The 110,454-nt window shown below is 57.3% G+C and overlaps 2 protein-coding genes and 1 pseudogene across 15 annotated transcripts; 2 read left to right on the top strand and 1 right to left on the bottom strand.

The window, feature by feature from the left end:
• The first annotated feature begins 9,529 nt into the window (after nt 1-9,529).
• DBF4B (DBF4B-CDC7 kinase regulatory subunit) lies at nt 9,530-33,977 on the top strand. Of its 8 annotated transcripts, none has more exons than XM_073325583.2 (12): nt 9,530-9,835; nt 11,324-11,496; nt 12,366-12,560; nt 14,375-14,461; nt 15,635-15,704; nt 16,982-17,052; nt 20,738-20,774; nt 22,734-22,779; nt 25,876-25,992; nt 29,963-30,089; nt 30,697-30,821; nt 31,515-33,977. In XM_073325583.2, exons 1-12 carry the CDS (start codon nt 9,811-9,813, stop codon nt 32,962-32,964), a joined length of 2,523 nt encoding a protein of 840 aa, XP_073181684.1. In that variant the 5' UTR covers nt 9,530-9,810; the 3' UTR covers nt 32,965-33,977. The 8 variants fall into 8 exon arrangements, with proteins under 8 accessions (XP_073181684.1, XP_073181683.1, XP_073181687.2 ...); XM_073325582.2 differs by having other exon boundaries at nt 11,321-11,496; XM_073325586.2 differs by having other exon boundaries at nt 9,530-9,898.
• Nucleotides 33,978-36,069: 2,092 nt separating this feature from the next.
• ADAM11 (ADAM metallopeptidase domain 11) lies at nt 36,070-92,911 on the top strand. Of its 7 annotated transcripts, none has more exons than XM_073325591.2 (27): nt 36,070-36,350; nt 42,201-42,538; nt 43,010-43,200; nt 60,774-60,850; nt 62,913-62,979; nt 68,612-68,697; nt 69,072-69,138; nt 71,703-71,769; nt 72,871-72,938; nt 73,294-73,368; nt 73,669-73,740; nt 73,939-74,105; nt 76,158-76,242; nt 76,751-76,841; nt 78,042-78,093; nt 78,683-78,782; nt 79,493-79,564; nt 80,086-80,178; nt 80,634-80,714; nt 81,020-81,070; nt 81,862-81,925; nt 84,153-84,252; nt 84,692-84,811; nt 86,061-86,229; nt 86,846-86,960; nt 87,449-87,539; nt 88,990-90,542. In XM_073325591.2, exons 2-27 carry the CDS (start codon nt 42,481-42,483, stop codon nt 89,036-89,038), a joined length of 2,328 nt encoding a protein of 775 aa, XP_073181692.1. In that variant the 5' UTR covers nt 36,070-36,350; nt 42,201-42,480; the 3' UTR covers nt 89,039-90,542. The 7 variants fall into 7 exon arrangements, with proteins under 7 accessions (XP_073181692.1, XP_073181695.1, XP_073181696.1 ...); XM_073325594.2 differs by lacking the exon at nt 36,070-36,350 and adding an exon at nt 90,549-92,911 and having other exon boundaries at nt 42,111-42,538; nt 43,010-43,112; nt 88,990-89,007; XM_073325595.2 differs by lacking the exon at nt 36,070-36,350 and adding an exon at nt 90,549-92,911 and having other exon boundaries at nt 42,111-42,538; nt 43,007-43,112; nt 88,990-89,007.
• On the bottom strand, nt 66,675-66,793 carry LOC140904112 (5S ribosomal RNA; annotated as a pseudogene).
• Nucleotides 92,912-110,454: the final 17,543 nt, after the last annotated feature.

Below are 110,454 nucleotides of genomic sequence, written 5' to 3'. Positions count from 1 at the left end.
ACACGGCTGCCGGGGGGGGGAACACGGACAGACACACGGCTGCCGGGGGGGGGGGGCACGGACAGACACACGGCTGCCGGGGGGGGGGGGCACGGACAGACACACGGCTGCCGGGGGGGGGGGGCACGGACAGACACACGGCTGCCGGGGGGGGGGGCACGGACAGACACACGGCTGCCGGGGGGGGGGGCACGGACAGACACGGCTGCCGGGGGGGGGGCACGGACAGACACACGGCTGCCGGGGGGGGGGCACGGACAGACACACGGCTGCCCGGGGGGGGCACGGACAGACACACGGCTGCCGGGGGGGGGCACGGACAGACACACGGCTGGCTCGCTAGAGGGCTGCCTGGGCGGGGATGGACAGAGGGACAGACACACGGCTGGCTCGCTAGACAGCTGGCTGGACGGACAATGTGAAGGCGAATTCCCCACTCTGGCACTTCCGAGTGCAGAAGGTGGGGGCCCGCAAGGATTCTAAAAATTAATACTGGCCACTCCAGGCTTGTATTAAACTCCCAAGGTTACAGGTTTTCTCTGACCTTGGATGGGTAGATGCTGCCACCACCCAAGTGCAAAACCCCCATTGAAGGAAGGGGCACTTGGGAATTCCTTCCTGTGGGAAGAAAAGGAGTACTTGTGGCACCTTAGAGACTAACCAATTTATTTGAGCATAAGCTTTCGTGAGCTGCAGCTCACTTCATCGGATGCATACTGTGGAAAGTGTAGAAGATCTTTTATACACACAAATCATGAAAAAATACCTCCCTCCACCCCACCCACCTGCTGGCAATAGCCTATCTAAAGTGATCACTCTCCTTACAATGTGTAGGATAATCAAGGTGGGCCATTTTCAGCACAAATCCAGGGTTTAACAAGAACGTCTGGTGGGGGGGGGGGGGTTAGGAAAAAACAAGGGAAAATGGGTTACCTTGCATAATGACTTAGCCACTCCCAGTCTCTATTCAAGCCTAAGTTAATTGTATCCAATTTGCAAACGAATTCCCATTCAACAGTTTCTCGCTGGAGTCTGGATTTGAATTTTTTTTGTTGAAGAATTGCAACTTTCATGTCTGTAATCGCGTGACCAGAGAGATTGAAGTGTTCTCCGACTGGTTTATGAATGTTATAATTCTTGACATCTGATTTGTGTCCATTTATTCTTTTACGTAGAGACTGTCCAGTTTGACCAATGTACATGGCAGAGGGGCATTGCTGGCACATGATGGCATATATCACATTGGTGGATGTGCAGGTGAACGAGCCTCTGATAGTGTGGCTGATGTGATTAGGCCCTGTCATGGTGTCCCCTGAATAGATATTTGGGCACAGTTGGCAACGGGCTTTGTTGCAAGGATAGGTTCCTGGGTTAGTGGTTCTGTTGTGTAGTGTGTGGTTGCTGGTGAGTATTTGCTTCAGGTTGGGGGGCTGTCTGTAGGCAAGGACTGGCCTGTCTCCCAGGATTTGTGAGAGTGTTGGGTCATCCTTCAGGATAGGTTGTAGATCCTTAATAATGCGTTCTTGTTAAACCCTGGATTTGTGCTGGAAATGGCCCACCTTGATTATCATACACATTGTAAGGAGAGAGATCACTTTAGATAAGCTATTACCAGCAGGAGAGTGGGGTGGGGGGAGGTATTTTTTCATGCTTTGTGTGTATAAAAGATCTTCTACACTTTCCACAGTATGCATCCGATGAAGTGAGCTGTAGCTCACGAAAGCTTATGCTCAAATAAATTGGTTAGTCTCTAAGGTGCCACAAGTACTCCTTTTCTTTTTGCGAATACAGACTAACACAGCTGTTACTCTGAAACCTTCCTGTGGGGTACCCCCAAGCCCTTTCACCCCCCATCCATGGAGGAGCTGAGAAAGAAAACAAAGGAAATCAGCTGTTGCCACCAGCTAATTAAAGAACCTGTGCACAAACCTCTTAGGACACAAAATCCAATCCTGTTCTTTAAAAAAATATAAATTTAATTAAAAACAAAAAGAAAGTAAATACATTTGAAAACTCAAGCTATTGCTAGATTTAAAAAACCCACTTACAAGAATTAAGCATCAAGAATAACCTTCTTGAGATCCAGCTTAAAGATTACAAACAAAACAAAAGCATTTGGGACAGAGGAGTCCACAAGTCATAAAGAAATAAAAAGAAATAAACCTAATCACGTCTTCCTAGACATTTCCTGGTCTACTTACATATCTGAGAGGTTCAAGTGAGTAGTTTCTAGGTATGATTCAGATAATTTTTCATATCTGGTCCCAAGCTTCTTACAGCATAGTTCCAGCCCTGTCGCTGCTTCTCCCCGAGAACAACAGACAGACAAAAGGGGAGTCTTGTTTCAATTTTAAAAAGTTCTAGCCTTCCCATTGGCTCTTTTGGCCAGGTGCTCACTCACTCCCTTTTACCCATGCATAGCAGTGACCTTTAACCCTTTACAGGTAAAGCAAGTAGAAAACAGCTACTGGGGGGGAGGGATAGCTCAGTGGTTTGAGCATTGGCTTGCTAAACCCAGGGTTGTGAGTTCAATCCTTGAGGGGGGCATTTAGGGATCAGGGCAAAAATTGGGGATTGGTCCTGCTTTGAGCAGGGGGTTGGACTAGATGACCTCCTGAGGTCCCTTCCAACCCTGATATTCTATGATACTAAGAGGGATTTTATAGCTAACTGGCTGGCTGGGTCCATAAAAGGGAGGTACCCACCCCCCCTTCATTTATCACAGATGGACAGACACACAGCTGGGTAGCTAGATGGTTGGCTGGACAGACAGACAGATGGCTGGCTAGCTAGACAGCTGTCTGAATGGACAGACACATAGTTGGGTAGCTAGATGGCTGGCCAGACAGACACATGGCTGGGTAGATGGCTGGCTGGACAAATAGATACTTGGCTGGGTAGCTAGACAGATAGACAGACATGACTGGCTGGACAGCTGGGTGGATGTGTAGTGTTGCGGAGCCATGTCGTTCCCAGGATGTTAGAGACATTAGCTTGGTGAGAGAGACGAGCTTTAGGCCTGGTCTACACTACGAGTTTATGTTGGATTTAGCAGCGTTAAATCAAATTAACCCTGCACCGGTCCACAAAACGAAGCCATTTTTTTCAACATAAAGGGCTCTTAAAACCAATTTCTGTACTCCTCCCCAATGAAGGGATTAGCGCTGAAATCGACATCGCCGTTTCGAATTAGGGTTAGTGTGGATGCAATTCAAAGGTATTGGCCTCCAGGAGCTATCCCACAGTGCACCATTGTGACTGCTCTGGACAGCACTCTGAACTCCGATGCACTGGCCAGGTGAACAGGAAAAGCCACGGGAACTTTTGAATCTCATTTCCTGTTTGGCCAGGCGAGCTCATCAGCACAGGTGACCATGCAGTCCCAGAATGGAAAAAGAGCTCCAGCATGGACCGAACGGGAGGTACTGGATCTGATCGCTGTTTGGGGAGACGAATCCGTGCTACCAGAACTACGTTCCAAAAGACGAAATGCCAAAACATTTCAAAAAATCTCCGAGGCCATGAGGGACAGAGGCTACAGCAGGGACGCAACACAGTGCCGCGTGAAACTTAAGGAGCTCAGACAAGCGTACCAGAAAACCAAAGAATCAAACCGATGCTCTGGGACAGAGCCCCAGACTTGCCGCTTCTACGCTGAGCTGCATGCAACTCTAGGGGGGGGCCGCCACCACTACCCCACCCCTGTCCGTGGACTCCGATGATGGGGTACTCTCTGCCATGGCTGAGGATTTTGTGGACAGGGAAGATGACGAGGAGGAGGACGAGCCTGAGGAGAGCACACACAGCACACCGTTCTACCTGACAGCCAGGATCTTTTTATCACCCTGACTGAAATACCCTCCCAACCCAACGAAGCCAGAGAAGGGACCTCTGGTGAGTGTACCTTTTTAAATATAATACACGTTATAAAAGCAAGCATTTTTAAATGATTAAGTAGCCCTGATGGCTTGGGATGTATTCATGGCCAGTACAGCTACTGGAAAAGTCTGTTAACGTGTCTGGGGATGGAGTGGAAATCCTCCAGAGACATCTCCATGAAGCTCTCCTGGAGGTACTCTAAAAGCCTTTGCAGAAGGTTTCTGGGGAGAGCAGCCTTATTCCGTCCTCCATGGTAGGACACTTTACCACGCCATGCTAGTAGCAAGTAATCTGGTATCATTGCATGACAAAGCCTGGCAGCGTATGGTCCCGGTGTTTGCTGGCATTCAAGCAACATCTGTTCTTTATCTCTCTGTATTATCCTCAGGAGAGTGATATCGTTCATGGTAACATGGCTAAAATAGGGGAATTTAATTAAGGGGACATACAGAGGTGGCCGTCCTACTGGACTGTTTGCCTGTGGCTGAAAAGAAACCGCGTGGCTCTGAAACTTTCGCATGCGTAATGTAGTGTAGACATTGCCTTAGAGCTCTTCCTCAGATCTGGGACAGAAATTTGGCAGCATGTGACCTCCAGAAGAAGAAAGGGGAGCGTCCATGTACCAGCAACGTACATGATACAGGTAAGTACAAGATACAGGTAAGTAACCATTTTCATGTTCTCTCCACAGGTACTAATGAGGAGAGTGGACTAGATGATACATCTGAGGGAAGGGAACAGAAGGAGACTCCACCGATTGGAAGGCATAAGATGCACTGTCCTAGGGTTGGGGGTTCCACAACCACTGCTCCCAAGAGAAGGAGGAGGGTGGTGGTGGTCGGGGACTTTCTCCTCAGGGGGACTGAGTCATCTATCTGCTGCCCCGACCAGGAAAACCGAGAAGTCTGCTGCTTGCCAGGAGCTAGAATTCACGATGTGACAGAGAGATTGCCGAGACTCATCAAGCCCTCGGATCGCCACCCCTTCCTGCTTCTCCACGTGGGCACCAATGATACTGCCAAGAATAACCTTGAGTGGATCACTGCGGACTACGGGGCTCTGGGAAGAAGGATAAAGGAGTTTGAGGCGCAAGTGATCTTCTCGTCCATCCTCCCCGTGGAAGGAAAAGGCCTGGGTAGAGACCGTCGAATCATGGAAGTCAACGAATGGCTACGCAGGTGGTGTCGGAGAGAAGGCTTTGGATTCTTTGACCATGGGATGATGTTCCAAGGAGGAGTGCTAGGCAGAGACAGGCTCCACCTAACGAAGAGCATCTTCGCAAGCAGACTGGCTAACCTAATGAGGAGGGCTTTAAAGTAGGTTCACCGGGGGAAGGAGACCAAAGCCCTGAAAGTGGGGAAGTGCGATACCGGGAGGAAGCACGAGCAGGAGCGCGTGAGAGGGCAGGGGTTCTGCCTCATACTGAGAAAGAGGGACGATCAGCAAGTTATCTCAAGTGCCTGAAGCAAGAAGCCTCAGAAACAAGCAGGGAGAACTGCAAGCCCTGGCACAGTGAAGGAATTATGATGTGATTGGAATAACAGAGACTTGATGGGATAACTCACATGACTGGAGTACTGTCATGGATGGATATAAACTGTTCAGGAAGGACAGGCAGGGCAGAAAAAGTGGGGGAGTTGCACTGTATGTAAGAGAGCAGTATGACTGCTCAGAGCTCAAGTATGAAACTGCAGAAAAACCCTGAGTGTCTCTGGATTAAGTTTAGAAGTGTGAGCAACAAGGGCGATGTCGTGGTGGGAGTCTGCTATAAACCTCCAGACCAGGGGGATGAGGTGGACGAGGCTTTCTTCTGGCAACTTGCAGAAGCTACTAGATCGCACGTCCTGGTTCTCATGGGCAACTTTAATCATCCTGATATCTGCTGGGAGAGCACTACAGCGGTGCACGAACAATCCAGGAAGATTTTGGAAAATGCAGAGGACAATTTCCTGGTGCAAGTGCTGGAGGAGCCAACTAGGGGGGGAGCTTTTCTTGACCTGCTGCTCACAAACCGGGAAGAATTAGTAGGGGAAGCAAAAGTGGATGGGAATCTGGGAGGCAGTGACCATGAGTTGGTCGAGTTCAGGATCCTGACACAGGGAAGAAAGATAAGCAGCAGAATACGGACCCTGGACTTCAGGAAAGCAGACTTCGACTCCCTCACGGAACTGATGGGTAGGATCCCCTGGGGGAATAACATGAGGGGGAAAGGAGTCCAGGAGAGCTGGCTGTATTTCAAGGAATCCCTATTGAGGTTACAGGGACAAACCATCCCGATGTGTCGAAAGAATAGTAAATATGGCAGGCGACCAGCTTGGCTTAACGGTGAAATCCTTGCAGATCTTAAACATAAAAAAGAAGCTTACAAGAAGTGGAAGGTTGGACATATGACCAGGGAAGAGTATAAAAATATTGCTCGGGCATGTAGGAATGAAATCAGGAGGGCTAAATCACACCTGGAGTTGCAGCTAGCGAGGGATGTTAAGAGTAACAAGAAGGGTTTCTTCAGGTATGTTGGCAACAAGAAGAAAGCCAAGGAAAGTGTGGGCCCCTTACTGAATGAGGGAGGCAACCTAGTGACAGAGGATGTGCAAAAAGCTAATGTACTCAATGCTTTTTTTGCCTCTGTCTTCACTAACAAGGTCAGCTCCCAGACTGCTGTGCTGGGCAACACAGCATGGGGAATACGTGGCCAGCCCTCTGTGGAGAAAGAAGTGGTTGGGGACTATTTAGAAAAGCTGGACGTGCACAAGTCCATGGGACCGGATGCGCTGCATCCGAGAGTGCTAAAGGAGTTAGCGGCTGTGATTGCAGAGCCGTTGGCCATTATCTTTGAAAACTCATGGCAATCGGGGGAAGTCCTGGACGACTGGAAAAAGGCTAATGAAGTGCCCATCTTTAAAAAAGGGAAAAAGGAGGATCCTGGGAACTACAGGCCAGTCAGCCTCACCTCAGTCTCTGGAAAAATCATGGAGCAGGTCCTCAAGGAATCAATTCTGAAGCACTTAGAGAAGAGGAAAGTGATCAGGAACAGTCAGCATGGATTCATCAAAGGCAAGTCATGCCTGACTAATCTAATTGCCTTCTATGATGAGATAACTGGCTCTGTGGATGAGGGGAAAGCGGTGGATGTGTTGTTCCTTGACTTTAGCAAAGCTTTTGACACTGTCTTCCACAGTATTCTTGCCACCAAGTTAAAGAAGTATGGGCTGGATGAATGGACTATAAGGTGGATAGAAAGCTGGCTAGATTCTCAGGCTCAAAGGGTAGTGATCAATGGCTCCATGTCTAGCTGGCAGCCGGTATCAAGTGGAGTGCCCCAAGGGTCGGTCCTCGGGCCGGTTTTGTTCAATATCTTCATAAATGGTCTGGAGGATGGTGTGGATTGCACTCTCAGCAAGTCTGCAGATGACACTAAACTGGGAGGAGACGCAGATACGCTGGAGGGTAGGGATAGGATATAGAGGGACCTACACAAATTAGAGGATTGGGCCAAAAGAAATCTGATGAGGTTCAACAAGGACAACTGCAGAGTCCTGCACTTCGGACGGAAGAATCCCATGCACCGCTACAGAGTAGGGACCGAATGACTCGGCAGCAGTTCTGCAGAAAAGGACCTAGCGGTTACAGTGGACGGGAAGCTGGATATGAGTCAACAGTGTGCCCTTGTTGCCAAGAAGACCAATGGCATTTTGGGATGTATACGTAGGGGCATTGCCAGCAGATCGAGGGACGTGATCGTTCCCCTCTATTCGACATTGATGAGGCCTCATCTGGAGTACTGTGTCCAGTTTTGGGCCCCACACTACAAGGAGGATGTGGAAAAATTGGAAAATGTCCAGCGGATGGCAACAAAAATGATTAGGGGACTAGAACACATGAGTTATGACGAGAGGCTGAGGGAACTGGGATTGTTTAGTCTTCAGAAGAGAAGAATGAGGGGGGATTTGATAACTGCTTTCAACTACCTGAAAGGGGATTCCAAAGAGGATGGATCTAGACTGTTCTCAGTGGTAGCTGATGACAGAACAAGGAGTAATTGTCTCAAGTTGCAGTGGGGGAGGTTTAAATTGGATATTAGGAAAAACTTTTTCACTAGGAGGGTGGTGAAACACTGGAATACGTTACCTAGGGAGGTGGTGGAATCTGCTTCCTTAGATATTTTTAAGGTCAGGCTTGAGAAAGCCCTGGCTGAGATGATTTAGTTGGGGATTGGTCCTGCTCTGAGCAGGGGGTTGGACTAGATGACCTCCTGAGGTCCCTTCCAACCCTGATATTCTATGATAATTCCAATCTGTGACACTCTGATACCTTCTCTCTCACTTGAATAGATGGATGGACAGAGGAATGAATGAATAGATGGATAAATGGATAGACAGATGGATCAGATAAAGAGGGGATAGATACATTTGGGATGAACCGATAGATGGAATAAAGTTTGGATGGACAGATAGATTGGATAAAGCTTGGAGGAATAGAAAGGTAGGTGGGTAGGTAAAGCTGGAATAGGTTGATTTAGGTATAGTTAAAAGTGGGAAAGACAGATTAGGTAATGTCAGGATAGATTTAAATAGACAATAATACTTAGTCCTTAAATTATACTGCTTTGCAAAGATGAGACAGTATCTTTGTTCCCCAGTTTCAGAAATAGGGAAATTGAGGCACAGAGAGGGGAAGTGACTTACTTGCCTGTGGTCATTCAGAAGTTAGTAGCAGAGCCAGAAATAGAACTTAGGTCTCTATCTCCCTGTTCAGTGCCCAAAAGCTGCCCGTAAGTTATACAAAGCCACACTCATTTGTAATGCTGTCCTGTGTTCTGTGGCAACAACAGATCAAAGCGTGCAATGCAGCACCTTGTTCTGAGTGGGTGGATGGGGCCTGCAGGAACTACAGTCCTCCCTTGCAGTGTTTCACCTTGACCCAAAGCTACCTGTTTATCACCAGACAGGGATTTTCCAACAGCACCCTGAATTTCCTGCGTTCTGAGCTGCAGGCAGCGTCAGTGTGTTACCCACGCTGCCTGTCAAAGTAATGAGGTGATGTGGCCCCGTGGAAGGGGCACAGGACTGTGAGTCGGGACCTGACTTAGGGGAAGTCACTGCAGCCCCTTCGCACCTAATTTCCCCATCTGTTAAATGGGGAGAAGGGTGTTCCCCTGTACAAAGGGCTCCGAGAGCCTCAAATGAAAAGCAGGATAAAGGAAAATTAATGTGAATTTAGGCCCGGGGCTGAGTCCAGCTTGTCAGCCCGAGGAGACTTAGCCACAGAAGAAGGAGAGCACCGCGGGGGCAGCACCGCCATGGCCTTCCCTCCCCCCACCGCCGGCTGCCTGCCTTTGCCCCCCAACCCTGACCCAAAGGGGCCCCGCTCCGGCCACTGCCGAGACGAGCGCGGCCTGAGGCAGCCCGGAGCGGGGCCCGACGGGCGGGGAGACTCCAGCTCTCCTGCGGCCCCCAGCGGCCCGGCCCGGCCCGGCCCGCCCGAAAACAAACCACCGCCGCGGGGCCGCCCGCCGCTCGCGTGTGGACACGCGCCGGGCCCCCGGAGCCCCGCCCCGCAGCCCCCCGCGCGCCCCCTGCCCCCGGGCCGGCGCCCTCGCGCTGCCGTGACGCCAGCACGTCGTGCCGCGGCGCCGGGCGCGTGGGGGGGAGGGGCCCAACCCCCGGCGCCGGGCCTGGGCCCCGCCCTCTCTCGGGGCGGGGGCGCTGGCTTAGGAGGGGGGCGGTTGGTCCCTCCCCGGCCGCCGTAGCCCGCTGGGTCGGCCCGGCGGCGGAGGGGGCGGGGCGGAAATTTAAATCGGCAGCCGCGGCCGCTGTGAGGCGAAGGCGGCGGCGAGCGCTCTGGGCCCCCGGGGCTCTGCGGCGTGGCCGGGGCGCAGGCCTCGCTCCTCGCCGCGTCCCGAGCGCAGACCCGCCCGCTGCTCCATCCCCGATGGCGGAGCCGGAGCCCGAGCCCGGTACGCGAGCGGCGGGGTGGGCGCCGCTTCCCGGCAGGCCGGGCCGGGCACCGCCGCCGCCAGGTGCTCCCCGGCCCGCCCCCTCTCCGCGCCCCGCGTCCGCCCCGGCCCGCCCGCTGGCCCTGCCCCCTGTGTCCCCGGCGCGGGGCCTGTCCGAGCCCCCCGCCGCCACCGAGCGGCAGCCGCTCCCCGGGGGGCCAGGGCGGGCCGCGCCCCCCCCGCAAGCCCCCCCCCCCCCCGCGAGCCCCCGGGAGATTGTGGCGGTAGGATGCAATTGCCTGGGGGGGTGATGGCCTCAGGGCGAACGTCAGCTTTAAAACATGCCCCCCCCCCGCCCCAAACCCCTCTGTAATGGCAACAAGGCGTTAAAAGACTTGCTTGTCCCTTTCTTCCCTGGGGGTGTGTTGCCGCTTGTTTCTCTTGTGTGTTGGGCAGAAGGCGCCCAAAGCAGCTGTGATAGCGTCAGGGTCCCCTCCCCACTCTGAACTCTGGGGCACGGATGTGGGGACCCGCATGAAAGACCCCTAAGCTTATTCTTACCAGCTTAGGTTAAAAACTTCCCCACGGTACAAATCCTTCCTTGCCCTTGGCTGGGTACTGCTGCCACCCCCAAGTGAGTTAGACAAAGATTCAGGGAAAGGGCCACTTGGAGTTCCTGGTTCCCTAAAATATCCCCCCAAGCCCCTTCACCCCCTTTCCTGGGGAGGCTTGAGAATAATATACCAACCAAATAGGTTAACAAGGTGAGCACAGACCAGCCCCTTTGGTTTGTAAGTGTCCTAAAAACCCCATCAGGTTCTTAACAACAGAACTTTATAATAAAAACAAAATAAAAGAAGCACCTCTAAAATCAGGATGGAAGGTAATTTTACAGGGTGATCAGATTCAAAACACAGAGGATTCGACTCTAGGCAAAACTTTAAAGTTGCCAGAAAAATCAGGAATAAACCTCCCTCTTAGCCTAGTTTCAGAGTAGCAGCCATGTTAGTCTGTATCCGCAAAAGAAAAGGAGCATCCAATGCAGTGAGCTGTAGCTCACGAAAGCTTATGCTCAGATAAATTTGTTAGTCTCTAAGGTGCCACAAGTACTCCTTTCCTCTTAGCCTAGGGAAAATTCACAGGCTAAAACAAAAGATAATCAAACTCATTTCTTTCCTATTACTTACAATTTGTAATCTTAAATGCTTAGTTCAGACATGGCTTTAGAAGATGTATTTTCCCTGCCCTCGTTCCTCGCTGACCCAGAGAGAATACAAAGAAACACAAAACAAAAACCTTCCCTCACAGATTTGAAAGTATCTTCTCCCCTTATTGGTCCTTTTGGTCAGGTGCCAACCAGGTTATTTGAGCTTCTTAACCTTTTTTACAGGTAAAGGAGGGATTTTATGCTACCCTTAGCTGTATGTTTGACAGATACCCTCGTCCCTTGTGCTCTCCCCACTGCTCATCTGAGAGGCTGACTCTCTTGGTGGCTGTGTTTTTTAGCAGGTAGGATGGGTTGCCAATCAGAGAAAAGGCAAAGGAGACCCCCAGAGAAACAGCAGCAGGAGGTGACTGGGTCATCCAAGAACCTGCCCTTTTTGGGAAAATCTTTCTACCTGGACCTGCCGAATAACAAGAACATGGAGTTTCTGGTGGCGACAATAAAGCAGCTGGGTGGGGTGAGTATGGAGGCACCTTGCCTGTTAGAGAGCATGAAGCAGCTGCGCTCTAGCTCCAGAAGAGCCAAAGACTTGAATGGATGCTGCTATAGGAGTGATGCATTGACAAGGGGCAGAGTTGCTGAATGGACTTGGGTGGGGTGGTGGAATTCAGTGCCTCTAGTCCAAACCTTAACCTAAAATGGTAGTGGGAGTGGTGGGTAGGAATGCATTCCTGGAAAGACCCGGCCCTGTCACTTTACCCTTTGTGCTGCCATCTGCAGGGCTCAGGAAGTCTTGAATGCTCTTTTTAAGCCCAAAGATGGGGACAGTCCGTCACAAGCTGCTTGTAGGTCTATTCATGTGGAGCCAGGTTTTCGAAAGAGTCAGCTCCCAAGAGTGGTGCCTGTTCTTCAGGAGCTCAGCCCCTGGATGCATGTTGGGTGCTGGTTTCTTGTGAAAACTTGGCCATTAAATGGGAGCTGAGCTCTTGAAGACACCAAGGGCCAATTTTTCAAGAACAGTGCATTTGGCAGCTGGGGGCACTGTGGTTAATGCGCTGTACAGAGGGGCTAGGGAAGGGTTCTGAGTACACGTGTAAACTGATTCTCGAGTGTCCCAGCTCACTAGGCTGAGCAGTATAGTCCTTACAAGGTATCTTTCAGTTGCATGTAACTAATAGTCCAGCGTGACTTGGGAGGAGGCCTTAAGACTGGAAGACAGTAAGGGATGGAGCTGGAAGGGGAGAAATGTCTAGCTTAAAGACTAGGTCTCATGCAGCCCTGTTCCTGCATCTAGGCAACTGAAGATGGTGGTTTCTTTAAGATGTTCCAGACCTTGCTGTGGACTTGGTGGCTTTGCAGCTGACTCTGTTTTTGTCTTTGGTCCAGGTGATTGAAAGCTTCTTGAGTAAAGAAGTCAGCTATGTGGTTTCCAGCAGCAAAGAGGCCAAACTGGACAGTGGGCCTCGGAGACCGACTGAGAAACGGAGCAGCACAGCTTCAGGGGATGCCAAGGCAAAGACTCTGCCCTCTGCTGTGCCCAAAGGGAGCCATGCGGGGCATCACCACAAGCCAGCAGACAGTGTAAGGACTGTGAGGGTCTAGGCAGCCTTAAGCCTTGGGGCAGTGGCTGGTGTGGAGCAGAGCCTGAGAATAGTAGCTGCAGAAGAGCTTGTCTGCCTCACTGAGAACACCTCTCTATTCAGCTGTCCCAGTCCTGGTGCTGTTCACACTCCGATAAATGAGCCCTGCCCTCTGGGCAGTGGCTTGAGATGCCAAATCTTTCTATAGCATTTTTAATCTCCAAACATTCTGCAAAGTGTCCACAGAGACTGGTGCAACTGCCTCTGGGGTGCAGCACCATCCAACAGCATACAGTGGCACTACGATGTGCCCTTCATTTACTAGCCTACAGTTCACAATAAAACTGGAAATGTTAGGGTGGCAGACAAACTCCCCACGGTGCAGCAAATGGCCGGCACATCCAGACTATTGCTAATCAGTGGTGAAGGGATAAATACCGTAGGAATTTACACAGGTTTGTAGCAGGATATGGTGGCATAAAAACTGATGCTTCCCTTCAGGGTCGCTACAGACTGGAAGTGTGGCAGGCCTCGCTGCCTCAGCTGGAGGTATAGATGTGCTGCACCTGCCTAAATGCTGGAAGAAATTGTTTATTTGGCTGATTAATCCTGCTGCTCAGCAGAGATAATAGGGGCTTGTTTTTTGTATGGATTTGCTTCTAATTTCCTTTTGTGTGACTTGTCCGGGTATTGGCTGGTGGGATGGATGTGAATGATGCCCCTCCCCTACTCCAGATTGCATGCAGGGACCAGCTCTGCATGTCACTGGGTTTTGCCCCAAGCTCAGAAATGTCGCTAGAGCAGAGGAACGATCATCAAGGTGCTGGTAGGATGAGACCCAGGGTCCCCTACCTAGAACTTCCAGCTTGCAAGGAAAGCATCCTGCCAATTCTGCTCAGAGTCAGCAAATCCCTGTCTGGGGCAGGGGGCTGGACTCAACAGGTCTAAGTTGAACTCTCTGTGCACCCTCAGAGGTGGGAGGACATGCTGGAGAGGGAGAAGGTGGAGGCAGCAGGGGTAAGATATAGGTGGGCTGGGAAGCAGCCATGCCACCAGAGAAGGGAGCTGGCAGGTCACGAGAAAGGGGCTTAGTGTTGCACTTCAAGGTCCATCTTCCCAGCCTGTAAAACAGTCAGACTCCATTGAACTGCTAACAGTAGAACATACAGCACCGGGTGGGGCACTGGCCATGACTGCGCTGAGGGCTGCCCAGAGTAATAAAGAAATACAAGGTCAGATGGCTTGAGTCCTACCCCCAAACTAGAAGAAACCTTGCTGTCTCCCTGCGGTCTGACAGGGCATCCTACTGTAACATGGCCTCTGCTGGGCATGCCTATGCAGAGGCCAAATGGCTTCCCTAGCAGATTCCCATGGCTTTCCTGCTGCACAGTTCACCTGACCTGTTCTGTAGTCTCCGATCCATCAGGCTGAAACCGGGCTGACCTGCAGGTGGGGGGCTCTAGGTGTCCAGGGCAGACTTTCAGTCCCATAGAGCAGAGCCTTAAAGTACAAAGGTCACTTGCTGCTGCCCAAGAGGAGCTTGTCCTTTTCCAGAGGACATCTGCAGTGAGGAGCCTGGGGTGGAGAGGGGAAGCCTGGGGGCTCTGAGTAGAATCCTCTCCTGGGAAGGTTAAACCCTATTGCATCTCCCTGGAGGTCTGTAATCTGGGGTGGTAGTGAGGTTTGGGGTGCCAGGGACACTGAGGATCTGTGCCCTCGCCCTTTAAAACTATCTGGGCAGTAGTGTACTGGTCCACCTGGCTGGCTGCTCAGGAGCTTTTGGTCTAAATGCTGTTTGGCTTGTGTCTTCTGCAGGCTCTGATCAGCAGGGGGAAGGAGCTGCTGCAGAAGGCCATGAGGAACCAGGTGAGCGGCACGGTGATGGGCTTCTCCTCTAGGCAGGTAGGTGCAAGGCATTCCTGAGCAGGGCAGCAATCCAGCCTGTGCTTGGGGAACGGTGCAGAGACTTGGCCCATCACTAGATTCCATGTGGGCCATTGCCTGGACAAGTCCTCCATTTGAAAATGCAAGACTGTAACGCTGCCTGGGGTTCCAAGCCTTTCAGCCCCTTATGGGGCCTGTTCCTTTCCCACGTGCTGCCCCTTGGGCTGGACACTCATACAGGTAGCTGTACTCCTGTTGCTCTAACGCAACGCAACGCATACGACTGCGTAACAGTGACTGTGCGTCGTCAGAAGGGGATTTTCTGTCAGTGTAGATAACCCACCTCTCCAGACTAGTTCAATGGAAGACGACAGTGGGGTCTGGTAGGCCTAAGTACGTGATGTAGTAAGGTTGACCTGATGCTTTTAGGTGTAGACCAGGCCTAGAAGAGCATCACAGCGGCATCAGAAGTAGCAATAACCTAGGGAGCACTAAAGCCACGTGTGACATGGACTTGGTTAGCCACATAGCCTGCCTGCAGAGTTGTGGGAGGCTTTGCCTCTAGACCTTATGCTGAAAAGTTTCCGATCACTCAGTACATGGCGTTAATGCTTAACTAAAAGGTTCATGCTACAGCTGACATAGTCTAGTTCATGCTTCCAGCTCTGAGTCAGGATAAGAACATTTCTCCTCTTCCCTGCACCACGTGCCCTAGGACTTGGAAATGCCAATTTCATCTGCAAATCAACAGATCCCCTCTGGGTCAGGGAGCTGGCCCAGGATTGAGCTTTCTGAAATGGCAAAGGCAGAAGTGGCTACTCAAAAATCCCATCTCTACAGCAGGATAGCTCTTGTTTCTAGTCTTGAAAAGAGCAAGCTGGCAACTCTTATACCAAGATGATCTTAGCTACAACTGATTTCTGGTCAGTCAAGATAAGCAGTTTTCTAGCCTCTGAGCAGTGGGATTGCAGCCTTTTCACTAGGCTTCCCAACTCTAGAAGTTCTCAAAATGACATCTGCTAAAATCCTGCTGCTGACTGAGGATGGGGGGCAGGAAAGACCAATGTTAATGATTTGACAATGATGTGACACACAATATAATCTCATACCCTGTCGAGGCCAGCAAACAGTTTGAGATGTCCACTGTGCCCTGGGCTGTACATCACTGAGTCTCTCCTCTTGTTTGTGCAGGATTCCAGCAGTGGCAGTAGTATCCTTGTCAATGCTCGCTCCTGGGGCGTTCGGATCTTGCATGTGGATGGTATCCTTCTACAGAAACTTTGTGTTGTGGGGATGGGACTCTGATCTTTAATATCTAGCTTCTGAATCTGTTAAATCAATGACCTGGGGGGTGAATGGCTGGTTATGGGGGGAGGAGCAAGAATTTGACAATGGGTTACACTGACTGAGGCTTTGCTGGCCTGAGGAAACAGGCTTTCAGAGGAGGGTCTTCAAAAGTCTGTGTGTGGAGAACGGGGTGTGGGCTTGGTCAGACCCACTCTGTTCTTTTCCTAGTAGTCTGACTGTAACCTTCCTCTCCTGATCCAAGGGTTCTAAACACCGGCACAGAACCACCACTACTCCTTAGAATAACATCTGGTCTGTTTTCAGAGTAGCAGCCGTGTTAGTCTATCCGCAAAAAGAGAAGGAGGACTTGTGGCACCTTAGAGACTAACAAATTTATCTGAGCATAAGCTTTCGTGAGGTACAGCTCACTTCATCGGATGCATGCAGTGGAAAATACCTGGTCTATATGTCAAAGGCACGTCCTTGCTGGATTGATGGCCCTGAAGGCCTCTCTCTAAGCAGACATGTTTAATGTCAACCATGTCAGCGAGCCCTGCTATAGTGCCTTGATCCTGGCATGTAGCAACCCCCACGAGAGCAGCTGGCTGAGAGCCTCAGTGAGGGAGGGGAGCAGTGGGAATGCCTCTCACTGACAATGGGGCTGGGGCACTAGGTCTCTGCTGGACTTGAGCCAACAGCTGAGGCTCTGTACCCTGGGCTCATGCACACCCAGCACCGTCCAACGTGAGTTTAGAGTTTCTGGGCTAAAGTGGGCGGCAGCTCAGCTTCTGCCTGTTTGTCCAATTCCAAGGCATGCTGCACCTCCTCTGCATCTTTCTGTAAAAGGAAACGCTGCTACGTCTGCCTTGGCTAGGGCTAATGGGAGTTGGTCCAAGAACAGAGATTCTCTCACCCACCTGGTCTCTCAGGGCGAACACAGCAATCTGCCATCTAGGGCTGAAAGCTCTTAGCTCCCACTGTGACACTTAGAGCCAGATTGTAGCATGCAACACGCAGCGTTCCCTCTCCCATCTGGCCACTAGCTCTTGTCCTTATTTCCTCCATGGAAGGAGGATGTGCAGTACCACTCTTTTCCCACAGATGGCAGAGGAGGGTGCTAAAGCACTTTCCTGGGTGTGGTGGGTAGCTCGGTGGAGTTGTATTTCATCCTCTGTTCACTATGGGTGCTGAGGAGTAGCAGCTCCCTCTGTTTCTCTGGGCTTTAGCTCCTTGACTTCCCACCCCACATAGAAATGATGGCCTATGTGCAGCAGCTGCTGTTCCGTGTCTCAGGAGCAAGGAAGCAGAGTGAGAAGACGATGGTAACTGACCTAAACTTCCCCCAGTCCAGGGCTTCCTGGTAACAAGTGGGTTTTGTCCTTCCCGACTAGCCCAGGATGCAGTCCTCTTACAGCAGAGTCACTTTAGGCCTTGTCTGACATACAAGGTCAATGAGCAAGCCCCAGAGGGACTGGTTTTGTCCAGTGCCAATCAGTATTTTTATCAACCATTCCTAAATTCTAAGGCCAGAAGGGATCTTTGTGGTGATCTCGTCAGACCTCCTGTGTAAACAGGCCACAGAACTTCCCCCAAATAATCCCTAGAGCAGATCTTCTAGAAAACATCCGGTCTGGATTTAACAACTGTCAGGAATGGATTATCCACCACAACTCTGGGTAAACGGTTCCAATGGTTGATTAGTTTCACAGTTAAAAATTTGTGCCTTATTTCTAGTCTGAATTTGTTTAGATTCAACTTCCAGCCACTGGATGGTGTTGCCCCTTTCTCTGCTAAATTGAAGAGCCCGTTATTAAATATTTGTTCCCTGGGTAGGTATTTACACCCTATGCTCAAGTCACCCATTGACCTCTTTAAGATGAATAGATGGAGCTTCTTGAGTCGCTCGATGCAAGGCAAGTTTTCTAATCCTTTAATTAGTCTTGTGGCTTTTCTCTGAATCCTCCCCAATTTATCAACATCCTTCTTGAATTGACACCAGAACTGGATGTAGTATTCCAGCCACAGTTGCACCAGGGCCAAATAGAGGTAAAATAACCTCTCTGCTCCTAATCGAGATTTCCCTGTTTATGCATCTAAGGATTAGCCCTTTTGGCCACAGCGTCCCCCTGGAGCTCATGTTCAGCTGATTATCCACCATGACCCCCAAATCTTTAATCACATCTTCCCAGGACATTTTCCCACTGTAAATATGACCTACATTCTTTGTTCCTAGATGTATACATTTTATGTTTAGCCATATTAAAAACACACATTGTTTGCATGCATGCAGCTTACCAAATGATCCAGATCATGCTGAATCAGTGACCTGCCCTCATCGTCACTTACCACCCCCAATTTTTGACATCTGCAAACTTTATCCGTGATGACTTATCATGACCTAGTAGAAAATATAAAAGCTGTTAAATATCTTAGGGCCAAGAACTGATCCCTGCAGGACCCCACTAGAAATGCAGCTGCTGGAGGATGATTCTGTTTAGTTAGCCAGTTTTTAATCAATTTAGTGTGTGCCATGTTACTTTGATTAAAAACTAGAATATAAAACTATCATGCAGTACCAAGTCAAAGGCCTTACAGAAGTCTGTTACATCAACACTGTTACCTCTTTCGACCAATCTTATAAGCTCAACAAAACAAATCAAGTTAGTTTCCCTAAACATTCTAGGTGATACAAAATCTTTGGTAAAGTTACAGATCACCCAAAGATTGGGGCAGTAAGTAATAAGGAAAGGATACTGTTAATGATCTAAATAGTTAAATGATCACAATCCTACAAAATGCATTTTAATACAGCCGAATGTAAGGTAGTACATCTAGGAACCAAGAATCCAGGTTATACATACAGGATGGAAGACTGGGAGAAAGTAGTGACTCAGAAGGACAGAGTGTTTGTTGTAAATGTCCCTCAACATGAGAGCTCAGTGTAAAAGCATGGCAAGAGGGACAAGTATGGAAAGGAATATTGGGTAGAAGTAGGGAAGTGATGGTTTTGTGTTTCTTTTTTAGACCAGGTTAGATGCACACCTGTCACGGATGGTCTGGACTGACTTAATCTTACCTTAGCATGGGACTGGATGATCCCTCTAGATCCCTTCCAGACCTTCATTACTATGATTGTATGGTATTGGTAAGACCGCTACTAGAACACTGCCTAGTTCTGGTGTCCAAACCTCAAAGATGAGGACATACTGGAGAGAGTTCAAAGGGGCCCCATGTGATCCAGAAGCTGGAAAAGGAGCCTCGTGATTTGAGGCTTAAACTCAATCTATTGGTTTTACTGACATTAAAGTTGAAGGGTGAGTTGCTCACTGCACCTGGGCACTGACACATGGACAAGATCTTTGATCATGAGAGGGGCTATTCAACTCTGCCGCCAAAGGCGGAACAAGACCCAGTGACTGGAAGGTCAAGTTGGACAAATTCCACCTGGATGTAAGAGGCAGTTTGCCAGCACTGGGGGTGAGTGAACATTGGAACAGCCTCCCCGGGAGGTGGTAGACTCACCCTTGCTTGGAGTCTCTAAAGTGAGATTAGAATCTTTCTGCAACATGCTTTAATCCTGCTCTAGGAGCAATGCTGCAGCTGTTTAGTGCTTGCGGTGGCCCTTTCTGGCCGTGGACTCTGAATCTCTGAACCCCTGTTCATCCCCTTCCTTCATGGACTATGGGGGGGAACAGGAAGCTCTGCACTGCCCCCAGCATTGTCCTCTGCATGTTCCTAACACTTGCAGATCAGTAGGAAGACCTTGATTATTATCAAATCTCACATTTCAGGGCTTAAGCAGGTTGCCTGCTGAGATCAGAAAGGAGTCTGTTCCCCAGGGCACAATTGGCCAGAGGTATTCTGTGTGGGGTTTTTGTTTGTGGGTTTTTTTCTTTAACCTGCCTCTGAAGCAGCGATGAGACACTGGACAGGGTGGATCAGTGCTCTGAGATGGTGCAGAGCATTTCTTCTCCATTGCCTGGCTGATGTCTCCTGTTCATGTGCTCAGGGTCTCACTGATCACTAGCTTTGGGGCTGGGAAGGAATTTTCCCCCAAGGTCAGACTGGCAGAGACCTTGCAGGGGTGAGGTGGGGGTGTCCACCTTCCTATGCGGTGTGGGTCACAAACCAGATCCTCTGAGCAGGTCACTGATCAATTCCCTGCCACTGCAGGGGCCTCAAGAGTGAGATGCCACTAATGCCTCTGTTCTCTGCCTGTGGCATGCAACTGTTTCGTCTCCTGAGGGCTGAAATCTTTAGCCTAGGGAGTTATCGGGCTCAATACAGGTGTGTCCAGGGGTTGGGGGTGGTCTGTGATATATAGGTGGTCAGACTAGATGATCTGATGGTGCTGGCCTGAAACTCTGATGCACTTGGTATAGTTAACCCAGTATAACCTAGCTTAGTGGGAATGTCGTTATACTGGTAGAAAAGTCCTTATTCTATGCAGGAAGAGGAGGCACCTTTAGCTCAGTATAACTGAGTCCGTGCTGTTACTTTTACTGGTAAAACTAGATTCGCTTAAAAAAGCTCACCCAAGCTGAAATAAGTCTAGCAAGCCAACTTCAGGTGCAGTTCAGGCCTAGTGCTAGGCTGGCAAGGCTGGATGACCAGCTGGGGTCTCAACCTACAACAGGCCCAGATCCCAACCAACTTACAGGGGGAAACTCCAGCTTTCTCCACCCAACTTGCAAGGGAGGTAAAATCACAATGCGGTATACAGTCAGTTTGCCAGCAGGCTTGTGCTAGGGTTGGGGACGGGTGAGGCTGGCCTTCTTTTAGGAAGGGCCAGTTGTATGATCTTTCCAGCAGTCTGGTCTAGGCAGTGCTGAGCTATGCAAACCAAGTCCGATCTGCCAAACACCAGGGGCACAGCAGCCGTGGACTGCCTTAAGGATGAGCATGCCCTGTGCTGGCATCTCCCCCTCACTGCTCTGGAATCAGTGGGCTGCTAGTCTTGTCTATGGCTGGCTCCCATCCTAAATGCTGTCTGTTTTTTCTGTCTAGGTGAAGTGTTTCTCAGTGGGGCCAGGAGTCCTTAAAGGTCAGTACAGAAGCTTTGCTCTCAGCTGGTGTCGAGCTGGTTGGGAGACTTTGTGAAAACGCCTCACTGTGATATTTCAACAAAACGACTTGTTTTTGCAAAAACTTCTGTTCCCTCAAAGCCGTTTACTGTCCAAGCTCAGACAGAAACCTCTTGCCGGGCTCTCCTTGTCGTGCTTTAAAGCTTGTGCAGCATTTTGAAAGCATAGCTAGGATGCTTCCTGTGTGGCTGGCTTTCTACTCTTGCTTTCCAGCGGGATCTTGTCTAAAATCCTGTTAATCATTTGTCCACTTACCTGGTCTCCCCTGTGCTATGAGAGACTCTCCGGCAGGGCTTCTAGAATTGAGAGTCATGGTAGGAACTGCGGTACTGGTGCTTCGGTCTCTGAATCCGTGTTGGCTGTGAAATGAAGCCCTGTGGAGGGGAGGACGTGTCCCCCACGTCCCACTCACTCCTGCTAGCAGAAGGCTGCGCTATGCCGCGGTGGTGCCGACGTGGGACTGACCGTGCCTTAACGTGCAGTCTGGTCAGGGAGCATTCAGAGAAGCCTTTGCTGCCTTCAAAGCATTCAGCCTGGAGTCAAGTCTGACTCCTAAACCGCGAAGGCAGCTTTTTGTTTTTTGTTTGTTTGTTAAAAGGTGACCTCCAGAGCTGGGGCAGACAGTAGCTTTGTGCCTCTCTTGCCCCTATATAATGGGACAAAGATGGCTGGAGATCTCTAGGAAACCTTGCTTCCTGCTGACATGAGACTTCGGTCTCGTCGGCCTCGTCTGGCTCTCCAGTGACTGAGAGCTAGTGTAAAGATTGTGACCGGAGAGTGAAAGCGGAACAGTTGGGGGTGGGGTTTGTCACCGATCAAAACTCTCCGGCCAGGCCACTAGCAACTGCATGGGAACAGTCTCAGCCTTGTGCTTGAACAGCTACTTCCCTTCAGTGACTTAACATCCTGCAGAAAAATCTTGGCTCAAACCTGCTCAGAGGCCTCTTGGGTGCCTCAGCCCCAGCAGGGGTGGTCAAACTTGGTGTTCTTGATCTCCCAAGGCTGGGCAGGGGGCTACCCACCTCTCAGGCCTGGGCCAATCATAAAGAAGCAAAGACTCCAGTCTCCCTTGTGACTGTGGTGAGTTTGACACTCTCTCTACAAAAGCACTTGGAGCTGCTCCTGTGCTTTCCTCAGTCGGCCAAATCCTCCTCCTCAAGTGCAGCACCGAGCACCTTGGCACAGCTTGGGACACACCAGGCTACTTGCCTTGTGCTACCCACATAGCAGGAAGGCACAGCCCTAAGATCCTGCCTATGGGAATAATCAACCTGATGCCCCAGAAGAGGCTGTCTGAATCCTGACACTCTGCTGAGGCCGAGTTCAGCTACCACTCCCCCAGCGCACGCTGGTACCTGCTGTCCGCCTGGCATGGAGTGCATTCTGACAACAGCCGCACTTTGGCTCTGGGCCTGACCACAACTTGGGCCCTTATTGTTAGAACTAACTATCTTGTTGCTCGCTCATCTGCAGCAGCTTTTAACTCTTCGCTGTCTCTCAGCTGTCCATTAAATCTTCTCTAGACTTAACCGTCCCCACCAAGGTTCTGAACACAGATTGTATGTTTTGCCTTCTAAATGACTATCTGCCCTGAAAGTTGTCCATTGAAATATCTGCATCCTTAGCATTAGGCTTCAGAGTCCACTGGTGGAGATAAGTGGAAAATTGATGCTGCTCCGGGCTATTGTTTCAGGCTGCCTGCAGACTCTGGCAAACAGATCTTGATTCTTTTTTCAGGATTTCTTCGCATCCAGAAGTGTTATAAATATTGGGGGAAAAAAACAAACTTTAGATTTTGGAGTCCAGTTCTGTGTAGCCAGGGATTGGATGATGGGGATAGGGTGTGCATGGTGGGGGCGGGGGCGGGGGGAGGGAATGCCTGCCCAGGCCAGCTGCTAACTGCAGAATTCTCCTTCTAGTGGGAAAACTGAAGCCCCCGTTTCTGAAGATTGAGGACCGGAGCAGGTGAATGAGCCTTTTCAATCTGATCCTTCTTTTAACTTTGTGGGCAAACTTTGGTCTCCTGGCTGAAGAGCTGCGAGGAGTCCCTCGGCAGATGCTCCCTCCCCTCTTACCCATAGAACCCTCCGAGCCCCTCCATTGACAAGAGAGTTGTTGATGCACTTCCGGTGCTGGGGAAGAAGGGTAAATGCAGTGCGGAAATGTAGCCTTGGTTACCTGTGTGCACTGTGAAGTGACAGTACTGGACAGAGGCTCCATTTCCAGCTCAACCAGATTCTCTGTGTGACCTTAGCCAAGTCACTTCATCTCTCTGGGCCCCAGTTCTTGTGTGTTCGTCCCCCAGTGTGTTTAGAGAGAAACTCCATGGGCAGGGCCTGTCTGTGTACAGCAGCCACCACAATGGGCCCTGATCTCTGGGCCTCTTTGTGCTGCTCAAGTAACTTGCAGAATTGCAGCCTACCAAGCCACAGGGAACAGAGATTCTTGCCACTTGTTGAGCTGCGTTTGTCCCTGTAGCAATGGATGTGACTAGCCCTGGGAAGTAGCAAATGTTACAGGACTATGATGTTTATGATGCACTTTTCTTACTAGAAAGCAGTTGTTTCTAGGGTGTAGCTCATTGCACAGCTAAGTAATACAATCCTTTAGAGCAATGGTTTTCAAACTTTTTTTTTTCTGGCGATCCAGTTGAAGAAAATTGATGCCTGCAACCCAACGGAGCTGGGGATGAGGGGTTTGGGGTGTGGGGTGGGCAGAGGGTTGCAGTGAGGGCTGCAGGGTGGGGCCCAGAATGAGGGGTTCAGGGTTTGGGGGGGCTCAGGCCTGGGGCAGGGGGTTGGGGTGCAGGAGGGGGTCAGGGATGAGGGATTTGGGGTGCAGGGGGGCTCAGGGCTGGGGCAGGGGATTGGGGCATTGGCTTGCCTCTGGCGGCTTCCGGTCAGCGGCGCAGCGGGGGTGCAGAGGCAGGCTTCCCACCTGTCTTGGCACTGTGGACTGTGCTGCGCCCTGGAAGCGGCCAGCAGCAGGTCTGGCTCCTAGGCGGAGCCACGCAAGAGACTGCAGCGCTCACCCGCGGGCACTGCACCCATGGCTCCCATTGGCTGGGATTGCGGAGACTATGCTTGGGGCAGGAGCAGTACGCAGAGCCCCGTGCGGGGGGGCCCCTCAGGCCTAGGAGCCAGATCTGCTGCTGGCTGCTTCTGGGCACAGTGTGGTGTCAGAACAGGTAGGACTAGCCTGCCTTAGCCAGGCAGCACCGCCGATGGGACTCTTAACGGCCTAATCAGGGGTGCTGACCAGAGCTGCCAGTGCCTTCCATTCCACGACCCGGTACTGGGTTGCAACCCACAGTTTGAAAACCACTGCTTTAGAGAGGCGTGGGAAACGGCAGCGTCCAGAACTCGAGTGCCTTAAGTACTCTTTGAAGTCCACGTCTGAAGGGGCACTAACAAGCAGCTACAGGACCAAGTGTTAGGTCTGGGAGTAATATGTAACAAAGCACAAAGAGCAGAAGGGTGAATTCTAAAGTATCAGCAGGTTTCGGGTAAAACCTTCCGTGCAGTAAAAGAAACTCCACCCCTGCACTGGGTGAGAGCGTAAGAAGCAGAGTGAAATGGATTGATAGCAAGTGTGAGCTCCTTGGGCCAGGAGCCATCTTGGTTCTATGTTTATGCAGGGCCTAGTGCAGTGGGGCTGGGTCCATGACAGGCTCATAGGTGCCATTACAACACTGATAATAGTCAGCACCAGTTTCTAATGTCCCTGGCTTGGAGTGTAATGCAATCCAAGCTCAGGCGTGAGAGGAGAACTAGGTCTCTCAGTGCTATCAGCTTAATCTCAGGTGCTGGTAACAGGCATTTCTAGCTGAGACTGTGTCCCTCAAAGATTTTCACAAACTGCTGATTGCGTCCTGTACTCTAGGCCCAGTGCAGTTCCGCACATGGGATGGGAGGGTGCAGGGAGAAGGCTGCCTTGGGATTCACCGTTCCAAAGGCCTTGTCCTACACTTGGAAAAATCAAGTACATAACTGCCCAGTGGCACACATCCACCAGTGGTAGCAACAGCTGGAGCTATGGGATGCAGGATGCCCACGGAATTACCAGCATCTTTCAGGGCTAGGCAGCAAACACCTGCCCTATGGCCTCCACCGGTGGTGGTGCCCTGTCTGCGAAGCTGCTGTCTGCCCCTGAACAGGAGGCAAGTCTGGCTTTCATGAGTTTAAGTGCTGTCCACATTGCAGTCAATGGGGCCCTCCATGGATGCAAAGGCTGGACTTGTCCAGCGGTATGGAAGTGAGGGAGCTGGGGAAATGGGGACAGAGGCTGGAGCTGCAACAGGGAGTCAACACAGGTCTCCAGAGCTGAACCCTCGACCTGCAGCTCAGCCCACCTTCTCTGAGCAAGCAGAGAGCAGGGGGACTTGAGGGCTCTGTAGGAAGCTGCCTGCCCCAGCAGTCTCCCAAGGAAGAGTCTCTGGGCCAAATCAAGGCATGGTGTAAACATGCTGAATCCTGAAACTACCCCAGGGGTCCACTCTCATCTCAATCTAACAAGGGAAACAGGAACATAAGAACAGCCCCATACTGGGTCAGACCAAAGGTCCATCTAGCCCAGCATCCTGTGTTCTGACAGTGGCCAGTGCCAGGTGTCCCAGAGGGAATGAACAGGACAGGGAATCAAGTGATCCATCCCCTGTCACCCATTCCCAGCTCCTCGCAAACAGGCTGGCGACACCATCCATGCCCAGCCTGGCTAATAGCCATTGATGGACCAATCCTCCATAAATTTATCTAGTTCTTTTTTGAACCCTGTTTATAGTCTTGGCCTTCACAATATCCTCTAGCAAGGATTCCACAGGTTGACTCTACGTTGTGTGAAGAAGTACTTCCTTTTGTTTTTAAACCTGCTGCCTATTCATGTCATTTAAATGGGGATGTGGAAGCCCTAAGCAGGGGTCGGGGGCGCAGGAATTGAGCCTCTGTGCTTGGACGAAGGCTCAGGGAGGAGGTGTGGGGGAGCCTGTAGTAGCCCAGGTAAGTGAGAACTGGGCCAAAATGGGTCACAGCCATGCCTGACGTCTGACACTGATGGTTCTTGCAGGAAATTCCGGCCCTTCCATCACCAATTCAAGAGCTTCCCTGACCTGAACTTCCTGGCACCGAACAGATCCAGCCCATTTGAGCCTCTGAAAACCCCCCCAAGCTCCTGCAGAGTTAGGTAGGTGGTGCAAGCTGCCAGGGAGTGTGGCTGTTACAGCCCCACTGCTGCCTGGGTGCCATTGGTATCCCAGACTCCCTGCGGACATCAGAGACTCCTAGCTCCTTTGCATGCGGCCAAATAGACTCTCTCCTGAGCTCCTTTGTTCCACGGCTCAGCCTGATCAGAGCTAATCTGAGCCGTGACCTTTTTCTAGGTCGGAAAACTGCCAACTGGATGGGGAGGGCCCCTGGCTGGCAGGTGGCCTCGCCATCCTCAGACCTGGCTGTGCTGATGGCTTGTGCCCGAGCCTGTGTTTCACAAAGACTCCTCTGGGGAAGGGAGTAAGTGAGTCTGTGTGACCCAGCTGCAGCCCTCGTGACTCCTGAACACTCTGGGGCTTGATGCTGCTGCTGCTCCTCCGCCAGCTTTCTGGGAGGGGGGAGAAGGGGGGGGTCCACAGGACTGTCCTTGGTCCACATCTCTTCTCCTTTAGCTCTTACCTCTGGCTAATCTCCTCCACAAACCAGCTCAGCAACTCTCTCTGTGCTGACAACACGTGGACTTTCCTCTCTGCTCCAGACCTATCTCCTGTCAGCCCCTCTCTCTCTCCTATATCCTCATGGATGTGTAGCCGTCAGCTCAAGCTCAACATGGCTAAAACTGAGCTCTTAATCCACCTCCTTTCTCATTGGGCTGAGCAATGCCATGGTACAAGGCACTGGTGGGACCTCATCTGGAACATTGGTCGCCCATGTTCATGAAAGGTAAATTCTGACCAGAACAGGTGCAGAGAAGAGCTGCTAGGATGACTAGTGGAATGGAGAGCCAACCTTACGGCTTGTTCAGCTTAGCGAGAAGGCTCAGGTGGGGCATGATTGGTCTCTGATTATGGCGGGGGTGAAGAGCTGTTGAAGCTGAAGGACATTGTTGGCCCAAGAAGAAACGGGGATAAACTAGCCATGAACACATTCAGGCTGGAAATACGGCTTCTAATCAGCAGAGAGGTGAGATTCTGGAACAACCTCTTCTGCAGGAGCTACTGGGGTAACCACATATTTAGTTTTAAGAGAGCTGGACCCATTTGACTGAGGCAGCGGCCCTTGGGCCACTTCCAGTGTGTGTTCCTATAAACCCATGCTTCAGGGACCCAGCTGGTCCCCTGCAGGAGTCAGGGTCACATTGCAGGATGCAATGTTCTCACTGTCTACCCTGGAACCTGTTGCTTTGCTGGTGTAGCTCCCAACCTGGACTGCTGACAGCCAGTGCATGCCCCAAGTGTCTGTGCTGGACAGTGCTGGGTCAGCAGCCTGTCAACAGCACTATGTGGATTCCATCAGCCGGGGTTACTACCTGCAGGGTGACCCCAACTCTCAGTCCCAAATGTTGGCAAACCATGTGCTCTGCTATGTCCAACCCTCGCCTGGACCATTCAGAGACCTAATTTGGTTCGTTTGTTCCTTTCAGGATATATGCACACCACAGCTTATTAACTGGGCACAAATTCACCCTTCTCTTTAAATATTTTTTTGTGATAAAAATGAAATATACTTGATTTCACTTAATTTTGTTAATAAGTTTAAAGAATGAAGGTAGAGTTACAAGTAAAACACAATAAAATATGCTTCTGAAGGCCTAAAACTTAATCTAGCAAGATATAGGCTTTCAAGATGGGTTTCTCTCACCAGTCATCCTTCCCAGCCATGGCTGACGTTCACAAAGGTACAAGGTGCTGGCTTCCCTTGTCTGCTTAGGCAAAGCTCTTTCACCTAAGACAACTTCTTACCTATATTCTGTTCCAGTGACTTCACGCGCACCCCCCCCCCCACCCTCCTTCGTTGAAGGACTCGTCTTTCTCAGCTTGCAAGGGTTCTAGCCTCTTGTCTGTGTAGTGATGGATGCCAAAGATGGCTTCAGTCCTTGCTTAGATCTTCTGAAGGTCAGTGACTTTGTTTCAAGAAGCAGGATGTTCTCATGCTATTCTTCCCTTCCTGTGGGCTTCCCATCCCCTTTGAGTTCAATGAAAAGCAGCTTCCATTGTTTGATTCCTCTATGCTTCATGTACATAGGAGAGAGGTAGAAAGCTGTGCCATCCCCTCCTGTCTGGGCAGGCGGTACAGCCTGGTATCAGTGAGTGTCCAGAATTCCTCATTGAGTGTTAATACAGCCAGTTCAGTGATATTAATCCCCAGAGTCCTTAGCTGTCAGAAAAGGCCTCACTCAAAACTCTTGTAGTACAGTAATATCGTACATCAGCAGCTGATTCAGCTGCTTATCACTGGAGGTTCAGTCCACTGGAGGTTCAGGTTCTTTATAGCCCAGGGAGCCTTTGCAGTGGATTCCTCTGGAAAAGTGAAACCCAGGACAAGTGTCTGTCTCCTTCTGGGTACAGATGCCATGCTGCCCTCTTTTTCCCCTCCCCTTGTTAGTGTGAGGTTTGCCTCTGCCCCTTGTCAGCTTGGTGGGGGTGTGTAAACAGGGAACTCTCATCCCTTTGTTTGGGACAGACCTGGTTCACACACATTCTGATGATGATACCATGACTCTCCATACCCATCACATGCAGACCTTGCGCAAGAATGTTAATGAGCAGCGAGTTATTGGTACCTCACAAGGCTTTTTTTGTGCAAAGATTATTACAGTGGTGTGTAGGATGTGAATACAGGCTGCTTTCAGTCCCAGTCAGGAATTCTGGGTTTACCTCCCTCCTCTGAAGCCTCAGGATGGTCGTGGCTGGGCTGGGCTACTGCATGGGAGCGCCAGGGCTCTGAGGTGGCCCTGGGCATTTTCTCTCTCAGGTGCTTGGCTGATGGGTCTAGCTCACAAGCTCAGGGTCTAACCGAGCACCGAATGTGGGGTGGGGCAGGAATTCCGCCCCAGGTCAGGTTGGTGGTGAGCTTGGGGGTTTCGCCTTCCCCTGCAGCATGGGGGGGGCGGGTCACTGGCCAGGATTATCTGGGTGTATCTCACATCATTCCCCTCCCATTTCAAGGGCCTCGGGCCCTGGTGCCCCTCGGCCTGTGGCGCAGCATAGTCCAGTGTTCTGAGGCTGTGACCCTTTGGGCTCATTTCAGTTGGGTTCAGTGTGCGGGTGCTGGGTGGGGCTGGTGCCCAGGAGGTCAGACTCGGTGAGCTGGGGGTCCCTGCTGCCTTCAACTCTGACTTGCTCAGTATGGACAGCCCCACTGTCCTGTCTGTCACTGAGGCCTGTAACCCAGGCATCATCTTCAACTCTGACCTCCCTCTAGGTCCTTGCACCCAGACTGTGTCAATTGTACCAGTTCTTTGTGCAGAACATCCCTAAGGTCTGGCCTCTCCTATCCATCCACAGACCTAGAGCTCCCATCCAGGCCCATCTCACCTCTCAGTTACTGCAGCCTCCTTCTGTCTGGCCTGGACACGTGCATCTCTCATATCCGAAACACTGCTACAGACATCGTTCTCCTCGTCCACTGTCTTGACCATGTCCTCCCCCCACCCTTGTTGTGTCCTTCCACGGACTCCTCCTTCTCTGTCGCCTTAAACATGAGCTGCTTGTCTTCACTCTGCAGGCCCTTTGTGGCCTATCCCCACCCTACCTCTCACCTCTCCTTTGCTATGAAGAAGTCAACTCCAACCTCTGATCAGCCCAGCGATGCTAGCCTTCTTCGCCCCTTTGTGCTTTCTTCTCTGCTGCCCCTCACGCTTGGGATGAGCTCCTTGTAGATCTCCCACAGCTGCCTCACTGCCCGCCTTCAGATCCCACCTTAAATCTCCTTTGCTGCAGTGCCTACATGGACCCGACAACAGTCAGGCCGCTAGTGTGCAGAGCCCACAGCCTGTCACGCTGAGCAGCATTCTCACCGCGTTCTCGTGCTCCCCGTCTCATCTCGTCCCTAAGATTGTCTGCCCCCGGGGGCAGAGGCCATCTTGTTTGTACCACACCTAGCCCAACCGATGCCTAGGCATGGGGATAATATGGATATCTAGCCTGTACTGTGTCCCCTTGCAGAGCCCCCGAGGGCTGTCTGACGCACAGCGAGAGAGAGAGGAGCCCCCGGTCCAGCCCAGCCACCGTGCCCAAGAGGAGGAAGGGGTTTTGTGAATGTTGCCAGGAGACCTTCGGGGAGCTGCAGATGGTAAGGGCTCCACTGGCCTAGCACTGCAGGAGCTGCCTTGGTCTCCCCTGCTTGTGGTTCAAGGCAGGCAGAGCCTCTGCAGATATGCCCAACGCAGGCGTGCCCAGTGGGGAAGCAGACAATCTTACAGGTGTGCCTTGGCTCCGTCTGCCGCTCCTCTGACCTGTCTCAGCAGAACAGCCCAAGTCCATTGGGAGCTGGGAGTGTGCAGTCCCGCAGGGCAGTTGTGCCCCTGGCCCAGGGGCACCTAGGGTGCCAGCACTGTTGCCCATCCCAGCAGCTGGGAGCCAAGCTGCAGATTGCACTGCTCTTGCCCCATACTTGTCATACCTTGGCCCTGGGATGTTCCCAGCACCATAGCCATGGGCAGGGGTAGAGCCGCATTCCCTCTGTGCCCACATCCATTCCCCTTGGCCCCACAGCCTGTCCCTGAGGGCCTCTAGCCTTCCCCAGCAGTTGCCATGCAGCTACCTGCAGGGCAAGCAGCTACTGCTGCTCCCTGGAACTCTCCCCAGCATGGGACTGTGGCTCAGCTGCACCCTGCTCTCCTGGGCCTGCTGCTGCGAGAAGAAGCTGCTGGCCCCACGCTCCCCTTGCTCTGTTCCAGCACCTCCAGAGCCCCCGGCACAGGCGGTTCGCGCTGGACGCCTCTCAGTATGCAGCTGTGGATCACGTCATCGCTCAGCTCACCAACGACTTTGCAGAGATCCCAGCCTGGTCCTCTCCCCCCAGGTAACACACAAACAGCTTGCTGCCCTGGGGCTTGAGGGTCTGGCTTGGGCAGCCTGGATCATGGTGGGTTAAAATCCACAGCCAGTCAGCTGCTCAGTGACAGGCAGGCAGTTCTGGTGGAGGGGCCCTGCTTCCTTTGGCAGAGCAGGATTAGGGGACAAGTTCCCTTCGGTGTCCAGGGTAGACAGGCTGGCTCCTTCCCCTGCTACACCCTCAAAGACACGAGCCACTCTGGGCTCCTGTTGCCCTGGGGCTGTTCTTTTGGTTCCTGTGGGGAATTTCCCAGACCCCTCTCATGCCTTTACCCAAGAGTGGCTCATCTCCTGTGACGCAGGACCCCTCACTGCCCAAAATACACATCTCCTCAGTCCCCCTCCTGTTTCTCTGTGCTGGGGTGTGTCCCTTTGGGGCTGGGTCAGGCTGTCCTGCTCAGCCAGCAGGTGACCCTGGTGAAGTTGACCTGGTGAAGGTGACCCTGATGACTCCTGGGCTGGAGTTCTGCACAGCTGCATTTCAAGCCACTGCTCCTCCCAGGCGATCTCCCAATTTACTCGGCCTCACCTTCTGAGCAGAGGGGCTTAAATACCCCATCCCTGCACAGATCGTGCTGGCTCCCTGCTAGAGTGCTGCACAGCCCTGGCTTCTGTTCCATGCAAGGGGCTCCCATATTAAATGAGAAGCTTTCTCTCCCAGGGTGCCCTGCTCTCCTGCAGCTGACAACGAACTCTGTGGCTCTCGAGCAAAGGCTGTGGAAGGCCTGGGCGCACCAGCTGCAGAGCTGGGATGGAAGCACCAGCTGGCCAGGAAGGACAAAGCAGAGCTGTCTCTCAATGCAGTGTCTGTGCTGGGTGGGGAATGCGCCACAGGCCCAGAGGAGACGCCAAAGGAGAAGGTCAGCGAGCTCCCTCCTCCAGAATTGCCCACTGGGCACCCCCTCCTGGGGCTATGGGCTGAGGAGACACTGCGAGCCAGGCCATCTGCTAGCACAGGGCCAGCTGGGAGGGCCCATGCTTGGTGTCAGAACACAGACCAGTCTGCTGTTGACAACACTGCAGTGGGGGCTACTGCCTTGGCCACTGCTCCTGATCTCAGCCAGTGGACCCGGGCCAGCGATGGATTGCCTGGAGAGGCAGCTGCTTGCTCCCCTGAACTTGTTCCCCAGGATGCACTCGAGTCCCTGAGTCACCCTCTGGGAGCATCGCCCTGCTCCAGGAAACGCAAACTCTCTGACAGCCCTTGCATGCGGCTGGAAAAGAGGCCGAGGATAATACAGCCGAGCAGCAACCCCCTGCGTCTGGAGAAGCAGACAGGCTCGGTGTGCTGCAGCTCAGTTCATCGGGGTGTGGGGCTGGCTGTGGGAGGGGTTGCTGGCACTGCTCCATCTGGTGCTCCTGGAGCAGAGCTCTTGCTGCTTTCCAGCAGGCTCTGCAGCTTCCCTGCCTCAGCGACTCCTCAGGACAGAGCCCATGTGCTCCCAGAGCCTCCCGAGCCTGTTCCCATGGCTATAGCCGACACTGAGGCTACCCTGGCGAGCACAGCCACTCGGCAGGGCTGGGAGAGCGGGACTCCGGGCCTGCAAGAGGGGCAGTCTACAGAGCAGGCCCCAGAGCCTTCCTGCTGTGTGGCCGAGTCTGGCCTCGAGCTGCAATCACCTACCTGGGACAAGGCCAGCTGTTCTGCAGTCCATCCGGCCCTCCCACACCTGCCAATCCCCCCAGCCAGGCGCTTGCGCTGCCCTGCAGTAGCTGAAGGTGCGCTGCCCAAGCCACCCAACAGCACAGACCTTGGCGAAAGCCTGGCCGCCCATCCCAGCACCCTCCAGCCTGCCCCTTGCAGAACCCACACTGGCCCAAATCTGGGGCCACCATCTTCTTCTTCAGAGTCGGACTGGGACGTCCAGCTGCTCTGCTCACTGGACGCTCTGCAGGGCACCAGAAACCGGCCAGTAGACCTGGAGGTGCTCCGGAGGACCTGCATCAATGTCCAAGACAGCGGCTATGAGTCCCATCTCTACTCGGTCCTGAAGCAGAAGTCTGAGCTGGACTTAGGCAGAGATGACCAGAGCTGTCGGAACTGTCGTGCAGAAACAGAAGGAGCCCCTTTCGCTGTGTTTGAGGCCTGCCTGGGCAGCTGGACCAGCTAGCCACTAGCTGCACAGACCCCGTCAAGAACTAGGGCTCACCCCCAAGCACGGTTGCTAAGGGAGCCCCGCAGAGACGGCTGTGGCAAACCACTTTCCCCGCAGCCATCAGAAGGCACAAGGCTGGCCGGAGACAGTCTGCGGGCACTGGAATAAGGACTGGCTGCAAATGGAGGGTGGGGCTGAGCCTGGAGGCTTTCGGCAAGACTGATCTGATTGGTTCACTTGCTTGTGGAGCTCAGCCACAGGAAGAACTCTCCCCAGCCTGGCCATGCTAGCCCTGGCTTCCCATGGGGACAGACCACTGGGCCTGGCCTGGCCTTGACCAGCAATGGCCTGGCTCTCCTCTCCCCTCAATGGAGCGACCAGGAAACAGACTCCCTTGCCTAGACTAGACTGCACCGTGTGTCCAACTGCTCGATAGTGGCTTTTTAATGGCCTGCCGCATTTCATTAGTGCTGCTCATACACGCACCTCCTGTGCTCCTCCATCACCCTCTGCAGCCTGACCCTGGAGGAGGGAGACGTGAGCACTTAGTACCAGGAAAACAGCGTTCCCTTAGCCAGTGGCCTGGCCTGACCTCACCTGTCAAGTGTGCAGCTAGCTGATGCCAGAGCCGGTGGAGGCGGGAAGCCCCTAGTCTGATCTGCAGATGGAGCAGGGTTTTCTCCCATCTTCCCATGCGGCAGGCAGGCAGTCAATGCTGCCGTTCCCTCGTCCAGAAAGAGCTGCTGTCTTCTGGAAGTGACTGCTCTGAGCTCCCCACAGTATCTTTCTGTTCTCACGTTCTCTGCTCTTTCTGCATCTCCCTGGCTCCTTCCTACTTGTGGTGCAGTTAATGGGGGAAATGAGCTGCTGTCTGGATCGATTCCTCTTCCTGTTTTAGCTTCTGCTCTGTTCCATGGGGCCATAGCTCCCCTGTCTCTCTTGTCTCCACTGGCCATTGCAGATAATTGGTGTTTAAAACTTCCTGCTTGTTTTAAAAACACATTTTAAACCAAAATAAACTGAATGAGTGTAATGATCCAGTGTGAGACTCCACTTCATCATGCGGCTGCCTGGAGTTAACCTGGCTGCTGATCCTTCCCCTGTGCGAGGCCTGGGAGAAGACCCCACCTGCAAAGGCTGATAGCTGGGACCCTGTGGCCTCACTGGATGGGGGCACTGCTCTAGGGTGGGGGCGCTGCCGGTCTGGGTGGGTCCAAACATCCTGGCGCTTGGTCTTCTCCAAGGAGGTAGGCTAAGGTACATCCAGCCCCCGAGGGTTTCCACAGCCCTCCTCTGCTCCCCCCAATCTTCACCTGCAGGAAGGGGCTGTGCTTTTGGGAGCCCTTCTCAGCACAGCTGCTTCTGTGCACAGCCCTGGCAGCACTTCTGTACTAGGGACAGTCCCTCCCCGCAGGCATCTGCGCAGAGGGTGAAGGTTGGCTGCAGTCAGCTGCACGGAGACGGCTGGCCTGACTAATTAGTCCTGGCCTGTTTTGAAAGGCTTTAGCTGCCCAGGAGCTAGGAGTGAACCCATCAGCACAGCCACCAGCTCTGCCTACCGGAGCAGGAGGCAATTCCTCTGCTACCGTGATCCACGGCTCTGCCAAGGAGGCCTTGGCATGACGCTGTCTGCTTGGATACTGCAGTCTCCTGGGGGGGGGGGGGGTCCGTGCAGCTCCTAGGGCTGGCTTGCTCTGCGAGGCCTAGTCAAGTCAGCCCCAGCCCCTGCTTGTGCAGGAGATACTGAGGGTACAGGGTGTCTTTCCCCCCTGCATGGGGAGCAGCAGTGCCGGGTGTGCCTTGCTGCTCCCAATCTCAGGCTGGGTGACTGTCCTGCTCAGCTGGGAGCGAGTGGTATGGACAGTCCTGGAGACATGGGGGCAGGAGCACAGCTGTGTCAGCTGAGCCAGTGCACGCCAGCTCCTGGGCAGCCGCTCTTCCCTCGGGCTTAGGAAGGAGGGTGTTGAGGGCAGCTCTGCCCTAGGGACACCCACCCCTTTTACCAGGCACAGGTCTCTGAAAGGCAGCCCAGACCCCAGCACGAAGCCCAGTCATGCTCTCTTGGGTCTGCTGCTCAGCTAGGGGCTGAGAGTCATGTTCTGTCTGCAAAGGGTGTGCTGCAAAGGCTGAGGGTGGTAGAGCTCCACCCCTGCTGCTCCCAGGCCCAGGAGAGGTGCTGAGAACCTGTAGGGCAGCTCCAGCTGGGTCTCAAACCCTGAGTCCCTGGTAGCTCTTGGCCCTTTGACCCCTCCCCCTAGCTGAGATAAACAGTCCTGCTAGGCCCCTCCGTCCCCTGCTCATCACTGCAATGCTGCGTGCACATGGCCTCCAGCACCTGTGGACCCCTGAAAGGGCGTATCCATCCCCCCTCATGCTGACACCCCTTGCACTGTGTGAGACCAGCTGTGTCCCCCACCTCCCTGCTCAGAGTCCAGGAGCCCTGCCCCTGCCATCCCAGTCATTTCTGGGTGCAAGCTTGTTCCCAGAGCCTTGATGCTGCAGCCCCCATGCCAGCTGGCTCACGCGGGCAAGGCAGCTGGAGCATCAGATGCTCTCCTAGAGGGAATTGGTGGCCGCTCTGAGGGCAGCGGCAGTAGCCGAGGCCATGCCAGCTCCCTGTTAGGTGCAGGCCTGGCTACTCATTTGTATCTCAAAGGGATCCCTCCTGCCCTGTGTCCCGTTGATTGCTGCCTGCAGGGTCACTAGCTTTGCCCATGAGATGGAGCCTCATTACTAAGTCTGAGGAGAGGGTGGACCTCTGTGAGCGGGGGTCAGGCTAGACTGCACTGCCCACTTAAAGGCCCCTACCTGATCCCCCATGCAGCAGGGGGAGCTGCTGAGGCGGGCAGGGGCCTGAGGGTTGCCCGCATGGGAGTTTTTAAAGCACTGACTGATGCATAGAATTCCACGTCCCTGGCAGGGAGTGCATTCTAGGGAGCTGTGGGGCTGGTGCACAGGCAAGGATTCGAGAGTCCCGCGTTGCGTATCCAGTTCTACTGACAGGCATTTGGCAACAAATTTTCTGAAGTGCAGACCTGCTAAACTGCATAGGCCCAACCCCTGACTTGCAAAGGCATTGACCTGTCTGCATGCACACACCTGTACGCACTCTCACATGCATTACATATGTATACACCTGTATGCACACAGTAGAGGCTGAGTGGGTGTAATTTAGCACACGCACTAAAGGTGGCCCTTAAACCCTCAGTATCTCTGGTTCTCCCTCAGGAAAATCCAGCTGATGGGCCCTGCCCCTGGAGGGCTGCGGTGAGGCTTGACTAGTTACTGTTGTGTGGTGGTGGTGATAAAAGGAATCTGCCTTGTTTAGCTCTGGACAGAGCCCTGCACTGGAAGCCAGCACAGCTGGGCTCTATTCCCAACTCTTCCCCCTGCCCTGCTGGGTAAGTTTTGGCCCTGCTCTATGCCTCAGTTTTCCCAAATGTAAAATGGGGATAGTGACACTGACCATGCCAGCTGGTAGAGATTGGGAGGTGGGGGGAGGCCTCTGGTTTGAACTGCTCAATTCACTGGTTCAACCACCCCTGGGAAGCTAGGCAGGTTTCCTGCTGGATTTGGGCCTCGGAGCTGCTGCCTCGTTCCCAGCCAGTCTGGCAGCGGTGCTGCAGCCTGGGAAAGCAGGCAGAGTCTTACCACGCAGCGCTGGGGGCTGGGAGAAATACACTCGGTGAATGGACTCTGGGAACAACGCCACAAACTATTCCATGCTGCAACCTCTGTGTGGGGACGTGCGCTGGTGTTCCTGGGGACCTGCGAAGCTGGGTGGGGCCTGAGGGGGCTGACCCGGCTGTGGGACCAGCATGTTCTCTGTGGGGCTCCCAGGCCCGTGTCTGCACCATTGCACAGGTGCTACACACAACTGCTGCGGGGGCACGGGGGGCTCATTCCTGTGGGAGGCTAGAATACCTCCCCTCAGCTCACAGCCCCCCACCCCACCCCCTTAGCACAGTGGGTAAGTGACCCCAGCAGGGGGAAGCAGCAGCCGGGGGGCCCAGCCAGTGGGTGGGGTGGCGGCTGCTGGGCTGGCGGAGCACAGAAGAGGCACACAGGAGTTGCTAGGCCACATCCCATCAGGTGTGGTGTCCTGGGCCCTGCCATGCTGCAGGAGGTCACGGGCCCCCCCACTGCTGCGTCCCAGGGTGGGAGCAAGCACCCCCAATGTGTCGGGCCGGCTGGAGGATTCCTTCCTGAGCCCCCCGTGCCCCCCCGTGCCTGGCCCTGCTCACCTTTGTCTGCTGGAGCCAGAGGCTGTGTTGCAGCAGCTGGAGTGGGAGGTGCAGTTCTAGCAATAAGGGGGAGCCGGGGGAGGCAGCAGGCCCTATGGAGCCCCCCACGGGGATTCAAATGGCTGTAGCGCTAATGGAGAGGGCCCCTGCTGTGCACCCCTCCAGGACAGTAGCCAGCCTCTGAGGGGGGCTTGGCCCAGCACTGCTGCTGTGGGCTTTGGACCCCTGGTTCTGCAGCACCTGGCCCTGCCCCGCCCAGGATGGGACGCTGAGATAGCTGGGCCTTTTGTCTGCCCTGTGGGGCTCCGTTGCCAGGGGCCAGGCAGGAGAGAGCAATGAAGCCGCCCTCCCCTGCAGACAGAGCGAGCAGAGCAGGGTGCAGCTGCAGCAAAGCATCATCTCCCAGAGGGGCTAGTGCAGCCATGACGTAACCTCTGAGCGGGGGCTGGCATCAGGCTCAGTGGGGCTGACCCAGCATGTGGGGTTGCTGGGCCTGGTGCTGGGGGCCTTGACCAGCAGCTGGCCCCTGAGAATCCCCTTCTCCCGCTGGCCCCACTCCACCCCACCTGGACAGTGTCTTCCCAGGCAGGGCTACTGGGGCTGCAGCCAGTTGCGATGGGGAAGGTGACTGTTTCCACCTTCAGTGAGCCTCCGCTCCAGCCCAGCCTGCAGCCAGGATGGTCCGTGTCCAAAGGGCAGATGCAAGGCAGCTGCTGCTGCTCTTTGCGAGGCTTTGAACTGTCCCACGTGTGCTGCACGCTCCGGAGATGCTGGGGGAGGGGCATGCCAGGAGAGACTGGCACAGAACAGGGCTTTTATCAGCACGCTGGCTGGCGGTAGCCAGGGCTGGGGCACTCGCCCTCATCCCTCCGCGCCCCTGCTCTGCTACTCTCCAACCCCACAAAGGCCCTTTGCCACCATCCCCGTTCCCTACTCTCCCCCCCAGGAGTCTGGCGCTGGAGCGCAGCGCCCCACGGCATTCTGGCAGCAGCCGGCCCTCCTCCTGCGTGGCCAGTTGGGTAAAGGAACCCAGCACATCCTTGCAAAGCACCATGCAGACGCTGACAAGGCACCTTGGGAGATTCGTAAGGAAGAGCTAAGGATCGCAACACCCACCCCTGCAATGCAGCCGTGTCTGGGGTGGAACGCAGCAGCTGGTTAACGGTGCACAGTAACACTGCTCGCCAGTCGGGAAGTGAAGGAGGATGTTGTATCCAGCTGACGCTGCCATAAGGAGGAGTGTAGTTACCTGAGCTGGCGTGTGGCCAAACTCTCAGGGTCCTGAATGACCACCCGGGCTCAGCTCAGCACCTGTTTTTCATGCCCTTGGAAAGCTGGCACTGCCAGCAGCACAGTGTCCCCTAGCTCCATGCTGTGGCTTTGGCTCCACGCTCATCCAGTGGGAACAGCGCCAGCTATCGAGTCATGGTCCCCACCTGCTTCCTGGGTGTTCCCTGGGCGTCTCCCAACCAACAGGACCTGGCACAACCCTCCTCTTCTTTCATCTGGTTAGATTTCGTGTTCTAAAAACCACCTGTCCAGGAGCTGGGAGTGTCCTGGGAAGACGGAGACTAACCATCGCCACCTGCAGCATCCTGCTGAGACCCCAGCCGGCAGCATCAGCTACTCAATGGCCAAGCCAAACGCCAGAAAGCTTTGTGGCCCCACGTGCCCTGGAACGCACCCTCGTTGCCCCTCCAACACCAATATGCCAGGGACCTTTCCAGCATGCCCAGCCAGCTAGCCAGGGAGCCTGTTCACCCAGGGCAGCATCACAGCTCCTGGGGGTCGTGTCCCATTCACCCCTCCTCAAGGGCTCCTGGACTCCAGTGGGTATTTGGGGGTAGAATTTTCTGGGTTTATTTTTGATGCTGAAAACGAGCCACGGTGTTTGTAGTTAAACAACTCCTAGTGCTTCACTGGGACAGCAGCCTGCCTCCGCAGGCGGGAGCCTGGCTCAGCCGCTTGCCTGCCCTGGGACTACCGCGCAGGTCCCGCTGCAGAGAGGAGGGATCCCAGACGCACTGGAAAAGATTGGCTCAGACTTTTTAAGAACGCTTTGATGAAGCCTAAGTGGCTGGAAAGTGGGGTGTTGCTCGCCGTTCCCCGTTCTTTCCGGCTGCGCTCTTCCCAGGCCTTCCCTTCTCTGTTCTGTTCTTTGCTCACCCCTGAGTTTTGTTACAAAATATTTGTCAGTAAAATAGCAATAACTGTTGTAAAAAGACCTTGGATTAAAATAATAAGGAAGAGCCTTGAATCCATGCTGTTCATATTTTAAAAAGTCCTGTGTGATCTACCTCTCTGCGGCACTTCTCTGCCTCCAGCACCAGCGTACCTCAGCATTGTTCAGGTGTTTGTCCTCACTCAGCCCTGGGAGGCAGGGCTGTGCTGTTAACCACATTGTACAGATGGGAAACTGAGGCACAGAGCAACTAGGTGACTGCCCAAGGTCACACAGGACTATACCAATAAGCTAAATGCTCTCCTACCAGTGATACACCACCATCACGCCAGTCCACCACCCCAGTCAAGGCTGAGCTGTCTCTCGGCTCTCCAGCAAAAATAAGGAGGACACAACATTTCCAGGATTACAAGCTCACAACCCCCAAAAAACTCATCGTAAAGAAGCCCCCATGGAGGCCCGTGCAAGGTACCAGCACCTGGTGTTGAAGAGGGACGTGCACACTTGGATGGGGGCAGAGGGACTGACAGGGCTTGGGTTTGGGATGTTCAAAGGACCCCAGGGGATTTAGGCACCCAACACCTGTTGCATCCCAATGGAATTTCTAACACCCCACGGCTCCTTCAGACCGCCCAGCCTGGCCCTCCTGCTCCCACTAATGGTGGCACCAGCCTCAACAGCTCAACAATCCCGAGGCGGACCCCAAAATCGTGAGATTGTTTTGTAAAAGAGACTCTTGTGGGTTTGATCGGTCTTGGCTGGGGAACTCCACACCTGTGCCCCTGCCCCAGTGGGCATCCTGCCAGCAGCCCCAGAGCACCGGGGGTTCTGGCCCATGGCAGCGCAGATCTGCCACCTTCTTCCCAACCTCATTAATCATTTCTGCTGCCCCAGCCCCACAGCCCCCCATCTGCCCCCACAGCCCCACGTCTGCCCTCTGCCTTACACCTGTCCCACACAGCTCCACAGCTCCCCCACAGCCCCGCGTCTGCCCTCCGCCTTACACCTGTCCTCCACAGCTCCCCCACAGCCCTGTCTGTCCCACCGCCCCACGTCTGCCCCCCCACCTCTAGGTGCTCTTCACCTCGCCCATCCCCCCTGGATGCAGCAGGGGCAGGGCAGAGGCACTGTCCTGTCCCCACTGCTCACAGGAGGGGTTGGGGAGAAAGGGGCAGAGCAGCTGGGGTCTTTCTGTTCCCCCCCTCCCCTACCCCAAAGCTCCACTCCTGGGGGAGGGGGATCTGCCTGCCCCATGCAGTCACCCTGATTGGCTGCTCTCCCCCCAGAGGCAGGCCAGTGGGGAAGCAGCCAGGTGGACAGGGGTCCCTGGCAGAGGTGGAGCGTCTCCGGTCCTTGCGCTTGGGTCACTGCACTGAGGCCAATGGGGCAGGGGCCTGAGCCAAAGCTCACTGCAGTCTGTGACGGGAGCCCTATTCTGGACCGGGCCCTTGGCGCTGGTGTCCCCGACCCAGCCTGGGCCTGCTGCCAGCCCACTGGCTCGGAGAGCAGCAAGAGCCCTGCAGCCAGGCAGCCCTGGGCCACTGCCCCGCTTATTAGCAAGTTAATGACCCAGTCTATGGCTCTGTGCATGGCTGCTGGATTCCTCCCGGGCCCCTCTGGGCTCAGGCTACCTGCTGCAGTGACCCCCGCCTGCCCTCCCCTCTGCCACACAGGCAGAGCCAGCTTCCACCCTGCGGGGCTGGGGCCAGCTCCCCTGTGTGCAGCCATCCCTGTCCTTCCCCAGTAGGCCTGGGGTGCGCCACAATAACAGCACAGAGTGGCTGTGGCCTGGCCAGGAGCCCGCTCCCCCAGCACTCCCTGGGGCGGCCTGAGCCATGGCTGAGCAGTGTCCTAGCACTGGGCACTTGGGCGGGACGCTGGTTTGCTGGAGCGGGAGCTCAGTGGTTTGAGCTGCAGGCCAGTTACGCCCCCTCTCCCTGGAGCCCTAGGCTCAGATCCCAGCAGAGTGGGGCTAGGAGCCCTAGGAGCACTTTGTGGCCTAGCTAGAGCAGTCCTACATGGGGACGCAGCTCCCCGAGCGAGACAAGCCATGGCCCAGGGGCTTCTGCCAGAACAGCTCTGTTGGTCGGAGATTGCACCTCGTCAGAACCCTCCGACGGAGTCTGCCGTGCAGCCCTGGCCGGGACATGCAGGGGGTCTTCAAAATCCCCAGCCTACATCATGCAGGCTGAGCTGTGGGCAGCAGGTGTGTAGGGTCGGGGGTGTCCTTGGGTGAGACCTGGGCCCTGCGCAGCTGCTAATGATTCCCTTGGTGCTTTTCCTAAGAGCAGGGCTTTGCTCTGTTGTCCCTTGGCCAGCATGTCCAGTGGGCTGCTGCTCTCCAGCCCAGAGGTGGCTGTTTTCAGCAGGGTTGAATGTTTCTAGTGGGCACAGGGCTTTGGGCTGGGCGCAGAGCAGTATTGTTAGAGATGTGCCTGGAGATGGTGTGTTAGAGGCATGAGTACAGCTCCCCACACAAACCAGGGTGCTGGCAGCAGAGGTCCCTCTCAAACAGCTGGCACAGAACCCAGCGTGGGGGAGACCCGTCTCTGTTTGGGGAGGGAGAAAGCCCCTGGCAGAGGTGGTCTGGGTGCGTGAGACTGTTCTTCCCGCCCTGCAGAGCAGCAGGGAAGGTGGAGGCTGCCTCGTAGCAGCTGTGGTTGCCTGCACTGGTGCATTGTGCATGTAGGTTGGAGCAGGTGCTTGTGAGAGCTCAGAGGATGCTGGCAGGCAGGGAGGGAGGGATCTGAGCAGCTCACGTGTCTCCTCTGCCTTTTTCCTCCTCTCGCCCTGCTAATGTTGGGCTTTTCTCTCTGTCACTGCAGGCTCAGGATGGAGAACTAGCAGCCTCTGGGCACTGCAGCCTAGAACCCCCTGCCCCAGTTGCTGCTCCTCTCCCATACCCTCCATTTGTGCTGGTTTTCAAAGGTCCATTTTCTCCCCCTCTCCTCATCTGGCAAAAGAAAGCAAAGGAAGAGCGCGCCCACCTCTCAATGCGAAGCCACAAGAAGAAGAAAGGGCACGAAGGTCTCTCTCCAGAGCAGCGTGAGCCCAGCCGGGGCAGATCCCAGCACACGCCGAGCCTGGGGGGATTATGAGGCAAACATGAGCCTCCTGCAGAAGTGGGTGTTAGCAGCTTTCATCTCCCTCGTTCCTCAGTCAGGTAAGTGCTGCCCAAGGCAGCCTCTCAACTTTGGGCTCCCCCTTCCCTCCAGGGATGTGTTTTGGTCCTGGCGCATGCAGGCTGGGGCTGCAGGTCAGGAGCTGACCTCCAGCACACCCCCGGACCCACTCCCCACATGCCTTTCCTGCTGGCAGTGAGCAGGGCCTGGCTGCCATCCCCCACCCCTTTTCTGTCCCTGCTCGGTTTTTCCCCAGCAGTGACGGGAGATCTCTTCTGCTGCATCCACATGCTTTTCTGCAGTGCCTCCCCAACACCAAGGTGTGGGAGCAGGGAGTTCTTGAAGGACCTGTTTGGGGGCACAGGGGGGATTCCCCCAGGCTTGGCAGGCTCTGATTCCCTTGCTAGCTGAGCCCGGCCAGTCCACTCACCCCACTCTGCCGGCTAACGCCCAGCCGCCCCTTGGTGAACTCTAATTCCACTGCAGCGTCTGCTCTCCTTTGCACTCAGCAGGTCGCGCCAAGGCGGAGACGCAGCCTGGTGCTTTGCAGGGGAGGTTTCCCAGCCCCAGATGGGACACAAGGCCGGTCGCTTCAGAACTCACCCACCCCAGCAGGTTAGTGGGGCAGAGCGCGGGAGGAGAAGTCCAGAAGCATCAGCTGGACACCAGGGTCAGGAATGAGCCTCGAGGAGGAGGCAGCCCTGTAAGTGAATCTGTACAAGCATCCCCCTTCCACTCTGTCAGCGCCTTGCACCCAGGGCTGCAAGTGCTCCCTGGGCCCCCGGGCAGGGGCGGAGGAGAGGCATTCCCAGCTGGAGGCTGGGCTGGGGAGCCAGAGGGCCCAGGGCCTGCGCGCTGGGGTGGGTGGATGGCAAAGACCTCTTCAGAGAGGGGGCAAAATCTGCTTCATGGCTCAGCTGCTAGAAATGCCCCAGGGAAGAGATGGTTGGTGTAGCCAGATTCGGTGTAGCAGCGCCTTGCACCATCACAGCTCAGGGCCTGGGCCATGTCCTTGGTGCCGCACCCCTCCTCGAGCATGTCCTGGGGATCGGGGGGACAGGGAGGCACCCTGCCCCTGCTGTACCCATCCTGGGCTGCCCCAGAGCTCTCAGGCTGCTGGGGCTGCCTGGCACCTCCCACCAGCTGCCGAACCCCTAGCGTAGCCCATTACAGTCTGGGGCCTGCAGGTCTGGGGCGGGTGGGGAGATTACATGGGAGCCCGCGGGCAGGGCTCATGCATAATGAATGGGAGACTCACTCGGGCACAGGAGGAGAAAGCACGTTTGCTGTAACCAGGAGCCAGTTACCAACTCTCACAGGTTAATTCCCTGGCCTTGCCGTGTGGGTGGACGCTGCCATGGGGTCACGCTGAAACCCCACCTGCCTGCATTGCATGGGAGATGGGATCCAGCCCTGTGCAGAGACCAGCAGCCTGGGCCCATTTCACTCTGTTCCAGCAAACAGCCAGCCTTGAACCCTTTCCTGTGGCTGCATCCAACCCCTGCACCAAGACAGAGCCCCCCATGGGTCGCTCTGGCTGGAGCACACGGTGCCTAGGCAAGGGGGGCGAGTTGTATGGGCCCGTGATGCCTGAGCTCCAGCAAATTCAGAGGCTGGGGGATGTGTATGTGTCGGGGGAGGACTTGGACATGTTCTGGGCACCACCAAAAATTATACAAACCTGCCACCCCTGTTAGGGGCCCCCGCCACGCTCTGGGCCCTGCCCTGGGGGCACACAGGCTGCTGGGTAGGATGTGCCTTGGCCTGCAGCACTTACCACACCCATACTGAGCCTCCTCCTGGGGCTGACTGATCCGTTGAAGGGGGAACAGACCTGACAGGCAGGGATCCTGCTCCCTGTGGTGCTCTGGGAGAGCCCCTGGGACTGTCGCAATCCACTGGCTGATGGGTCCTGGCCAGTCATGGGCAGTTACTGCTCGGGCATATTCAGTCCATACAGACTCTGGGCCCAGGAGGCTGCAGCCTGTGATGGAGCGATCCAGTGAGCCCAGCTCTGAATGCAGGCATCCAAACTCCAGAACCCCACCAGGCCTCCCCCCAGCCCCACGTGTTCATCTCACACCACCCACGGCGTGCCCCGAGGTTCCCCCTGCCCGCTGTCGATACAGCCCCACTACACCAGCCTGCTCAAAACAGACCCAGCCAGCCCTTGGCTCTGGATCTCGGCCAGGAATCTGGGGGGCTCCCAGGGTAGAGGGCTTATGGGAGTAGGCTCCAAAATGGCTTTTCAGTCTCCCAGCACAGGAGTCTCGGTGTCCCCTACTGGCTGATTCACTGAAGAATAATAACCTATTTTTGTGAGCAGCTAATGGAGCTGTTCCTTTAGTGTGGGGGTGGAGTCTATGGTGCAGGGTTGGAGGCCCCAGGTTCAAACCTTGCTGATGACCCCGCAGGGGTTTCGTTAGAGCAACTTCCCTGGCATTTAGGAAGCCAAGCAGGTTCTTTCTCTCTGGCACCTCAGGGTAGCAAAGAGCTGCTGAGGTGCCAGGCAAAGTGCTCTGGAATCAGCCACAGGCTGAAAAAGGCCAGGCGTGGCCATGCCAGCTGGGGCTGCTTCTCTCTGCCTCAGCGAGGATCCCTGCTTCCCCTCCCTCCCCCGGGGCGGGGACGGGCTCTGATGGCAGCAGGCCTTGGAGCATGAGGGTATCATCCAGCTGGCACCTCTCAGTGGCTGCAGGCCCCTGGGGAAGGGGCGTTGCAGATTCCAGGTGCCACTAAATCACCAGGCAGGCTCAAGCCCTGGGACTGGGCCTACACTACCCCCAGCTGCATGCTGCCTACAATCTAGTCTGTGGCTGCTGCTCTCCCATGGTGCAGGGGCTGGATCTGGTGCCACCGATGTCTGTGGAAAGACTCCCCGTGGCCCCAGACCCCTGTTGGGAAGCTGCAGATCTGGAGCAGCCCTTCTTCTCTGCAGAGCATGGAGCAGGGCCTGGTGAGGGTCCCTGCTGTGCGATGGTGCAGACTCTGCGTCCGAAGGACCCCCACGCTGCACAGCCGCAGACCTGCCAAAAGCTGGTTTCCAGGAGCCCAGACAATGCCCACCCCACCCTGACTCACTCCGCTGGCTCAGGGGAGCCTTTCACTTCATGCTAGTGTTTTTACATCGCTTGGCGGCCCCCTTTTCCTTATGCTTACTCTGACCCCTCTCCTGCCCTCCCTCAGCCCTGCTGGTGCCAGCCCCTGACCTGGGTGCAGTTACACCACACAGGTGCCTGACCCTGCTGCTTTATACGCTAGCCAGGGCTGTTTGGCCCAAAGGTCAGACTCACTAATGCCAGCAAAATCAAGGGAGCCAGCTGGGAATGGGACCGAGGCCAGTGTTATTGGCAATATCCTGCACTCCTCGAGCACCCCCATCCCAGCTGCTCCCTTGATTTTGCTGGCATTAGTGAGTCAATCCTTGAAACCCCCTCGGGCGGTGCGACAGGTCATGCTCCCCATTAGCCGTCTGAGCAGACAGCGGTCGCACAGCTCAGTGGTGTCATGCCAAGCCTAGCACCAAAATACCCTGACTCCCTGCCCCATCCACATCACCTGACCAGCCACTCTTGCCGTGACCTTTGCCACTCAGCTGGTTTATTCTTGCCGGGTTGCTGAGGAGCACAGGGCTAGCCAGACTGGTTGTTAGCGTAGGGCTGCTGGGGACTTTGCAGCTTCCCACGCTGATTAGCTACTGGAAAGTAGCTCATGACTGCTGGGCTGCCCTCAATAAGTATTGTGGGGTTGCTCGGGCGCTGGCCTGGCTGGTTCGGTGTCGTGGGGCTGCTCGGGCGCTGGGGGCCGGCCTGGCTGGTTCGGTATCGTGGGGCTGCTCGGGCGCTGGGGGCCGGCCTGGCTGGTTCGGTGTTGTGGGGCTGCGCATAAATTTCTATTTTGCTGGCACCGTGCTTCAGACAAAGAAGTGACCTATACAGGTCTAATCTGGGATCATCCCAATGTGACAAGACGAGGCACATGCTAGATACGTAGACTTTTGTAAGGCATTTGCTTGAGACCGCATGGCATTTTCATTAAATATTTAGAATGATCTCAAATGAGCAGGGTGCACATTAAATAGATTAAAAAACTGGCTAACTGATAGGTCTCGAAATGTAACTGTAAATGGGGAATTGTCACCAAACAGGTCGGCTTCCAGTAGGGTCCTGCAGGGATTGGTTCTTGGCCCTGTGCTCCTTTCCATTACATTTGCAGATGACACAAAAATTGGGGGAGTGGTAAATAATGCACAGGACTGGTCAGTGATCCAGAGGAAGCTGGATCGCTTGGTAAGCTGGGCACAAGCAAACGATATGCGTTTTAATACGGCTAAATGTAAATATATACCTGTAGGAAGAAGGACTAACTGCCATACTGGGGGACTCTGGCCTGGGAAGCAGCGACTCTGAACAAGATTTGGGTTTGGCACTGGATAATCAGCTGAATATGAGCTCCCTGCCACACGTTGGCCGAGAGGGCTAATGCCATCCTGGGATGTATAAACGGGAATCTCAGGGAGAGCAGAGAGGTTTATTTTTACCTGCGTATTTGATGCAATCGCTGCTGGAATCTGGTGCCCAGTTCCGGTGCCCACAATTCAAGGACGATGTTGAAAAATTGCTGAGGGTTCAGAGAAGAGCCACAAGAATGATTGACTGGAAAACCTGCCTTCTAGCGATAGACTCGAGGAGCTCAATCTATTTAGCTTAACAAAGAGAAGGTTAAGGGGAGACTTGGTCACAGCCTGTAAGTAGCTACATGGGGAACAAAGGGGCTTTTCAGTCAAGCAGTGACAGGCGTAACACCATCCAACAGCTGGAGGCTGAAGCTGGCCAGATCCAGACTGGAAAGAAGGTGTATATTTTTAAGAGTGAGGGTAGTTAACCACTGGAACAATTTCCCAAGGGCCAGGCTGGGTTCTCAGTCACTGACAGGTTTTAAACTCAAGATGGGCTGGTTTTCTAGCTCTGCTCTAGGGATTACTGTGGGGCAGGTCTCCGGCCTGTGCTATACAGGGGTCAGACTGGATGATCACATGCTCCTTCTGGCCGTGGGACCTAGGAATAGCCAACATTACTGGGAGCTGCTTACATCAAGGTCCTTAGACTCGATAGCCAGGGTCAGACCCTCTATTGACCCAGACTGCCCTGCCCCGCATCCATCAGCAGGTCCCAAACCACCCCCAAGTCCTGCCCAGGCTGAGTGTAAAAGCTGGCCTGGGTTCTCGGGGGCTGTCACTTCCTTGCTTGTTCCAAAGCCTGAAGGGAGCTGTTCCCAGGACATCACAGGTGCTGCTCTCACAGCAGCAAGGTTCTGTTATTGTAACAAGAATCAGAGGGGCAGCCGTGTTAGTTTGTCTCAGCAAAAAGAACGCGGAGTCCTTGGGGCACCTTAGACACTAACAAATGTATTTATGCTCAAATAAATTTGTTAGTCTCTAAGGTGCCACAAGTTCTCCTCGTTCTTGTAACAAGAATGTTACACACCATAGGTAATCTGCTCCTGGGAGAGGATGTGTGATGGCTTGGACAGAGCATAGGACTGTGAGTCAGGACTCCCAGGTTCAATTCCCAGCTCTGCTACTGAGTCACTGTGTGATTTTGGGCAAGTACTTTGGCTCTGTGCCTCAGTTTACCCATCTGCAAAGTGGGGAGAATATTGAGCTACTCCACAGGAGGGTTCACTGTTGCACTCCCACCTATCTCTGTCCTTGAGCGTGGGCATGAAGGGCCTAGAGATGCCACAGAGCAAGAGCCACCCTGTGGCTCCCAGTCCTGGCAGCAGGGCCCTATGGGGTCGGGGAGAATGTTTGTTCATGGGGAGGAGGCTGGGGATGGAAGGGGCTCACGGCTTCTTTGGGTCTCATGTTCAGAGCTTTGTCTTGTCAGTGTCCATTAGAAGTCAAGAGTTGTGCTTCTGGAGGGGGAGACTGAAGGGCTGATGGCCCTTGGCCTGTGTCCCAGGTCATAGAATCACAGAATATCGGGGTTGGAAGGGACCTCAGGAGGTCATCTAGTCCAACCCCCTGCTCAAAACAGGATCAATCCCCAACTAAATCATCCCAGCCAGAGCTTTGTCAAGCCTGACCTTAAAAACCTCAAAGGAAGGAGATTCCACCACCTCCCTAGGTAACCCATTCCAGTGTTTCACCACCCTCCTAGTGAAAAACTTTTTCCTAATATCCAGCCTAAACCTCCCCCACTGCAACTTGAGACCATTACTCCTCGTTCTGTCATCTGCTACCATTGAGAACAGTCTAGAGCCATCCTCTTTGGAACCCCCTTTCAGGTAGTTGAAAGCAGCTATCAAATCCCCCCTCATTCTTCTCTTCCGCAGACTAAACAATCCCAGTTCTCTCAGCCTCTCCTCATAAGTCATGTGTTCCAGACCCCTAATCATTTTTGTTGCCCTCCGCTGGACGTTTTCCAATTTTTCCACATCCTCCTTGTAGTGTGGGGCCCAAAACTGGACACAGTACTCCAGATGAGGCCTCACCAATGTCAAATAGAGGGAAACAATCACGTCCCTCGATCTGCTGGCAATGCCCCTACTTATACAGCCCAAAATGCTGTTAGCCTTCTTGGCAACAAGGGCACACTGTTGGTGACTCAACAAGGTCCCCGAGGGCCGTGCACAGGTGCTATTCACTGAGGCAGAGGGCACTCCGGTGTGGCTGAACCTGCTCCCGGGGGAGAGCTGCTTCCACCTTGTGCCCCTTCAAACAAGTACTAGGAGGAATCAGGTCCCAAGAGCTGGAAGAGGTTGGCCAGAGTTCCTAGGGGATTTCCTGGGGGAGGGAAGAGGGGTGAACTGTACCAGGGATCACACCAGTTAGCTGCTGGGGAGGAGAAGGAGCACAGAAATGGAACAGCGCCTCATTCATTCATGCAGCAGCCAGCCCTTTACTCACTGGGCCAGCCTCCGCCAGCCATCTGCATACTAACCCCCTGATCCTTGGCCTCCGGCCTCACCAAGCTGCTCCCCCAAGCTGCAGGCAGATCATATGCTTGGCTCCCGCTCCTGACCCTGCCCGAGATAGCCCCATTGCTCTCAGTCAGCACACAGAGGGTTCCGGTTACCGAATCATCCAGGGATGGAATCGGACTCTCCGGTTCCTCTCATTAATTGGCTGCTGACCTGGAATCTCTGCCTCTGACAGCGAAACACCTGACCCTGCATCCCTAAATCCAGCACACAGCCCTGCCTCCCCCGTTCTGCTTGATTCTGCTCTTCACTACTCTCATGGGGGCCTGGGCACTGCCAGGGGGCCAGAGGAATTGCAGACGCAGCTGGACCAGTGTCTCCCACTGGCCAGCACCAGAGGCTGCAGAGGAAGGTTTGACCCTTTCCCAGAGTTCTGTATCAGGGCAGCCACCTGAGGGCTCAGCACAGAGCGAGGTGAGTAGGGCAGGGTTTGGCTCTGGGGCCGAACTGAAAAATAACAATAAACTAAATTGTATAAAATGTGTTGTGTTTGAACTGAAGCTCAGGGGTTTCGTTTTTTCTCACTGACACAAACAAAACATTTTAAAAAATTCATTCCAGGTCAATTGAAACATTGTGTTTGACCTGCAAATAATTTGTGATTTTTTTTGTTTTGGGTCATTTTCAGGTTTTTTATAAAAAACGCTTTTAAAAAAAATTAGCTAAATTTCAGAAAGAAACATAATTTCAAAGCAAACCCCCAAATGAACTGGTTCAACTTTGGGGATTTCCCCCCCATTTTATTTTTTGGGGCCAAAAAATTTGCTGAATTTGACCTGAGTTCCACCCGTCTTTGTAAATAGCGCGGGGGTCCCGCCCCGCCCGATGACGTTTTGGGGTGAACATTTGCTGAAAACATTTTGCTCGGCTCTACTCATCACCCCCAACCCCAGAGTGCTGGGCTGTGGAAAACCCGGCCCCAGGGTTTGGGCTGAAGTTAGGGAAGCTGGGGGAGTCTTTCCAGTCTTCAGCAGGTGCTGGCTCAGGTCCTACCATGCCTCTGGGGGAAATAAGCCCAGGCTGTCACTGATTGGTTTCTGCCAGGAGCATGAGATACGCCAGTACAGCCAGCCAGTGCATGGGCAGATGCCATGCTTATCACTCACGTCTGGGGCTGGCCCTTTCCTGGAGCCTGGTGAGCTGTTGCCCTCACTGAGATCTTGGAGCTGGGAGTTCCACAGATCAACAATTTCCTTCTAGGGGAATTAACTGGTTTTAATAGGTTTTGCCCAGAGGTCATACCCTGCTCAGTTCTTGAGGTACCATGGAACCCCCCAGAAAGAATAACAGAACTGGAAGGGACCTGGAGAGGTCATCTAGTCCAGACCCCTGCACTCATGGCAGGACTAAGTATTATCTAGACCAGAGGTGGGCAAACTATGGCCCGCGGGACCCTCCTGCCCTTCCCCTGAGCTCCTGGCCGGAGAGGCTAGCCCCGGCCCCTCCCCTGCTGTTCCCCCCCTCTCCCGCAGCCTCAGCGTGCCGCTGTTGCAGAGCTGTGGCCTGAGCCAGTGCTCCGGGCAGCGCGGTAAGGAGGCGGGGGGGTTGGATAGAGGGCAGAGGAGTTTGGGGGTGTGGTCAGGGGTGTGGATAGGGGTCGGGGCGGTCCGAGGACGGGGAACAGGGGCGTTGGATGGGGCGGCAGGGGATAGTCAGGGGTGTGGGGTCAGGGGACGGAGCAGTGGATGGGGCAGGAGTCCCGGGGGAGCCATCAGGGGGCGAGAAGTGTGGGGGGGGGGTCGGATAGGAGCCAGGGGCCAGGCCACCCCTGGCTGTTTGGGGAGACACAGCCTCCCCTAACCAGCCCTCCATACAATTTTGGAAACCCGATGTGGCCCTCAAGCCAAAAAGTTTGCCCACCCCTGATTTAGACCATTCCTGACAGGTGTTTGTCTAACCTGCTCTTAAAAATCTCCAATGATGGGGTTCCACAACCTCCCTGGGCAATTTATTCCAGTGCTTCACCACCCTGACAGGTAGGAAGTTTTTCCTAATGTCCAACCTAAACCTCGCTTGCTGCAATTTAAGCCCATTGCTTATTGTCCTGTCCTCAGAGGTTAAGAAGAACAATTCTTCTCCCTCCTCCTTATAACAACCTGTTACATACTTGAAAACTGTTCTCATGTCCCCTCTCAGTCTTCTCTTCTCCAGACTAAACAAATCCAATTTTTTCAATCTTCCCTCATTGGTCATGTTTGCTAGACCTTTAATCATTTTTGCTGCTCTTCTCTGGACTCTCTCCAGTTTGTCCACATCCTTCCTGAAATGTGACACCCACAACTGGACATAAACTCCAGTTGAGGCCTAATCAGCGCAGAGTAGAGCGGAAGAATTACTTCTCGTGCCTTGCTTACAACACTCCTGCCAATACATCCCAGAATGATGTTTGCTTTCTTTGGAACAGCATGACACTGTTGACTCATATTTAGCTTGTGATCCACTATGACCCCCAGATCCCTTTCCGCAGTACTCCTTCCTAGGCAGTCATTTCCCATTGTGTTTGTGTGCAACTGATTGTTCTTTCCTAAGTGGAGTACTTTGCATTTGTCCGTATTGAATTTCATCCTATTTACTTCAGACCATTTCTCCAGTTTGTCCAGCTCATTTTGATTTTTAATCCTGTTGTCCAAAGCACTTGCAGCCCCTCCCATCTTGGTATCATCCGCAAACTTTATAAGTGTACTCTCTATGCCATTATCTAAATCATTGATGAGACTGCTTAATCAAGAGATAGCTTTCAGAGGAAGAGGGCCACCCAACCACCCTCCACAACCGCTCAGGCATCATCTAAACAGCAGATTTGATGGGCTGGTCGAGGGTTCGAGTCCTTCCACTCCTCTGGATTTACAGATGCATCTTTAGCCCCGCCTCACTCCCTTTGGGGACTGCCTTGCCCATTTCCACCAGGCTGGGGAATGGATCACCATGGAGCAGTGGGTCTCAGAGGTCATAATGTCGGGCTATACCATCCATTTTCTGTCACTTCCCTCCCTCTCTCTTCTGACTAGGAACAATAGAACTGATCCCTTCCCCTCACAGAGGCAGGGGGTTCTCCTCAATATATTTCCTTCTGGCAAAGACAGACGGAGGTTGGAGACCAATCTTAGATCTAAGACAGCTGAACATGTTCGTAAAGCCTCAAAAGTTCCTAATGGTGACTCTGGCGACTATATTTCCTTCACTGGAGGAAGGAAATTGGTTTTTGGCCCTCAATCTAGAAGATTCCTACTTCCATATAACGATACACCCTTCACATCAGAAATACCTATGCTTCACCATAGGCCAAGACCATTTCCAGTACCAAGTGCTCCCCTGCAGCCTATCGTCAGCCCCAGTGGTATTTTCAAAGGTCCTAGTGGTAGCGGCAGCTTACCTTTGGGAGGAAGCCATGCTGGTCTTCCCATCCCTCAATGACTGGCTACCCAAGGGCCGTTCCTTCGAGACAGTGCCATCTTCCACCCACATGGCCCTTGCTCTGTTCCGGTAGTTGGGCCTGCAGCTGAACATAAAGAAATCCATGCTGGTACCAGTACAACGGCTGCAGTTTATGGGGCTGCCCCCAACCAGAGCAAACCTCCCTTTAGACAGAGCTGTGACCTCATCAGGCCTGGTAGGTTCAATTCAGGGAAGCCATGGGACCACAATAAGGAACTGTCTTCAACTCTCAGGCCATATGGCAGCTTGCGCCTTTGTGACCAATCATGCAAGGCTTTGTCTCTGCTGTTTCCAGGGTTGTCTCAGAAGAATCTACTCTCCGAGCAAGGACTCCTTGGACAGGCAGGTGACTGTCCCCTTGCATGTAAAGAACTTCCTACATTGGTGGAAGGTGCAACTCAACGTCTGTGCGGGCGTCTTTCTGTCACCCAGTCCATAAGTCACTAACAACTGACATATCACGGTCACCATGGGGAGCCACCTGGACACTCTCATGATTCAGGGCAGCTGGATGGCCTGCGAAGCTAGGTTCCAGTTCAACCCATTGGAGCTCAGGGCAACCAGGAACACTTGTCTCAATTCCTGCCCTTCATCCTGGCAAGGCAAACTGGGTCATGAAAGGCAACATGTCCTGCATCTTCTACGTCAACAAGCAGGGAGGAGGAAGATCCCCCTCCTTGTGCCCTGCAGCCCTAAAGCTCTGGAGCTGGTGGATAGCCCACCATATACAGAGCTCAGCAGCCTACCTCCCAGGCATGCAGAACACCACAGCCATTGCCCTCAGCTGACACTTCTCCCACGACTACGCATGGGAGCCAGACACGCAGGTTCTCCACAGCATATTCCAGAGATGGGAATGGCCAGAAATCCATCTTTTCACCACCTCCAGGAAAGAGGAAGTGCCCTAGCTTCTGTCACCCCTCCCCTCACCCTTCCTTCTGCCGTGGAAGAAGAGTCTGTTCTATGCCTTTCCCCAACACCCCTAATTCGAAGGGTGCCGAACAGGTCAGGCAGGACAAGGCCAAAGTAATTCTCATAGCACCTCCCTGGCCAGGGCAAGCTTGGTACCCTAACCTGCTTCAGCTCTGTGTCCAACGGCCAGTTCAGTTCCGTTCCCGACCATCCCTCGTCTCCTGTCTCAGGATGCGCGTCGCACGTGTCATCCAACCCAAGTAGTACTTCACCTCAGAGCCCGGCTCCTGGATGGTTCTCAGGGAAGAGGCTTCCTGCTCTATGGATGGGAAGTTGGTGCTATTAAACAGTAGGAAAAAATCAACCTGCATTACTTACTTGCAGAATTGGTTCCCCTTTCCCTCATCCTAGATTACCTGCTGGAGCTGAAGACATCTGGGTTATTGATCAGCTCAGTCAAGGTACACCTGGCCGCCATATCAGCCTTTCATTCCCTGGTCAAGGGATTCTCCATTTTTGCTCAGTCCCCTTTCATGTCAAGTGTGAGCCTGCTTTCCTTTCAGTTCTTACAACAGGGTGGCACTCTCCTCTCACGAGTGCTCCCCTGGCTGATGGTTCTTTTGGTGGGTCTTCAGTGACACAGCCCTCCCGCCAAGTCACACACACCGTCCCCCCTTCTAGGTATACAGTCTTTACTTCTTTCTGTTGGCCCTGATATGGGGCCGTAGCACCAAGGCTCCCTTCCTGGAGACACTGCTTTCCTTAACAGCCCAACAGCGGCCCATCTCAATACCCTTTCAGCAGCCCTTGCTTGGGTTCAGTCTTCAACCAGCCCAGCAGGGCCCATTATGGTACCCTCGCTTGGTCTGGCTAGGTTCTGGGCTCTGCCTGCCCACACTGATCTGTCCATCATCCTGCTGCTCTCCCACCCAGCTAGGCACCCAGCGCTCCCTCTTCCAGCTCCAGGCAGCAACTGACTGCTCTCTGCCTCTGCTGCTTCCTTTTATATGGCCCTTCTGGCTCCTGATCGGTCACTCCAGTAGCTCCTCTGATTGGCTGCTCCCCTGCAGCCACTCTAGGCTGCCTGGAAGACTTCTCTTCTACTCTTTTCTGGGGCAGGGTGAGTCAGGGCCGCGAGACCTCCAGCATGGGGCCTCCGGACCTACTCCACCTCATCACAGACTGTGTAAACTCTTCCCTCACATTATATACTGCACTCCGTGTTGGGATCTTAACCTGGTTCTCAACCACCTTGTGAGACCTCCATTCAAACCAATGGTAACCTGCTCCCTACTGTTTATTTATGAAGACGGACTTCTTAGTTGTCATAACTTTGGCCCATAGGGTTGGGGAGATTGGAGTCTTGATGGCAGATCCCCTCCTTTACGATGCTCTTCAACAAGGTCTCTTTACATCCACATCCTAAATTCCCATCAAAGGTTACAAAGGAAGACAATAAAGTCAAATACTGACCTAAGACCTTGTGCACCTACTGCCCTGTCACCTCTGCGAATGTCACAAGAATGCATGAAATTGCCTTTTCATAGCATTACAAGCAGAAACTTGGCATGCCCATCAAATGTCACAGAGCTTCTTCAATGCCAAGACTTTATTTTTGGGATGTACTTTCTTTTGAATGGCTGTGAATTTAGTATGTGCAGCTGACCCAGAGAGAAAAGTGTACACAAATTTCTCCAGGATGGGGAAAAAAATTCAGTGCATGTTTGTTTCCTTTGCACACATCAACAAAAACTAAATGGTACCTGTGCTTGAAACAGTGAACATACAATGCTTGAGGTACCACTTCCTGCAAGAGAGCTTGCACACGGTGAAGATTTTCACTCATAACATTGGCACTATGAGAACTCTGGGCACTACAGTTCTGCATATCAGTACCACACCGTGGCGATATGGTCTTCATGTACTGAAGGAGAGGCTTTGCAGAAAGTGACTTGGCGGGATGGAAACCAACATCCTTCACTGCTGGAGAACACTGGCTGTTGTCCCATTGACTGCAGCAGACCATCCCAGTGGCTGGAAACAGGCAGATTCCAGGATCCTCCTTGCCCCACATGCTCCTCCTGCGACCCCCTCAGAACCCAGCACCCATAGCCTGCTGTCTGGGGCTGACGTGCTGGGTGCCCTGGAGCAAGCCTCTTCCCCTCTGTGCTGGTGGCCCATCTGCACTGTGGGGCCTCACTGCTCTGCAGGGGGAGGGGAGGGAGTGGTGAGCTTCACTCCTTGGTGTTTATAAAGTGCTTTGGGGTCAGGTAGGAAGGGCTGCCCTAGCCCGGGACTCTGGAGAGCCGGGCTCAGGTCCCAGCTCTGCTACAGGCTCCCTGGAAAACATGGAGATGCTTTGGAAATTCCCATCCAGCTCTGTGCCTCAGTTTCCTCACCTGTATCATGGGGACAATGGTCCTTCCACTTCCCCACCCTTTGTTTGCCTTGTCTAGTTGGACTGAGAGCTCTTAGGGGCAGGGCTGTCCCTCACTCTGTGTGGACACTGAATTGTGGGCATAAGGCTCCAGGGCCAAGCCTCCACTGCAATGAATGAGGGCAGTTCCCTCCTCTCTGAGCTGTGGTTTCAGGCTGTCTGCAGACTCAGGCACTATTGCTCAGCTCACATTTGGGCCTTTTCTTCACAACCATAAGAACTAGAATTTGTTTCTAGGAACATGGGACTCGCCAGACTGGACGAGTCCAGGGTCCGTCTAGCACAGGTGACTGTCTCCAGCCGTGTCCAGCACCAGCTGCTCCAGGAAGAGGTGCAAGAATCTTCTCTCCAGTGAACAGCTGCAGAATAACTTCCTGATCAATTAGTGTTTAATGGCCTGAAGCAGGAGGGGTCAATATCCCTTATAAGAAAATGGGATCAGCTCTACTACAACTTCAGACTTCCTCATTAACCATAGCCACACCAAGTCCTGCTAAGCTCTCAGCCTCAATCAGATCTTGTGGCAGCGAGTTCCTCAGGCTAATTGTGTGTTGTTCATTGACTGTCCCTATTTTATTAGCAGACAGGGTGAAATGTGGCACCTGATCCCCCTGCTCTGTCCCACACATTGTTTGGTGTCCTTCTATCATGGCCCCTCTTCTTTGTCTGCTTTCAAAACCAAACAGTCCTGACTGTTTCTGTCTCTCCAGACCTCCCACTCTGAACCCCATCATTCTGATTTGCCTATTCGGAGAGGGGGAGGGACCAGCACTGAGCAGTGTGGGGGGTGAGACCCACTGAGGGTGAAAGTACAGTGTTTCAGGGGGTGGTAAATGGGTGCTGAGACCTGGAGCTAGGCGGGGATTCTGTGGGGCATTGCATGCGGCAGAGCGCGGCTTGCAGTGTGGGGGCCTGGGCATTTGCTCACTTTTTATGGCGGGCTGGAAGAAAACTGGTGTGTCCCCAGGCAGACGGGCTGGTGTTTTCCTGCTGTCTGACCTGGGATGGGTTTGGCTCAGTCCAGGGTGTGCAGCAGCCTGGCCCCGGTGGCCGCGTCATGGGCTAGCCATGGTCGGCTGGCCTTGCGGGGGTCTCTGGCGGCTCCCCAAGCAGGAGTCACCATTTTTGCAGGACTAGGGTTGGCAACTTTCTAATCACACAAAACCGAACACCCCGTCCCACCCCTTCCCCAAGACCCTGCCCCTTCCCCAAGGTCCCGCCCCCGCTCACTCCACCCCCCCTCCCTCCATCGCTCGCTCTCCCCCACCCTCACTCACTTTCACCGGGCTGGGGCAGGGGGTTGGGTGTGGGGCTCTGGTGTGGTGCCAAAAATGAGGGGCTCAGGGTACGGGCTGGGGCAGGGGTTTGGGATGCAGAGCGGGGGAGGGATCCTGCTGAGGGTGTAGGCTCTAGGGTGGGGCCAGGGATGGGCAGTTTGGGGTGCACTAGGGGGCTGGGGCAGGGAGTTGAGATGTTGGGGGGGTTCAGGCTCTGGGAGGGAGTTTGGGTGCAGGAGGGGACTCTGAGCTGGGGCAGGGAGTTGGGATGCGGGAGAGGGTTGGGGTGTGGGGTCCCAGAGGCACTTACGACAGCTCCTGGGAAGTGGCCGCCAGGTCCCTGCAGCCCCAGGCCCATGGGTGGCCAGGGAGGCTCCGCGCACTGCCCTCGTTTCCGCAGGCGCCACCCTCGCAGCTCCCATTGGTCGTGGTTCCCAGCCAATGGGAGCTGCGGAGCCGGCATTCGGAGCAAGGGCAGCACGTGGAGCCTCCCTGGCTGCCCACGCGTCTAGGGACCACTAGGACCTGGCAGCCGTTTCCGGGAACCGCGCGGAGCTAAGGCTGGCAGGGAGCCTGCCTTAGCCCTGGGCCCCCGCTGCACCGCTGACCGGACTTTTAACAGAGCTGCCAGGGTCCCTTTTCGACTGGGCGTTCCAGTCAAAAAACGGATGCCTGGCATCCCTAAGCGGGACCCACAGGAAAGGGCGCAATGTTTTGTACTCCCTCTCCAGCTGCAGCACTTCCACCGCAGTGAGAGCTCCCCCTGCTGGCTCTGCAGTGACCCCAGCCTGCACGTGTGAGCCTATCGGGGCGTGGCTCTTGCCGCCGTGGCTCGCTGTGCAGAGAGAAGCCGTTAGCGTCTAAACGTGTTGACCCAGACAGCACCTTGTGTCAGCACAGACAGCACTCATCTCCCCCTGAGAGGGCAGTGGCATGCCCCCTCCAGCCCCTCTCTGCAGATGGGGGGCTGCAGTACTGGGGATAGGGAGGTTATAGTGTTGGGCTGATGCAGTGGTGGGGCAGTGCGGTGCCAGGAGTTTGCAGTGATTGGGGGGTTGCTGTGCATGGGGCATGAATTGTGGGGCATGCAGTGCCGGGGGTGCAGTGTCAGACGTGTGCATTGTGGGGTGCGCAATGCCAGGAGAGTGCTTTGTTGGGGGTTTCAGTGCCGGGGAGTATAATGCCAGGTGCATCATTGCCAGGGGATGCAGTGCAAGGGGGTGGATTGCCAGGAGGGTACTTGGTTGGGGTTGCAGTGACAAGGGGTAGAGTGCCAGGGACGTGCATTGTGGGGGGGTTCAGTGCCAGGGGCATGCAGTGCCAGGGGGTGCATTGCAGGACTTGCAGTGCTAGGAAGGTGCTTTGTTGGGGGTTGCAGTGCCAGAGCGTGCAGTGCCAGGGAGTGCATTGTGGCGGTTGCAGTGCCAGGAAGGTGCTTTTTGGGGGGTTGCAGTTCTCGGGGGTACAGTGCCAGGGGGTGCATTGCAAGGAGTGCAGTGCCAGGAGGGTACTTAGTTGGAGGTTGCGATGACAGGGGGTAAAGTGCCAGGGGAGTGCATTGCTGGGGGACCCAGTGTCAAGGGCGTGCATTGCTGGGGGGCCCAGTGTCAGGGCTGTGCATTGCTGGGGGATCCAGTGTCAGGGCATGCATTGCTGGGGACGCAGTGTCAAGGGCGTGCATTGCTGGGGGACCCAGTGTCAGGGGCGTGCATTGCTGGGGGGCCCAGTGTCAAGGGCGTGCATTGCTGGGGGACGCAGTGCCAGGGGCGTGCATTGCTGGGGACGCAGTGCCAGGGGCGTGCATTGCTGGGGGACCCAGTGCCAAGGGCGTGCATTGCTGGGGGACGCAGTGCCAGGGGCGTGCATTGCTGGGGGACCCAGTGTCAAGGGCGTGCATTGCTGGGGGACCCAGTGTCAGGGCATGCATTGCTGGGGACGCAGTGTCAAGGGCGTGCATTGCTGGGGGACCCAGTGTCAGGGGCGTGCATTGCTGGGGGATCCAGTGTCAGGGCATGCATTGCTGGGGACGCAGTGTCAAGGGCGTGCATTGATGGGGGACCCAGTGTCAGGGGCGTGCATTGCTGGGGGGCCCAGTGTCAAGGGCGTGCATTGCTGGGGGACGCAGTGCCAGGGGCGTGCATTGCTGGGGACGCAGTGCCAGGGGCGTGCATTGCTGGGGGACCCAGTGCCAAGGGCGTGCATTGCTGGGGGACCCAGTGCCAAGGGCGTGCATTGCTGGGGGACGCAGTGCCAGGGGCGTGCATTGCTGGGGACGCAGTGTCAGGGGCGTGCATTGCTGGGGGACCCAGTGTCAGGGGCGTGCATTGCTGGGGGGCCCAGTGCCAGGGGCGTGCATTGCTGGGGACGCAGTGCCAGGGGCGTGCATTGATGGGGGACCCAGTGTCAGGGCATGCATTGCTGGGGACGCAGTGTCAAGGGCGTGCATTGCTGGGGGGCCCAGTGTCAGGGGCGTGCATTGCTGGGGACGCAGTGCCAGGGGCGTGCATTGCTGGGGACGCAGTGCCAGGGGCGTGCATTGCTTGGGGACCCAGTGCCAAGGGCGTGCATTGCTGGGGGACCCAGTGTCAAGGGCGTGCATTGATGGGGAACCCAGTGCCAGGGACGTGCATTGCTGGGGACGCAGTGCCAGGGGCGTGCATTGCTGGGGACCCAGTGCCAGGGGCGTGCATTGCTTGGGGACCCAGTGCCAAGGGCGTGCATTGCTGGGGGACCCAGTGTCAAGGGTGTGCATTGATGGGGAACCCAGTGCCAGGGACGTGCATTGCTGGGGACGCAGTGCCAGGGGCGTGCATTGCTGGGGGACCCAGTGTCAAGGGCGTGCATTGCTGGGGGGCCCAGTGTCAGGGCTGTGCATTGCTGGGGGACCCAGTGTCAGGGGCGTGCATTGCTGGGGGGGCCCAGTGTCAAGGGCGTGCATTGATGGGGGACCCAGTGTCAGGGGCGTGCATTGCTGGGGGACCCAGTGTCAAGGGCGTGCATTGATGGGGGACCCAGTGTCAAGGGCGTGCATTGCTGGGGGACCCAGTGTCAGGGGTGTGCATTGCTGGGGATGCAGTGCCAGGGGCGTGCATTGCTGGGGGACCCAGTGCCAGGGGCGTGCATTGCTGGGGACGCAGTGCCAGGGGCGTGCATTGATGGGGGACCCAGTGTCAGGGCTGTGCATTGCTGGACAGGGTGTGTTTTAACTCTGCTTCTCTCCGGTTCTTGCAGTTTGTGCACCTGGCCCAGGTGAGCTTCCTCATTCATGCCTTTGGCTCGGCCTTCACCTTGGACCTGGAGCTGAACCAGTAAGTTCTTCCCTGGGGCTGTGGGTGGCCTGGCTCAGTGCCCCGAGGGCTGGCCCCCATGAGTCAGGACTGAGGCCCAGGGCAGGCTGGGGTGGAAGCAGGCGAAGCATGGCCTGTTGCTGCCTGAGAGGCAGCTCCACCAGCAGGGGATCCACCCCACAGTGCGTGAGTTGGTGGGGCTCAGCCCAGGTGCCAGCAATCCGGGATCCACAGCGTAAAGGGCACAATGGGCCCCACTACTGATTGCAGCAGAGGAGCCGTGGGCTCCGTGGTGTCAGCCTGGACCCACGGCTGTACGAGGCCGTGTGTGTGGGGGAGGCTCTGAGCATGTGTGCAGGAGACGCTCCGGGGCAGCGGGGTGGGGGGTGCCGCATCCCCTGGCACTGGGCTGGGCTGGCTCCAAGCTCTGGCATCGGGTGAAAGCTGCCCCCTTAATCTTTCATGGAGCCCTCTGGAGCCACCCAGCTCTGACACTGAAGCCCCAGGCCCAGGTGAGCTCCAGAGCTTGGGTGTAACGGGAGCCGGAGTGATCAGCCCGAGCGGCTGGCGATTGGGTTTCTGTGCCGGGGAGTGAACCTGCCGAGCTCCTGGGGGGTCCCCGACAGCCCAGCCCCCCTCTGACCTCACTCCAGTGCTCCTCCCCGTGACCCAGGTGAGCCCCCAGCCCATTGCAAGGGCCCCCAGTGAAGAGCGGGTGCAGCGTGGACAGTGTGTTCTCTGTGTGTGTGGTGAGAGCGCAGCTGTGGACAGTGTGTTCTCTGTGTGTGTGGTGAGAGCGCAGCTGTGGACTCTGTGTGTGTGTGTGTGTGTGTGTGTGTGTGGTGAGAGCGCAGCTGTGGACAGTGTGTGTGTGTGTGTGTGTGTAATGAGAGCACAGCTGTGGACAGTGTGTGCGTGTGTGTGTGTGTGTGGTGAGAGTGCAGCTGTGGACAGTGTGTGTGTGTGTGTGTGTGTGTGGTGAGAGTGCAGCTGTGGACAGTGTGTGTGTGTGTGTGTGTAATGAGAGCGCACCGGTGGACAGTGTGTGTGTGTGTGTGTGTAATGAGAGTGCAGCTGTGGACAGTGTGTGTGTGTGTGTGTGTGGTGAGAGCGCACCGGTGGACAGTGTGTGTGTGTGTGTAATGAGAGCGCACCGGTGGACAGTGTGTGTGTGTGTGTGTGTGTGTGGTGAGAGAGCAGCTGTGGACTCTGTGTGTGTGTGTGCGTGTGTAATGAGAGCGCACCGGTGGACAGTGTGTGCGTGTGTGTGTGGTGAGAGAGCAGCTGTGGACAGTGTGTGTGTGTGTGTGTGTGTGTGTGTGTGTGGTGAGAGCGCACCGGTGGACAGTGTGTGTGTGTGTGTGTGTGTGTGTGTGTGTGTGTGGTGAGAGAGCAGCTGTGGACAGTGTGTGTGTGTGTAATGAGAGCGCACCGGTGGACAGTGTGTGCGTGTGTGTGTGTGTGTGTGTGTGGTGAGAGAGCAGCTGTGGACAGTGTGTGTGTGTGTGTGTAATGAGAGCGCACCGGTGGACAGTGTGTGTGTGTGTGTGTGTGTGTGTGTGTGGTGAGAGAGCAGCTGTGGACAGTGTGTGTGTGTGTGGTGAGAGCGCACCGGTGGACAGTGTGTGTGTGTGTGTGTGTGTGTGGTGAGAGCGCAGCTGTGGACAGTGTGTGTGTGTGTGTGTGTGTGTGTGTGTGGTGAGAGAGCAGCTGTGGACAGTGTGTGTGTGTGTGTGTGATGAGAGCGCACCAGTGGACAGTGTGTGTGTGTGTGTGTGTGTGTGTGTGGTGAGAGCGCAGCTGTGGACAGTGTGTGTGTGTGTGTGTGTGTGTGGTGAGAGCGCAGCTGTGGACAGTGCGCCCTGTGTCTTTCTGTGGGCGCGGGAGCGGAAGGGGAGCAGGGCTGGTTGGGTGCAAGGCCTGGGCGGCTGAGCCTGCAGTCACAGGGGAAAGGCCAGTGGATGCTCTGCCATATGGATGGCACCAGCCCAGCACGTCAGGGGCCTGGTTAATCTGACCCCCTCGTCCCCCACCCGCCCCAGCCAGCAGCAGCTCCTCATCTGCCCCCCTCATTTCCCGGCAGCCACCTGCTCTCCTCGCGCTATGTGGAGCGGCGCTTTGGCCAGGATGGGAACAGCAGCCACAGCCCGGTGAGTGGGAGCGGCACAGGGCGGGTGGGCTTCGCCGGGCGCTGCTGGCGAGCAAGCTTGGAGAAGGCCCCTGCCAACGGGGCTGAGGGGCCAGGCAGAGTCTTTCAGGGGGCGGATGTAGAGCCGCAGGACGAGACTGGCCAGGAGCAGGCGTTGGTGTCATGCAGGGGAGGCCCAGCCCCACCCTGCTGCAGCGTGGGCTGGGCAAGAGCAGCCTCTGTGAGAGCTGCAGTCGCAAAGCAGGTGTGGCCAGGCTGCTGCCGAGAGTCAGGTGAGCGGGCGGGTCCTGGCTGCCCGGTGTCTAGAATGGGAATGAAATTAGCAAAGTTAAATGAATGATGAAACGTCTCATGAAATTAATAGGTGGCAAATTTAAAACTCAGCAAAGAAAATACTTTTACACCCAGTGATATTTAGCCTGTGGAACTCACTGCCACAGGGTGGCCTCGAGACCAAGAAAGTAGCAAGATTCAAACAGGGACCAGGCATTTCTACAGTACAAGAGTATCTTAATGAATGAATTGTGGCAGGATAGTAACCCTGGTGCTTCAGGGCTTGAGCCCATCTGTCACGGAGTGTGGGGGAGTCCAGGCCCTGCACCCCTCTTCCTGGGATCCACTGAGACTCTCAGCCAGCCAGTAAAACAGAAGGTTTATTGGACAACAGGAACACAGTCCACAACAGAGCTTGTGGGTACAACCAGGACCCCTCAATCACGTCCTTCTGGGGGAGCAGGGAGCTTAGACCCCAGCCCTGGGGTTCCCTGTGTTCCTCTCCCCAGCCCCAAACTGCCAACTAAACCCCCCCAGCAGGCCCCCTCCTGCAGCCTGTCTTCACATTCCTGGGCAGAGGTGTTACCTCCCCCTCCCCCTCCTGGCTCAGGTGACAGGCTCTCAGGTCTCCCATCCCCAGGGCACATTCCCAGGTCAACACTCCCCCCTCCCTGCTGCGTCACATCGTCACACCATCGCTGACTAGGATGAGACCTATCGTGGGGCAGATTATCCCTTTCCCACTGCATGGGGTTCCTCCAATTTCCTCTGCAGCATCTGGTTCTGGCCCCTGCCGGAGACAGGGTACCAGGCTAGCTGGGCCTGGGGCTGACCCAGCTCGGTGCTGCCGGTGCTGCTGGGCTAGTTGCTGCCGGGCCAGGAAGCTGGTGGCCGGGAGGGGAAGCGGAGTGGCGCTCCCAGCAGGGTAGAATTCAAAGCGAGTTTTGCATGCTGTGAGAGTAGCAGGTCATGGCAACGTCACACTTCTGCCTGGCTCAGCGAGCGTGGAGCTGGCAGGGGGCTGGGGAAAGGGGACCCAGGCAAATGCTGCCAGCAGCCTCTCAGTGCCGAGGGGAGGGGGATGGGAGCACAGGCCCGACGGGACAACGCGGGGTCATTTTGGGCCCCCTTGGCTGGAAGGATCCCCAGAGCCCCCTGCGCCCAGGCCTGAAATGGCCAGCACCCGAGGCAGCACTGTTCAGAGGAGCCTGGCTCAGGGCAGCCCCAGACCAGCGGAGGGGACCTGCCCTAGGCAGGGCATGGAAATCCAGGCCAGGTCTTCCTCCTCCCCTGTCGCTGTGGCCACTCCAGGCCATGGGCTCAGCAGCTGGGGGGCTGGTGATGGTGACCTGGGTGTGGTGTGATCACACCAATACTAAGAGCACGGGCTGTTAGTACCAGTCAGCGGAACAAATGAGACCCTGTCCTTTTAACTGCACGCCACCTGAGCTACCCTGGCGCCAGCCACCGTGGCACAGTCTGGGTCCTGGGCCCTCGTCTCCAAAAGGGTCAGTGGCTGGGAGTGCCCACTCCCCACCCTGGTCTTGTGCCACTCAGGGGTATGGCCCATGGCAGCTTCTTCAGCAAACATGCAACATGAAGGGTTAATGTCACAGTCTAGCTGGCCCAAGTACCAGCTCCGCCCCCGCCCCTGGCCCAGCCACCCCATGACCTGTCTTCCCCCATCCTGCCTGCTACAGCCCAGGGGCATCTGGACCAGCGCCATGCCCACCTGCTCTGGCCCAAGCCTCCTGTGACTGAGGGACAGGAATTGCCGGCTGCTTGGCACCCTCTGCCACTGACCAGCCTGTGTCCTCCCCTGGGGTTATAGGTGGGGGGCTGCAGCTTGGCCACCCCAGCATGAGCCCCCCTGGTGCAGAGGCTAGTAAATGAGGGAGAGCAGGACAGGACCTCTCTCCTGTGCTCACATCTCCTGGCCAGGCCTTGTGGGAGAAGAGGGATGTTTTCTGGCCCAGCCCCTGCCTTTCCTGGCGGTGCAGGAACGTGGCTGGGCTGGGCCTCCTGGCCTTGGCTGTGATCCATCTTCTGCCATGATCCATCTCCTCCTCCTTCCATTTGGAGTCATGCGTGTCGTGGTTCTGACTTTCCTCTTGTTTCCTGCGGCTTCCTGTGTTTTGAGCTCTCCAGGGTGGGTTTTATCGCGTGCTAAGTCCCAAACAGGCGGGCCCCCGAATCGGACTGTGCCTGCGTTCCCAGCAGAGCAATACCCCATGGCAAGCCCGGCTCCATTGGCTCCGAAGGCCCAGCATGGAGCACAGTGAGTCACTGCTGCAGACAGGGCGCAGCTGGGCTACAGATCCCTCCTCCCCACCTGCCGCTCCAGCCTGGAGCACTAGTCAGAGCCACAGATGGACAGAAAGACAGACAGCCACGGGCATGCAAGCCAGCAGGCTACGACACAGGCTTACTCCCAAGCTGCTCCCTCTGGCTCCTTACTGAGAAACTCCCTGGCTTCTCCTCTTATGGAGGATGCAGGGATGCCTGAGAAGGTCACCAAAGGAGGGCAGTGATCAGAGGGGTGTGCAGCCAGGGCACATGAGGGGTTTTCTGAGGGGGGTGTGGGGGTGGGGTTGGGGGGCAGGGACTCAGTCGCAGCTCTCCAGGGAGCTAGATGGGACCTGCCATGATCAATCCCAAGCAGGCTGGGAACATTGGTTAGCTTTGGCACGTCTGGGAAGCAGAGATGTGTGCAGACGTGTACTCTATTGAAGTGAACTGACTGGCTGTTCCGAGCAGGGGGAGGGGTTCTCCGTCTGTTGGCGTCTGCGGCTCCAGGCCTTTCTGGAAGATGCGTTAATCAAGCACAAGCCGTTGGGCTCCGCACAGCGAGAACGGGGTGAAGTAATGACCTGTGCTACCCAGGAAGTCACTAGATGATCTAACGGCCCCATCTGACTTCGAACGCTGTGAATCTACGAATCCGGACCAGGCGGGTGGGGTGGCTCTGGCCTGCCCGGGCACCACCTCTGCAGATCAGCTCGCCTGGGCTCTTTAGTGTCCTAGTGCAGTGGTGGCTGCAGACCCCAATCGGGGATCAGGGCCATTGTGCTGGGCGCTGCCCAGACACGTGGCACAGGCCCCTCCCCGGAGAGCTCGGGGGGAGCGAGCTAGTCCCGCCCGCTAGCTAGTAGCATCTCAGCCACATGGCCCAGCAGTCGATCAACGCCAGCCGACACCTGGGCAGTCAGCATAGGGGGTTCAATTGAGTTAGAATCATCGAATCTCAGGGGTGGAAGGGACCTCAGGAGGTCGTCTAGTCCAACCCCCTGCTCAAAGCAGGACCAAGCCCCAATTTTTGCCCCAGATCCCTAAATGGCCCCCTCAACGACTGAGTTCACATCAAACTCGCATGGGTTGAGCAGGCCAATGCTCAAACTACTGAGCTATCCCTCTCGCCATTAAAGCCTACAGTACCCAGTATTCCTCGGAGGTCTCCCATCCAAGTGCTAACCAGGCCCAATCCTGCTTAGCTTCTGAGATCAGATGAGATTGGGCGTGTTCAGGGTGGTCTGGCCAAAGACATATGGCCACAGAGTTCCAGCTGTCAGTGATCGAGACCCACCAAGCAATCAGAGAGGACTGAGTACAAGGGTCTCTCTCTACTTAGGAAAGCCCCAGGGGCTGGGGTAACAGGGGGCTGTGGGTCAGGATTGAAGGGCGCTGGCCGCACTGTGTGCGGGGGAGCCCATGGCTGGGATAGCAGGGGGCTGTGGGTCAGGATTGAGGGGCCCTGGCTGAGCTATGTGGAGGGGAGGCCACGGCTGGGCTAGCCGATGGGGAGGGGTCCTGATGCATCTGGACTTTGCCCCCAGAATAGATCAGCAGGGCTGTAAAGACATTTCCCTTCGAGGAGGGTGTGTGTATTGGGGGTGGGGGTCACCCAGGCTGCTCCTATTGCTCTGGCCCACTGGCAGAGAGATCACAGCACACTTCCCCAGCCTGGGGCAGGAGGGCAGCCCCCTTAATGCACGTGGGAGGGAAGCAGAATGACATCAGGTTGCTAGGACTCCAGCGGAGGGGCAGGGGAGCAGGCCACGGCAGGCACTGCCATGTTTAAAAGATGAATGGGTCCTTCCATAAATAGCCGGGCATGTCTCTCGCCCGGCAACCCCGCCTGTCATGCAGATTTCATGGTGCCGCTCAGCACAAAGCCGGCCGTGGAAGTGGAGCAGCAGTAATGCTGAGGGAATGTGAAACAAAGGACAGGCGGGGAGGGGCTGGGCTGCCAGCTCCGCCCTGCCCCGCCAGGGCCTCCTCTGCCCTCACCCTCTCTCTGCCCTTCTGGGCCGCCCTGCTCATGCCCTGCCTCTCCTCAAGTCCTCTGACCGCTCTGTGCCAGCCTGCGGCTGTGGTGACTGGGGACCCCCATCTGCCCCCTGGATGCCCAAGGCTGGGGCTCTGTAACCTGTGCAGGGATGGTTCCTATAAATAGACACAGTGGAGCAAGGCTGCTGCTAGTGCGTCATGCGAGCCTGTGGAGATGGGGCTGCACACACGTGCACAGGCATCTGGAGGAGAAGGACGCCGTACACGCAGACAAGGGCATCTGTGCACTGCTATTGGCAAACACGGACTTTCACATAAGTGTGAACACGACGCACATGCAGACAGGTGCACACATATCCGGGCAAACACACATGCATGCCTACATGCGAGGACATGCATGCACATGCAGACAGGTGTGCAGGTAGGGGAAAGCCTATCTAGGAATGCACAGGGCCATTGACATGGGCATGAAAATGAGAGCAAAGGACCCACCCTCTCTAGGACATGCATACAGGCAGCTACGTGCAAAGACCAGACAGACAACCACACGGAGGATAAAAGACCCCGCCCCCACACAGACACAGCACAGCCTACATGCAGATTGGTACGTACACAGACATAGAGACTCACACTTGTACATGCATGAGCACACACCTGGAGTACAAGTGTGCCCACATGTGCAGATGGGCTTGTCCATCTGACAGAAGCTGTTGTTACAATCTGAGAGGTGTGCAGGGGGACCCCAGTACCGGTGCAGCGAATATTGGTGTGTGTAAACACATGGCATCCTAAACCAAGAAGTGGCTGCAAGATGTTATCTCATGTTCCAAGTTGGGAGGAACTGAGGCACAGAGAAGGGCTGGGATCAGATCAGATCAGAGCCAGGAATAGCACCCATGAATCCTGACTCCCAGTCCCTTGCTCTCTTCACTAGACTGTGTTCCCTCCCAGAGCTGGGACTAGAACCCAGGGGTCCTGGCTCCCAATCTCCTCCTCCAATCATTAGCCTGTGCTCCCTCTCTGCTGCAGTCCTGGTGGCTGATGGCTCTCCTTGCCCCATTGTTCTGTTGCAGGGAGCGGGGGAGCACTGTTACTATCAGGGCAAACTCCGAGGGGAGGCGAGGTCCTTGGCAGCTCTGTCCAGCTGCCGTGGTCTGCAGTGAGTACCACCATGGGCATGAGGGTGGGAGCGGATTGAGCCGGTACAGGGTCAGAGCCCCCAGGAGGCTCTGATGCTGGAGTGGCAGTGGGGAGAGAGGGAGCACTCTTGCAAGGCTGCTCACCCTAGGGGGTTTCAGATGAGGGTGCGTGTCATGGCCCTGCCCTGCTGGGCAATCCAGAGTGCTGCATTGGCTTTCGGTGCAGGGACTGGGAGGGGAGGTTCTCTTCTGCAGGGCAGCAAACTGCCTGGGGAATTGGGTTGCAGGTCCCTCGCTGCCCCGTGGTACTGGAAGGTTGGGGTGGGGGGAAGGGCAGAGAGTGGATCTGCATCCGCATCCATCTGTGACAAAGGGGTGTCTGCTTTCCCTGCAGCGGTGTCTTCTCAGACGGGAGGGATATGTACCTGATAGAGCCCTGCAGAGCAGCCGAGCATTGGCAGGTAAGGGCTGGGCTGGAATTCCATCACCCCCCGTGCTGTCTACTTGGGTTCCCGCTCACCCGGCTCCTGTTCCCCGGGGAGGTAAAGGGGAGGCCTAGGGTCACAGCACGGCCAGACACCAGGGCACAAGCCCAGCCTTCCTGGGGCTCAGACTCTGGTGCTGGTTCTGGGCACTCGGACAGCAGTGCTGCTGGGTTCTGGGTGATCAGATGCCGGTGCCAGGTTCTGGGCGCTCGCATGGGTGCTCAGATTCCGGCGCCGGGTTCTGGGCGCTCGCATGGGTGCTCAGATTCCGGCGCCGGGTTCTGGGCGCTCGCATGGGTGCTCAGACGCCGGCGCCGGGTTCTGGGCGCTCGGATGGGTGATCAGACGCCGGCGCCGGGTTCTGGGCGCTCGGATGGGTGCTCAGATGCCGGCGCCGGGTTCTGGGCGCTCGGATGGGTGCTCAGATGCCGGCGCCGGGTTCTGGGCGCTCGGATGGGTGCTCAGATGCCGGCGCCGGGTTCTGGGCGCTCGGATGGGTGCTCAGATGCCGGCGCCGGGTTCTGGGCGCTCGGATGGGTGCTCAGATGCCGGCGCCGGGTTCTGGGCGCTCGGATGGGTGCTCAGATGCCGGCGCCGGGTTCTGGGCGCTCGGATGGGTGCTCAGATGCCGGCGCCGGGTTCTGGGCGCTCGGATGGGTGCTCAGATGCCGGCGCCGGGTTCTGGGCGCTCGTATGGGTGCTCAGATTCCGGCGCCGGGTTCTGGGCGCTCGGATGGGTGCTCAGATTCCGGTGCCGGGTTCTGGGCGCTCGGATGGGTGCTCAGACGCCGGCGCCGGGTTCTGGGCGCTCGGACACCAGGTTCTAGTATTGCCTGCACTGGCCCATTTAAATCCAAAGCCTTGCAGCTGAGGCTGCAGCCAGAGGGATTTCCCAGAGTGCCTCCTTTCCCCTTGTTGCCATGGCAGCAAATGGAAGGAGATTCCATGGACATCTGCTCCCCATCCAGTCATTAGCTTCCCCCTCCCCCCCGCTCCCTCAGTCCATGGAGTGTCTCCCCGCCCCCAGCCTTGCCTCGGTTTCCCCAGCCCCACACCATCCCAGCAGGATGGGCAGGCTGTGCCTACAAGGGCTGCTGGGGTGAGAGCCCCTGTGGGGTCTAATAGGCCCTCAAGCGCCGGTGGGTGGGGTAAGGGTATGGGGCCATGAGGGGCCTCCCCCACTCCTTCCCCTGCTCTCACCCCCTTGCGTCCCGAGGCCGATAACCCAGCCATCTGGCAGCATGGAATGGCTGAAACCCTATCCCTGCTACCCTGCCGCTGGCCCAGCCGGAAATTGGCCCCTTCAGCCACAGAAGTCATCAATTAATGATCCCTGGTGTCAGTGTGGCGGCAAGGGGCTGAAACACAGCGGGCAGGCCTGGGGATGCCTCCTCTGGCTCGGGAGATGGACTCTGTCCCTGGGACTCGCACTTCTGGGTGTGGATAATGGGCCTTGGTGCTGGGACCCCGGTCCCTGGGTGGGGGCAGCTCCCGTCGGGCCGGTGCTGGGACTCACTCAACCCCCCACAGGCTGGAGGGGATGCTGGTGTCATGGGAGGCACAACCAGTGTGGGTTGTGTTGGGCACACACACAGTCTGCAGAGACCTTGCTACCTTGCTCTGGTGGTGAAGCCCTCGCTCCCAGGGTTCCCATGGGGATGGCTCCCCAGCACAGGTTAGGGATCCCCCAGCCAGCTGGCTGGGCCATGCATAGGCAAGGGCAGCTGGTGCTGGGGACCCACTCCCAGGGCAGACGGTGCTGGGGAGCCCCCTCTTCTTCTCCCCCCCTGCCCACTTGTCCCTGTCTCCCTTGCAGAGAGCCTCTGTGGGCAAGCTCACCCAGGGGAACTCCAGGGCCCTGCTCATCCTCCTGTTGCCTGGGGCTGGGGTCTGTGTGGGAGGTGGGGCTGTAAAACCCAGAGCTGGAACCTGTTTCTCTGACTCCTCCTTATAGTCCAGAGCTCCGGCCCTCTGCTCAGCTGCTCGGCCAGATGGGCAGAGCCTAAGAAGGGTCTCCCTCCTCTGCTCCTTGGCTCATGGATGACACAGTAGGGACCTTTTCTGAAAGGCTCTGATGAAAACCTGAACTCATTGTCCCAGATCCAGGACCGCTCCCCTGGTGCCACCCTCAGGAGAGAGAACTGGGCAGGGAAGCATTCCTCATACCTCATTCTGGGAGCCTCTGTCACACTGAAGGATCCCACAGATGCAGCCCCTCTGGGGTGGGGCAGAGTGGAGAACAATCCCACTCTGCTGGAGTTGTCCCCTATTCTGCACCCAAGGCCCCAGGGATAAACAGGAAGCAATCCTGCAGTGCAGGCAAGTCCCGGGAGGCAGGGTGGAATTACCTGAGTAGTAGGTGGCCAGTGCACTGGAATTACCCACCCGTCCATGGGGGCGTGCTCCCCCTCCCGCCACACACTCAGGAAACCAAGGCATGGTAGCTCCTGGCCCCAGCCTGCCCTGCGAAGGGGGCTGTGGCCCAGGCTGGAGCTGGGAAAGCCACCAGTGACCTTCCTGCTCTCTTGTTCCCTGCGCAGGGGCCCCTGCCTCACCTGATCCAGCGCATGCCTGCTCCCCGTCCCGCTCAGGGGTGCACAGAGCCAGGTGAGTGGTGCATGCGAGCCCCGCTCCCCATGACACAGTGGCCCTTAAGTTGTGTTAGGGCCATTGAGCCGAGAAGCCGGCGGGAAGCAGATCTACAGAAGCTGCTTCGCCCCCCCATGTCCATTCTATGGGCTTCCCTCAAGGTGGGTTTGCCTCCCCGGCACGCCCAGCCCTCTGCCTGTGCTGAGAGCTAGCTCCCTTCTCACCTGGTGTCGGATCCACAGCTACGCCCCAGCTTTGGAACCCACTCTGGGAGGAACCCTTCAGTGTGCCAGACCCCATGGGTCTCATTCTTCCTTCAGGTGGGGCACATGGCCTCACCGCCTCCTGAGCCTGGTCCTCTGGGGGGTCACCCCGGGCACTCTGCTCAGCCAATCCCACTGCCCTGGACTCTGGTTAGGGACTTGCCCCTCAGCAGGGACTGATGCACCTCCCCAGGTATTCCCAGGGAGGCTTGCAGCCTTGCCAGAGCAGGCAGGCTGATTAGTCAGCTGGAACCCAGCACAGGGAGCCCTTAGGGAAGCCCAGAGAACTGCAGATTAAAGCATTGTCCCTTCTGACCAACCCAGAGCCCTGCCAAGCTGCAGTGATCTCCGCTTGCAGGCTTTGTCTCTCTGACTCCTTCCTTGGTCAGTTCCCAGGGGAGAGGGCCCTTTGTTCTGGAGCAGGAGTCTCTGCTCCGCTTCCCTGCTGAGAGGCAGGAAAAGCCCCCTCCCTCTGGGCTGTGGGTTGCTGAGTGTCAATGTCTTGGTGACTGGGTTTTCCATGGTCGTCTTGGATTTTCCATTGATATGGGTCGGCCTTGGCCAGTCCTTTTTAAGGACCGGTCAGTCTGCTCAAGGCGACCCCCGCCCCGCATGTCTCTGAGCCTGCCTGGAGAGCAAACCTGTTCCCAGCCAGGCACACAGGAGTCATACAAAGTATTGCAAAAAGTTCCGACTTCATCACACCTGGTCACTTCCACCCCTGCCCAGCAGCAGCCCTGGCTCTGCCTCCCACTGGACCCTGGCTGGAGGATCCAGCCCTGTGACCATCTGCCTTGGCCCTGCCTGCCAGCCCCATCATCACCCCCACCTGACCCCGCTGCGCTTCTGCCCCTAGGCTGCCTGTTTGCTGCCCTGAGTCAGCAGGGCCCAGACACCCGGCCCAGACTGAGAAGGAGGCGGCAGGTAGGGCACTGCTCAGCCAGCGGGCTGGGCGGGAGGAACCGAGTGCTCAGGGGTGGGCTGGGGAGCTGAGCACTTGGGGTGGGCCGGGGGCGGGAGCTGAACGCTGAGGCTGGTGGGGGGAGGGGAGCAGAGGGCTCAGGGGCCGGGGGAGGGGTGCTGAGCTTTCCAGGGCCAGCCGTGCAGGGCCCAGACTGGCCAGGAACCAAAGGCTGTTCAGTCCCAGCCAGAGGCTGGCTGGGCCGGTGGCCCAGGGCAAGTGTCCCCAGAGGGGACCGTGGGTCCTGTCCGTTTCCAGCAGCCCAGAGGGTTCCCTCGGCCCCGCGCTCTTGCTCACATCTCTCTCTGCGTTCCCCAGGTGCGGCGAGCCCAGCGCACCGTGCACAGCGAGACCAAGTACATCGAGCTGGTGGTGGTCAACGACCATCAGCTGGTGAGTGCGTGGGCCGGGGCCCCTCTCCCCTGCAGAGACGGGACGGCCCAGCCCTGGGGCCAGCCAGCGTCTCAGCTGTGCTCAGGGCAAGAGGCAGGCTGAACACAGCAGACTACCCAGGGCACAGCACCTGCCTATCCCAGCAGGGGGCGCTGTGGGGAGCGGGGCAGGAGCGCTGGCTGGGGAGAGGGGGGGCGGAACTCCTGGCTGCTCCAGCCCCGGCCTCTCCCAGCAGGGGGCGCTGTGGCGGGTGGGGTGAGAGCCACCCTGCATTGCTCTCCTGTGTGTGTTCTTTTCCAGTTCGAACAGTTGCGCCGCTCTGTGGTCCTCACCAGCAACTTTGCCAAGTCCGTGGTGAACCTGGCGGACATGGTGAGTGCTGGCTGTGTCCTCTCCCGCTGCCGGCTGACCTGCTTGGATGAGTGCGTGGGGGGGGGGGGGGAGGTTCCCCGCTGAGAGAGCAGGGGTGCCTGGGGAGGGCCATGCACCACCCTCATGTCACAGGAGCCTGGGGAGGTTGCAAAGGCTGCTGGGATTGTAATGGCCTGCCCCCTTCCTCTGCCACTGCAGATATACAAGGAGCAGCTGAACACGCGCATCGTGCTGGTGGCCATGGAAACGTGGGCCTCCAAGGACAAGATCCACGTGGAGGAGGATTCGTTGCAGACGCTGAGCGAGTTCATGAGATACCGGACGGAGGCGCTGCCGGAGCAGAGCGATGCTGTCCATCTCTTCTCGTGAGAGCTGGGATGGCCGTGCAGCCCTCCTCACTCCCTCACAGCCGGCACTCCTGCCCCGCTCCCCACAGTGCCCCCTTCTGGGAGGGGCCGGGACTGGAGTAGCCGAGAGCTCTCCCCACAGCCAATGCCCCTACCCTGCTCCCCACAGCACCCCCTCCTGAAGAGGCTCATGTTGAGAATACACATAGTACTTTGCAATTTTAACTCTGATTAACTAATCCTCACAGTCCTCTATGGGATAGGGCAGGGTCATCATCCCCATTTTATAGATGGGGAAACTGAGGAAATGCAGTAGATCTCATCTACCTGGATTCCAGTAAAACTTTTGATATAATTCTACATGGGAAATTATTGCTTAATGTGGAGAAGATGGAGGTTAATATGAGTATTGAAAGGTGAGTAAGGAACTGGTTAAAGGGGAGATTAGAGCAGGTCACACTGAAAGATGAACTATCAGGCTGGAGGGAGGTTACAAGTGGAGTTCCTCCTGGATTGGTCCTGGGACCAAACTTATTTAACATTGTCAATGACCTTGGCACAAAAAGTGGAGTGTGCTAATTAAATTTGCAGATGACAGGAAGTTGGGAGGAGGACTGGAGTATCCTACAAGAAGATTTGAATGACTTTTGAAAACTGGAGTAATAGCCATGGGATAAAATTGAATAGTGCAGAGTACAAAGGCATGCATTTAGGAACTAAACAACAAAAACTTCTGCTATAAGTGAGGGACTTCTCAGTTGGAAGTGACAAAGGAGGAGAAAGACCTGGTATATTGGCTGATCACAGGAGGACTATGAGCTGCCAATGTGATGCGGCTGTGAAAAAGGCTAATATGATCCTAGGATGCATCAGCCAAGGTATTTCCAGGAGAGACAGGGAAGTTTTATTGCCATTATACAAGGCACTGGTGAGACCTCATCTGGAACGCTGTGTGCATGTCTGGACTCCCATGTTTAAGAAAGATGAATTCAAACCAGGACAGGTGCAGAGAAGGGCTGCTAGGATGATCCAAGGAATGGAAAACCTACCTTAGGAGAGGAGACTTAAGGAGCCTGGCTTGTTTAGCCTAATCAAACAAAGGCTGAAGGGAGATCTGATTGCTCTCTAAAAATACATCAAAGGGATAAACACCAGGGAGGGAGAGGAGTAACTTAAGTTAAGGGCCAATGTTGGCACAAGAACAAATGGCTATAAACTGGCCTTCAACATGTTTAGACTTGAAACTAGGTCAAGGTTTCTACCCATCAAAGGAGTGAAGTTCTGGAGCAGCCTCCCAAGGGGAGCAGCGGGGGCAAAAAACCTAACTGGCTTCAAGACTGAGCTTGACGGGTTTATGGAGGGGATGGGATGATGAAACTGCCAACAGTGGCACGTGGCCCACGCACACCTGTTATTAGCAAATATCTTCAATGACTGGTGATGGGACACTAGATGGGGAGAGCTCTGAGTTACTACAGAGAATTCTTTCCCCGGTGTCTGGCTGGTGAGTCTTCCCCACATGCTCAGGGTCTAACTGATCACTAAATCTGGCTGGGAAGGAATTTCCCCCCAGGTCAGATTGGCAGAGACCCTGGGGGGTTTTCACCTTCCTCTGCAGCACGAGGCACAGGTCACTGGCTGGTTTGAAGTAGGGTAAATGCAGGGTTCTCTGTAACCTTGATGTAACCATGATTTGAGGATTTCAGTAACTCAGCCAGAGTTTCTGGGTCTGTTACTGGAGGAGGTGGGTGAGGTTCTGTGGCCTGCGATGTGCAGGAGGGCAGACTAGAGGATCACGATGGTCCCTGCTCGCCTTAAGTGTATGGGTCTATGAGACATGGAGGGGGAAGCCTGAAACTGTTAGTCAGTGGCAGATCCAGGAAGAGAACCCAGGAGTCCTGGCTCCCAGGCCTGGCTTTTGACAGGAGGGCATGTTGTCTTTCCATTCCCTCCTCCATGGAAGGTTCCTTTCACAAGACCAGCCAGGGCTGAGCCCTTGGGTGCGAGTGACACTAAGAGCCAGGCAGTTGGGCTGCCACCCTCACCTCCACCCTCTTTGCTCCCTTGCAGTGGGAGGACGTTCCAGAGCAGCCGCAGCGGGACTGCCTACATCGGAGGGATCTGCTCGCTCACCCGGGGTGGGGGTGTCAATGAGGTGGGTGGGGAAGAGAGTCCTGCCTGTTCTGGGGCAGAGGAGTCCAGGGGCTTGGAGGGAACGTGGTCCTCTCCATGCAACTTTGACCCTCAGCCTAACACAGCCTCTGCCTTGGAGATGGGACGTGGGGGGAGCAGTAGGAGGGTGCTGGGCTACAAAGCAGGATACTGAGAGGCTGTGGGACTGCACTGGGAGGCCATGGGATTGTGGGGCAGGATTGTAAGGGGTTGTGGGGCTGCAGGATCTGGGGGGGGGGGAGGTATGGGATTGTGGGGCAGGGTTCTGGGAGGTTGTGGGGCTGCAGGATTTGGCAGAGGGGCTGGAGCCTGATGCTGGGGGAGGCAATGGATAAGGGGCTGTGAAGGGGGCTTGGGGGAGCTCACGGAGCCCCACTTGCAGAGGCTTGCACTGTTTTCCATGGGGATGAGCGCACAGACCGGGGCTGCTGGAGTCTCTCCCCTTCCAGCAGCTCTGATGGCTTTGTCGTTTCCCTCGCCGCCCCATGCAGTACGGGAACGTTGGCGCCATGGCTGTGACTCTGGCTCAGACCCTCGGGCAGAACATTGGCATGATGTGGAACAAGCACCGGAGCTCTGCAGGTAGGGTGCTGAGCGCCCAGAGGAGGGCTGAAGGTTTGGCTCTGACACCTGCAAGGGGTGCCAAGAACAGCTGGCACTGCCGTTCACGGGCTGCAGCTGTTCCACCAGGGGCTGGGCATGTGCTAAGCAGCGGACAGCTAGGCCAGTCCTTGGGTGGGGAACCTAGGTGCTGCAGGAAGAGTGGTGCATCAGTAGGGGGCACCCTTCTGAGCCTTTACTGAACCCACTTTCCCAGCTTGGTGCTAGGGGTGCTGGTACCTCCTTCAGGTGAGACATCAGCTCAGCTCCTGGCTATATCAGGTGGTGATGCCCTGGAACGGGTTCCCTAGGGAGCTGGTGGAATCTCCTTCCTTAGGGGTTTTTAAGGTCCGGCTTGACAAAGCCCTGGCTGGGGTGATTTAGTTGGGGTTCGTCCTGCTTTGAGCAGGGGGTTGGACTAGATACCTCCTGAGGTCCCTTCCAGCCCTGATATTCTGTGATTCTATGTGTGGTCAGTTCAAGATCCCCTGGGCTGGGTGTTGGGGTGCTAACCCATCTCAAACATCATGGCAGCTCCGTGTGCCTGGTAAGTGCCATGGGGCAGAGGCCTGCGGAGCTAGAGGCTGGAGTGTGAGTACGGGTGGAGTGTTGGCTGCCTGTGTGCAGTGGGCAGGGAGGAGCGGGTGTTCGAAGTGACTGACCCAGGACAGCAGGCTGAGCTGGGGCGCGTGGCTGGGGCGATGGGGCCAAACAGGGGTTTGGCGAGTCAGGCGGCAGGGGCAGTAAGAAGTGCCTGCTACTCTCTCCAGGGTGCAAGGAGCAACAGGCTGCAGAGCTGGGTCTGGGATTGCCCCATTGCCAGCATGTACAGTCTGGGGGTCTCTGAATGAGGGTCAGCCCTGGGGGCGGGGTACCAGACCAGCGGGGCCTGGTGAGGGGAGATTGCACTCGGGATAGGTCAGGGTCCCCGTCCGAGCAGCTCATTACTGAATCCTGGCTTTGAGGACTTAGGAAGCCGATTTGGGGCTGCATTCTGAAATGACAGAAGGGGGTGCCGTGTCCCCATTGCTGGGGCAGCTGAGCCCGCTGCTTTGCAACCCACTGCGGCCTGGGGAGTGCCGGGGGTGGAGCGGGGGTGAGGCTCTTTCCAGATGCCCCGGGCGGACTCACTGTCTGGGCCTTAGGCCCCATGACTGCAAGGGCTGCCACGTCTCTCTGCAGGGGACTGCCGGTGTCCAGATTCCTGGCTGGGGTGCATCATGGAAGACACGGGGTGAGTTCCCTGCTGGATCCAGTGGGTGGGAGCAGGGGGAGGGCTGATCTCGCTGATGAGGCCTGTGTCGCTGTGCAGAGCGGCACGGCTCCTAGGCTGGCCTGACAGGTGCCAGCAGCCACACATGTTAAATTCACCTGTTGTGTGCTCAGAGAGCCTCCTCCCAGACCCCACTCAGCCCTGGGCTGGTGTGTGACCCTGGTTATCGGCTGCTGAGGGACCGAGCTAAGCCTGCAGCAGCCAGGATGTGGTCAGTCCGGCCTGACCCCATGGGGCTCCCCCCTCTCCCTTGCTGTCACAGCTGATGCTCCAGGAGCCTCAGCGGAGGGACTGGCCTGCAGCCCCTGGGCACTGCAGGGCTGGGAATGCCCAGCCTGCGGGTGACTCTGGGCATCGCTAGAGAGTTGAATGCTCAGCTAGTGCGTCTCCTCCTGAGCTGGGTAGGATGCAGAGTGTAGTAGGAAATAGACTGTGGGGCAGGCGCACGGCCCTGGCGGGCGGGGGGCGGGAGGGGGTAGCACATGGCACTGGGTGCCCATCCCAGGGCACTGAGCATGGCAGCTGTTAACTGTGCTGTCTCCTCCCCCAGGTATTACCTCCCGTGCAAGTTCTCCCGCTGCAGCATCGAGGAGTACGGCCAGTTCCTGCAGGAGGGTGGGGGCAGCTGCCTCTTTAACAAACCCTTAAAGGTACCCCCCCAGCCCTGCCCTGGCCAGGCCTGTGGGCTGGACTCCTACCTGCCCTGGCAGCACAGTCCCCAGAGCTGTTCCCCTTTGCTGGGCGTGGCGGCTCTCCCGCCTCCCAGCTCCCGGGCCACCAGTGTCCACAGCAGAACACAGGCCCCTGGCCAGCTGGCTGAGCAGACAGGCCCATGTCTGAAAGGGCCCCAGGAGGGGGTCGCCTTTGGGCAGGGTGGGTGCCTAGGCGGGGCTCCCAAGGCTCCAGAAGCGCTGGCTTGCAGGGCAGGGGCAGGGCACCGAATTGCTCCTGAGCTGGGAGACGGCTGAGCCCCCAGCAGACGGGGATCTGGAGTGGGGAGTTCCCCCCTTCCTGTCGTGTGGGGCCAGGGTGGGATCCAGAGCCTGCCGCCTTCGCCTCAGCAGCAAAGGAGCCAGATGTTCGTCTCCGCGACTGCAATTCCCAGGGCCGCAGGGCTCTCGGGACGAGCCCGGCCCAGCTTCTCGGCACAGGGGAGGCGGGTCCAGGAAGGCCTTGGAAACACATCCTGCACCCCAGCTGCCTGGCTCCCTCCTGCCCGGTCACATGGGGAGCCCCGGGCAGGGCCCAGATCCCCTGTGTCTGTGCAGTGCTCGGCCCCAGCGCCACGTGCCCCATAGCGTGGCCCATGCCCGCACCAGGACAGCTGCAGGAACCGTCTCCTCTCTCTTCTTCCCTGCAGCTGCTGGACCCCCCTGAGTGTGGCAATGGCTTTGTGCAGGCCGGAGAGGAATGCGACTGCGGCTCGCTTGCGGTGAGGGGCTGCGCAAAGGGTGGTGCCTGTTTTCAGTCCCCCCCGTCCGCCCGTGAGCCACTGGAGTGGAGGACATTGGGGGAGGGGCACAGTTGTGGGATGGGGACACTGGGGGCTGGGCACCTGCTCCCAGCCCTGATCAGGGACCAGGTGTTGTAATGTGGGGCTGAGGGAGAGGTGGAGAGAGGCCTGGGCTGCTGGGGCTGTTACCAGGCCTTGGGGTGCACGCTGGGGCCTGCCCCCACCCCCTGCAGTTCAGCAGGAGCGAAGACACACATTGGAGGCTAAGGAGGATTCCTGGAGTCTGGCCCTGCTGCTCCCGGCCTGCAGCTCGGGCTCAGGCACTGGGTCAGCACGTGCGTGCTGGGCCTCAGGGAGGGCACCGGGGGGCGGCATTCGGGAGCAGGCATTGCTGGCCGCTTGGAGGATTGCAGCCTTAACCCCACAGCCCACAAGCATGAGTACACGCCATCTGACACTGACCACCCCCACGGGCATCTGCTTGTGTCTCTCCTGGGCAGGAGTGTGCAAAGGGCGGCGGCAAGTGCTGCAAGAAGTGCACCCTGACCCACGATGCCATGTGCAGCGACGGGCTCTGCTGCAAAGGCTGCAAGGTGAGACTGGCGAGAGCGAGCTGCTGTCCTGCCCAGTGGCCAGTGCAGACTGCGGGCACTAGAGGGCGATGTAGTCACAAGTGCCTGGGCAGGGCCCCTCCAGGGGCAGGGCAGGTTATTAACGAACCATTCACCTGTCAGAGCCAGTCCCTGCCCTGGCCTTCCCACACAGAGCAGAGAGCCTGGTGTCCTGGGCAGGGCAGGGAGGGACAGAGCCAGCCAACGGGCCCCAGGGAGCGAGTCGCCAAAGGACCCCCAGGAGCCCGGACCCAGGGTCACGGCACCGAGGGGCTGAGCACATGCCCTTCCGGTCCCTGCGCCCTGGCCAGGACGTGGTGAGAGTGCTGCAGCCAGCCTGGAGGGGGGATTTCCGCCTCGGGATGCTGGCTCCTCTGTTGCCTGTCCTCCCCTCCCGGCCCCGCATCAGTCATGGCCTTCGCTCCCGTCTCTTTCAGTACGAGCCGCGGGGCACACCATGCCGGGAAGCCGTGAATGAGTGCGACATCCCGGAGAGCTGCACTGGGGACTCCAGCCAGGTGAGAAGGGGCTGGGGGGCAGGGGCGGGAGCTCAGCCAGGACTCCTGCCTGGCCGCTGTGCAGTGGCTTTGGAGCAAAGTGCCTCCAGCACGTGGGCTGTGCTGTGCCCGGCCTGCCCCAGGCCCAGCTCTGACTCTGGAGGAGCCGAGGGGGCACCTGGCGGGCAGAGCGGGGGCAGGGACCCGGCCTGGGAGCTGTGGCTGAGGGGGACTGGTGGTGTGTGGTGGGGGGGGTCAGGGCTGCGAGGCACTGGCAGAGTTGTGTGCGAGCAGGGCTCATGGAAACTCCCTTTCTTTCTCTGCAGTGCCCGCCCAACCTGCACAAGCTGGACGGCTACTTCTGCGACCACAAGCAGGTAACAGCCCCACATCCGCGTCCACTCCCCGGACGGGCTGGTTGGCATGGCCCCACGCCCACTCCCCGGACGGGCTGGTTGGCACATCCCCATGCCCCCACGCCCACTCCCCGGACGGGCTGGTTGGCACATCCCCACACCCTCTCCCCGGACGGGCTGGTTGGCACATCCCCACACCCTCTCCCCGGACGGGCTGGTTGGCACATCCCCACACCCACCCCCTGGACAGGCCGGTTGGCACAGCCCCATGCCCCCACGCCCACCCCCCGGACAGGCCGGTTGGCACAGCCCCATGCCCCCACGCCCACCCCCCGGACGGGCCGGTTGGCACAGCTCCATGCCCCCACGCCCACCCCCCGGACGGGCCGGTTGGCACAGCCCCATGCCTCCACGCCCACCCCCCGGATGGGCCGGTTGGCACAGCCCCATGCCCCCACGCCCACCCCCCAGACGGGCTGGTTGGCACAGCCCCATGCCCCCACGCCCACCCCCCGGACAGGCAGACATGCCTGCTCCCGCAGACAGGCTCCCTGACACGGCTGCTTGTGCACACAGACTGGCACTCCTGCTCCATGAAAGATGCTCCCAGTGACTCCCATACACAGCCCAGCCTGACGCGTGGCCTGAGGCAGCCGGTGGCCGGCCAGGGACACGGCTGCTCCAGTGAACTCTGTGATGCCTGCCCTCGTGCTGTCTGGCTGCAGTCCCCATGCCAGGCCTGGGAGCACGTCAACACGCGTGTGCCCATCTGCAAGTGCTACTGTGTGAAATCGGCTCTCTCTGCTCCACAGGGCCGGTGCTTTGGGGGCAGCTGCAAAAGCCGGGACAGACAGTGCAGTGCACTCTGGGGGCGTGGTAAGTGCCTGGCTGAGCTTGGCCTGGGGGTGCAGAGCTGCAGTGAGATGGGGGAGTGCATGCACAGGGCAGGGGTGCCGGGGGGGGCATGTGTGCAGAGCAGGCTGGAGGCTGAATGCCAGCACAGAGCAGCTCCGGAGTCTGAGGCCCTTGAGCCGATCTCTGCCCTGGGCGCTCTGGGTGCACTGCCCTCGGCAGCCCTCTAACCCTCCGCCGGCCGACGCAGACAGACTCTGGGCTCTCCCTGCATGTCTGTCACTCCCTGCCTGCCGGCCTTGCCACCCAGACTCCAGTAGAGTCACTTCCAGGTCACCATACGGTCAGTGAGAGCAGAATCAGGCCCTTTGCTTACGCTCAAGCAAAACCACATCAAGCCCCGATTCACTTCCAGCGATTTCACACGGCAGATCCCCCTGCGGCCGCGCTTCTCCTTGGCCAGCAGAGACACAGCTTGGAAGCCCTCAGTTAAAAGGAACCTGCCAAAGGAAACATCATGGCCCCCACCCTATGCTGGCTTCCCTCCTCTCCCTGTCAGTGCATCAGTGCCACGGAGCAGTGATGCACCTGCCTTCAGATGGGTCCCCTGGCACCATCAGAACAGGTTGCGCAGGATGGAGGGCAATGGAGAACCTGGCCCAGATATTTGCAATAAACCACTATGGATGTTAAGGGTCAAGGCCCATTGAAATGAGTGAGGCCAGGACATCCTGATGGGCTAGTTCTCCTCTTGCCATGGACCCCAACAAGTCTGGCTGTCCTCCAGTTGCCTCCCATGCAGTGACACACTCCAGTGTAAGGGTGTCACGGAGTCCCCGGGCGATGCTCTGGAACTGCTCCCTACGAAGCCAGGCAGGACTCTGGGGAAGTCTCCTCTCTGTGAGCAGCCTGTCTGCAGAACACACAGCTCACGCGGCTTCCACCTTCCTGGGTCTGACCTCGGAGCATTCAGCAGCCTCTGCCCCTCCGTGCGCTTCCCACAGCGAGTCTGCTTAGGCGGGGTCCTGGGGAAGCCAGAGGGTCCTGCCCCCCAACTTCGCAGTCAGATGTGACTCTCAGCCAGCCAGTAAAACAGAAGGTTTATTAGACGACAGGAACATGGTCTAACACGGAGCTTGTAGGTGCAGAGAACAGGACCCCGCAGCTGGGTCCATTCTGGGGGGCAGTGAGCCAGACAACCACGTCTGCACTTCACTCCATGTCTCAGCCAGCCCCAAACTGAAACTCCCTCCAGCCCCCCTCCTCTGGGCTTTGTCCCTTTCCAGAGCCAGGAGGGCACCTGATTCCTTTGTTCTCCAACCCTTTAGCTCTCACCTTGCAGGGGGGAAGGGCCCAGGCCATCAGTTGCCAGGAGACAGAGTGTCGACCATTCTCTGTGTCCAGACCCCTGCACACACCTGCCTTCTAGGGCTCTGCAATGATCATACACCCTTATCCCCCCACCTAGATACTTAAGAACTGCCTAGGGGAAACTGAGGCACCCCCACACTATTCAGAGGAAACATTAAGAACAGTCCCGCTTTGTCACAAAGGGCCCGGGGGACAGGCCTGCGGCTCGTCAGACACTGCCTGGCTGATCAGTGGCCCCAGCTCATGCTCTCTGCATGTCACTCTGCACTCATGGCTAGTCTCTCTCCCGGTGCCTGCAGCCCTGCCCCACCCTGCAGAAACCCTGGTGCCACTGGAGTGTGTGGGAAGGAAGCGGCCCTGCCAGCCGCACCCCTAACGTTGGGGCTGAGCCCCGGCATGGCCCTTGGGGGCTGTCCGCTTGTTTGTTCTCAGCCACGGGGCTTAGTGAATGGAGCCATTGTGGGACCCGGCCTGGCCAGTGGTGATGCTGCACATGTGGCCAGTAACAGGGCTACAGCACAGCGCTGAAGGAAGGAGCCTCTGGCAGTTCTGGGGTCTGGGACTCCTGGGTTCTGTTCCTGGCTCTGGCACTGACTCAGCTAACGCTCCCTGCCCCACCACTAAGGGACGTGTTTGTAAAGCACGAGCGTGACGGCTGCATCCCCCCACATGGTCTCACACCGACATGCCTGGCCCACGTGCTCCCAGGTGAGCTCTGCCAGGCAGGCACTTGGCATTGGCGGGGCTGAGCCTGGCCTGTGAGCACATGTCTCTGCTCCCACACCGCCCTGCCTGGGGCTGATGGGGGAAGAAGCGGCACAGGGAGAGGGCAGGGCCATGTCTGGAGGTAACCCCCGCCCCTGCTCCCCTCCCACCCCAGCTGCTGCTGACAGGTTCTGCTACGAGAAGCTGAATGTGGAAGGGACCGAGAGAGGGAACTGTGGGCGCGAGGGCCCAGCCTGGGTGCAGTGCAGCAAGCAGTAAGTGCTGGGGCCCTCTCTGCTGGGTGGGTCACGGGCATCACAGCATCCTCTGACCATGCCAGCTGCTGCCCGCAGCCCCAGTGCACACGGCCCCCGCGCTGGCCTTCCTCTACCTCCTCCCATCCCCCTCCACGCTCTGCCACCATCTACTTGGCACCTACTCTGGGCGAGAAAAGGTCTTCCCCCACTCCCCAGGGAATGCCACCCCCTCTCCTGCCACGGGGCCCAGCCCCTGTGACCAACCTGCCAGGCTGCGAGGGCAGTGGGGCGTGGCCACGTGGCAGCTGTCAAACCAGTTGTATGGCTGGGACTCCTTGCTCTCCCCTCCCACAACTGGGCTGAGCTGGGCTGGGCCAGGCCAGGTGGGCTGGGGCTAGGTTGGGGCGGGAGTGGGTACCCTGGGCCCACCGCTCTGCACTTTGTGCCTGTCTTGCAGAAACGTCCTGTGCGGCTACCTGCTGTGCACTAATATCACGGGCGTGCCACGGGTGGGCGAGCTCAGCGGGGAGATCACCACGATGACCTTCTATTACCAGAACAGACCCGTCGACTGCAGGTGGGCAGGGCTGCTCCGGGGCCGGGGCCAGCGGCCTGGCTTGGCTTAGTGCATGCAGTGCCTGGGCCCTCCTGGGCCAGGCCAGCTCCCCAGCCCCGGGGGCCCAGTGTGAGGCGAGGGGAGCATCTCATTGCTGCTCCAGGGCAGGGCTGGCCACGGTGGGATCGGCTTGATTGCCCTCTCCTGGCTCAGCGCATCCCATATGACCTTGATTCTAAGTGGCCCCCTCAGTGCACCTACCCCAGGGCACATGTGGGGTGGGGAAGGGGAGCAGCTGAGCTGGGCTTTGGGAGAATCCCATTGTAGCCTGTCAGTTCAGCTGGCCCCGGAGCCTAGCGTTCCCCTGCAGGCACCGGCTGTTACAGCGTGGCACGGTCCTCTGCTGTGGTCATCAGATCCAAATCCTGGGCCCCCTGTGCTGCTCAGCCTCCTGGCTCTGGGCACTGCCGGGTCCCCGGTGCAGACCCCGGAAGCAGGGCCTCAGCTGTCCACAGCCCCAGTCACTTCGGTACGTCCCCGAGGGCCCTGGCTCTGGGAACCCTGGAGTGTCAGTTAAGCCCTTCAGAGAGAGTGTGGCAGAGAGGAAGGAGACACAGACGAGGGTATGTGTACACGACAGCCACCCCGCTCGGTGCCGGGGTGCAGAGGTTTCCTGCAGCACGAGGGCGGGGGGGGGGGCAGTTCTTCCATTGCTGTCATTAACCACCTCCCCGGAAACGGAAACCTCCTGCTGGCGACCTCTGCTCATCGTGCAGCTGTAACAGGCTCCTAACCACAGACGCTCCCGCTCAGCTCGCTGGGAACCAGCGTCCTGGCCTGGGCCCACCTGTGAAACGGGGTTTGGCCAGCATCTGTTGGCAGGCAGCTCTTCTCGCATGGCAGTAAAATGCCCCTTTTACTAATGTGCTTCAGCTTGGGCGGTCCAGGCGCCAGCCCCCGTTTCTGCTGCGGTGTGGAGAGCTGTTCAGAGGCAGTGCCCTGGTGGCATCAGGCAGTGCCGATGGCCCTGCAGAGCTCTGCACAGCTCCCCAGCCAGAGTTGGCGGAGCCCCTGCTGCCCAGTGGAGGCTCCGATCCTCCCAGGAGGTGGTGGTGCATGAGGGGGTTCACGATTGACGCACAGATATGCCCCCAGCCTGCACCCCATTGGGTCCCGGGCAAGGAGCTGGGGCCTTGGAGCATGTTAGCCACATCCTGGGGCATGGACAGTGTCACCTGCCCCCTCCCTCAGCTGTTCTTCCCCTCCCCAGAGGTGGGCACGTCCAGCTGGTGGATGGGTCAGATCTGAGCTATGTGGAGGACGGCACGCCCTGCGGCCCCAGCATGCTGTGTCTTGACCACAAATGCCTTCCCGCAGCAGCCTTTAATTTCAGCTCCTGCCCTAGCAGCTGGGACGGGATGATCTGCTTTGACCATGGGGTGAGTCCTTGCTGTGGGCTGGGGCATGCCAGGCCTCCCTCTGCCCACAGGGAGAAGCTCTGCGCGGCAGAAGGTCTCACAGCATGGGAGCACAGAGGTGGTACCTTGCCCAGGGGCACCCAGCATCTCCCATCTTCATTGCCCTCAGTACCTGATTTCCACCCTGCAGGGAGCATCTTGTCTCCTTCCTGTGCTGAGCCCTGGCCTCTGGCCTTTCCCTCTTCTGCGCTCTGAGGTGCATGCATGTCACTGCCTGAGGGGGGCGCAGCATGGGGACGCCATGAATCACTTGCTCCTGGCGCTGACCCGTGGCAGTGGATTAGACTGATTGGATGGCTAGCATGGGGCAGGGTGGGAACCCTGGTGGGAGGTGCCCTGGGGCACCTGGAGCCTGGGCTGTGGAAGAGACCATAGACCCCCTGCTCTAATGCTCAGGGCTCTCAGGCTGTGGGGCATCCCCTGGGGAGCCCCAGCTTTGAGGAGCAGAGCTGCCGAAGGCTGGAGCGCCCCCATCACAGCCCCAGTGAGGCCCCATGGCCCGGGTGAGCACAGAGCCTGGCCGGGGCTAGACTCAACTCCCTGTGGCGGTCACCCACCTCCTGTTCCTTTGCCGCAGGTCTGCAGCAATGAGGGCAAGTGCATCTGCCATGCTGACTGGACGGGGAAGGACTGCAGCGTCTACGACCCCATCCCGGAGCCCAAGCCCACTGGCGAAACCGAGAGATACAAGGGTCCGTGTCCCCCGTCCACCAGGCATCTCAGTGCCAAGAGCCCCATGGTGGTTCCCAGCTGCTGCCAGCCCCCACCTCCCTGCATGGGCCAGGCGCTGTGAACCCAGGTGGCATGGGCCGGCTGAGGAACAGCAGAGCCGGGCTCTGCTCAGGGCATCCCCGTGTGTGGCTGGACGTCAGGGCTCTGGATGGGAATTGCGGGGGTCCATTTGCTGAGCCCTCAGGGTGGGGGTGGGACCCTGTGGTGCCCGTTCCCCATGGTCCCTCCTAGGGTGGCCCCTGGCATTCAGAGGGCAGGTGCCTTGCAGAGAAGCTGAGGTCGTGCCAGGCTCACACTGCCCCCCGTGGCACCCCTTGCTTCTGGCTCAGCCTCCACGGGGGCGAAGCGACCGTGGAGTCCGTGCGGTGCCCTGCCTGCACTGTGCCCCTCACCAGCCAGTGCCCACGCCCCACACCTGACCTGTGCTCTCCTCCCCTCTCTGCCGCAGGACCCAGCGGCACCAACATCATTATCGGGTCCATTGCTGGCGCGGTGCTGGTGGCGGCCATTGTCCTCGGGGGGACTGGCTGGGGATTCAAGTAAGAAACGCCGTTTGCCTCTTCCTGATTGCACCCTTCTGCCGTGCCTGGGCTGGGGACTGGGCCACGGACCCTGCCCTGCTCAGAGGCTTTTCCCGGGCCAGGGGAGCCCTTGCACTCCATGGACTTGGCCAGTCTGACCCACTGGAGGCAGATCACCCCACAGCTGGGCCTGGCCCTGACAGCTGTGGGGCAGTGCGGCTCCTGTGCTATGTGGGGAGGGGCCGAAGGAAGGGGGCTGGTGCCCCACACTGCTAATCCCCGGCCCTGTCCCCTTGGAGTTGCCCCCTAACTGGGCTCAGGAAGGGGAGTGAGGCACCGCAGGGCTTCCCCCAGCCTGACTGCAACCTCTGGGGGCACTCTGCTCGCACGCCACAATGCACGTCACTCCGGGGGTTTGCCTGGGGCCCTGCCAGCCAGGAGGCAGCTCAGCTGCTGCACGCCTGGGGCTGGCAGAGGGCGAGGGCTCTGGGCAAGAGGCCAGCAGCGTGCTGGGCAGGGGAAATCAGACTGAGGGGGCAGAGGGAGCAGCATGCAGCTGGGAGGGAGGCAGAGGGACACTGGGCCTCCGGGGCAGGAGGGAGACAGGCAGAAATAACTCAGCAAGGAGCCTGCCCCCTGCACACACACCCACTGTCCCCAGGGTGGGGGGTGCCCTGTCTGCTGAGCCCTCACAGCCCACGGAGTGGTGTGCTCCACCTTGCCCCGCATGGAGGGGTGGCGAGAACCCTGGCCTTGAACCCACGCACCAGCTAGCGGCAACAGGCCCCCGGCCTGGCTGCAGCGAGAGGCACAGGGCCGGAGGCCCCTGCCTTGGGGCTGTGACAGGGAGCTCCCTGGGCCAGCCCTGACTGATGGTGCTGGCCCACTGCTGCACAGCCATCTTGGCATGGGGTGGCTCTCGGGCTGGGCGGCCTTGGGCCCAGCCCCTGGGGGCCTTGCAGGCCGGGCTCCCCCCCCCCCGGGCTGTTGCTGTTTGGCTGCCACACGCCTGGCGTGTGTTCTGCTGAGTGCGGCTGACGGGCCCAGCCCCGCTGCGGCTCCAGCGTTCGGACCCTGCACATTCACGCCCTAGCCGCACGGGTGCTGTCCAGAGCTGCACCCAAAACACATGGTACTGGGCTCCAAGCAGGGTCTGATGGGCACCCACGGGCATGGGGCAGCCCCTCCGCCCTGGTAGGTCCCACTGCTTGTGGGGTTGAGATTTTTCCCTAGCACCAGGGCCAGACCTTTCAGCACCCAGCACCTGCCCAAGTGAGCCCTGCCTGGCTAGCCCAAGCCCAGCGCACCGTGCCAGGCCTGCAAAGCCGCTGGCACTCAGCCCCATGCCACCCAGAGCAAGGTCCTGGCGGGGTCAGGGCAGAGCCGGGCAGGATCAGACACACACAGCAGGGCTGCCCCCGGAGGCCTCGCTAACCGTCCCCCTCTCTGTGTCCTCTCTCCTCGGCAGGAACATCCGGAGAGGAAGGTATGACCCGGCTCAGCCGGGGCTGGGATAGCCCCCCTCACTCATCTGCCCTCCATCACCATCCCATCCCCTCCCCTCGCTCTCCCCTGGCTGCTGGGACGCCTCTGTCGCCTCTTGCTGGTTGCTGCACCTGCCTGCCTGGAACCTGCTGCCTGGGCCATGACCATCACGCCTACTCCTCCATGGGGCTGTGCCCCCTCCCTGTGTGGAGGCCTTGGGGCTCTACTAGGCCAGCGGGAGGGTGCTGGCAGGAGAGCCCCTCCATTGCCAGTGTGTCCTGGGTGCTCGGGCTGGGCCAGGCCGGGGGGGAGGGCATGGGCAGGCACTACTTCCGTGTCATGCTGCCTCAGCCCATTGTGCAGGGAGGGATCCTACCTGCCTCTCCCTGCGGGGTGACTCTGCCCAGGGGCCAGGCCCGGCTGAACCCCGCCCAGCACTGCTCCAGCGGTCTGCTGGCTCCCTGCCTCAAGCAGTGGCTGGCAGCTGATGCTCTCCCTCCGTCGGCTCTCCTAAGCTGCACCCCAGTCACACGGCGAGTTGCCCAGGTGCAGAGCAGCCTGCCCCGCAGACACCCCCGGGGAGGGACGGGGTGGGGTGGGTGTGGGATCATGCCCCCGATGTGAACCTCCCGCCACATGTCACTGTCTGTGTCCACCTCATCGCCCCCTGGGGCCATGCCCATCTTTGTGCCTGCATCACTCACCATCCCTGGGAAGCTTGCTACTGAGAGGCAGCCCCGTCCGCCCCAGGGCACTGCCCCACCCGTGCGGCGGAGGTGGGTGAAGCAGGGTCACTAGCCTAGAGGCCTGAGCTATCCCGTGGTAGGTGCCCCTGAATGCTGCTGCTCCTCAGGTTAGTGGGCATCAGGGCACCCCAGGCCTGTGTGGATGGCCCAGGGCAGGGCCAGGCCACTGCCTCAACCCATGTGTGCGCCAGCCCAGGAGATGGGGGGCTGGCCCAGCTCCACGGCCCATGGAGCCCCTGACTCGAGGTGGCCAATTCAAACCCTACACTGGCCAGTTCCCAGCAGGTGCCTGTTCTGGGCCCACGCCAGAGACAGGTTTCGGGGGGTGTTTGCTGGCTGGCAGAGGCCATTGAGCCAGCACCCCCCAACCAGCCTCCTGTTTGCACCCAGAGTGGCAGAGCCTAGGCCTGCGGTGCTGGGACCCGGAGTGTCCCAGCCAGTGTGGGGACCAGAGCACAGCGCCTGCCCAGCCCCCCCAGTGCCGCCCCCTCATCCCAGCTGGTGCATGGCTCCTGCAGGTGGGCCTCAGACATGCCCCCCATAGTGCTCAGGCGAGTCTTGGGGTTCCCAGGTGGGGGTGGGGAGGTGAGGCCCAAGCACCCCAGGCCTGGGCAGGAGTCCTGGGGTGGAGAGCAGCATTGAGGCATTCGGGGCCTGTGCGACTCAGTTGGTTTGGGACTAACCAGCCTCTGACGCCGCGTCTGCACCAGCTCATGGACCATGCTGGGGTCACCCTCACCCTCATTGCCCGTACTCCGATGCCAGCACTAACATGCCCCTCACTTCTGTGTTGCAGGTCGGGAGGGGCCTAGCCTGGCCCCCCCGCTCTGGCGGCTCTCCGCCTGCCCTGCCACGGGGGCAGGGAGAAATCTCCTTAAATAACAAACTAGCCACCAAATAATGATGTGACGAGATGGGTGAACAATCAGTGACGTCTTCCGCTTCTGCCTGGTGCCTGGCGTGGCCCTGGCTGCACCTGGCGAGGCCGGGGGGCCCCTGACACAGCCTTGCACTGGAGGGACCTGGATGGCACAGACTCTGCGTGGACCCGCAGCCTTGTGCACAGCTGGCCAAGTGCACTGTCTCCTCGCAGGCCGGCTGCTGCCCGACCCTGCCTGAATGTAGCTTCCACCCCCCACCGCACTGCACTACCCTACCACCAAGGAATGTACCCGCTCGCCGCCCCACAGACCACGGCACACCACCCACCTGCCGCCCCTCCACTTCCCTGTTGCGCAGGGACTGGGCGGCACGGCTAACAGCGGGCAAAGGAGCGCTGGGGACAGGCGAGGAGCCGGCTGGAATGGAGTCAGAGCCACCCGTGACCGAGTGGCTGCCTGGGCTCCCATCATTCGCGTAGCCTGGTCTCAGCCCTCAGCGCGTCTCCAGTGTGACCTGGTGCCCGCACCAGCTGCTGGGGGCTTGGTGCCCTGCCGTGCCGATGGGGCTGGGATTCTGCCAGGGATACTTTTTAATGCAAAGCAACACAATGAATGTAGCCTGGGGGCAGCACGGAGCTGGGTGTTTGCTGGGGGCGGCAGGAAGAGGGGTTGGACATTGGTCTCTCGTTGCCCGCTCACCCCACCCCACGGCTGCAAACTGGTGGGGAGGCGAAGATATGCCTGTGCCTCTCTCCAGCTCAAACCCGCCCAGCCCCATCAACTCAGGGCTCTGCTCCCAGGGGAGCCCAGGCCCCCTCCCAGCACAGCCCTGCGCTGGGGAACAGGGACCGAGCCCACAGGCAAACCAAACCCAAACTGCCGTGGAGAGCCCAGGTCAGGGCAGGCCTGGTGCCAGTAGCCCAGTGTCTGCACCGGTGAGCACCAAAGCCTCTCTCGCACCAACACACGCTGGGCAGTACCAGCGATCCCCTCCCAGACCTTGTCTCTCCTGGGCCAGACACGGCTACACCGCTGCCGTCAAACTGCCATGGGACACTCACGCCACCGGCCACAAGCAGCCCTGGGCTGACAGCCCGTGGTCTGCACCGCCGGGTTCCTCTGGCCAGCAGCTGGCACGTCCAGCACTACACCCCACCCTCTCTCAGGCTCTTGTGCCCGACTGTGAGTCAGGACGCCTGGGTTCTCTGCCCAGCTCAGCCACTGACTCACTGTGCAGCCTCAGGCAAATCACGTCCCCTTCCTGTGCCTCAGTTTCCCCATCTGACACATAGGTTTGAAGATGCTGAGCTACCAGGAGGGACGGGGCTGGCTCTGCCTGTCACTGTCCAGGGCCCTCTCTCCTCGCCAAGAAGAGGCTGTTCCATTACAGTCATTTCTCCTGGCTCCTCTGAGTCCAAGCACCCACCACTTCAGCCCCCTGCTTCTGGGATGGGAATCTGCCTCCATCCCTGCTCCCTCTGGGAGAAAATGCCAGACAGTGAATTGCTTCCTTAGCAGGTCCACAGCCAGCCAACACCTCCGCAGGGGCCCTAGGAGCCGGGGACCCAGCCAGACCCAGCCATTCAGCCCAGCCCAGCCAGGCCCCTCCCAGCCGCTGCACCACTGCTCAGGCAGCAGGCGAACCAGCCCGGCAGGGGCCACTGGAGCCGTCCTCACTGGCCCCCAGAATGTGACTTGTTTGGCTTGGCAAGTGGCGTATGGTGGGGTTCCCAGCCCCAGGGCGCAGGCTCGGGGCCCGCGGCTGGTGGCTTTGCAGGCCTGTGTCGAATAGCCAGATAATATCCAGAGGAGGGCGGTGACCCTTGCAGCAGGGCTGAGCAGCGTGTTCTCCAGTCCCCAGAGCCCTGGCAGCCCCACCAGCCCAAACCCTGCTGGCCAGGCAGCGCCCCCCCCTGCAGACACTCCACAGTGTGTGCTGGCCTTGCTGTCTGCATAAGGGCTTGAGCAGCCCTTGCTGGCCCCCAAAGGCTGAGCTCTGCCGCAGACGGGGCCTTCGCCTGGCGGGTGAGCGAGGGGCTCACCCAGTGACACTGGGGCTGTGGCACGGGGCAGACGCTGCCAACCACTGATGGCCCTTTGGCCGGGGGCAGCCTGGCCCAGGCCGCCTCCCAGCTGGACAGGGTCGGCGGGAGGGGGGTTGCTTGTGAGTTGGTTCGAGCTGGCAGGGCACCCTGCTCTCTGCAGTGGGCATTGCATTTCCCATGAGCTTGGACTGGGGAGGTTTTACTTACAGCATAAAAAATCACTTTGTTCTGCTCTCAGTTGTGCTGGTGTGAAAGTGGCCGAAGCACCATGGATGTCAGTGGGGTAACGCCAGCTTTACACCACCCGGCAGGATCTGTTGCTGCCTCTGTTTGGTGTGGAAGTCCCACTCCTCCACGTGGCTTTCCGTGGTACGTGGGGCCAAGCACCGCAGCAAGCCCCTGCTCCAAGGCTGGAACAGTTCATTCCAGACACACGTCAGCACGTCTGGCCCAAATGGTCAAATGCAGGAGCCTTGAGGTAGGTTCCTAAAGCCGTAGTGAGGGGGCCTAAAATGGTTGGATTATCAAATGTGCAGAGCACCCCTGCTCCCACTGCAGCCTGCGGGAACTCAGCACCACTGGAAATAGACGCAGTTTATGGAGGTACCTAAATAGGGGGTTTGGTGCCTAACTTTAAACTCCCAAGTTTTTATGTGCGGGCGCATTGGAACAGTGTCCTCAGTAACCAGCTACCTCGGCTCAGTGTGAACGGCAGAGGTTAAAGTCAGCCTGCTTCCGGGCACGTCATCTCAGGCCACCTGGACAGTGAAATGTGGTCCCTCCATCTAGGCTGCAAACACAGGACACAGACAGGTTATTAATTCAGGGGAAAAAAGCTTCTTTTGGGGGAAAAAAAGTTCTTGGAAACCTTTGAAAAACCTAAACTTGCGGCCATGTTTGCTGGGGGGGCAGCAGCCTCAAGCAAAGCCCGGCACTGTTTGCAAGCCCAAGGGCAGGATGCGGGTGCAGAATCAGACCGTGAAACTGACCTGACCCAAGGTGAAACTGCCTCCTCGCTAGTACTCTCAGCGCAATGACAGAAAGCAGTAACCCAGCAGCAGCGGGGTGGGGGGAACGTGGGGTGTTAAAATCCAGCTGGGTTGTTAGTACCACAGGGCAAACAACGAGACCCCAACATGGAGATGACAGTGTCCCTGCTGCAGTGCCTTTGAGTCGGGAGTGAAGATACACGGCCCCAAATCCTGAGCTCACCTATGGGCCTACCTGTCACGGAGTGTGGGGGAGTCCAGGCCCTGCACCCCTCTTCCTGGGATCCACTGAGACTCTCAGCCAGCCAGTAAAACAGAAGGTTTATTGGACAACAGGAACACAGTCCAAAAACAGAGCTTGTGGGTACAACCAGGACCCCTCAATCACGTCCTTCTGGGGGAGCAGGGAGCTTAGACCCCAGCCCTGGGGTTCCCTGTGTTCCTCCACCCAGCCCCAAACTGAAACTAAACTCACCCAGCAGGTTCCCTGCTGCAGCCTCTGTTCACATTCCTGGGCAGAGGTGTCACATCCCCCTCCCCCTCCTGGCTCAGGTGACAGGTTCTCAGGTCTCCCATCCCCAGGGCACATTCCCAGGTCAACACTCCCCCCTCCCTGCTGAGTCACATCGTCACATCTCTCCCCCCTTTGAGACTGAACTGAGCGGGGTCACGCTGACCAGTGACCTGGGGAAGTTCGGGGCCCCCTCTCCGGGACAGCGCATCCGCTATCAGGTTGGCACTTCCCTTCACGTGGACCACATCCATGTCGTAATCCTGCAGGAGCAGGCTCCATCTCAGGAGTTTGGCGTTGGCTCCTTTCATCTGGTGCAGCCAGGTCAGGGGAGAGTGGTCGGTGTAGACGGTGAAGTGCCACCCGAAGAGATAGGGTTCTAGTTTCTTGAGGGCCCACACCATGGCCAGGCACTCCTTCTCGATGGCCGCGTAGTGTTGCTCCCGGGGTAGCAACTTCTTGCTCAGGTACACGATGGGGTGTCTCTCCCCCTTTTCATCCTCCTGCATTAACACCGCCCCCAGTCCCGTGTCTGAGGCGTCGGTGAACACCACAAAGGGCTTGTCAAAGTCTGGGTTTGCCAGAACTGGGCCACTGACCAGAGCCTTCTTCAGCGCCTGGAAAGCCACCTGGCACTGCTCGGTCCAGACCACCTTGTCTGGCTTCCCCTTCTTGCATAGCTCCGTGATGGGGGTGGCGATGGCGCTAAAGTGGGGCACAAATCTTCGGTAGTATCCTGCCATCCCAATAAAGGCTTGGACCTGCTTTTTGGTGTGGGGAGCGGGCCAGTCTCTGATCACCTCCACCTTGGCTGGTTCCGGCTTTAGGCGGCCGCTCCCCACCCGATGGCCCAGGTAAGATACTTCCGCCATCCCCACCTTGCACTTCTCCGCTTTTACAGTCAGCCCAGCCCCCTGGAGTCGGTCCAGCACTTGTCTAACCTGGGACACGTGGTCCTCCCAGGTCTGGCTAAAGACACAGATGTCATCAATATACGCCACGGCAAAACTCTCCATCCCCCTCAGGAGCTGGTCCACCAGGCGCTGGAAGGTGGCCGGTGCTCCCTTGAGGCCGAAAGGCAGGGTCAGGAACTCATAGAGCCCCAGAGGGGTGATAAAGGCCGATTTCAGTCGGGCATCTGCATCCAGCGGCACTTGCCAGTAGCCCTTTGTAAGGTCCATGGTGGTAAGGTACCGAGCTCCTCCCAGCTTGTCTAGGAGCTCGTCCGGCCTGGGCATGGGGTAGGCATCAGATACAGTGATGGCATTGAGCTTCCGATAGTCCACACAGAACCGGACCGACCCGTCCTTTTTGGGGACCAGCACCACCGGCGAGGCCCAAGGGCTGGCCGATGGCTGGATCACCCCCAAAGCCAGCATGTCCCGGACCTCTCTTTCCAGGTCCTGAGCAGTTTTCCCTGTGACTCGGAAGGGGGAGCATCTTATCGGCGGGTGCGACCCTGTCTGCACCCGGTGGACAGTCAGATTAGTGCGTCCAGGCTGGTTGGAAAACAGCTGTCGGTACGGATGCAGCACCTCCCTGACCTCAGCTTGCTGGGCAGGGGTTAGCTGATCCGAGAGGGGAATTGTTTCCAGGGGGAAACCAGCTCTGGTCCCAGGGAATAGATCTACTAAAGGGTCATCTCCCTGCTCTTCCCACTGTCCACACACGGCCAACACCACATTCCCCCTGGCATAATATGGCTTCATCATATTCACATGGTACACCCGGCGGTGGTGCGCCCGGTTTGACAGCTCCACCACATAGTTTACCTCATTGAGCTGCTTGACGACCTTGAAAGGGCCCTCCCAGGCGGCCTGTAGTTTGTTCTTTCTCACTGGGATGAGAACCATCACCTGATCCCCGGTGGCGTAGGCACGGGCCCGTGCCGTGCGGTCATACCAGACCTTCTGCTTCCTCTGGGCTCTGGCCAGATTCTCCCTGGCCAGGCCCATGAGTTCAGCCAGTCTCTCTCGGAAGATCAGGACATACTCCACCATTGACTCTCCATCGGGAGTGGCCTTCCCCTCCCATTCGTCTCTCATCAGGTCCAGGGGACCCCTCACCCTCCTGCCATATAACAGTTCGAAAGGCGAAAATCCGGTAGACTCCTGGGGCACCTCCCTGTATGCGAACAGCAGGTGAGGTAAGTACTTGTCCCAATCCTGCGGGTGCTGGTTCATAAAGGTTTTCAGCATCATCTTTAGCGTCCCGTTAAACCTCTCCACCAGCCCATTGGACTGGGGGTGATAAGCTGAGGCCCAGTCGTGCCGGACCCCACATTTCTCCCACAAGCACCGGAGCAGGGCCGACATGAAGTTGGAGCCTTGGTCTGTCAAGACTTCCTTGGGGAACCCCACTCGGCTGAAAATGGTCAGGAGCGCATCGGCCACGGTGTCTGCTTCAATGGAAGCTAAGGGCACTGCCTCGGGGTAGCGGGTGGCAAAATCTACCACCACCAGAATGTATTTCTTCCCCGACCGGGTCGTCTTGCTGAGAGGCCCCACGATGTCCATGGCCACCTTCTGGAAAGGCTCCTCTATGATGGGCAAAGGTCTCAAAGCCGCTTTCCCCTTGTCCCGGGCCTTCCCCACCCTCTGACAAGGGTCACAGGATCGGCAATACTGCCGGACCGTGGTAAAGACCCCGGGCCAGTAAAAGTTCTGTAGCAACCTCTGCCGGGTGCGCCGGATTCCCTGGTGCCCTGCGAGGGGGATGTCATGGGCCAGGGACAGGAGCCTGCGGCGATACTTCTGGGGGACCACCAGCTGCCTCCTGATCCCACAGGACTCTACTTCCCTTGTGGGAGCCCATTCTCGGTACAGGAACCCCTTCTCCCACAGGAACCTCTCCTGGCAGCCTCTCCTCATGGTCCGTACCACACTGAGGTCGGCCAGGTCCCTGAGCTTCCGCAAGGAGGGATCTTTCCTCAACTCGGCCTGGAACTCAGCGGCTGGGGAAGGGATGGGGCCCGGTTCCCTCTCGCTGGCCAGGTCCGAGGCCTCCGCCTCTCTGAGCCGTGCCCCTCGGCCCTCCCTCCCCACCAGGGTAGGGTCCTGCGCCTCTGGTGTGATACCCTCCCCGAGGTCAGGGCGCAGTGCCCCTCGCCGGCTCTGGCTACGCGTCACAACCAGGGCGGCCTGGGGCTTGCTTGGCCAGTCCTCTAGGTCTCCCCCATCAAAACTTCAGTGGGCAAATGGTGGTGTACCCCCACATCCTTGGGGCCCTCCTTGGCCCCCCATTTCAGGTGTACCCTTGCCACGGGCACCTTAAATGGGGTCCCGCCCACCCCTGTCAGGGTCAGATAGGTGTTGGGCACCACCCGATCTGGGGCCACCACCTCGGGCCGGGCCAGCGTCACCTCCGCGCCCGTATCCCAGTATCCATTGACCTTCCTCCCATCCACCTCCAGGGGAACAAGGCACTCTCTCCGGAGGGACAGCCCCGCACCCACCCTGTAAACTGAGCACCCTGAGTCCAGAGCCTCCAGCCCTCTGGTGGAGCTGGCCTGGGGTACTCTTCCCTCCGGGGCAGGTGGTAAACTGGTAGGCCCCCTTTCCTGGGTCGTCTGCCCCTCGTCCAGCTGGGTCCCTACCCAGTTAACCCTGGGTAGGTTGGGTCTGCTCAGTTTGTCCCTGAGCCCGGGGCACTGGGACCGTACGTGGCCTCTCTGGCCACAGTGATAGCAGCTCAGGTCACGTTGGTCCCCTCGAGCGGGTCGGAGGGGCCCGACGCCAGGCGTTCCCCTTGGGAGGGGGTTCTCCCTATTTCCCAGCTGGGAGGCCCCCTGGTGCCTCTCTCTCTGCATCGGGGGGGGCCTGTTCTTTTGGGACTCCTCCCGGCTACCCCCTGACCGACTGTTCACAAACTCGTCGGCCAGCTGCCCTGCGTGCTGGGGGTTCTCGAGCTTTTTGTCCACCAGCCACAGCCTCAGGTCGGACGGGCACTGTTCATACAGTTGCTCCAGTACGATTAGGTCCAGCAGGTCCTCTTTAGCTCGGGCCCCAGCTGTCCACTTGCGGGCATACCCCTGCATCCGGTTGGCCAGTTGTAGGTAGGTGACCTCAGGCGTTTTACGCTGACTCCAGAACCTTCTCCGGTACATCTCGGGGGTCAGCCCAAACTCACGGAGCAGGGCCTGTTTGAACAGTTCATAGTCCCCTGCCTCCGGCCCTGTCATTCGGCTGTACACCTCCACGGCTTTGGGGTCCAGTAAGGGGGTGAGGAACTGGAGCCTGTCTGCAGGGTCAACCCTGTGCAGCTCACAGGCATTCTCAAAGGCCGTCAGGAAGCTATCCATGTCCTCCCCCTCCTTCCGCTGGGCCAGGAAGCACTTATCAAAGTTCCTTGCAGTCTTGGGTCCCCCCGCACTCACCGCAGCCGGGACCCCACTGCTCCTCAGCCTGGCCAGCTCCAGTTCATGCTGTCTTTGTTTCTCCTTCTCCTGACGCTCCCTCTCCTTCTCCTCCTGCTCATGTTGACGTTGTTTCTCCTTCTCCTCCTGCTCATGTTGACGTTGTTTTTCATGATCCTCCAGCTCCCTCATTTTCATCTCCCTCTCCCATTCCAGCCGCCTCCGCTCCAGGGATGGGGAGCTCCGCCGGGAGGATCCCCTGCTGGGTGCCGGGGTCAGGGTGCCCTCGGTATTCGCCGGGCTTCCCCCAACCCCTCCCCCGGACATAGGTAGGAAGGGTCTCGGGATGTCCTCAGCAGCAGTCTGACCCCTCCCAGCCCGGTCAGGCCCCAGGGCCCACGCTGCGTCTGCCGGGCGGCTTCCCTCAGGGACAGGGATCGGGTCATCCAAGCGATCCCTCTCCTCCAGCTGGGCAATCAGCTGTTCCTTGGTGGACCTCCCGATGCGCAGCCCCCTCTGCCTGCACAGCTCCACCAGGTCGCTCTTCCGGCGTTTAGCGTACATCTCCCTGCTGGCCCCTCGCAGGCCGGGCAGCTTCCCACGGTTTCCAGGAAAAGCCCCTCGTGTGCCAGTCCTTCTCGAGGTCACCACCTCTTTGCCAGGGTCGAGCTGCAGATTCCTCCGCCCCTGGGACCACTCGCTGCAATCCCCCGGGGGACCCTGTTACTGCAAAAGTCTTTCTCTCTGGTCACACATTCCCAGGGGTTAACCGCCCCCCGAAACCGTCTCTCTCTGAATCTTCAGCACGCCTGGTCCCCGTCAATTCCCCTTCGTTTTACTGCTCCCCAGTCACTTACTGCAGGAAGCGCCGTTCACGGGGTGCAGTAGATCCCACCGCTGCCACCAGTTGTCACGGAGTGTGGGGGAGTCCAGGCCCTGCACCCCTCTTCCTGGGATCCACTGAGACTCTCAGCCAGCCAGTAAAACAGAAGGTTTATTGGACAACAGGAACACAGTCCAAAAACAGAGCTTGTGGGTACAACCAGGACCCCTCAATCACGTCCTTCTGGGGGAGCAGGGAGCTTAGACCCCAGCCCTGGGGTTCCCTGTGTTCCTCCACCCAGCCCCAAACTGAAACTAAACTCACCCAGCAGGTTCCCTGCTGCAGCCCCTGTTCACATTCCTGGGCAGAGGTGTCACCTCCCCCTCCCCGTCCTGGCTCAGGTGACAGGCTCTCAGGTCTCCCACCCCCAGGGCACATTCCCAGGTCAACACTCCCCCCTCCCTGCTGAGTCACATCGTCACACTACCGCTCCGGCTGATCGCCTGGGGGTGAAGGGAGAATGTAGGGCAGAGATCTGGGCTCAGAGCAGCCAGCTTGTTGCCGGGTCGCCTTATTCCATACACACAGAAATGGGGCAGATCCTGCCATTGCCCGTCTGTTGAGCAGCCCACCCAGGCTCCTGGAGGTACAAAGCCCCCTGCTGCCACCTCCCGTGCTGCCTTTCTGGCCTCAGTTTCCACCAGAAGCCAGAGCTTCTCCGTGGCTGGAGGCGGGCTCGGCCGCGGGACCTGCACCCTGGAGGCAGGAACCTTCCCGTGTCTGGCGCCGTGGCCAGCAGCCGGGAGGCCTGGCAGCTCTGCAGACAGAGGTGGCTGCACTTCCTTGCCCTGTGCTCAGCTACTGGTGCCTCTGGGGCCTGAGTGACCCCAGTACTGGGGCCACCGTCTTCCCTGCCCCGAGCCGGAGCCGAGGGTTTGGGTGTCTCAGCCTGGTTAGTGACTAGGGCTAAGGCAGCTGGGGGATGGGACCCTGGCACAGGCTGGGAGCTTCAGAGGCCAAGGGGAGCTTATGTACCAAATGTGCCCCAAAGTGGCTGCTGCACCCCTGCCCCCGCCCTGCCCGGCCGTTTCCACAGCTGCCGGTTCCTGGGCAGTGCCCGCCTGGCTCTCACCTGGACAAAACCTGGGGGCCCTGTTCTTGGGCCAGAGGTTTGTACCCTGGCAGCAAAATTGCCCCTGATGGTGGCATTGACTGACCAGAGCTAGGTCACTTTTCCAGGGCAGGGCGCCGCCGTGCACTGCTGTGGTGATGCCTTGCACAGATCATGGGGGGGGGCTGGGTGGTGTGTGGCCGTGGGGGTGGGGCTGCACCATGGGGGGGGGGGGGGCTAATGGACACCACACTCACCCGGAGCAAATCTGAATCCTTTGTTAACGTTACCTAGGAGCAGCCCCCTTAACTGCCAAGCGTCCAGCTGGAGCATGAGGTAGAGGGACCCCCCGCACCCCCAGCCCCCACCAGGTCGGACGTCCTACCCCCGAAGGACATTTCCACAGATGACCCCACTGTGTCCTGGGCCCGTTTCCCAGCACTCTTCATGGCACCCAGAGCCCTGCAGAGGGGCCCAGCGTGGGGCTGGCGCACCAGGGCTGGAGTGGAGATTTTTAAGGGGCTCAGTATGAACCCCATGTGGATGCTGGATGTACCCATTGTCCCAGCATTGCACATGTGGACGGCTGAAAGCTGGGATCGTGGGGTGGGGGTGGGGTTCTGGGAGGGTCAAGATCATGGGGAGGAGGGAGGGGTTCTGGGAGGGTCAGGATCGTGGGGGGCAGGAGAGGGGTTCTGGGATGGTTGGGATTGGGGGAGAGTTTCTGGGAGAGTTGGGATCATGGGGAGGAGGGAGGGGTTCATGGAGGGTTGGGGGTTCTGGGAGGGTTGGGATGGAGGGGAGGGGGTGAGGCTTTAGGGAGGTCAGGCAAGTCCTTCCAGTGCCCCGATTCTGTGGCAGCTGGAGAACTAGCAAAAGGGCCCCACGAGCGCCGGGCAGGGGAGCCAGGCCGGGGTTTTCAGCCAGGCCGCAGGAAGGCTCCTGCTGGGTGTTGGCCACCCTCTAGCCCCGGTGCCTGCCACTGGGGAGAGATGACGCCCCAGTTCAAGTCTCTCCCCCTGAGTGGGGCTCCCAAGGCCTCCCTCAGGCCCCGGCCACGCTGCGGCCAATTTGGCTGAAGATTGAGACAAGCAAGGAAAACACACTGAAAGGACTAACCCAGGTGCTGAGGCCCCTGGGGCTGGGCCACAGAGCAGGAAAAGGCACAAGCCCGGGGGGGTCACATGCTCCCAGGTGGCTGCAAGCCCCTTCCAGCGGCAGGCACCAGTCTCAGCACCTTCGCTCGCAGGCCCAACCCAGCTGTGTAAACGCTCAGCCCAGCAGTGCCCCCCGTGGCTCCCTTGCCCCAGGGCACACGCATGCTTTGTGCCAGGGGTGCTAGGACTCGCCCTAGCAGTCAGGTGCCCCGGGACCAAGCTGCTGAGGGGGGGGGGGTGTTAAGATTTGCACACCAGTGCACCGTGCTGACGCTGGCAGCTGCAAACGCATCATGCTGCAGCCGGGCTCCAGGTGGCCAGGCTGGGAGTCTCTGTGCAGCTCCTCCAGCCCCAGGCTGATGGGAAGCTTCCCGGGACTCTTCAAACGTCATTCCCCATAAAACCTCATTGAAAAGCAACGTCCCTTTCTCCAGAAGCCGCTGACCCTCATTTTAGCCCAGCCAGGGGCTTCGTCCACCACAAGGGGGGGCTCCGAGTCCATGCAGCTCCTTGCCCTTGGTTACCCTGCCACAGATCCCGAGCTTTCCCCTTGGGTCGGCAGGCAGCCCAGACACCTGGGGGGCGAGCGGGGAGCTGCCCAGCCATATCCCATCCAGCTCAGCACCTGCGATCCAGGCGTAGCCAGGTGGAAGATGGGAGTGTTTCCTGGGGAGCCCACAGCCCCCTCTCCTATGGCACCCCAGGCCGCTTGGCCTCTCTGAGCTCAGGGTGCGCAGCAGCTGCCCATCTCGGCCTCTAGCACCTCCCATGTAGCACAGTGGTAAGAGGGGTCCCTGGAGGGCTGAGTCTGAGGGGCTCCGTGGGGTGGCAGGGGAGCGGGGGAAGCAGCTGTGTTGGGACCACGCTTCTGGGGCAGGATGGTATTGCAGCGTTCCCTGAGGCTGCTCAGGCTCTGGATCCAGCTAAACTCCTCCAGGAGCTGGCTCTGCCGCCCTCTGCTCCTTGCTCTGCCAGGCACTGGGGTCTGCACGGCCCCTCGGTTCGACAGGGGGCCCCGATCAAGCTGGCAGTGTCAGTCCAGAGGTTCGCTGCCTCTGTCGGCTCAAGGGCCTGGCCCTCCCCAGGGAAGGCAAGAGCCATTCCGTGGGCACCAGTGGGGTGACAGGGAGCGGGCGGAGAGCCAGGCCCCAGGCTGGTCTGCTGAGGCAGAGCCTCCTTGCATGCTGGCCAACTCCCCTCCCCGCAGTGGTTAGAGCTGTGACTGGGTGGGACCCAGCCAGGGCATTTCGTGCCCTCCTTGCCCTACCTCTCTCCACTCTGCAAAGCAACCAGGAGAGCCAGCAACCACACAGACACAGCCACCAGGGCTGGTCTCTTGCAAGCCCCCACGATTCAGGCCCTTTCAACTGCAAAAATCAATGGGCACAGAATAGCCTCTGGGGAACACTGGACTTACTGTGCCATGGGCTTCACACCCAGCCTCCCTTGCTTGGGAGGTCAAGGAGGTATTTGGTGGGGAATGAAATCAAAGGCTTCCCAGCCCTAGCTGTGTCCCTGCAAAGGCAGAGGGATGTCTCCCTGCTTGGATCAGGGACAGGGGCAGAGTCAGAGCAGGCTTGGCTCTCCCAGCTTTGCCTTGCCAAGCACAGCACCCAAGCTGGGCTGGGGCTCCCAGGGGGTCCTCCCATTTGCTGGCCAATCTAACCTTGCCAATGACCAGACAAGCTCACCCACCCATGAGGACGGATTTGAAATGACAAACCTGGGGCAGCAGGAGCCAGCTGTGCAAAGATGGTTCCAGCACATGAAGCTATAGGAAAGAGCTAATGGTTCCCAGGGCCTCTCCCTCCCCCCCATGCTACCTCCTCCAGTGGCAGACTGGACCAGGGCTGTGCACCCACCTGCCTGGACAGAGAGCTGCACTGAGGCTGGAAGAGGAAAAAGCAACCCTGCAAGAGCAGCAGCCTGATGCAGCTTCCTGATGCGCCAAGCCTGCGTCACCATGTTACCCTGGCCTTGGGAGAGAGATGCACTAGCCTTTTAGCCACCCACCCCACCTCCTTGGGGCTGGGCCAGCCTTTGCTCTGCCCTGCAGGGAACACTGGGTGTGCCATGGCTCCCTGTGGGGTCCAGCCCTGGCACTGGACACTCGCAGGAAATACCCAGGCCACTGTCCCCAGAAAGCTTCGTCCACACTCTGAGGGGTCCGACTCAGGGCCATGTCCTTCCTAACAGTGCTCTATGATCTAAGAGATGCTACAAGCAGGCTGCAGATTCTTAAAGGGCAAGTGGCAATCCCGAGGTATTTCATTCACAGGCTAGAAATCCCCTTAGCCTGGGTCCAGCACTTCCCCCAGTTCAGTTCTTTGTTCCTCAGGTCATGTATGTCTTTGGGGTTTTGAAGAGGTAAGGATGTGAGAGGACCTTGCATGTTACTGGCTGGCCCCCTGTGGAGCTGCATTCTATCTCTGGGGCTATACGCATGCAAAAAATCCACACCCCCACTCTTAGGGTTTCCTTGTGATTTTCACTCCCAGCACCAGGACTTTCCCCACCCCCTTTTCCTAGGGGGTTGTGGTCTTTCAGCAGCTTTTCCTTAGCTGCTTGGTGGATCTTACCTGCCCAGGAAATTGCTTCCTCCTCTCCTTTCTCAGATGGGTCATTAGCATTTTCACTGACACTCAGGTCTTTAGTAGGATTCCCATCCTGGCTTAAAGAGACAGAGTTAGCTGCAATACGTACATCAGGAACTGCATTTTGCAAAAGTGGGACCTGGATTGGGGTACCCTCTGTCACCCCTTTCCCTATCCCCAAGTGGTTAGTTGTGTGACTGCTCCCCTCTGGGAGGTCAGTTACACAGTTCCCTCTTAAAACCTGATCCACAGGTTGCATAGCTGGGAGCACAGAAACTGGAACAGCTGTTCTGTCCTGGGCAACTGCCCTCTCCCATGTAATCAGTGAGGAGACATTTTTGTACTCCCACCAATTCTCTCTCAACTTCCCCTCTGCCCCCCTCCCTGCAAGACACACACCTCTGTGCTCTCTAGAGTGGGATCTATCCCCTGTTCAGCTGTGAAGTGCTCTCAGCTAACAGCCAGAACAGTTCTTTCACTGGCAGGGACCACCCCCTCCCGTCTCTTTGAACTGGGTTTGCTTGCAGCTACAGAGTCCATGGAACCCTCACCCACGGCAGTGATCTCTAGGATTCCATCCCCCTCCTCCGGCCTTCCCTCTAGGACACATCTCCCTATGCACCCTAGAGAGAGGTCTGACCTCTGCTCAACTGCAGCCTGCTGGCAGCCAGCAAGCTTGACAGTTTTCTCACTGACAGAAACACACTCCCCTGCCCCTCAGAGGAGACGCTGCCTTTAACCATCAGGCAGCAGGAGCTGGTCTCAACGACACCCGGCCCTGGTAGCGGACGGTTTTCCACTGCTGCAGAGGAATGAAAGAGACACACTCCCATTCCTTCAGCAGTTCCTGAGACTTTGCTCTTTCCCTCTGGGGTTCTAGCATAAAATTTCTCCTTGAAGGCCTAAGCTACACGACAAATCATTCCCCAGCAACAAAGCAATCTGGTTATTATTTACCACAGCCAATACAGCTTCCAAATCCTCAGTTTCCATGTGCACTTTAGCCAAAGTCACAAGAATTTTGTAACCTTCCACTAATAACCACTCTGCCATCTGTCCTGGCAGTAAGTCACTCTCCTGCATGACACTCCTCCTCACCACAGAAGTGTCTGTCCCTGTGTCTTCCCACCCCAGGTGTTCTCTGCCATTAGTCCTGACAGCCTTCATGTGCTTCCTGCCTGGCTGGGCAGAGGCTATTTTTACAAACCCTGTATGATAAGTGGCAATTGCCTGAGGTGCGTCTGTGCTCTGGGTAGCAGCATTCCCAGGAATTGTTTCCTGCCTGTTCCCTCCTAGCACAGAGCATTTAGTCCGCAGGTGCTCAGTGGAATTACAGTGATAGCACCTTCTGGGCTTCTGTTTTTACAGGAGATTTGGGACAAGGACTAGAGGAATGGACGTGGGGAGGTGAGTGCCCAGCGTCCCATCCACCCTCCTTCCCAGGGGGGAATCATGAACTCTGCTTCCCACCAGGTCTAAACTCCTCTGTTTACAATTTGCAATAAATGCTTGAGTTCGCTCAAATTGATCAGCTAGAGTAGCAAGTTCAACAGTTTCCCCCTTTTTATCCAATAAACATGGTTTTATATCATTACATATACTCAGAAAATGTTCCTGAGCAACACGATGACACATTCCTTCAAAGCGCGTAATACCCACTTATCCATCAAATCTTTCATCTGGTTTACATATGCCACATTACTCATCCTAGGACCCCTCTTAAGGCTTCTAAATTTTACACTATGTGTTTCAGGTGTAATCTGAAAGGGTTTTAAAACCATTTCTTTGAATTTACTATAATCTGCAGCATCTCTAATTGGCATCTTATTTAATATATCCCAGAGCTCTCCCAGACAACCAGGCAACCAAAGTGGGCATCTTTTGGTCCTCAGGAATCCCATGGAGTACACAGCCTCTCAAAGATGATAAAATATTCAGCAGTGTCTCCGGTCTCACTGTATGCAGGACCCAACTTTTCCCATTTGTGGATTTTTGGAGAGGTGGGACTCCCTGGTGTGTGGGGGTTCTGGTTCTGCTTCTCTATCAAGTCCAGCTGGTGCTCGCTCTTTTTCCTTCTCCCCTATGGCTAGTTTCTGGGCCTCAATTTCTTTGGTTTGCAGTTCCATGGCCCTTTGGTGTGCAGTTTCTTGCGCAGCAATTTCCATCTGCTTTAATTACATAAGTCTTTTGTGTTCTTTCCCCCTCTCTTCTGCCTGCAATCTGCACAGCTCCAGATTCTTACTAGTTTCTTTTTCACTCATTTTGCTGCTTTTCTGTCCCTATTTCCATTTCCTGAAATAAGCAAACAGAAAACAAACGGATAACCTCTTTGATCTCAAGCCATCACACTTAAAACTCACATAAAATCACCACCAGTGTCTGAAGTGCAAATCTCACTCGGAACAAGCTGTTCATATGACCCTGCTCGCTGTGGCATTGTCACCATGCCTCAGTGGGTCACAACTGAGAATACCGAATCATAACTTTTCCACCGACAGCTTGCATGGCACTTTGTAGAAGATGGGTTGCAATTATAGAACCATGGTAGCAACAATGACCTACATGCTCATACTTAACACGGTAACGTCACACATGGTATCTAATTCCTGGCAGATGGCCTCCCACATCTTCCTTAGGAGGGGTCGGTGGGCATCATGGATCTTTTGGCCTGGTAGGATGGCTATACAGTGGCTCGTGACTTCCATCCATCCAAGGCAGGTGACAAGACTTCTGGGAAGGCCTGTAAGACCCGCTGTAGCTGTCTTCACTGCTCAGGGCTTAGTTCAGCAGCCATCGTGCCTGGTCCTGACTCTACAGGTCCATCAAATAGTGGCCCTAGATCGGGCTCTGGAGGGAAAAGGGTGACGAGCAGGTGGTAGGTCTTGGGACTGATGCCTGCTTGGTCTAGGATAGTGGCCATTATCTTCCCATACTCGAGGGCATCTAGGGTGTTTAGGTTCCGGTACATGGACTGGGTGGGGGCCCACAAGGGCCCAAAAGGATGGCCCAGTGCTTGGGTGGCCACAGTGGCTACCCTCCCAAAAGTTACCAGAAATGCTTCTGGGTCATTTTCAGGCCCCATCTTCGTGAGTCGCATGGGGAGGTTGGCAGGTAGGGGTTCTGCATCTGATGGGGGAGAGGAGCCCCTCCAGGTTGCAACAATTGCACCATTTGCTGCACCAACCTCTCCTGCTGCATCTGGTGCTCGTCAGCCAGTTCACACATCAGCTGCTGCTGCACGATGATCTGCAGCATCAATTGCACCGGACACGGTTGCTGCCGAGTTGCCTTAATTGTTGGCTCTCTAACAACCACTTCAATAGATTACCAGGGTCCATCTTGCTTTGCAGCAGTTAAGCAGTGGGAGAGCCCTGAGCTTACTTTGGGCAGTCTCCCCTCACTTGGGTCCTTTTAGCCAGTCCTGACCATTGCCTGCATTCTCCACCATGTCTTGCAGGGCATGTACACCCCATCACCCTAGGGTGGGGTGAGGGCATAGTAGCCCTGCAGTTAAAGTCAGTATGGCTGCCCTTAGCCTCAGGGCTGCGTGACCCAAAGGCTGGCATCAGTAGGACGCTCCTTAGCTGCAGGGAAGTATAGCCTAATGTCCAGGGTCAGTAGGACTCCCCTGGACGATAAGGAAGTGCAGCCTAATGGCCAGAGTCAATAGGAAAGGGTTTCATGGGTTGACCCTCAAAGGGGGCAGCCAGGATAGGGGGACCCGGGCCCTCCCTGCTCCACTGGGTCCCAATCCAGAGCCCTGGCAGTGGCAAATGGGTTCCCCACCAAGTTGGCAGAGAATCTGCACACAACACTTCAACTGCTGCAGGGACACCAGCTAGTCCCTCCCTAGGCTACTCCCTACCATGACTCCTGCAGTTGAAGTCGGGGTGTCTTTGGAGTCTCTGGGCTCCCTGGGGCATCCACAGATATCTGGGCACCTGCCTGGGCTTCAGCATCTTCTGCTCCTACAGTCCAGGGTCCCGGCTGCTTCTCAGCTGGAGCCAGCAAGGTTCATCCTTCCTCCTTAGCAGTCAGCCCATGCTGGGCTTGGCTGCTCCCTTTTATACTGCAGCAGTTGGAGCACGGCCAGTAGGGTTGAGGGGGCGGGGCTTCTGCTGCGAAGAGCGCTGCCTTAACCCCTGCTGCTCCAGTGCGAGGCAAGTGCAGCCCATCACGGATGGTTACACACAAACCAAACTGTACAACGCACCCGCCCTACACGGCTTCCTGGCCACCTGTCCTGCTCTCCCCAGGAGTCAGTCTTTGAGAGCTGCTCGTTTTCAGTCACAGCAGGATCCAGATTTTCATGTTTCCCCTGCCTCCTACAAGGGGTTCCCTGAAGAAATGGATCCCAAAGTGATTCTCTTTTCTTCTTCCTGTGGGCCGGCCAACCTCTGACGGGCCTCCTTGGCCACGTGCCACCAGATGAGAATTCCCTCTCCTGTTCGCTGGCACCCTGCTGCCTGCACAGCTCCGCTAACTTGTTTTCCTGTTTACTTCATTTATACCTGTCACGCTGTGACGAAGTGGGACTCTTCTTAATGTTTCCTCTGAATAGTGTGGGGGTGCCTCAGTTTCCCCTAGGCAGTTCTTAAGTATCTAGGTGATGGGGTAAGGGTGTATGATCATTGCAGAGCCCTAGAGGGCCGGTGTGTGCAGGAGTCTGGACACAGAGAATGGCCAACACCCTGTTTCCTGGCAACTGATGGCCTGGGCCCTTCCCCCCTGCGAGGTGAGAGCTAAAGGGTTGGAGAACAAAGGAATCAGGTGACCACCTGGCCCGGGAAAGGAACAAAGCCCAGAGGAGGAGGGGCTGGAGGGAGTTTCAGTTTGGGGCCTGGCTGGGACATGGAGTGAAGTGCAGACGTGGTCGTCTGGCTCACTGCCCCCCAAAATGGACCCAGCTGAGGGGTCCCGTTCTCTGCACCTGCAAGCTCTGTTTTAGACTGTGTTCCTGTTGTCCAATAAACCTTCTGTTTTACTGGCTGGCTGAGAGTCTCAGTGGATCCCAGGAAGAGGGGTGCAGGGCCTGGACTCCCCCACACTCCGTGACAACTGGTGGCAGCGGTGGGATGTACTGCACCCCGTGGATGGCACTTCCTGCAGTAAGTGACTGGGGAGCAGTAACACGAAGGGGGATTGCCGAGGACCAGGCATGCTGAAGGCTCAGAGAGGAGCGGTTTCGGGGGGCGGTTAACCCCTGGGAGTGTGTGACTAGCGAGAAGGACTTTTGCAGTAACAGGGTCCCCCGGGGGATTGCAGCGAGCAGTCCAAGGGGCGGAGGAGTCTGCAGCTCGACCCTGGCAAAGAGGTGGTGACCTCGAGAAGGGCTGGCACACTAGGGGTTCTCCCTGGAAACCGTGGGGAGCTGAGAACACACGGGCCTGTGAGTCCACAACAACTTGGGAGGAGCGGAGTGATGGTGTGTCACCGTCTCCTTAAGAAGGACATTGTAACCCTGTGCAAAAAGAGAGGGTTGAGCGTTGGAAAGTTCACCAAAGCAGAGTTAATTGTGCAGCTGGAGGAGGATGACCGCTCTAAGGAACAGATTCCTGACCCCCAATGGGGCTATAGCAGGATCTGGGAGCAGCTGGAGTGGTAGCCAGGCATCCCCAAGACTCCTGTCCCCGACCAGACGGGGGTCTTCACGATCGGGTTCCCCACCGGGGGATCGGAGATGGACGGGATTGGAGCTGAGTCCGAGGGAGCAAGAGGACTGTGAGAGACAGCGAGAGCCCAAGAAAGAGCTGCAGAAGCAGCAGCAGCATGAACTGGCGGTGGTGGGGTGGAGAGGCCTAGGGGACCTCCCCGGGGTGAGTGGGGATAGACCCCGGGGGGCCAGTTCCGCAGGGAACCTCGAGACTAAATTGCTGCCCCTGGTTAAGGAGGGGGGGATGTGGATGCCCACCTCACTGCCTTTGAGCAGGCTGGCGATTTGAACCAAGGGGACCCTGCGGAAAAGCCCCGGTGTCTAGCTCCCTTGCTGGGTCCCAAGGCCATAGACTCCGTCATCCAGATGGTTGGGGATGTGGACAGGCTCCCACTCCTGGTCCCAACCTATATGTCTGTGTGGAGTTTCCTGGGACCAGGCCCCTCGGATCTCCAGTGGGAGCAGAAGGTGATGGTCAATGGGGAGACATTCTTGGGGTGGCCAAAGGGCATGGGCTGCATAAACCTTCCCACATGCGGCCTGCGAGTGCTATCGACCACCCCTGACCTAAGGGAGGGCGTGAA

The sequence above is a fragment of the Lepidochelys kempii genome, chromosome 27 (genome assembly GCF_965140285.1).
Source record: "Lepidochelys kempii isolate rLepKem1 chromosome 27, rLepKem1.hap1, whole genome shotgun sequence".
Lineage (NCBI taxonomy): Eukaryota > Metazoa > Chordata > Testudines > Cheloniidae > Lepidochelys > Lepidochelys kempii.
Note: the sequence above shows the minus strand (reverse complement) of the source record. Positions and strands in the feature narration are given on the sequence as shown.

Coding starts and splice junctions, on each gene's coding strand:
- DBF4B (XM_073325580.2), top strand. CDS start 9,811: ATGGCGGAGCCGGAGCCCGAGCCCGGTACGCGAGCGGCGGGGTGGGCG. Junction 14,462..15,634: donor TGGGCTTCTCCTCTAGGCAG/GTAGGTGCAAGG, acceptor TTGTTTGTGCAG/GATTCCAGCAGTGGCAGTAG. Junction 17,053..20,737: donor AGCAGAGTGAGAAGACGATG/GTAACTGACCTA, acceptor TTTTCTGTCTAG/GTGAAGTGTTTCTCAGTGGG.
- ADAM11 (XM_073325591.2), top strand. CDS start 42,481: ATGAGCCTCCTGCAGAAGTGGGTGTTAGCAGCTTTCATCTCCCTCGTT. Junction 62,980..68,611: donor GGAACAGCAGCCACAGCCCG/GTGAGTGGGAGC, acceptor GTTCTGTTGCAG/GGAGCGGGGGAGCACTGTTA. Junction 69,139..71,702: donor GAGCAGCCGAGCATTGGCAG/GTAAGGGCTGGG, acceptor TTCCCTGCGCAG/GGGCCCCTGCCTCACCTGAT.